General features: G+C 39.8%; 1 protein-coding gene across 1 annotated transcript; it reads right to left on the bottom strand.

Moving 5' to 3' along the window:
* Window positions 1–37,198: 37,198 nt before the first annotated feature.
* Window positions 37,199–141,223, bottom strand: ADAMTS18 (ADAM metallopeptidase with thrombospondin type 1 motif 18). The gene is made up of 23 exons (XM_063313094.1): window positions 141,182–141,223; window positions 140,929–141,013; window positions 136,689–137,005; window positions 105,121–105,403; window positions 101,726–101,925; window positions 97,090–97,173; window positions 94,534–94,693; window positions 92,221–92,326; window positions 84,551–84,688; window positions 84,300–84,453; window positions 83,372–83,467; window positions 82,179–82,327; window positions 76,551–76,723; window positions 74,069–74,199; window positions 73,445–73,568; window positions 72,481–72,725; window positions 59,006–59,147; window positions 54,867–54,993; window positions 49,157–49,361; window positions 46,166–46,357; window positions 44,699–44,911; window positions 42,093–42,240; window positions 37,199–38,420 (listed from the first exon to the last, which is right to left on the bottom strand). The coding sequence occupies exons 1-23, from the start codon at window positions 141,221–141,223 to the stop codon at window positions 38,305–38,307; spliced, it is 3,630 nt and encodes a 1,209-aa protein (XP_063169164.1). The 3' UTR covers window positions 37,199–38,304.
* Window positions 141,224–144,179: the final 2,956 nt, after the last annotated feature.

Below are 144,179 nucleotides of genomic sequence, written 5' to 3'. Positions count from 1 at the left end.
ATCAGTGATCTCACCAAGCCAACTTGTCCTCTGCTGGCCTCTTTTTCAATTGCTTATGATTTTTCCAAGCATCAGCGTCTTCTCCAAGGACTGCCACCTTCACATTATGTGTCCAAAATGATTAAGCTGCAGTTTCATCATTAGTGCTTCCAATGACCAGTCTGGTTTTACTTCATTTCGTACCAAATGATTTGTTCTCCTTGCAGTCCAAGGCATTCTCTTCATTTTTCTCCAGCACCACAATTCAAAGGCATCACTGTTTCTTCATTCAGCCTTTCTAGTGCTCCAGTTTTCACAGCAGTGTATTAACAACTGGGAATACAACTACCTTGGCGATGTATACTTCTACTTTCAGTGTGATGTCTCTGCACTTTTCAAGATGGCAACTTTCAGCAAAAATATTAGGAAAAAATATTAAGCACAGTACGAGGATGAAAGGAATGGTGGGCTCTTTGTAAATATCGTAAGAGGCTGGTTGGTCACCTGAGGATGCTATAGTTCTGGGGGTTTGGTACCAATAAAGGGTTCAAGAAGAGGACTTTTGATGCCCCTTTATGCCATTACTTTTGATATTGTTAATTTGTTTTATTAGTACCTGAGTTTTGTGGAGAAAGGAATACTGGCTAGGGCAACTGAATCTTAAGGCAGGGCATACATATATCCTTCACATTTATTAATCAATGAAGAAAGTAACATTTCTCCCAAAACCCAAGGCACATTGACCTGATGTATGAAAAATAGCTTTTGACAAAACTGTACTAGCCTAGTCAACTATAAATAAATAAAGTGCCAGGTAATATTGTGTTCAAGTAACCATCCAGGAATGCATTAGAGGTGAACGTTGGCTTGTTAATATAAATGAAACACAAAAGCTGTTCTGCAAGGAGAGTGAGAAGATCCATGTCCTTTTCCTTGCTAATATAATAGGATGGAAAAATAATTTGAAATGTTGAAAACTGAATTATCCAGTTCAAGGATGACAGGTATACAAGCTACTGTTTTAATAATCTCAACATTGTTTTCATTAAAAGAATAATGTTGCTTAAACCAGAAAGACTGTATTACAAAGTTCAGACTTCATTTACTTGATGTTACAATCATTTTCAGAAGTAGAAAAGAAACTCATAGAGGTCTTTAATGGAAGCCATATTTAGAGTTAATTAGCCCATTAATGGATTAATGTAGTGGGCGTAAGAGTCAATAACATAGGTTATCCCAGGTAAACTGTCAAATTCTTAAGTGGAAATGAGAATCTAAAATAAAAATCAAAATTAAAGCAAATGACATGAAAACAAGAATGTGTTATTTACAGGCTTGGAGAGACCTCTAGTGCCCTTTAAAACATGAAATTCAAGGAAGGCTCATTGCTATGATAAGAACCTGGCTTTCATGTTATTACAGGTGGCTATAATCTGTTTGAAGACAAATGGAGAAAATCTCATGTTTGAAATATATTTAACTATTTATTATTTGAAATTAAAAAAGAATCCAAATAAATTCTTTACCAAAATTTGTCCTCTAGTTTCCTGATTTTTTTCTTCCTCTGTGAAAGAAAGATCTGTTGTATTATCCAGGAAATTTGCAATTTGGGTTGCTAGGTATATGATCTTAATGCAATACAGATAGTCCTTGACTTACAATCATTTGTTTAGCAACCATTCAAAGTTATAGCGATGCTAGAAAAAGTGACTTGCAACCAGTCCTCACATTTATGACCATTCCAGCATCCCTGCAAGCACATGATCAAAATTCAGGCACTTGGCAATCAGCATGTATTTATGACAGTTGCAGCATTCCAGGGTCACATGATCACCATTGTGACTTTCAACAAGCGAAGTCAATGGGGGAAAACAAATTTGCTTAACAACCACATGATTCACTTAATAAACATGGCAAAAAAGGTCATAAAACCAGGCATGACTCACTTAATGACCACCTTGCTTAGCAACAGACGTTCTGGTCCCAATTGTGGAGGTAAGTCAAGGACCACCTGTATTGCAAGGTGGCAGAGAGTATTATTGTGAGACTTTTTAAAATCATTCTGCTGCTTCTTGAGTTGCTAAATCAGTTTCTTGATCTGAGAAAAAAAAAAGAGAAAGAGTACCCTTATATCTTCCCTGGGATTGAATGGAACCAAGGGAAGACAAGTAGGCTGCAAACAAAGATATGATTGAACAAGACAGGGTTAGTTCTGGCACAGATCTTTTACTTTAGAAAAAAAAGTAACCCAAAATACTAGAAAAACTTCCTTGCCCAAAGGCCCCAAGTCATCCACATTACTCCTCCCTTCTCCAGTTCCCATCATCTGCCATTCATTTCTCATCTTCTGTTTTATCTAACATTTGACCTCCAAAGGAGATAAAAGTAAAGGAACATCAACTTCAGAGGGACATAACTCCTCCTTACCAAGAAAATCCATTTTTTTCGTTTCCAGATGGACCTATATATGGTGGGATCCAGCAGAATTAAGTCTCCAAAGCCACAGTCTTTAATTCTGTATTCAGAGGCCATGTTCCAGAAACTTTATCCTGCCCTTTATCCTGCGCTTTTAATAGCTATTTGATAATCAGAAGGTAAAACTTTTCACAGCTGGGAGCTAAGTGTTATCACCTTCAGACATCTATAGATGAAGCTGTTGTTAAGGCATGGGAGTAGAGCAGTTTTAAAAAATAATAATAGAAAACTGGGCAAGCCTACTTAGAGTATTAAGAATTGCTTTGCTGAATCAACCAAAGGATTATCTAATTCTTAAATCTTATCTCAAGGGCTATCCTCCGCTGCTGGGAAATATGCCAAGAGAACATGAAGTTGATGGCTTGACTTTATCTTTGTTCCCTGTTTCTTGTATTCCGAAGTGTATTCTTGCTGTACTTAGATATAAGCAATGGTTCTGACAGAGTTTAGTGCATTTCTCGTCCTAACCCATTGTAATGTATAAACCACAGCTTATTTTCAGAGAAAAGACTACAGAAGTATTAGAAGTGAATCCTGTAAAATTAGGCAAGTTGCTGTCTTTATCGTGATTTCGCTGGTAAGGGCTACCATTACATGGACTCCAACATTCTGAAGTACCACTAGAGGACATCCAAGGGATACAGAAAATGCTGAGTCTTTCCTGCCCTCTAGGGTTTCACTGAGATTTTGCAGCCTAAGTATAATAGGCCTACTTTTGTTAAATAGGCAATCATTGACAAAATATTACAAATTCTCTCTCCTTGCCTTCTCCTTCAGTAGGCTATCTGTAATTGAGAGATAATTCAATTTACTAGTACTGTACAACCCTATGGCAAGTAACCCTGGCAGAAAGATTGTATAGCATGGTGTAGTTGACTACTCCAGGATCCTGTCAAATTGTTTCAGCTGAACTCAAAACATACCCAGCCAGTTCTTTCAGCTAGAATACATCTTGTACTATAAGAAACTAGAAAGCCTTCAAGAATCCCATCTTACCAAACTCTGTTTCCTCCATTACACAGCTGAGAATCAATGGACTAAACTTTGGTCACCCATTCTACAAATGTACTCCCTACTACCTTTGGGAGAACTTAGATCTTGGAATAGAGGAAATAGTTGTTGTTGTTTCTTCGTTTAGTCGCTTCTGACTCTTCGTGACTTCATGGACCAGCCCACGCCAGAGCTTCCTGTCGGTCGTCAACACCCCCAGCTCCCCCAGGGACGAGTCCGTCACCTCTAGAATATCATCCATCCATCTTGCCCTTGGTCGGCCCCTCTTCCTTTTGCCTTCCACTCTCCCTAGCATCAGCATCTTCTCCAGGGTGTCCTGTCTTCTCATTATGTGGCCAAAGTATTTCAGTTTTGCCTTTAATATCATTCCCTCAAGTGAGCAGTCTGGCTTTATTTCCTGGAGGATGGACTGGTTGGATCTTCTTGCAGTCCAAGGCACTCTCAGAATTTTCCTCCAACACCACAGTTCAAAAGCATCGATCTTCCTTCGCTCAGCCTTCCTTATCGTCCAGCTCTCGCAGCCATATGTTACTACAGGGAACACCATTGCTTTAACTATGCGGGCCTTTGTTGTCAGTGTGATGTCTCTGCTCTTAACTATTTTATCAAGATTTGGAAATAGTAGAGATTGGCTTTTTGAAAGAGATGCTAATAAAGATGCCACTGTAGCACCATCATGCAAATTTTCATCTTGGTATCAACACTATAAAAAACTTAGTGAAGTAGCCCGAATCTGAAATAATGTTTTAAATAAATTGTGATCTCCCAGGGAACCAGCCAACTTCTGAGAAGGGTTTTAACATCCCTTCATCTGCAGACCATGCCCTCAGCATACAGTATCTCGAAGGAAGATTTTGTAAGCTCCCTGTCAAACGTGTCTCTGCCCTTGTGTTGGTCAAGTGGAGGACATTATCCATCATGTCCTCCAGGGTCCCATTTACAATGAGATCAGGGCCAAATTATTAACAGCAGATGAACTCAAGGGCTCTGACCTTGAAAAATTGAATCAACTCCTTGCAGATATGTTTCCAACTGTCAGCAAGCAAGGTGCTAATTTTGCTCTGCTGTCATTTAAACTTAGAAATACTTAAGTTCTTAGTTGTGGCCTTGGCTTTATTTTGTTGCAACCTTTTTACATCTAATACTTTTTATTTCTTTATTTTATAATTTCATTATGTTATTGTTTTAATGTTACGTTATTGTATTTTATGGCATGCCTATGTTATGACCTATGGTTTCAGCAATAAACTTATTTACTTACAGTTCTCTCAGTCTCCCTTTCTGATATAAGTTTTCTAATTTTTAGAATTATTATTAATGGTTCCTTGAGAAAGGAGCAGTTTGTCATATGTGTACATTTTAACAAGTGTTTCAAGTCCCCCCCCCCCATTTTCTACAGTAAGTCACACTAGTGAGATTAGAGTGCCACCTACTGTTTCTCAGTGAAATAGCTTCAACAGGGAGGGGAAAAAATCCCTTTAAAAATTCCTTTTTCTAATATCTAGAAAGCAAGAAGGAATTTGATCTTTATGTATTCCAATAAGAAAACGGATCTGGCCTGCATCTCCCCGGGGTGTTCCAACAGGTGCTAAATTTAGTGTTTCAGATCTAACTTTAGGGAAAGGCACCCATATATTCTCCACTATTTTTAGTTTGCAAGGCTCAAATTGAAGACAGTCCGCTCTGTTTCTTTTTCAGTCTGTGATCACCATCAACCAGTGTTTCTCACCCTCAACAACTTTAAGGTGTGTGGACTTCAGCTCCCAGAATTCCCCAGCCAGCACACATCTTAAAGTTGCTGAGGCTGAGAAACAAGGCCATAAGCATTCCTTGTCTTAACTACAATTATTGAATCAGCAGGATTCATACAATACCCAAAGTCATAAAACATAGTTTAGAAACCACAGTGGAAGCTTCAGACATTGCACTAAACCAAAACCAAATTATATTTTGCCTTATTGCTACATTAATATTAGCAATGGTTTATTTAATTGGTTAGATTCACACATTATATTACATCCTAAAGCATGGTTGGAACACATTAAACCGCAAACAAGGAAACCAGTTTTTGATGTTTGTCTGATATGTGGACTTTGTCTCCAGCAACATCTTCAGCAAATCTACCCTCCAAATTCCATGTCTGTTAATATCTGGAAAGGGAAGTAAACACCTGGTATGACTAGGCTAAAAGTCAGAGTTTTCATCTTCTGGAAAAATTAACTCCTGTTATTACAGGAAGGTTGGAGATTCTACAAGAGGATGTATTGGTAGAAATAGCCTAGTGTGGCAGGCAGAGTTCCCAGCCTGCAGGACATCATCATCAGTGATGTTTAGTCAATGATGCCTCTACCCTCAGTGTATCCTTATTGGAGGGAGCACTATCATAATTAACAGGCCACTGCTTACAAACACTCAAGAGGATTGAAGGTGCACCTAATGTCATGGAGGGCTCATAGTAGAAAGTTATTTGTCTTCCTTTGAAACCCACAGCCAGACCTGGAAAATAGGGTTTAGCTACAGTATAATACACAATAAGTCAACTCTGAGGATAGAAGAACCCTTGACTGTGCTACACTCAGTCTGAAATTCTCAACAAAGAAAGGAAGGAAAGCTGAACTTCATTACTTTGGTTCACTCTTCATAAAGAAGCATTTTCAATGTCATGAAATATGTCACTGTGCTCTAGTAACAAGAGCTACATGGCTTCATGTCCCCCCCGAGTTTTGTGGAAAGACTTGTTGGAAACAGTTACCGCTTACTCAGGAGGAACATGAAGTATAGCTTATCCATCAGTTTGTTGAATTATTCATTAGAAGGAATACATAAAATCTGTGTGTGGTTGAGAAACAGAGAAGGTCTGCATGTGATAGTGGTGGGTGGGAAGAGTTGTCACCAAGTGCTTCTTATGCATAGGTTTACTACTCCTTGGTTTTTAACCTGGGTGGAAAGTACAGTTCTTTTTATTGGTAGTAATCATTTATCAAAGAACAGAGATAGTATATAAGCCCAAAACATTTGGGTTTTCCTGGATGAGTAGACTCCCTTCTTTTAAACATTATTATTATTATTATTATTATTATTATTATTATTATTATTATTATTATTTTAACAGGAGGTAAAACATGCCTTTGACAATGCACAGAGAATAAATAAAAAGCAAGGAGAGTGAGTGGAAATTATTCAAGTACCAGAGGAAAAATTGCTGCGGGCGACGCTTTTCACACATTGTTGCTCAAGTCAGGATTACAAGATGACAGTTCTAACTCTCTTGCTGACATTCATGGTGACTCTATTACATTATTTACTTCTTGTAAAATAACATTCTATTACAGCTTCAGCAAGTTGCTATTCTGAGTTCAAGGAGAAAATATTTTGTTCGTCTATAATTTTGGGCTCCCAACTCACTAATATAGCTCTGTGGAGACCTTTATTAAGAAGATGGATGTACAGGCTCTATTTTCCTGCTTCAGAAAAAAAAATGGGGGGGAGAGACTAACTCTTAGATCGTTGGATCCTGCCAGCTGTGATTAACATGCTAAACCTGGATTAATGAAACACCCCTTGTGGCGTTCACCGAACAGGCTACACCCAAACAAATAAACCATGTTTTGGCTTCTTGCGATGGCCTAGCTCATCTATCATGCTAAGGCAATGGTTGCATTTCTCACAACATGATGAGCTACAAACTGCCTCATCCCGTTTTAGCCTAGCCTAGTGTTTTGTGCAAACACAACCATTAAATCAGAATGAAACATCGAATGCATTCTGATGCATCCTTGACAAGAGATGGGGGCTGGCCAGCATGGTACACTTTAAAGCATACAGAATTGGCTCTGTGCTGAAAGGATTCAGGACGCATTTGCAGAATTCACTACCACAAGATGCTGTAAGAGCCAGGCTAGATGATAATTACCTCCCCTTCCTTTTCCCTCATTGTTTTTTCACTTGTTCTCTTGAGTGGCAAGCATTTAAAAAGGAGCAAGGTTGAGTAGCAGCTGTTTCCATTCCTTCTGTCTCTCCAGATTTCTAATCCATTCATTTTTTTTAAAAGTGTGCTTGTAGGGGGTCAGCATTACCCAATGGGATGTTTATCACTTGATAACTGTTGCCAGATATAATTAGCTAGTGGAGAGAGAGAGAGCGATAAAGCACATGAAGGAGTTCAGAAAGTTTTGGTGATAGTTAACAATTGTCATGGGATTGTCTGTGCCAGATGATCTGACACCCAAGATGAACTCTGGTCTGCAATATTTACATATTAATAATGTAATCATTATTGGATTTATAAAGCTGGCTAAATCAAAAGACTCAAGGTGGCATACAGAATTAAGACATTAAAAAAAAAAAAATCTGGAACCAAATACACAGATGCAACACATTGAAGAATAAAAATAAGTTCCAACCACCCAACATCCACCAGTTGTGATGACAAATTCCCCAGGCTTCTGGTCTGCTTGAAAAGGGTTGTTAGAGGATTTCTGAAGGACAACATGGTCAGGAGCAGATGAACTTCCAAGGAGATGATATTCCATATGATAGGAACAGGTGAACCTGAATTTCTGATAGTTCAAGCATAAGCCCATAAAGTTTACAATGCGTGCATTTCTTTTATTGACCAACAAGGGGACAACTAAGACTTCCTTCTCCCTCATCTTAGGGCTGTTCCAGTTCACGTATAGGCTGCATTTGTGCATCATGCTAAGCCATAAAATGGTTTGTTTATTTTGGCTGAATGTGTTATGTGAACCCAGCCAGCTTCTTTTCAAAATGATCATCAGTCATGAAAAGTTACACTCTTTGTACCTTTATATATTCAAATTCCAGTTGCAGCTCTCACAAATATAATAGGTAATGTAAATTCATGACGAGGGATTTAGAAGCATGCTGAATAGTGATATTGTAGACAAACCTGCAAATAACATTTATGTAATTTGGAATGTAAATGCTAGCAACAGGAATCCTTTTTATTTATTGCAAAGGCTACTGCATTCATCAACTTGCCTAATTAAAATTTAGCAATTAATGAGCAGGGGCCAAATGGCACATTGAGGTCAGAAGCGACCTAAGCACACTTATCATAAATGTGGAGCAGAGTGGAGTTTCTAAAAAGTTCAGACTTTGCTTAATTAACCAATCTAATTACAGTCCTGACATCACCAAATGTAAAATGTTCTCTTCAAAAGACAAAAAGTCAAAGGTTTAATAGAGCAGATAACCTTTTTTTTTTCTTCTAGAAAGGCAAGAGAGAACTCTGAATGGATGGCAAGAGACTTTACCAGGCAATCAACAGAATTGTTGCAGTGTTTTTGACAGAAATTAAAGCTAAGCAATAGACAAGAATCCCAGCTCAACAAAGGAACTACGGTATAAGGGAATAAAAACTTGTGCATATCTTGGGACCTGAACTAATACCAAGTCATGGCATTTAATAATCATCTTTCTTTGCAAGATGTTAGTTTTTATTCCATGACTTCAAGCAGCTAGTTAGGGGTGGGGGGAGAGAAACCCATTCACCTACAAAGAAAGCAAGCTTTGGAATAATCACTTCATTGATTCAAAATGTAAAAGAGCAGAAGCAGAAATGTTATTCTTGGTCTCTCTTCTGTATTAAATAAAGATTCACCAAGAGCCGTGGGGTAGGGGGCAGGGGAAGCCTTGCACATTGATGCTTGCTGACTACAAGAATTCAAAATCTCATTCCAAAAGAGATTATAATGTATTCAGCTTTGTCCAGATTTAGCTGTGTGGTCTGGGAAAGAGAATAGAATGCTGATTGGAAACTTTCAGAGTCAAGGCACAATCTTTCACTGAGCTGTCTTTGTACAAATTAGATAGATATATAGATATAGATATAGATATAGATATAGATACAGATGATACAGATATAGATTGGCTGAATGTAAAGAATACCGGAAAGATGTTTACCTCTGTTTCATTGATTATGCAAAGGCGTTGACTGTGTGGACCATAACAAGTTATGGCTAATATTACAAAGAATGGGAATTCCAGAGCACTTAATTGTACTCATGCGGAACCTGTACACAGATCAAGAGGCAGTCATTAGAACAAAAAATGGTGACACCAAGTGGTTCAAAATTGGAAAAGGTGTGCGGCAAGGTTGTATACTTTCGCCCTATTTATTTAATGTGTACGCTGAACAAATAATTCAAGAAGCAGGAATGTACAAAGAAGAATGGGGTATCAGAATTGGTGGAAGACTCATTAACAACCAGCGATATGCAGATGATACAATTTTGCTTGCTGGAAATGAAGAAGATGTGAAGTACTTGCTGATGAAGATCAAAGACTTTAGTCAGCAATACAGACTACACCTGAATGTGAAGAAGACGAAGATTCTCACAAATGGACCAATAAACAATGTCACAATAAATGGAGAAGAAACTGAAGTCGTCAACAATCTCATTCTACTCTGATCAACGATCAATGCCAAGGAAAGGAGTAATCAAGAAATCAAACAATGTATCATGCTTTCAGAAGTAAAGATGTCAGTTTAAAAACAAAGGTGCGTCTGACTCACACCATGGTCTTCTCAATTGCCACATATGCCTGTGAAAGTTGGACATTAAAAAAGGAAGATAGAAGAAGAATTGATGCATTTGGATTGTGGTGTTGGCGAAGATTATTGAAGATACCACGGACTGCCAGAAGAACAAACAAATCAGTTTTTGAAGAAATACAGCCAGAATGTTCCCTAGAGGCAAAGATAACTAGGCTTAAACTCTCATCAGGACTTGGGCACATCATCAGGAAAGACCGATCGCTTGAACAGGACATCACGTTTGGTAAAGTCAAGGGCCAGCAGAAAAGAGGAAGACCTTCAATGTGATGGATTGATACAATTACAGCAACAATGGATGCAAACATTGGAACAGTCAGGTATATGGCGCAAGACCGAACAGCATTTCATTCTGTTATACATGGGGTCGCCATGAGTCGTAAATGACTTGACAGCAACTAACAACAACAACACAGATATAGATAATATAGATATAGATGATTTATATAGATTAGATGTAGATATAAGAGCCAGGTTGGTGTAGTGGTTAAGGCATTAGGCTAGAAACCAGGAGACTGTGAGTTCTAGTCCCGCCTTAGGTACAAAGCCAGCTGGGTGACCTTGGGCCAGTCACTTTCTCTCAGTCCTGGGAAGGAGGCAATGGTAAACCACTTCCAAAAACCTTGCCAGAAAAACTACAGGGACTTGTCCAGGCAGTCTCTGAGAATCCAACATGATAGAATGGATTAAGAAAAAAAAAGATATAGATATACAGTAGATATAGAGATATAGAGCCATACAAGCAAAAACAACCCTGAATATAATGGAAATCTGATGGTTGGTAGTTTAGGCTGCAAAAAGCTATAAAAGCTTCTTTGTGACCAAGCTAACTCACTAAATACAGTAAGCTTTTTTGCAAGGGGAAATATCAGAGGACTGGCCAATTAATTAAAGCAGAGAAGACTGAATCCTAAGGAGAAGAATTCCAGTAAGAGAATGTCAATTTAACTGACAAGCTTTGCAACACAGCTAAAGTAAAGTTGCCTTTTGGCTGAGCTTGACGTAGTGACTTATGGACCCTTCCATGCAATTTCCTTGACACAGTATAAATGTTTGCTATCCTCTTCCTCTTCCTCTTCTCCCTTCTTCCTTCCTCCCCATAGTACTATTTCCAGTTTAGGCAGTGAAGTGAAAACCCAGCAGTGGCAATTTGTACTCTAAAGATAAAGATTGCTGGTGGGGAGGAAGTTTTCCACAATTTATTACTTTGTTTGCTATTTATGCACAGGGGAGCTTCTTGCCAATTCTCAGACAAAAAAGCCAATGAGAATGACACCATGATAAATTCATACACATCCCTCATTTTTTAAAAGGGAATAATTGTGCATTATAAAAAAAAAAAAAAAAGTGCTAGAGGAAACACATGGGGAACAAAGAAAGAAATTTCTAAATCATAGCAACATGGTTTTCAGATGAATCTCCTTTCAGAGAATATTCTATAATTGAGAAGCCAAAGCAATTAGTTGCCACACTTCATTTGAAAGTAAGGAATAGTAGGTGATGCTTAAGAGTCCAAAGGCTACCATGTGTTCCTATTCGCTTTCTCTGTAACTATGAGGATGGGAAAAACAGACCAGATCCCCATTTTGAAATTACACCAATTTCCTGTTTCTCAATCTACAATCCAGAAAGGGGAGTTGACTTTAGATTTATTTACAAACACAAACTCTTAGGTTTTGAAGACATACTTTTTATGGTTAATGTGAGTAAACAAATCATATTTTTGAATTGTGGTGAAGAAACTCTTCCTTAACCACAACTGAACATGGTTGGATCACAGACAACACCATATGCCATAGGGAAGTCAGGAGAAGCCCAGAAGTGTTGGGGGCCAGCCCATTGGAGATTGACCTGAGTCCAACACTGTCTGCCTTCCAGAAAAAGCTGAAGACATTTTTTGTGAATGGCTTTTGGGGCATGATGCCTGTGTTGGGGTCCTATTTGTTTTGCTCCTATATTTCCATATTTTATTGCATTTATTTTTTTACTTTGTGAGATGCTAAGAGTCCTGTAATTGCAGCATAATACAGTTTGAATAACAGCAACAGCAACAATAACACTATTCCCCAAATGATTTTGCATTTTCTACCAAACCCAGCTCTATATCCAGCTATCTGTGATTCATGCTTGAATTATTTTCCTTCTTCAAATATCTGGATGCTGTCTGAAGATGCTAATCATCCTAGTTATAAATCTAAGTGAACAGCTATTTGATATCCTGAATTTCTTGAAAAGCAGAGAGCAGCTAGGTTTATCCTTTTTCTCTCCCTCTCTCTTACTCACTTTACTTTCTGGTACTCAAGAGTTTTCAACCTTCAGACAATATCATTTATTAATAGCAATCCAAACAAGCAAGTTGTTCACCATAATGTGTAGCCCAGAAAGGCTATATGAAAGGGCAATAAATTGGTCTTTGATGAAAAGAAACCAAAAGAGCAACAAGAAAATCCTCATATTTAATGATCCATCAGCTTTAGTGCTTGAAATTTGTATACTGACTTTGGGCAATAAAGCATAGATAAAACATTTGGTCTTCTCAGTAGCAATCCTTTGTATAAAGATGCGAGCGGGGGGAGATTACTGCATGCTTTTGAACAGTCTGTGTATTCTCCCTTTTTCATTTTTCTTTTGTTTCCCCTTGAGAGTGGGAAAACAGTGATAATAGAACGCCTTCTCAAAAATACATTCTTGATTTTAGGACTCATTGTCCTTGTATTTGGATGTCCAAAACAAAACACACTCAAGAGGCTGATTCTTGTAAAGAAAGAAGACAGAGCAGTTGAGACTTTCTAGTTTACTGAAGGAGAAAGATACTTCAACACACCATTTTTTTTAGATTTTTTTTTTTAAATCTCACCTTTATAGTTGTTATAAATAGTTCAAGGTGGGGAACATACCAAATACTCCTCCCTCCTCCTATTTTCCCCACAACAACAACCCTGTAAGGTGAGTTGGGCGGAGAGAGAGGGGCTGGCCCAAGGTCACTCAACCGGCTTTCATGCCTAAGGCGGGACTAGAACTCTCATACCATGCCTGATTCGCTCTTGGGCTGAGAGGGAGGGACTGGCCCGAGGTCACCCAGCCGGCTTTCATGCCTAAGGCGGGACTAGAACTCTCATACCATGATTCGCTCTTGGGCGGAGAGAGAGGGGCTGGCCCAAGGTCACCCAGCCGGCTTTCATGCCTAAGGCGGGACTAGAACTCTCATACCATGCCTGATTCGCTCTTGGGCTGAGAGGGAGGGACTGGCCCAAGGTCACACAGCCGGCTTTCATGCCTAAGGCGGGACTAGAACTCTCATACCATGCCTGATTCACTCTTGGGCGGAGAGAGAGGGGCTGGCCCAAGGTCACCCAGCCAGCTTTCATGCCTAAGGCGGGACTAGAACTCTCATACCATGCCTGATTCGCTCTTGGGAGGAGAGAGAGGGGCTGGCCCAAGGTCACCCAGCCGGCTTTCATGCCTAAGGCGGGACTAGAACTCTCATACCATGCCTGATTCGCTCTTGGGCGGAGAGGGAGGGACTGGCCCGAGGTCACCCAGCCAGCTTTCATGCCTAAGGCGGGACTAGAATTCTCATACCATGCCTGATTCGCTCTTGGGCGGAGAGAGAGGGGCTGGCCCAAGGTCACCCAGCCGGCTTTCATGCCTAAGGTGGGACTAGAACTCACAGTCTCCTGGTTTCTAGCCCAGCACCTTAACCACTAGACCAAACTGGCTCAGTTCCTATTTCTAATTCCTCCAGACCATTACAAATCTGGTTGTTATAACTGCCTTCATTCCTGAAGCTGAGAATGGGTGGAGGATATCATGAACTAGTCAGGAATCCTGCTGGCTAACAGAAGAGTACAAAAATAATTTTTCAGTGAGTGCCAATATAAAGAACTACAGAAGCCCTGGGAGTAACAAAAATCATTCCCATTATGCACAGAAAGTAGGAAAATAAATTGCTTTCCTGCCTCTGTATCTTTACTGTCCACATTGCAAAAAGAACTGAGGGGAATCTTGTACGAGAAGCCAGCTTCCTGGCCATAATGATGTCATTTTATTTTATTTTATTTTATTTATTAAATTTATACACCACCCATCTCACTGTATAAAGCAGCTTACAAGTAAAAACTTTAAAGTCTTCCCTCCTGCACATTTTAAAATTTGTATTTATGTGTTAATCACATCTATACTCCACCAAATCAACCACAATAAGGTATGTAAGATATACTGTATAGTATGTATTTATTCAAATTCATTATTAACCCCCCACCCCACATTCCACAGGGATGAGTGGAACTCATAGTGCAAACAATGGTATTCCACACTCTATGGAAGTGAAAGTTGGATTTTGAAGAAACAGGATCGAAAGAGTATTGATGTTTTTGAACTTTGGTGCTAGAGAAGACTCCTGAGAATACCACGCATAGCCAAGAAGACACGTAAATGTATAATCAAACAAATCAATCCAGAGCTTTCACTTGAGGCACAGGCTCAAATTATCCTACTTAGGACACATTATGGAAAGATCTAACTCTCTGGAAAAGGCTGTAATGATGGGAAAGGTGGAAGGAAAGACAAGAAGATGATTAACAACAACTCAGCTACAGTGGTGATGGGTACACCATTAGAAGACCTGGGCGACAGGTTAGGGACAGATCATCATGGATAAAACGTATCTATGTGCTCAACAAGAGTTGACACTGACTTGATGGCATATAATCAATCAATCAATCAATCAATCAATTGCACTGAGCATCAAGACCTGGACAGCTCCTAAAGCTAATGCACTGTACATACTGTAGACTTAGGGTTGATCCAATGATGATCTGTAATGGCAATAAACTATCCTCAACCCTTACAGCTACCAGTGGGCACCTTTCTGTTTCTGCTCAGGCTGGTTGAAGCACACTCCCCTTGCTTTCCCACTCCCTGCCCACCATACTATGAAGCTTTATTTTTGTTTCTTTGCTATCTTTTTAAACATCTTTAAGTTGCTACATTCTTTCAGTGAAGCTAAACAATCATCTTTTCCTCGCTATAAAATTTCCATGGATCTACAGAAGAATGTAGGAATGTTGCTATGGTACCATTGTGTTATCGGAGCTATGATGGTACCATAAGGAAAAAGAAAAAAGGGAAGGCTCTGTTGAAGAAGACACATGTTGCACACAGCAGCCATGTGGGAAACATCTGGAAAGACAAAGGAGAGGCTTGGGGACTAGTGAGGAGGAAATCCCTAAAAGAAAAGACAGGCACTGGTACATTGGTTCATGCAGAAGCCAGCAAGTGAGTAAATTCAACCTGTGCAACAGGATATGAAACTGGAAAGACTTTTACTTTGATCAAGGAAGTTTCTTCTCAAACTTTTGACTATGCAGGTAGTCCTCACTTAACAACCATTCATTTAGTGATGGTTCAGACTTACGACAGTCCTGAAAAACCGACTTGTGACCGGTCCTCACACTTATGGCCATTGCAGCATCCCTGTGGTCACAGGATCATGATTTGGGTGCTTGGCAACCAGTTCACATTTATGATCATCGCAGTGTCACATGGTCACTTGATCACCATTTTCAACCTTCCTGGCTGGCTTCTGGCAAGCAAAATCAATGGAGAACCACGTGATTGCTTAATGACCATGTGGTTTGCTTAATGACCACTTCACTTAGCAACCAAAATTCCAATCTCAATTATGGTCATTAAGTGAGGACTACCTGTACATTTAGGAGATTTTGTGTGCTGTTACTGTACATACAATTTTGAGTATGGATGTTTAGCTTTTGAAATTGTTGAGATTTGCACTTAAATATCTGCATGTTAGGTTCATAGGATCCTATTTGTGCTTTGTAGGAAGTATCTAATATTCATCTGGGGCAAATCTGATGACTCTTCATATGGTATCTATTTGTCTTGCAGATGAAAGAACTGAAGTGTAAGCAGAATCTAGAGGTTAAACACAATAGGCTATTGATTTCTTAAAGCAGTGCTACTTGTCTCACAAACGGGCCATCTCAGCAGTAACAGAATAAAGGAAAACACACCTACCTAGTCCAGCATTCTGTATTAAATATCTGTAGTGGCCATCCAGTTGTATCCAGGCTGCTCACCATGTCATAAATGCCCATAATCTCACTGAAAATCTCCAGGATCATAGGTTCTTGAATATGTATTCAGCCTTGTCTTGCACTTTCCATGAAATCCTTTTTTTTCTTTTTTTAACATTGACAGGGGAGGGGCAAATGGAGGAGAAGCACATGCCAAGCTTTCTCAACAATAACAGTATACTATACCTGGCTACTTTTGATCCAAATGGCCACAATTAAAATCCCTGCATTCCTCTATCCAACTTCCAAGGTAGGGACCAGGTAGGGACATTGTTAGGTGTGCTGATGGCCACACTTCTTCAAAGACTCGTTGAATCTCTTCATGGCTTCCTTGCACTGCTCTTTGTTCTCTCCTCCACTTGACCAAGTGTTCTGTGAGTCTATGAATCAGGAAATGGTGGAACAAGTGCTCATCTTCTTCCTTTTCTCCTTCCATGCAGCTGTGTACAACTGTGTGCAGAGCTTGATGCTGAGTGATCATCAGTGCCTTCAAGAGGTGGGAATTACAAAATCTGGAGTGCCAGTTCAATCAAGCTGTTTCATCCTGGGTGAGCCAAATCACTGAACCATGTCAGTCCTACAGCTTCTACCAAAGTTATCCTTAATATCTTTCCTTGTGGAATGTCTCTAACAATACCTGTTTGTCACTGATATAGAATAGTTTACAGCTTGGTTGATTTTGGATTAGCATGTTGTGAAACCATCTACAGTATGGATGAAAACTATCTGTTTTCATACCATCCTCAGCTACACAAAAAGGAATCCATTTCATTATGCTCTCTTTTGTTTTTAGTGTTTTATTTCCTACCTATATTTTACTTCTTCTTTTTCTCTTTTTTCTTTCCTTCCCCCCCCTCCTTTTCTTTTCTACTTAGTTTTAGAGAGGTAAAGCCAAAAGTTGTCATTCTTTCAGCTAAGCTTCTCTCTCCCCACCACCCCAGACTTCTTTCAGCTTGAGGGCAATGGCTGATAGAAGAAGAAAGGACCCATGAACTCAAGTGCTCAGGTGTAGAACTGCTTTGCCATTTTACTGCAAGTGTTACAAGAGAGAACCAAAAATAACCCCAAGGAAAAAGAGCATTGTTTGGCATTGCCCTTATTCATTTATCTTCCTAGCTGTTGTTCACAGCCCCCTTCCAGGTGCAATTTTTTTTAAAAAAAGAAGAAAGATTCACAGTGTTCTGACATTTAAGCTGGAAAAAAAATAACAATTACACTTTTGTTCTGTCTCTCTCAACCACGGTCTTGAGCAGAGCGTAGAAAAGGTACAGGCAGAAGATAAAAGATCGGGTAGAGTTCCTCTTTGTCTACCCATCCATTCATTTTATTGCTCCAGTCCATCTGTCTTTTAGTGGCTTCCTGATTGTATCAGATGTCGCTTTAAGTGCTGCTGTTAAATGCCAAAGGATCATTCTGCATAGGGCTATGCTTGCCTTACATTGTTTTGCACTGACTTTTTAAAGGAGCCAGTGGATTTGAAACAGTGTATTAAGCCACAGTTCTAAACACATGAGCAAGAAAGTTCTGGGGAACATAAGAAGACTTCTGTGTGGACCTGCATAGATTGCACTGTGTGACATATTTATTATTCATGCCTTTCTAAAGTTTTGTGAGAATCAATTATGTGGTTATAGTTCAGTGTGCTGTGCAAACCCAGAAAACTGGATTAAGTAAATCATAATTAATTGTAATTAAGTGAACCATGAGTAGGCATTTTGCACAAGTGCAAGCACTGCTTAAATAAGAATCTCTTCTCTGAACTGATCTTTTTAAAAACTGGGTACTATTATATCCTTTCTCTTGAGGCATTGCTGAAATCTTTCAAGAGGAGGCATCCTGAGAGACTGTTGGCCAAGGAGATTCCAGTGTACCAGAGGCTGTACTAGATCAATCTTCAGGAAACATTCTGAGAAGACCCTTTGAATGTAAGAACACCTTACCAGGTGCAGAAAAAGAATCTGAACTATCTCAAAGGTGACTTTTTCCAAACTTGGGCATCCTTCAGATGTGTGTGGATTTCAGTAGCAGAATTTCTAGCCAGCATGACCATTACTGAGAATTCTGGGTGATGAAATCCACACTTCTAGAAGGTAGGCACATTAAGGATGTATGGCCTCAGCTGCCACGTACAAACTCTCTGGTATAAGTTTTTACATTTCATGCTAGTGTTGGTAACACTCTCACTAGAAATGCTGGGGATCTCTTGCTGATCAATGGCTATGTTCTAAGTTATCATTTAGTTCGTTTCTTTTTGTCTTGGCTTATTGGGTAAACTCAGACAATTGTAGGTCAGTCAATAAATCATGCCTAAGCTAATCATGATTTAGTATAATATATGAACCCAAACAGTGTCAACCATGCTACCTGGTCTAAGTATAAGGTAACCTTAAATATATATTTTACTAGTTGTGTCTAATGCTCTAGTGGCACTTTAGCAGTTCTCGTTTAATTTTGTGGAGGAGAATCTACTTTTGAAATTTTCCTTAGAGTAGAATGTTTTAGAAATTCTCCAGAATTTGGTGTTCCTGTGCTTACTTAATGATGGCTCATCAAGAAGGGCATGAGTGTCTGTATTAATGTTCTGTCTTTCATTGTGCAATCATCTCTCCAACACCCTGCAGCCTACCAGGCCTCTTATATCTCTGTTAAATCCCCACAGAAGACATCAGTTGTTTTGACCTAGAAATGTGACAAATAGATAAGCCAATTGAATGCATTTGACTTTTTCAGAGTGGGAAAGGGGAGCAGCCAGTGAGGTTTCAAGGGTGATGGAAAGAGCTGTCATGGAAAACAAGCCCAGCAGTGATATCTCTGTTACCGTTAGCAATTAAGTAAGTTCTAAAACATCATGAATAGAAATTCAGAAGCAGTTCTCAAGTACCATGAGGATAAGGTGATCTGGAAAATTGCTTTGGCAGGGTTTCTAGATTGTTCGATTACTCTACTAACACTAAAGATCATTCAGAAATCCAGATAGTTGTTTGTTTCCTGAGTGTGTCATCCTCAAAGGACTTGACAGAAGTCCAGATTGAAATGCACTGCATAATCTGCTCTGTTCCCCCTTAAACTGGTCTCAGATGCACAGGAGAATTGTTTAGTCTCAGGCAGTTTAGGTGATTGTGTGTGTTACTCCAGCAGTTGGGATCCATCCTACCATGGCCAACATCAATTATCCTATTCATGTTAATGGCTGTAGATACTAACTTCATAGACTCTCAAATCCCAAAGTCCTCTAAAGCTTACCCAAACCTGGATGAAACCTGATCCAGAGCAATCCCAGAATTCCCTGTAGATGTAGATGTAGAGAGTAAAGATGACCTTGATGGAGATATTCAGGAACCATTACCTAGACAAAATGGGTGGAACATTTTTTTAAGTCCAGAACTTTGAGATAAAGTTCAGAAACAGCTTAGGCAGGAACCTCCCTAATTCAACCTGAGCTGTAAGAAGGAGGGGGCAATACAGCACAATCTAACTTGCAAGATTCTGTTAAATCTCAATAAAAGTAGTTTTAGGCTTCCCGTGGAGTTGTTTTCCTTGTCTGAACTACCTAGTTGGAGCTGACACTAGCCATCCAAGGAATCTTCCATTAGAAGGTATGATATGTTATAAAAACTGAAAATCACAACCCTTTTCAGTTTACCATTCCTTACAGTAAATACCATTTCATCATCTCACTGCTCCCTGCAATCTGTTTTATACTGAATGAATTTTCATTTGCATTTCTTGGGTACATGAGTCAATCTCAGCAGTAGAGAATTTATGGAGCTCAGGGCTAACTGTTGGTGTTCTTGGTGTTCTCTGAGCTTAATCATTTTTTCTGCAGACATTTCATTACCAGGCTAGGTAACATCATCAGTGCATGGTGGAGTGATCCTCCCGGCATTGATGATGTTACCTAGCCTAGTAACAAAACATCTGCAGGAAAATAACCAAGCTCAGAGAATACCAAGAATCCAATAGTGAGTCAGTCTCCTTAGCCTGCCCTTACAAACAATAAATTTATTTAGGACTGAAAAAAATCTTGGAAAGAAAATGGGTAAGCCATCTATTAGATGGGATCTAAATATAACTTTGATCTCATGAAAGGGAATCAAGGATGCTGTTCTATTGACTGCACCATTCATCTTGGGCTACTGAAGTACTATGTCTTTATCCAGCCCTGGGGGAAAAAAAGTGGGGGAGTGGGGGAGTACTTCTACTTTTCCCTCAAGTGAATTTATGGGTTGAACCAATCGTTTTGTGATTACCATGCAAGCACTTGTTCGCCTTGCCTTGTACTTGTCTAACAGAACCTTGAGGAGGTCACACTCTGGAACAAAAGCATTGAACAGATGGACAAAGGCAGCTTGGGGTTGCACAGAGGGGTGAATCAGGAATGTGCATGAATGTTGCACTGGGTTTTGAGGGCATGTTTCCCATATGAAAATGCCAGCACATCTGTCTGGTTGTTGTGGGTCCGAAAAGGAAATGTCACCTGTAATCCAGCTCTGTTTTGCTTTCACTTGTCTCAGGAAAACAAAAAATAAAATAGCATCTGCTACAACATAAGACAGGTTATTTGCCCTCACTGAGCCAAGGCGAGTGAATGGAATGAATAAAGAGAATCAATGTTCCTACCAAGATTAGCAGTTGGAGCTTGATGGATTGTGCATAGAAGGGGAGCTGGGGACATTAAGTAGTGCTTCACAGCTTTGGGAAAAGAGGCAAAAATGCTAAAAAGGAAGGTCAAGGTAGCACTAATCTTTTTACTATTGGGTTGTGGCAAGACATCTGTTTTGTTTCACTTTTTTAATATTTCCTCTGCCAAGGTTGATTATTAATGCCTTGAATTCTTCCAAGTAACTATCTGGTAACTTTTGATAACACATCTGTAGAACTGATATTAAAGTAATGTCAAAATTGGCCTTTGCTATCCAAAGAGCTCATGATTACCAGGATGAAGTACAGGTAGTCCCCGCTTAACGAACACAATTGGGACTAGCAACTCCGCTGCTAAGTGATGTATTCATTAAGCCAGACATCACATGACCTTGACAGACTTATGACCTCACTTCTGCTGTGGTTGCTAAGTGGATCACCTGTGGTTGTTAAAAAAAACATCATGTGACCGCAACTTGAGATTTCACTGCTGGTTTCTCCATTGACTTTGCTTGTTGGAAGCCAGCTGTGAAGGATGCAAATGGTGATTACGTGACTGCAGGATGCTGTAACAGTCATAAGTGTGAGGACTTGTCATAAAATTATTTTTTCAGTGCCATCATAACTTTGAAATGTCACTAAACAGGATGGCCATTAAGTGAGGATTACCTGTAATTTAAGGCTATTGTCTAGGATTAACAGTTGCTAAGGCCCACACATCAGAAAAGACTACCCCTTTTTTCTACTTGCATCCTAAATCATTTTTTGTTTGTTTGTTTGTTTTTTGTCCCTTGCTTCTGCTCATTGCAGTCACTGGGAGTGTGTGGTAAAGGCCAAATGTTGAAGTAACTCTTGGGATTACATATGAAAGATTTACTTTTACTACCTTGTATGAAAAAAAACCAGGTGATTCTATTGAAATGCTGAGCATTACTTGGATATCACCTCTATATGTAAGATCCAGGATTATGGTTCCCCTTGCCTTCCCTAAAAGACACTGCTCATGATGACTACCAGAGACCCCTCACCCTGAAGCTAAAAGGTGCTCTTAAAGTTTATTCAAAATATAACCTTTGATCTCCAATGACATTTAATCTACCCACATAAGCTGAAGATCGTGTACAGCTCTTGTCCCCTCCCAAAATTATCCATCCTGTTATAGTCTTACTCCTTTAGAACATATTTACTGACCATAAATGTGGCAGAAGCAGACCCTTTGGTTCTATAAATATCATAAAAGCTGTATGCATGCATGACTTTCTCAAGGGGAAGGCAGGGTCTTTAAAACTACATACATACATACATACAATACATACATACATACTAAGGTCATGCCTCAAAATATGGTAATGTGTGTTAGAGAGAGAGTGTGCATCTGTATATGAATGTTATGCTGAATCATCTGCAGATGATGACTGGATTAAAGCCATCAATTGGTCCAGGCAATTGGTCCATGAGCTTCTGACTGGACTGATTGTTTTCTTAATATATTAATGATTGTTTTCTTAATATATTAATGACTATCTAAGGCAGGGGTACCCAGCCTTTTTGAGTTTGTTAGTCAACCATGAGAGAGAGAGAGAGAGAGAGAGATGATGGTGAAAGGTGAAAGGTCCCCTGTGCAAGCACCAAGTCATGTCTGACCCTTTGGGGGGACACCGCTTTTGCAATGTTTTCTTGGCAGACTATAGAGTGGGGTGGTTTGCCATTGCCTTCCCCAGTCATCACCTTCTCCAGCAAGCTGGGCACTCATTTTACTGACCTTGGGAGGATGGAAGGCTGAGTTGACCTGAGAATCCAGCTTCCACTGGGATCAAACTCGAGTTGTGGGGAGAGTTTCGGTTGCAATACTGCTGCCTACCACTCTGTGCCACATGAGGCTATGAGACAGATCATAGATGATAGATGATAGATAGATATATAGATGATAGATATATTTTTTATCCCACCTTTATTATTTTTATAAATAACTCAAGGTGGCAAACATACCTAATACTCTTTCCTCCAGACCAAGCAAGCCCACTTGCAAATAAATTACTGGATTCACTGCTTCACCCAATAGATAGGGTATAGCTGAATGGGGTAAGACAAAAATCAGCCGAAGAAGTTTGAGATACATGAAAGATAACCAGGTCATAAACCAGATGCCACATACACACCCTGGGAAAAAATAAAGAATATAACATGATTGCAATATTTTATAGTTTGAAGTGGCAAGGTTTTGTAGATTTTTAAATATCTGAAATAAAAATAAGTTGTATTTTTTTTGTGTGTTGTGTTTGTTTGTTTGTTTGTTATTCACTTTTATTAAGCCAAGGATTCGTACCTGGTCCAAAGAAGAGGGAGAATGTCAATAAATCAGTATGAAGAGTGATGAAAGAGAAAAATGCTGTCAATTTTCAGGGGGAAATCTGTGATTGGGTTGAGCAGAGAAGTTCTCTTACGTTTCTTTAAACTAGCATTCATTGCATTTGATGGAAGAGGATTTCCCTTTCAAATTGTTTCAAAACAGAACTGGGTTCCAGAGCAATACTTGTGGATGGAGTCTTCAGACCTTTACGGGTTTTTCTGTAGTAAGGATCCAGTCATGGCTAAAGGGGAATCCTGTCATTAAGAAATTGTCAGAGAATTTTTCCTTCCCCTGGAGAAATTCAGAGAAATTGTCCATCCAACTTCTCCACCTGCACATGTGAGAAACAAGTTGAGATGTCCTTTGTGTCCTCCTCTAATTTGTTAGTAATAGTAATTGTGTAGGAGGAGAGGCAGATGTGTTCTGTGACTCTGAATTAGGTTTTCTTCAATTATATCATAACTTCTAATGAATGATGATGCTTTGGCACTGCTGAAGTCTCAGTAGTCTTTTCATTCCAAATACAGTTGCAGGTGAAAATTCCTTGCTGCCATTCCTTAGCATGACCACATGATAGCAGCCTAGGAAAACCTATGACTTTTATCCTAGACTGGAATGGCAGTTAATGTTTTATCTTTGGTTTTTCTCCAAGTATACAGTAGAGGGCAGAAAATGAATGGACTGGAAACACTGTGGACTCATACTAAGATGAGAACTAACTGAATCAAAAAGGAAAATAAACATTTGAGGTAAATCAGCATGTTTTCAACCCAAAATATAATAATAGTTTAGAGCTACTTCAAAATCCATATTGCTTTTCTGTACATCCCCCCCTCCCATACAGTATTTTTGTACACAAATTTATCTAATATACACATGCTTGTATTTTGTTGTTGTTTAACCTTGGTAATCACAGCAGAATATACAAAGCTTTAGTATATAAGGGTATTGATGCTTGTACATGGGTATGACAGATATATATATATATACATACATACATACATACATACATACATTGAATAAACAAACATTCATATAAAGATTCAGAATGAACAAATACTATTTCCTTGGATCCTTATTTTAGTTGATTGTTCACTTAACCACCCACTCTGAGGTAACCCACTAATTCATTTATGAGTCTATTACAAGTAGCTGTGAAAAATTAATTCCTCTTTCAAAATTAAAGAATTTTTTCCTTACACTATTGGCAGTTTAGATGAAATTTCTAAAGGATATGAATAATGGAAATGGAATTGTTCCTCCAGTGAATACAACTTCAAAATTTCCTCTTAATATGTCTCATCAGACGCGGTGGCGCTGCGGGTTAAACCGCTGAGCTGTCGATCGGAAGGTCGGCGGTTCGAAACCGCGCGGCGGGGTGAGCTCCCGTTGCTCGTCCCAGCTTCTGCACACCAAGCAGTTCGAAAACATGCAAATGTGAGTAGATTAATTTGTACCGCTTCGGCGGGAAGGTAACGGCGTTCCGTGAGTCATGCTGGCCACATGACCCAGAAGTGTCTATGACAACGCCGGCTCCAAGGCTTTGAAACGGAGATGAGCACTGCCCCCTAGAGTCGGACACGACTGGACTTTACGTCAAGGGAAACCTTTACCTTTACCTATGTCTCATCAAGGATGCTGACCAGTTGTTTGCTGAGTATGGACTAAGACAGCAAATAAGCAAAATAACTTTGAATGACCATGGCTAACTGTTTTGAAACCAGGTCAAGGGGCAGCTCATGAGCAATCCAAGGATTCTGTAGGAAATAATTGAAAAATCATTGGATATTTTTGCCTTTCGTTCCAATTATGATGTGAGAAGTTTGCAGAGAAAGGAAGAGGAGAGACTTTGGAGGCCTCTTTAATGTAGGAGTGAAAAAGTTCACCACCATTGCTGTACTACAGATCTAAGGGTGATAGCACTTGAAAAGGAGAATGATAAGGTCCAACTAGGTTGGACAACATTAAAGCTATCTCACACCTCTATCAAGGCAACAGAAAAATTAAACCACAGATTCTGCTGGGAGTGAATTTGGACATTTTGCTATAGCAGATTCGTGGTGGTGGAGAAACAGGAAGTTCTCTATTTTTCCTGCAGGAAACAGGCTAAAGTAGAGAACTTGACATTATCAGCCTTCCAATCAGGACAACAGAGAAGAACAAAGAGGAGGAGGAGGAGGAGGAGGTGGAGGAAAAAGAATAACTTGCTATTGCTGGTCCTAATGTCCTTAATAATCAGTAAAATGAAAGATCCAAAGACCAAATGCTTGGCAAAGTAATGCTATAAAAATATAGTAAATAAATAAATAATTCTGGAGCTGTAATTCCAACACTTTTTTTTTTTATGTTCACTTATAACAGGGACACAGAAACTAAGCAGACAATCATGTCTGGACCTTCAGTGAAACATGATAGGCCCCATTCCAAAAGTGTATAGGGTCAAAATTAAGAAGTGGGCATGGTCACCATATAAATTTAATTTGATGAAATTTAATACAATTAGCAGGCAAAAATACTGTAAATTCAGTTACTATAATTACTCCAAAGGTATGATACAATTTGCCCTTTATGTCACATTATAAGTTACAATTCAGCACAGGAAAATTGGGAGAGAAAATAGATATGCTCCCTGACCTCTAAGGCATATGGAAGAGTTTATCAATAATAATTATTTGGTCAATGACATGCAAAATTTCAAAGGACAGAAACAGTAAAACAAAGAGATACAATAATACGCTACTGACTAATAAAATAGATCACAAAATAATATGTATGGGAGATGCCGTTGATTGCTTTCCCTGAACAAGCTGGATAGATTTAGATAAAGCTACACAACACTCTGCTAGCTGTCTTCCACTGTTCCTGGACCAGGAAACCTGCGGTCATCCAGGTTATGGCCACCATATCTAAAATGCAAAATTGTAGATTATCACTAGATAATAGCAAAGGAAGAGCTCCACAATTCTGTGCTTCCATCTAATGGCCACCTGGATTCTGATAGCTCATAAATGGCAATCCTCTTTCAGATATTGTTGGATAATCTGAATTTAAATATGTGGCCAATAAGGAGGGATGTTGGAAGTTGTAACTCATCAGCTTCTAGAAAGATGAATGTTTCTTGCCCGCTCCTTCTGCTTCTTGCTGGATGCCAGTTAAGCATAGTAAGGTGCACAATTTTTACTGATTCAACATTCTCAGGGTATGCACCTATTTAATCTGAATTTTCTCCCAATTTGTACTGCATTTGCCTGCTGTGGCCAATGTATTGAACTGAACTAACCAAACTGGAGTTTCAAAAACAGTCCTCTAAGCAAGTGGGCACTATCATCTACGAAGTCATATTTAGATCCAGGTGGTGATCACCCAATCCCTAGCTGAATCTGTAAGCAAGTTGGCAGGACACCCAATGTGCTTGATACGAACTTGGAAGAGTCCTGCTGAACTTTTCAGGACATCCTAGTTCCAATTCCATTGGTTCCATGGCTATATAATGCTATAAGCTGGTTGGGTCTGTATGTTGATCCAAGAAGTGGGTCCGGTTTAATCCCTGCATGTGCGCTCCAGACTGGAAAATAATTTTCCATAAATAGTTTTGGGCCAAAGTCTCCTATAGAATTTTCAAAAGCTTTCTTCCTCTCTATAACAAGCTTTGTTTTTCCCCACCTTATTCTCAGGCTACTTGAAAAGTTGCTTAGGAGGCCTTATTTGGTTGTTGGAGATGACAGAAAGTGTTACTGGCAAGTATTTTCTGTTAGATATTTTTACATTGCTCCCTGGCCTCTCTAACTGCCCTCACTGAAAAATCCCTAAAGGAGGAATTTCCTTTCCTAAGTCTTCCTGTGGGATTTTAAACATGGGAAACCAAGGAGGATGCAGTCAGCTGGGAGAGAGGGGTACAATGAAACATACTTCTGTCTAATTTCTGAGTTAATAAGTTGAAGGACACCAGATTCTATCCACACACAAAAAGAAAATTTTAAAAAAGGAAATTCTCTTCTCATATGAAAGAAATTTCGAAAGCAAATTCTCTTTTGTTAAATCAAATGAGAACCAACAGATAAGGTATGTAAAGCCATTTTCTGCATAGCATTGATATTGGACATTGAGTTTAAAAGAATTAAAAATAAAGCTGCACCACTCATAGAAAACTGCTATTCTTGGCCCTAAAACCGGTGGATTAATATGAAAAATTAAGCCATGATACTGCAGTTGATTAAACCCTTCTGAGACATCACTTGAGGGGAATGTTTTCTCAGAGGAGTCCTAAAATGTGTTCTCAATCTTCCTCCTCCTTCATTAAAGATGACTGAAGAGCAGCAAGTGAAGCAAGTCTTAGACAGGGTTTGAAGTTCAGAAGGTAGCGGCTAAATTGTTGTTCTAAAGCTATATATTTTTAAGCAGGAGAGTTTGCCTGTCAAAGTGGATTAATGCAGGCTTGGGAGTAAAATCTTTCCCAAGAAAGAAAATAAAAATGTCTCAGGGAGGAATGAGGCAAAGGAAATAATGAGAAGGACCAAAAGAGAGCTTTACTATCTATTTAAAACATTTGGCAGTGGAAAAAAAAAAATCTGTTATTAGGCTCATGTGCATGTTATCATGAAAAATGCTCAACTATGGAGAAGTGTATGCCTCTGAGAGTGTATGTTGTGGGTAAAACTGAGTGTTTGAAAAACCTGGCATGATTCCAATTGACATTTGGTTCAGGAAATTTCAAGACAAAATCAAGAAGAGACATGTATGAAAACCAGCCTCAAGAATAACAAACTCCTTCAGCTACTCTCTAACCAGCTCAAGGAATGAGAAACTTAAGATCTCAAAATCAGGGGAAGCAGTGTAATTAGATGATTAGAAGCAGGAAAATATGGGATGTTATCAAAGAGATAAGAGCGTGGAATCTTAATTCTATCTTTTTTTATATACCAACTCACTTTAAGGAACAAAGACTTTTGGACACAGCATTTCTATGGAGGGTTGGATGTCGAGAATTCACAGTCCTAATTTCCTTTCCTTTCCTTTCCTTTCCTTTCCTTTCCTTTCCTTTCCTTTCCTTTCCTTTCCTTTCCTTTCCTTTCCTTTCCTTTCCTTTCCTTTCCTTTCCTTTCCTCTCCTCTCCTCTCCTCTCCTCTCCTCTCCTCTCCTCTCCTTTTTTGCTTTTCCTTTTCACCACTTTTCAGTATCAGGACTGTTGTCTCTTTCTTGGGCAGGTGGATGCCAAGAGAATGAGGGAGCTTGGAATAGTGATTCCAAGAACAACTTTAATTCCTGGGAATGTCCTGCTTTATTCTCTAACATTCATCCGAGCTCCATTTTTACTCTGGTAGTCCAAATCCTCCACTGGAAGCTGGAACAAAGAGGCTTTTAAGAGCAGATTTGTTCCATCAATTGCAGACTCTCTGTCTGCTGGACCTACAAGTTGTAATACCTGCAGAAGGAGGAAAAACAGTAAAGATGGTGGTCATGGCATCACCATATGACTTAAATTCTAAAAGAATCAGGACAGAGAAAAGGAAGTATTTTTTACACAACACGTAATTAAACTTTGGAATTCATTACCACAAGATGTGGAGATGGCTACCAGCCTAGCTGGCTTCAAAAATGGATTGGACCATTTCATGAAAACTCATGGGAATCTGTGGTGTTAGCCGTGATGGCATTGTGACTGCCTCTGAAGGCCATCTGCTGGGAAACTAGTAGACTTCCTTTTAAAGATGGCTGGCCACTGTGAAAATAGAATGATGGACTAGATGGGCCAGGGGTCCAATCCAGCAGCGCACTGCTTATGTTCTTATGACTGAAGTCTCACCCCTTCTGTAGGTCTGCCAATGCCAGACGAGAGCTTAGACTGCAATGCTGTGACCACTACCTTACTGTAATGGTTGCCTAATCCCAAATATTCAGTCTCACAAGCCCGGCCTTAAAGATAACTGATTTATTAAAGGAATAGTATGCAAATACAGAGAAAACTGAGAATAAAGCAAAAGCGCGCGAAATACAAACTAAATACCCTCGCTTCAAACCCAATCCCGCCCCTCGCCCCACCATAGCAACCACCCCCTCCCAGGTGTTGGCAACCGTCACACATCGGCCTGGGAAAGTAACCTTGAATACATGTCATAACCCAAACATACATTCCTGCAGAACAGCAAGGAGATTACAGCCCGGCACGGCTGAAATTCCCCTCCCCTCAAATGACAGACACGGAACAGGAAATTGACATGTGAAACGTTACGATGTATTCAAACCATTGGAACGATGAACATGACACTTACTTGCTTTCTCACATACACAAACACGGATGCTGCTTTCTCTTACAAATTTCTGCCATCAGGAATGTAATGTATATTAGACCTACATTAATAATCTACCATCTGAATCAGTTCAGACTAGTTTATAGAATTTATTCAATGAAGTACAATATATGAATGAATTGATTGGATTCATTGAAATGAATCAATTCAGACACTTTCCATATATCTGTACATACATTTGAACTGATGGAACTGGGATAGATTTGGAGATTTGTCCAAATCAATTCAGACTTCTGAATTCAATTAACTGTATGAATCAGTTTGAACAGTCAGATTGGACTGAGTTTTCATATTGATTTAAATCCTTAAATTGAATCGTATCTGATTTGCATACCTCCAGTTTCTAGAACTGTATTCTTTCTCCTTCATGAAAGGCAATTTTAAAAATTCCTCAAGTTCCTATCAAGGTTCTGAAGATGGAGATAGATCTCAGGAGGACCTTTAGATTTCTCAAGAAGAAACAGCTGAGGAAAAAGTGATTCAGACAAAGACATAGATCTCTGGAAATGTTAACTGTAACTCATCACATTGATAGATGTGTAATTTTAGGTTTTATTTAAAAAAAACAACTAGTATTTTAGGAATGGATAGAAAAAAGCCAGTTATAACAAAGCGGGAAGAAGAACACTTTATGCATAACTATATTTAAGAAATCTGAGACTCTAGGTGTGGTTTTGTGTATACCAGTTACACTTGCACTAAACATTGTTGGTTTTGGTAATAATGGGTGTGCTTTATTTTTAAGAACAAACTAGCATGGCTATTTGTTCTTAAAAGTACTGGTGACACTCCCTTCCATGTATATGCAGTATCAGCTGCAGAAAACAAGGCCACAAATGTTTCACAATTTAAGGCAGGGCACGATCCCTTTTTGTGGGTTATATAATTACAGTGGTGTTTTTTGAATGGTTGCCTTGAAAGTTAAATGCCAATTAATGCCAAATTTGGAAGGGTGTGACAGAGATGATAGAGTGGATTGGGGCTTGGTTGTTCAACGAGCCAGGGACCCAAATGAACACATTTCAATTAAAAAAAAATTAGATAGAGTGAGGAAGACATTCTGGGGGGTACACATAGTCTTAGAATGTGGTGGGCTCTCCCTCAGTACAGGTTTTTATGCAAAAACTGGATAACAACCTGTGGGAGGTATAGTAATGGACTCCATATTTTTGCCAGAATTGCAAAAAAAAAACAACAACAACAACCTTGTGTTTCTATTAGTCTGTGAAATAACTTTCTACTAACTCTCCTTCATGGATGGCAATTAAAAAAACCCTTGAGGCACCACAAAGCATCCAGAGATAAGAGACAGATCTCAGGAGGACCTCTAGAATTCTCAAGAACCAAGAAATGTCCTCTATTCACAAGTGTCATGAATTGTATTTAGGGCTGCATTGCAATCCTTTGTCCCACAATACACTGAAATGTATACATAATTCTTCATAGCAGCACGAAATCATTTTATTTTTTGTTTTGTTTTGTTTTATATCCTGCCTTTATTTTTTTTATAAATAACTCAAGGCGGCGAACATACCTAATACTCCTTCCTCCTCTTTTCCCCACAACAGCAACCCTGTGAGGTGGGTTGGGCTGAGAGGGAGGGACTGGCCCAAGGTCACCCAGCTGGCTTTCGTGCCTAAGGTGGGACTAGAACTCTCGGTCTCCTGGTTTCAAGCCCAGTGCCTTAACCACTACACCAAACTGGCTTACTGAATAACTGACATTTGTACTGGCAGAGGCAATCATTGTCTGTCTTTAATCTCAAATGAATAGAATTGATTTTTTTTTAAGTTGCAGCTCAGCAGCTTTATCCTGGAGTTTCTCTTTCAAGGTCCTTTGCTCCAAGATAGTCCATCTACCATGATAGAAAAGGAAGGGTACTTTGGTGATTTCACCATGTCTACATAGAATATTCAGTGGATTTCCAGCCATGTACCAGAAAAATCAGACAGTTACTGAGAAGGTTCATACACTTCACAAAGCCATTATGTGGTTTATTTGGTTTTGGCTTGGTGAAGGAATGCAGAAAGTATAAGGCAGGGCCACATGTGGTCCCTTAGAATCCATCTGTAGCCCTTTTATAGCCATGTTCTTTTCACTGCACGTGATCCCTTGGCCAAACTGTGTGTCTTGTTGTCTGCTGTAGTTCATTTCCTTGTGTCCACGTTGTTCTTTTATAGGATGTGGTTCTCCTTAAAAATGTTGCATTGCTTTTCTTTGGGTTTAAGGCGAACCCCATGTTTTCCATGTGAGAAATTTAATATCTATAATTTTTTGCCTTGAAACTACAAAAACGTTAGTATCTAAAAGAACACATGGTAAGCAAAAACTAATACCCACCCACTTGAGAGAAAAATCTGCCATAAGTTCCCTAATGTTAAGAGACTTCATTTATTTGAAGTTGTGGATTGTCCTGTACCTTCTTCATAAACTTCATCAGAAGTCTTATTTATGAAGTTTGGAGCCCAAGTTCTTGGTCCATCTGTTATTTAAAAGGTTTGTTTTATGTTTTTAAAAAATAAATACATAGTTTCATTGCTTCAAGTCAATATGCCAGCTTACAATCTTCTTCAGTTTGTTAGGATTTTCTGTCTTATGTAGCAGTAATAAACACTAGAGACCTATTCCTCGTCTCAGCACGGTTCCTGACTGTTAGGACACCTTGGGTGGAAACAACCTTGGGTCCAGTGCAGCCAATATGGAACAGAAAGCTGGCAAGTACAGGTTTAAAAAGCTTACCAGACAAAGAACCTCCAAAGCTGTCTGTAACAGGCCAGGGCACCAGAGAATTTCATGTGCTGATTCAAATGCAGAGCAAAAGGAACAAAGGTCTGGAGTTGGACACCAGTGTCTGGAGGCTGCTCTTATTATATATAGCCCTGGGGGCTGGCAAGGCTTGATTAAGGGTGTTGCTGTCGTCTCCTCTCAAGAAGACATGCTGATCACCTTTGCTCAGTCCTTCATAGCTGCTGGTGTGTTCATGGGCTAGGCACCTGTCAAAATCTGGCCCCTCATTATCTGAATCAGGTCTTACCTGCTCAAGCTCTTTGTCTCTTGAAGCTGCAACAGATATCAGATTGCCTTCTGACTTTACAGCTGACAGTCTGTCTGGTGTGCCCCTTAAGTCTTGAAGAAGTCAACCCAACCATAATATGTTATTGAAATTAGAATATCCCCCCTATCTCTAAAACATTGGTGACCTAGACAAACTTTTTTGTACAATTCCATCATCTACCATCTGTCCACTCGTCCACACTGGGTTTCTGTTTAAATGTCCTCTTTGTTTCTCATTTTTGTAGCTAACACCCCCCCCCCCATTCATTAGTAGCCTGAAGTGGGTAACTCAAAGATCAGAAAGGGACACACTCCCACAGGATGTTTAAACCATCCTTTTTTGATGAGTTCCTTACATTGAACTTATTTATTAAATGTATATGCTCTTTCCAACAAAAATTATGGCAAAGACACTCAAGAAACAACTATTAGAGGGAGGATAAGAACATCCTTGGTACCATGTCAATCTGATTTATCACTAGCTTTCAAAATGATGGAGGAGGGGGTGTAATCTTCCACATGCTTCCCTCACCTCTTGAGAAGTTCCATGAAGTTCAGGAGCAAAAAAATGAGCTGTCTTTCCTAATTTGGTAGAAAATATAGAAATACCATTGCCTGCTGAAACTTAAAAGAATAATGGAAGGGACCATAAAAACTGTGGTTTCCTGTGCCTATTAGAATACACTTAGATGGCATTTCTGAGTCCTGCATTTATCTAAGAGGAAGATAACCCTGAGTTTTCCCCCAAAAGAAAGAATAGACAGAAGAAAAATAAGAAAAGGGTTACAGGTAGTCCTCACTAAACAACCATTTGTCTAGTGATGGTTCGGACTTCGGACGGTGGTAAGAAAAAACAATTTGTGACCAGTCCTCACACATATGGCTGTCGCAACATCTCCACAGTCACATGATCACGATTTGTGCACTTGGCAACCGGTTCACATTTATGACCATTGCAGCATCCTGTGGTTACCATTTTCAACCTTCCCAGCCAGCTTCTGACAAGCAAAATCAATAGGGAACTGCATAATTCGTCTGACGACCATGTGGTTCACTTAATGCCAGCTGTGATTCATTTAATGACCACTGCAAAAAAGGTCATAAAATTGGGTCAGATTTGCTTAATGACTGCTTCACTTAGGAATTGAAATTCCAGTCCCAGTTGTGATTGTTTAACGAGGACTACCTGTAAATTCATCAGACAGGCATCCCCTTTTAAGAGAAAACTTATCTTGGGGCTCATCTTCAAAGAAAGCAATGTTTTTCAGCAGCAGTGATGTTTGCAGTCCTTTGCACTTTCTCCCAATTCCTTTGTTTTCAACAACTTCTAAGAAGATGTAAAATGATCCCCTCCCCAATTTATAGATAATTATTTGGGGAAACAACTCATTTATGCCCAATATATTTTTTTTAAACTGCATTTATACAGCTGTTGAAGGATTAAGCTAAACAGGGCATTAATTGTGTGTATCCAATTACAGCACACATTTTTTGTGTGTGAAGCAAAAAGCCACATACTATAGTAGTCTCTGGATCAGGGGAATGGGCAAGGGGAATTTAAAGTTTCCTTCCTTTTCCTGCATTTTAACAAAAATCTGCTTCTGAAATTGCTATTAATATTTTAAAGAAAGCTTCCCCTGTTGCCACTGGGAGTTTTCAGTGAAATGCAAATGGCAACAGCTCCTGAAGGAGGATTTCAATCAGGACAGTGGAAGAGAAAAAGTAAGTAGGTAAGTTGAACTTTCCCTCCCAAAAGGTCTGCTCACAACACAGCAGTTAACTTCCCACTGTGTTTAGCTTCAAGACTGTATTGTCGACCCAATATGGAATTTCATTATTACTCCTTTAACTTTAGATAGGATCTAAGAAAGCAAAAGAGTTTATTTGTGCTATTTAGTGATAATTGCTTAACTACACATAGTAGGGTACTCAAAGGAGTACTTAGGTAAGTAACCCTGATTAGTGAAATTGGTTAAGTTTGTTTAGCGCACATTTTTCTTATGCTAAATTATAACCTTTTGGTGGAAAGGAATAAATAGCTTTGTCTATAAACCAGTATGTTTGGAGGCTAAATAAGGAAGGAAGGGCATGGCTTCCCCAAGGCTGTGGTTTCCTGAGCATGTTCTGGGGCAAAAAAAAAAAGTACAATTTATCATGAAAATTGGGAAGAACTATATCTGCAGAGAACTCAAAAACTTCAGTGTGTGGAAATGAACTCTTTGCCTAGAGTTAGATGGGGAAACTATTTTAAATCCCATCAAATCTTTAACATATGTTCACAAATAACCAGATTTTAATATTAGAGTAGTGCCCCAAATATGGGTCAGAATTTGACACAGAGTTAAGAAAAGGGATGGGCAAAGATTTGATTAGCAAGGTTGCTATTGTTTCACTGACTCAGATAAACTTTTAGATTAGACTGACAACTCAACCTGAATTATTAAACCAGATGCCTTCATATCCTTTGATGATTTGGAAAGGCTTTTGCATATGTGCATAAGGCCTTTTTTCCCTAATGAGTTCATAAAATTGAATGACTCAATTTTCTGAAGCAAGCTGGAACTATCAAAACAAGTGGTGGTCTGAATCAAACTGTCAATCTAATCTGAATCAGGCTGAAACCAGCTTGCACACCCTAGTAAAGAGTTTAAAAGGAGTGGGGAAAACAAGACGCAAAGCTTAATTGATGGAACTGTGGAGGAACAAGGCATACTCTAAGGGATTAAATCTGGTCTGGCTATTCAGTAAACATAAATCTGGTCTCCAGACAATGCTGATTGTCATTATGGTGGTGAAGATGCCTGAACAAGCCATGTTTTCTTCACCCACATTCATGACAAAATTTATGTTTTATTGTTAACATATCGAAATACAAAGAAAATAGGAAAAAAGCAAGATAAAACAAAAAAAACTCCATTTTTAAAAAAAAGTTAAAAAAAAGATAAATTGCTTTCTAATGATACTTCTACCCCTTCCCTTCCATTTGCATCCCCAACCTCTAGCCATTGTTTAAATATTTAAACTTTGCATCAAACATTAGTAATGGTTGTTAGTTTCTATTGAAGTCTTAAAAACCATATTACGGATGTCTAAATCTGCCTCGCTCTGTGATGTATTGTACATAAGGGAGCCAATCCTGCTTCAATTTGGTTAAAATTCTGTTGTGGATATATACTGTCAATTTTGCCATTGCAGCATACTCTCCAATTCTAATCTCCCAGTCTGATATCGTAGGCAAGGTATCTCTTTTCCAAATAGTCTGAAATATGGTTCATTAATTTGTATCCAGCATGACATGGGATTGTAAGGTGAAAAAGTGCCTAGATTTGATAGTCTATGAAATAACCAATAAATCTGAAAAAGCATGAGACCACAGATAAACAACATTGAGTACAGCTTCCATAGTTTATTCAAGACTTGTAAAGGTACCAAAACATAATGAAACAGAGTATTTTATTACAACTTATAAAACAATTAAATAGTACAATTTATGCTTTAAGTGTGTTCATTTTTTTCCTTTTACATCACAATCTATACTTCTATGCAACATTTCTTTGTATTGCCAGCACTTACTTGGGAAGCAAGTGATGAAATTAAAAAGAAGGGACAGAGCTATGCAGTAATAAATTAATATTTTTACATCAGATAATAAAATATGACAGTTGTAAAACAAAAGTTGGTAATTACTTTGTTGGGGAGAAGGATTTCCCCAAAAATATCATTTTAAAATGTTCACGGAAAGTGTACTTAGAACTCAAGACTGTTGTAGTAATCATTTCTTAATGCATCTCATTTCATGTTTTTCCTTGCAAAAAGGAACTGCTAATTTTGACTGACCACTTTCTGACATTAATGTTGATGTGTCTAATTTTAGATTGGAAATGATAGTTTGGAGAGCCATAAATCTGAACTACATTCATCCAGTGATGATGTGGGATTGACTGGAAAGAGGACAAAAATGTCCAGTATAGCCATGCCCCAGAAAATTACATCAAAATACAAGCCTTCTTCAGCTTTATTGGTTTTAGCAAAGAGATGTCCTCATTCTCTAGCTTATGGCTTCAGCCTTCAAAAGTTATTCTTTCCATATTGGATACATGTTTCTACCTATTCCATGGATGGGTGAATCTACAAATCTCAGTTGTACTGCAAAAATGGGTTGTGACTGCATTTATGTGCCAACTGTCCTAGATTAAATGGGGGGGAAAAAGTTTCCAGTAGAAAAACAGGACCATCAGTTTGACCAACCAATAGAGAAATATGTATAACCTGTTTCTTTTTCTGATAAAGGAAACACACAGAAAGAAAAAAATCAGGCAGCTATCCTTGACTCAACTGTCATGCTCATCAACATCCTTTTAAGATCAGGGTTCTGTATTACTGTGACACACTTAATAGCTGTATTTGCACATCACTTTTAACCTGATGCTTGTATGGTGTGGATAGTTTATGGTTTAATGTGTTCCATAAAGAGGTTGGGTTTGTACAATATGGCAAATTATCAAAAAGAACCCAACCCAAGGATAAAGTTAACCAGGCGTAGCATGTTATGTGAATGCAGTTGATAGATCTTTAAGTAACCTGGTTCAAAATGTTATACAAAAACAGCCAATACTTTTAATCCTTGAGCCTATAAACCTGTAACTGTGTTTGTATTTAGTGTGACTGATCATACCTAGAACACAGAAAAACCCAGGTTCATTTCCTGGCCCTGCTCATGCAAATGAATCCATAAAGAACGAAATGCCTTTCAAGTGGTTTGCAGATGGAATGGAAAAAGGAAAAACAGTGATTTTGTCTGCATAAACTTTCAAGTCACATTCATAGTATTTTGCAGTTATGTTTTAATTCAGCAAGATCAGTCTTTGCCACTGCCCAAAACGGATTAATGAGTTTCGTGCAATTCCTACTATTTTGGCAATCGTTGAATCTTCCTTCTCATTTGCTTTAATGTTTTGATAGAAAAAGTCTGTTTTTCACAAGTGACAGCCAAGTTCTGAAAGTGTCAGCAAAATCAAATTCAGTGTTTAATGTAAACAAGAAGATGGTGGGATTTTGGAATGCCTGTCATCATTTGTTTCAGCATGAATGATAATGAGGCATAGCCCCATATGCAAGAGGTTCATGAGGTATGACATTCTACTTTGCTCACAGTACACAGAAATGCTGTTTTAAAAATTCCAATGGGGTTCTGTTGGTTGAGTATCCCAAGGCATGCCAGCCCACTCAAATGGCTAGTAAACCATGACTGATTTATTACTATAAGTGGAAAGAGGAACACAATAAAGCAAGGAGTTCTATCTTGATATAACCCTTACTTTCCCAGCAGCATCTGAAACAGAAAAGCACCTTTAGTCTTGATTGTGCAGCATACGTGTTTGTCTAGATATCACACCTCTATTGTGTGTAGCAATTCACTGTCTCATCAGCCACCGCTGTAATAAGCCTAAAGGACATTCTGCTTCTTATGAAGGGCTCTGCGAACAAACAGCATATTAGCCAACATCTCTCCATACTACTGTGCTACTGTCCTATTTTAGGCTCTCTGTATTGGCACTGTGAAAAAGTTAGACCACCATGCCAAATGTGCCAATCCAGTGGGCCATTAAGAGGGAAAATTTCTCAGTCCCATTCCACCTTACTGCTCAAAATCCAGTCCTTGCAGATTCATCATAAAGTTTACCACTGTGACTACTGCTCCATGTTAGAAAGTCACCATTTTCCAGTTTAGGTAACATTTGGTTCTGGAAAACTTACAAGAAAGTTTGACAAAGAAAAATCAAACTGTCGAAGTAGCAGACTGAAACTTTTGAATCAGTTCTTCCATGTGCATGATTTACAGCACTGTTTGCCATAAAATTTATGATTGCAGACACCATGTTGGGGAACCAGGTGGCACCAAGCGAAGAAGTCCACACAAGAAGGGTCATCTGTTTTGACGAAATCACAGACACTATATTTAGTTTACAATTCAAATTAAACACAGTTAACATTTTACTTTGTGTACTGAATAGCTTTCACCCCTTATCAGATTAAAAACTTGATGAGAACTATTACAGAATGTTTCAGGGACTCAGTCTTTAAGTATGCAACATAGTTGTTTTCTGTGAACCTACTTGCTACAAAGAAGCTATCAGCTAACCGCTTGTGAAATTGAGTGTTTTGCATTATATGGCATTTAGCAGAGCAGTGCTGATCTAGCTGAGGAATAAAAAGAAGAGGCCCTCCATATATGTAAAAAGAATGCCCCTAGATTCTATTTATTTATGAATTAACTCTTCAGCTCAATCCAGTTTTAAGGTACTGCATGGCCAACTAATTGATTTGCTGTTCATGTTCTCTTCTTAAAGCAAGTAATCACGTAGGTCCAGTTCATTAAAAAAAAAAAAAAACTACTGTACATGAACACTGAAGTACTGAAATGAGGTTAGGAAAGACTAAAGCAAAGCTCAACTCTTTCTGAAACATGAAAAGGCCTTTTAGTTCACCCTTAACAGCTCATAGCAAAAAAAAAAAAAAAACAGAGGAAGCTGCCAATACAGTGTCAGAACATCTAGTTTAGTATAGTCTACACTACACTAGAGATGGGGAACCTTCTGTGACTGAGGGCTATACTACACAGTTATTGGGAAAGAAAGAGCCCCAGGATGAGGATGAGGATGAGGGTGGGATAGGATCTTCTCTCCCATCCCACTCAACCCCCTTCCCTGGGCATTTAGAATATGTTTGACCTTCCTTGCTCTTAACTCTGTTTTCATGCATTTCCAATCCCCAAATGATATTAATTTTCAGTAGATTTGTTCAGAGGTGTGGTGGGGCTCAAAATCAAGGACTGGTGGTGAGCCTTCCTGGGGCCACAGGATGCTAATTTCTGCTTTCCACTAACTGATAGCAGCTTCCCAGATTTGCAGATTAAAAAAATATATATTTTTCAGCCTTATCAAGGCTGGCATTGCACCTGGGAATTTTTGCAGACAAAGCAGATGCTACATAGTTCTATAACTTTTAATACCCCTTTGCTTAGAGAAAGAGGAAAAAAAAAAAAACACTTGGCTGACACAGTTTCTCCAGGAAGAAATCCTGATGTTCTGAATTCATTGCAACTCAGCTTCCTTATAGGACCACCCTGTTAGATTAGGCACTGGAGAATCAAACCATTTTTGCACCCAAAACTGTTTGCCATTTGCCCAACTCTGGAGGAACATTGATTGGTTTTCTTTGTAAATAGCAAAGCCAGCTACAGTATGGATGGTTTTCTTCTAAAGAAGCCTCGCTTTTCATTCTAAAAAAACTAAGTTGACATATAGTCTGTACATTACAGGACTTAATAAGATCCTCAAAATGAACAGAGGGGCATATCAGCTTGTCTAGAGAAGTGTGTTCACTCTCCCTTTCTTTTTCTTTCTTTCCCCCCATGATCTCTCCCCAGTGTTTCACTGAGCTGGAGCAATGTGGTGGGGTAACTGAAAGTGATTGGCTTCAACGCAGCTCCAGCCCAGCTGGCTGTGGTTCCTGGTGGAGATAAGGACTATAGTGAGAAGATAATTGATCTCTAGAGTCCAAAGATCTAGTTGCAAGAAAAGGGGCTTCTACAGCTGCAGGGTGGGGAAAAGGAGAAGGCTAAACCAAAAAATGAGTAATAGGATCCAGTTAGAGGATTTTCATTTTTCTACTTCACTTCCTTGTATAAGGACAGAAAGTGCATCTGTGTGTATTGGGCAGAGATAAAAATGGGTAAAAGGAACCACATGAATTTATTGGAATAACACTTTTTTCAGAGATCCAAGAAGCAGGTTTCCACATACATTCCAGAGAGGCAGTGCTTTGCAAGGAATCAGGCAGGAGCTGTATGAGGAAATAAGTTCTGGGATGAATGAGAAAGCCATGATTTGGGGTTAAGAATCCTTCCTTCTTTCTTCGCTAAGATGCAGCAAATTTTGATGGCTTAGGGGAGGTTCTGACAAACCCACCCTTCAAATTTGCTACAGTGAGCATGATACAGAAATGGCCAAGCACCAGAAGCCTTTCTCTGCTGACCCTTCCTGCTCCAGGAGAGGCAAGATGAATGGGGAAGGCAGCATTCTCTTATCAGTTGGCATGTTTAGTTACAATGATCAGAAATACCATGGTTTCCTCTGCAAAAGTTTTAAAATATTCATCTTCACAGGCAAACTTACATTAAATTGCCTATAACTCCAATCAAGGCTACTGAAGTGGCCACATTTTAACAACTTTATATGTGTTATGCAACTCAGTAGATGCCTTGGGGAGAAACTGTAACTCAGATGAAGGACACCTGCTTTGCATGCAGACAATCCAAAGTCAACGATGTTCATGTCCATGTTCATTTAAAACAAATGTGCCACTTGCAGGCCCATGGCTATATCTGGCCCCTGAACATTGTAATTTGTACAGGACAGAAGGGCAAACATGACTGGAAAGCATTCATATGAACTAGAGTTAATTGTAAAAGAAATGCAATCCAATTTAATTTTTGACCTGGTCCCACCCACCACTTTTGGAGAGAAGACTTGGCAACCAATTCCTCATTTTAAAAGCTCAAATAGCAGCTGAGGGAAAGTACTGTATCTGTGACCATGGAGAGCTGTGTTCGTTAGAATACAGCCACTCCTCGTTCAGCAGCCACCTCATTTAATGACCATTTGCAAATATGACAGTATTTTTTTAAAAAAAAAATTCTGACCAATGCACACATTTACTACCAAATTTTGTGTGCTTGACAACAAGAACCTTCAGTGTGAAACTGATTAAGGTCTGGTCAGTTTCAGGCAGGAACTGCTGGAGGGTTCTAATCAACTAATTAAGATCACAGAGCTAAGCTTGTTAAGTTACAGTTAGCACTTTTTAGGGAAGCACCACGCCTCCGGGAGAAGCTGCTCAGGAAGAGATAGCTTGTTTAAGCAATCTCTCCACCCTGCAAGAGTGCAAAAATAGAGAGGGGGAGACACTGTACGAGAGAGAATTTTATATAAATGGGATGGCAGCAATTCAGTCTCTCTTTCTCTCTCAGTCACATGTTCACTTAGCAACCATTTCACTTCTGATTTAAGGAATGGATTGTGGTTACTAAATGAGGAGAGGGTACGGACCTAGATGGATAAAGTAGCCTGATCAGAATAGGTTATCAGTGGCAGAATTCCATATTCCCTAAAGGCATCCCATCTCAGTAACTGTAATTTTAGTTATTTTGCTCCATTCCCTCAATCAAGTGTGATTTTACCTTCAGTCTCCCACTGCTCAGATACAACTGTTCATCTAACAACTCAACCATTTAGTTACTAGTAGTTTTTATGTACCACCTCTAAGAGATGGGAGAAGATCTGGTCAGCTATGTATTGGCTGGGTTTGCACAACACACTTAATTCAGCTACTAAATTAACACATTTTTTTGTGTGTCTTCACACAGATCACTGCATCATAACCAAACAGGCTGGATTCACACGACATGCTCAGCCCAAAAAGTTAGCCAAGGTTAACACTAACCAAGCTTCACAAGTTATGAGAATGAAGCTGTTAGGTCTTTAACTGACCCAGTTGTGCAAAACCTGGTCAGTGTTTTGTTTTTTTAAGATAATTTTTACCTTTCTTCTCAGGGGCAAGACAGAAATTAGTATTGCAGGCTCTTGACATTGCAGGCTTCTGATGAAGTAGACACCCAGTTGCTGGGTGGCCTTGAAGAAGACACTGCACACTCCGTGTTTGTACTCCTCCACCACATGTCACTGTGCACTGTATGTGGGGTGCAGGAAGAAGAAGTTACAGTCAAAGGCCCATTAAACCTTTGCAAATTCCCCACCTGTCTATATAATCTTTATGCATGGTAAAGTTGTAGTGTTGGTCTGGGACCAAGCAGATACATTTTAAAGTCCCCTTTACAGCAGCTGAGTTCAAAGGATGAATTTGGGTCAATTAGTTTCTCACAGCTCAAATACCCCACAGGGTGGCTGTTGTGAAAATAAAGTGCAGGATGACCCAGTTAAGCCACTTTGAACTTCTCCAGGGAAAGCTATGATTTATACTTAATTAATATTTTTTTTTAAAAAAACCTGTTCTTGTTTAATGGCCTCTTTATAGAGATTGTGACCATCTCCAACGCTATCAGGAAGTACTTTGCTTGAACCTATGATCATTTCAAATGTTTATTTTTTTTAAAAAAGAAAGGATAGTTGCCACTGAAATTGCTCCCCATTCCATTATCTATTTCTAGTGAGTCATTTCAGTTGATATTAATGTTAGTTCGAGTTCTTTAACAGTTTGTTTTAGATCACAGTTGTCGTGATCTATGACTGACATTTTTCAATGAACATATGAAGTTATTTAGTAAGATTTATCCACTTTTGCATTACTACCCAATCTTTTCTCTGGGGGCTCAATTGTTATAACTGAATTAACTGGTTCAAAGTTACCTCCTGGGTCTTCCAGTTAAGTAGAGACTCCAATCTAAATCTTCCTGATCCAAGTCCAACACTATACTACACTTGCTGTCATAGAAGCATGACTCCATCTAGTTCAAGATTACCTTCTCTATTGGCATCAGAATTCCAAACACAGGGAAGTAAGTGGCCTTTCAACATTCTTGATCTGTTTGATCTGGAGGCACTGGTAGCAGAGATCTTTGGTGGGCAAATTGTCTGCTGTCCCAAAAGTTCTCATCTGCTTTTGCTCACTGCCAAATCTCAAAAACCATCAACTAGGCTGAACATGCATAAAAGTGCTGAGAGATAAGCACACTTTAAATTATTTCTTCTTTGCTTCTTTGTTGGAATTTATATTGCCATGGGCAGTTAGGAAATTTGAGGAACTTGTCTGCTATTCTATGCAGGAACAAATAATGAGTTATTACAAGTCTACCTAGTTGTAGAAATTCCCTGAAGCACTGGTGATGTATGTGAATCTGTCTACAAACACTGTGTCCACAAGACAGATAGAATCATTTCCATCAGAGTGTTAAACTTAAGCGTCCTCTATGACCTGCCAAATGAATCTTAGAGACAGGTGACCCATACAATATAGCAAGTTCCAAAACACAGAAGTGTGTTTGCAAGTCTATGCAAACAAACACAGACTAATCCAGACATCACACTAGTTAGGGAAATCCAGACAGCCTTTGTGGGTCTTTGAACACATTGTGCCTTGAAACCTTAAATGGTTCAACTACAGTGCAACTCTTTGAACACTGGGTTGGAAAGAAGCACAAGACATCCCGGTTACAACTGCAGGGATCTGGTGAACTAAGGGACAATCTTCAGTTGCAACAATTGACTTAGTATACTACTGTAATTAAGGTGATATCATTGCTCTCCATTAATAACGTCTAGTCACTGGAAATGGCTTTTTGTTCACAAAAAGAAAGCTTCTGTTTTCATATTGTCTTCTCAGTCTGATTTAGAATTTCTTTGTGCTGATATTAACACTAAAGGTGGCAGGGGATGGTGGTGTGGTCATTGTTTCCTTGAGTTTTCACCTCAGCATTACTCTGCAATCTCCCCTACTTGCCCTCAATTCTTTGGGATTTAACTGAAATGTAGGAAGCTAGAAAATCTTCATCCTGTGCAATGGAAAATAGGATACTCACACATAGACCATCTAACTGAGTGTTACAATCCCAAGCCCAACCCTGAACATTCCAGCAAAGGAATATTTTCCATTAGGTGTGGGGTGGAGAGCATAAAAGCTGTTTCTTCCCAGACTGAAGAATGATTTTAAAAATGCAGAATGCAGTTTTGGTACAGTACTAATGCGATTGATTATACCAGCTATATGGAATTTCCTGGGATAGAAATGTTGCACATGAAAATGCTGTCTTTAGATGGAGGTTAACAGTGGCAAAAGTCTCATGTCTCCAGATATATTTCTGAGCCTCCTGGAGGCATCTCATGGTTGTTGTAGGAAAGAGGAGGCTGAGCCAGGTGGACATTTAGTTGATTCTTAGGAATCATCTTTTCTGCTTATTATTTTTATGCATTACTCCCTTCCTGGATAGGGAGGCTCTCACTGGTCCTTTTTCCAAATATTTACGCCCAAACAAAAAACTTGCAATGAAGAAGCTGGCAGAGTAATAGTTACTGATGTGCTGGCCCTTGCATGATTATGACACATTTAGATCTTTGTTCCCCAGTAAGTACAAGATGCTGTGAAAAGGACTTGCATAGTCATACCCTCTTAGTCTCTACCTGAACTTCCTTACCTGCTGCCAAGGTGAAGAATACCACCCTGATACCCTACTGTACAGAGGGTGCATAGGACATGGTCCTTGGTGACATACTTCTTCCAAATCAATGCTTGGCTTCTTAAGATTTCGGCAGCGGCGCAACGGGAAAGTGATCAATTTGCCACCAATACTTTTCTCACTGCACTGCATTTCCCGCCTCCTGACACCTGGCCCACAGGTAGCAGAACACTGGGGACAGTAAGAGACATACAGATGTTCATTTAAAGCTGGTTTGCAAAAAAAAAAATGTAGCCCACCACCACCCATATTGCAGGTCCAGATCCTTCCAAAATGGGACTTTTTGTGCTCTAGGAGTTGAGTGGGAATATGAGTGCTTTGAGCCTTTCAGAAGCTTAAAGGGCCTATTTTACCCTTACAATCCCTACCTATCAGGCTCACTTTGAGTTCTGGCCTCACCAGTTTCTGGATGTGGCTCTTGGCATGCTAAACAAAGCTCAGAATGGCTCTTCAGTTAACCAATGGTGCATGCCCCTGATTCAAAAGGTATGTCCATCTCTGGTGATTAGGACCATTGGATATTTTCAAGTACCTCACATCAGGTCAGACTATTTATCCATCAGACCTGTTTTGTCTACACCAAACTCCATTCAGATGGCAAGCCCCAATCTGTTGAATAAACCAGGTTCACACCACTGTCAGTTTTGCAGGTGAACACAGATTCTTTGACCAATTCTTGGCTTGCTTTCCCTCTTTCCCTAAAAATAATGCTGTCTTTGGGTACTTCTGTAGATTGGCATTAAAGGCTTGGACAAGGTGCTCATGTGTGCCTTCAGGTCAGTCTTGTCTTCTAGCAACTGTCTGGAAAAGTCCCTGCAGGGTCTTTTGTGACATTTTCAGAAGTGGTTTGTCATTTCCTTCTTTCTAGGACTGAGACAGTACCACTGGCCCAAAGCCACTCCTCTGGCTACATGCCTAAGGCAGGACTAGAACTCACTAGCCCAGTGCTTTTAATTGCCACTCCAAATGGCTCTCTAAGTCATCTTACTTCACATTTTTACTGATCATATCAACTTGCATTTTGCATTCATTTGCTCCAGCTCTTCTTTTTTCTAACTATAATATTGCAAGTCTTTGTTAAATAGAGAGCTGCTTCTCTTTGCCTTTATCTATTGGGTGGTAAGAAGCTTCTTAGTGAAAGAATAATTAGAAATAGGAAAACAAACACTGACTTTTTTTTCCTTTATGTCTCCTAACGTTTACAGTGGACCAGGTCTTAAGTTAGCTGATCCAACAAAGTTCCAAGGAAGAAAATTAAATCTATAAAGGTTGACCATAATGGGGCAGCGGTGGGGGGGGGGCATTATTAACAACAGGTTTTGTATTACCCCAAGATGTATTACTCCTCTGAATGTTGTAATGTTTGCATGCTGTATTTTGTAGATGGACCTCATTACATGACTCAAAGAAGCATTGCTGCTTTACCTCACTCCAAGCAGAGATTACCCACTGAAGACGATCGTTTTTAGGGCATCGTCCCAACACACAGGTCTGTTGCATTTCTGGCTTAATTTCAGTGCTGCACAAATTCTCTGGCACAATTTTCAAGATGGATGGTCCTACGCTTTTGCAGAAAACCTCACGTTTCATTATGCCTCGTCCACACGTTTTGGAACACTTTGTGGGATTGAGAGAAAGTCTGATGTTAGTGACCTTAAAGTGAACCTGCTCCATTGTCTTGGACAATAAACCAAGTAAGTGTCATCCCTTCTTTGGTTATACTGTATATCCCATCTTCCCTCCAGGAGAAAATCCAAGGCAACATATACGATTCCCAGGAGGCTTTATTTATTTGATTTCTACCCTGCCTTTCTGTTTCTTCCACAACCAAAGAAGATTACAATGGCCTAAACCAAGCTTCCTTAGCTTCACCATATTGACTGCATCATGAACTTTGAGGCTACGCTCAGATTATATATTTTAGTTAGCTTTGGGCCCAGATCAAATCATTTATTCTTAGGCAGATGTCATTTCTTGGGCTCACCTGAAACAAGAAGAGTGTCAACCATTTCCACCCCACTCAACTAACTCCAGCAATCAGACAGCTTCTGTGAGTGTTTGGAAGGAATTAGCTACCAATTAGAGCCACCAGGGGCACTCAGGTTCCTCCGTAAGCCCTCAGAAGACTGACTTTTTGACTGCATTTTGCAAAAAGCCAGTTCAGTTTTGTCCTGGAATCTCTACTGTATCCCAAACAGCAAACATCTTTTCGCTAGTCACTTCTAGTCTACTTTTTAGCACAGGCTAATGATAGATGAAGCAATGTGTTTAAGAAAAGTAAGTTAATACTCTCCTTTCTTAAAGAATGCTCATTAAGAGAAAGGATTTGATGGGGGGGGTTTCACAGCTGGAGCATCCCCCCTTTCTTTCAGAACAGGCTGAAAGATTTTTGCAACAGCATATTCGCTCAAATGAAATCTGTGATACGTCTGCCTTGGCAAGTGTACAAAACAGCAAGACTTTGTTTCACTCCAGTCAGAAGTCTGCTAGACATTTCATATCTTTCAGAAAAGGGGTGTGTGTATACATATTGGAATTTGCCTGAGGCCCTGTGCTACCAACTATGCTTTTAAGAGCAGGTTTTTACCATACTGTGCTATTATGTTGCTTGAAATGATACATTATCTAAAGAAAAAAGACATCCTTCATTATGCTGGGTGCTGCTGATAGTCACTGAACATTTAATGCCTGCTTTGGAAAAAGGAATTTACATGTGCTAGTGAGGTAATTAATAATAGCTATCCCTACCTTATTCTTTTATTGTATTCCCTTTTAATACTCTGCTACAGAATATTTAATTTTGCCCAGCTCCAGCTGGTGTGTCACTTGAGGCCCTACCGTGAGCATGAAGGTCTTATGAAGGTAACTCATGCTCTTATCACTACTTGTCTGAACTGCTGCAATGAGCTCTATTATGGAGCTACCTATGAAGACCATCTGGAACCATAGAGTGCCTCAGCACAATTGAAAACCCTCTGGGACCCCCTGGCAAGAGAGCCACATGCTTCAGCCCTGCACTGGCTTCCTGTAGGCTTCTCAGTACAATTCAGAGTGCTGGTTTTACCCTTTAAATCCCTACTGGTTTGGCATTGAGGTATTCTGATCTTACTGATTTTGACCCCACCCCCAACATGTTCATCCCAGGAGAACCTACCAGTGGTTCCTCATTTTATTTATTTATTTTATTTTATTTATCATATTTTTATCACTGCCCATCTCCTCCACATGGGGAGGGAGATGGGTGGTGAGGGAGATAGGCGGTGATACAAGTATTTAAATATTTATCATTAAGTGAGGGAGATAGAGATTTACAAGTGTTATTTCTCTGTTTGTGCACCTGGAATAGCCTAACCACAGAATTCAATCAGGCCTCACACTGTTAACTTTCCACAAACTATTAAAAATTGAGCCAGTTTGGAGACTCTTTGAAGTACAATGGGATGCAGTTGTTTTATTTCTTTGTGCATACATGTGGGTGTTGAGATTTGTTTTATCTTTTTAATTCAGTTTTGATTTACTATGCTATAGATATTTTACTATACTATTTTATAGATGTACTATAAACTGCCCAAAGTCCTTTTAATGAAACCAGTAAACAAACTACTAACTAACTAACTCATCTTAAAACTAGACTTACCTGTCTTCAGAAGTTTTGCTCTACATGCCTACTGAACAGGTGAAAAATCGTACATGCTGATTCTGTTCCCAATATCAAAATGTTATCTAGTTCTATTTACTGTGTTTAGAAGGCAGAAGTGCCTTTCCATGGACAAAACAGCCTTCCTAACCTGGATACTCTCCAGATGTCTAACCTTCAACTCCCAGAATTTCAAAGCCAGGTTAACCATTAGAGCTGAACTGCCCATGTTGCCAAGGATTAGCCTGCCTGGCTGCCTGCCTGCCTGCCTGCCTGCCTGCCTGCCTGCCTGCCTGCCTTCCTTCCTTCCTTCCTTCCTTCCTTCCTTCCTTCCTTCCTTCCTTCCTTCCCTCCTTCCTTCCTTCATAATTGCCCAACTCCAATGGACTCTGTATAGATACATAGGTATAGCTATATACACACTCAAAGGCACATACCTCTAATATATGTGTATGGAGATCTGAGGGTTTTTTGAAAATGTAAATAGACGTAAATACATGTAAATATAAATAGCCTGATAGTATTATAGGATGAAATAATCCTTTTGGAATTTTAGAGGAAATTGCAGCATTTAATGTGGGGAATGCATATAATTAAAATACACATTTCTGTCAAAACCGGACAAAAGAAGAGTATGAAATATATATGATGATATTCATAATCCAAAATGGACCATCCATTCTTCTTAGATTAGATGGACCATTGATTGGCTCCAGACAATTTCTCCTTAGGGTCCCATCTCAGTACAAGATTATGGCAACTATTTTTTTTTTAATTACCTGTGACCAAGGCCCAACATTCCATTCTGGTGGGCAGTCCTGGTTATTACACATCTGTATTTGGGCTGGAGTGGTTACTGGGCAGAGAGCATGGGCCACAACTTCCTCCTTGTAAAAAGCCTTTTTCTGGACACACTGGATATGACGGCTTTGCTGTCCCCCACCACAGGACTGGCTGCAAACACTCCATTCACCTGCTGACCAACTGAAAAATATATAGACATATATATGTTATATGTATGTATGTATGTATTGATGGCAAGGAGTAAACACTGAATCTGAAGCAGAGGTTGAAGCCATGGACATCAGCCCTAGCTAGATGGGCAACCTGTGGTTCTCAGTCTATTTTCTTGCAGATTTTAGTCACATTTTAAAAGACCTCTGGAAGAATTGAGGTCAAAACTCTGGAAAGAGTTCTTTGTCCCTTTCTTTTAGCTGAGGAGCAATGAAGGGGCTTAACCACTCTTTGCTTTAGACTCACCGAAAGCCATTCCTGTGCTATGTTTTTAGTTAACAAATTATTCCACCAAGAAGCCAAAGTAAAACTATCTACATATAGTTTCATCTGGTCTATATGGTACTTTATACAGTATGTTCTACTCAGAAAGGAGGGGAAAACTATAAGGAGAGGAAAGACAGAAAGAAATACAGTACAAATTTAATTTAACAAGTTTAAATGTTTAATTTAATTTAACATGTTTAATTTAATTTAACATTCGGGGGGAAAAAGGTGTCCATTAAACCCAAATGTCTCTTCAATTTGAGTGTATGTAATTGAAGTAATACATGTTATTTGCATAATGACATGCTTGATGTTTTTATGTATTTGATGCCATTTGCATCAAGCGAAATAATCTGATGAAAATTACATAAAACATCAATTAAGTCATTACACAGATAATTGGTGCAAATGATGAAAAAATCCATTAGGTCATTACAGAAACGATGTAAATAACATTAATTGTTTGTACAAACTTCAGAAACAAAGAGCTTTGTTAGTTTGTGGGGGTAAAGTTTGAAAGCAAATCTGGCCTGTTGCATTCAAAGTCCATTAAATGGAAGTCATTAACTGGAGGTTTTACTTGAAATGTGATTTAAAAAAAACTTTAAATGCAATCATTGTGATCTTCAACTCTAGTTGCTTTAGTAATTTGCCCCCAGGAAAAGATTTAATTGAACCATATTAGAAATATGATATAAAAATTACAGAGTCCCTCTTTTGGGGGAGATGGGCGGTGGCCAAATTTGAGTAATAAATAAATAAATATTAGGGATCTGCAGAATATTTTGAATTCAAACTTCCTCAAATCCTAAATGGTTCATATTTTTTTTATCTTTTTTACAATTGTTGTAAAATACTCAACTGGTTGAGACTCGGGTGGGGGTGGGCAGTTATATCAAAGCAAATTAGGACAACAAATAATAAAAAACCACATAAAATACAGTACTTCAAAATGGTCTGCACATATCCCATTCAAATTCATATTTGTGTTATTTTACATTACTGTCTCCCCTCTCATTTTGCCCTGTTTGCATGAACCTTGATTCTTACCTAGAGATTCCATCTATGGCTGCTAAGTTAAATTATTTGGGAAGTGACATTGACTGTTACACATTTCTCCAAGAATTCTGAAAAACATTTCCTGTGTGGATGCTGGAAATGCTAGGGAAGTATTTTCTAATCCCAGGGGGGGAAAAAAGAAAGCCATTAAAAATGAATCCTTAAATTATTTACATTACTTATGCAGAGAAACCTCACATTCCTCAGAATGTAGGAAAACTACTAAAAATCAGATTGCCTTTGCAAAACTCTTCCCAAACTTCATTTGAATTGCCCACTTGTGAAGGACTTCTTCAGTCCTATTACAGCTATGGACTACAACAGCTCCCCACCTCCCACCCACATCCTCTCACTGCATCTAATAGGAAAGCAGTTAGCACAGCAGCTCTTAGGGTGGCACAGTTTGGAACGTGCCATGGGGACAACGGGGGATTAGAGATGGCAAGCTGTTCAGATAGATTCCAACTTTCCCCATTTTCTGCCCCACTTTCAGCCAGTGAGCCTCAGCAGCAAAAGCTCTGCTATCATCCTCCATGGACAGACTTTCCTTTCAGACTGCAGGATTTTAGAATGGGACACTGCTTCCTCTACTAGTTTCATTCCATCTTTCCTTTGAAATGTTTTGAGCACCATCTCTACTTCTTCCCTTCTACTTACAATCCCCACAGCAACTCTACATGGCAAATTAAATCAGGCAGGACAATCTGTGACAATGTAGACATGGATGGATCTAGATGGACAATCTAGATGGATTTGCAACCTGTGAGTCCGAGTCCTGGCTATGTTGGCTGGGGCCTGGAAGCCAGAAATTCTCTATCCTTGGTCTACAATGATATCCTATAAGTTTCAAGTCCTTCAACCATCCTGGGTCTAATTCTAATAGCCTAACCACTATACCACAATGACACTCACAAACTTCTTCTCATGTTTCAAATAAAGGGAGAAATAAATAGCTTTCTAAATTCAACTGCATAGACATTAAACTATGGTAAATGTAAACGCTGGCAGAAAAACAGAAAATAAGGCAGATGTCAGGGTTAATGTCTGAACTACCAAACAGAAGGTAAGAGTTGACTATGTGTGTTATGATTCATCATAAATGGCCTATTTAATTCTCTTATGCATTTCTTTAAAGCCACTTAAACACTGAGGAGATAGTTTACTCAGATATTAAGGAAATTATAGACAGAATTCATCTTCTACATAGTAAAGTAAATTCTGCTCCCCACTTTCTATTATCCACTACTGAAGGTCAGTTAATTTAAAATTCACAGCAAATTTAAGCTAGGATTCCCCTCTGGTAAAATTTCTGGGGGTCATCAAAGAACTGAAAAGAGTTTCCATGCAGTTAACAAGTTTTAGGATATTTTCTCCCTAGATCTTCAGGACCTCTACCTTCCATGTTTATGTTTTGGGAAGTCCTTATTCAAACAGTAAGCCAAAAGATTTTCTACAAGAATATCAATATTTAGCAGATCCACACAGATCCACATTCACACACCCCATCTCATAATAACCATATTTTCTAACCCCAACCCAAACATTAGTCTATTTGCACTTCAGAATTCTGAAAGCATTGCAATACCAGCAGTTTAACAAACAAAAATAAAAATAACATATAGTTCCACCCTGTGAGGCAGTTTTTTGCTCAGCAAACAGCAAACAGAATGGAAATGGAACCTGACCAAGGTCAGAGGAGTGAGAAACTTTATCCCTTTTGGCCTATTGCATTAACCAATAAATCATTAGTATTAATGGAAAGAGAGAAATGCTCCAATGGGCACCAACAGGAACTTTTCTGGCACCATTTTTTTAAGCAGAAATTAGCATACAGCTATCAAACCAAAGTTGGATTATACCCTTGAACCTGAGAAGGGAGACTGTCTCCTTGATGCATTAATTATATGGAATAATTACATGGAAGAAAATCACATTATGAAATGCAAGTGGCAGTGATGCACTAGATTTATTTCATGAATTTCAAAAGATGTAAAATAATTTAGTTCTAACTGGAGCATCTCTGCTCATTCTGGTGAGTTTAGGGTTCTGCCCCAAAGTCCTTCCTTGACTTCCTTTCTGGGGCCAACAGAGCTGGACTGCTAGCCTAGTCACAGAAACATCACAGCTGGCAAAGAGTGTCTTCTAATGGAACATTTAAGATCACACAGCAGCTGCAAAACACAGCTTGTATATGCAAAATAGCCAAGACATGCCATGAGAGCTACTTGTGTGGTTCTTTTGCCAATTAAAATAAATGCTATGTTTTAGAAGCTTCCAGCCACAATTAAAAGACAAATACAAACAGCTACAGGGAAAGTTGAAGGAAATGTAATGGAAGGCTTTTCTCTTTGCAAGAAAGCAGATCTCAGGGTACAGAAATAAGCCTTTGGCAGAAGATTAGTCACACCCAAATAGAATCCTTGGCTAGGGAGATTATCTCAAATTAGTTGTCAGACAATGGCATGGCTCAAGGCAAGGCAATAAAATTGCTAAAACTATCACATGATATGTTACCCTAATTAAACCTTATTTCTGCCTTTTTGTGATTCTCTTATAATTTCCTTTGGGTTTCCTGCAGAGAGAGAGAGAGAGACCGACCGTGAGTGTGTGTTAGCTCCAGACTCCTTATTACAAGGGAGCAGAACTTAAGAATGCCAATGAGTCCTGGGTTGGAGCCCCAGAATCTTTTAAAATTGCAACCAGGTTGTGTTTTTTGAATGTGATTAAATGCAGAAATGATTAAACATATGACAAAGGAGTAATCATGTTAACTTGTTTTAATTTTAAGTAACAACAATAATCTCTGAAACGCTCTACACCTGGTTTCCTCTGATTCTTCTTGGAGGACAGCCCCTGGCAAGTGACTCAAAGGTCAAATGTGGCTCAGAAAGTGTTGATCATGATGACAGGAAGGAGCATTGTGACTAGGAATTTTTGCAGTGTAGAACCACCATTGGTGGAGACACTCAAGTAACTATCATGGAAGTTCCATCACAGGAGCAAAACAATTACAACATAAATAGGGCTGAGGAAATCTTCAGAAACTTCACTCTGTTGAAGGCTTGAGCAAAAGCATTCCTTCATAGCAAAACTGTAAAGTGGCACCTAATTTACAAACAGTAGAACAGAGCAGCTCCCTTGCTTCTCTTTACTGAATATCTTAGAGCATGGGTCTTTCTGGAGAGCCTTCCAAAACCACCTCAGAACTGCAAATGTAGAAGCACCTCCTTACATGTTCAGAGCTTTCTCAGTCTGCTCTGCAATTGCCCAAACTCATTGGAATCAATCAGTGCAAGATGCTCATTATCTGGGGATGTAATCCTCAAAAAAGGTTTGTTCTTTGTATACAGCTGTAAATAACTCGATTAAATTTCCACTGTGAATTTCACTAAATTTAAGACATGGCTTAACTTCTGGTGATTTGGCCCTGTTTATTGCAATTGTATTGCTTCCTTGCTCTTATTCCATTCCCATTCTAAATTACTATGGGTTTAGTAATAGTAGATTTTAGAACAAGCATTTTTTGCTATTCATTTTTTCCTCTTGCTGCTTCACCCAGCAGCAATTCTCTTAAAGTATTTTAGAGCAGAGGTGTGCAACCAATGGCCTTCATGTATCTTTTGGATTGTGCTGCCCAAAATTGATAAAAAAAGAAAAAATCACCAAGAACAATTAATGTGATTTCCCAGGGAAGGAGGAAAGGGAAAGGAGAAAAGAAGAAAGGAAGGCATGTTCAGCAATTGGATCCCTGATGAGATAACAACAGCCCTATTTGCTTAGATATCATCATGATGTCACCACCCTATCCCTGTGAGGCTTTCACCTCACTCATAATGCTAAAAAGTTAGGCCCCCGAGCTAAAAAAAAATGTCTGCCACTACTTTCAAGCATCCCCTGGGTATACTAAGGGAGATTTCAATCCCCTCTGTTGCTTCAGTGCAGAGACACTGAGAATCTAAGAAGGTAAGGTTGTTCAGGCCATGCCTGCTGAGATTCAGTTACTACAATCTGAGCCAGGATTCAAATTTTTGCTCCACCACAGCTCTGCGCAGGCAGCCCAATTAAACTCTTCAGAGTTCCCTCACAATGAACGTCAATCAGTAGCCACAGTTTGGGGGATGCCAACTAAGGAAAAAAATCCATACTTACTAGGCTGGGCAAGGATTTGTATTGCACATCATTGTCTCTGTTAAAGTTTTTGTCCTTGGGCCACAGAATGAGGAATTTACACGGGTTTGATGATCCTGTAAACACACAGCTTTGGCTATCAAATGCCCTGCAAGGAATTTTGTAAAAAAGACAATTTAACGGGAATACAGAAGAAAGTAAATAATTCTCACAAAAATATAAAGGAGACATCCATTGTGTTGCTGCCATTTGTCCAGTTCTTCATGCCTATTTTTTCCCTCTCTCATTATTTAGGATACAAGTAGGTAGGTAACATAGTCCTCATGGATCCCATTCTTTGTCTTGTCCCTCTCTGACCCCTTCATTTTTTTTTTTCAAGTTCTTCTAATTTTCAAAGATTACACTAACACAATTTCCATGGTGTAAAGCCAAGCCAGACTCTGGTATCACATTCACTTCCAGCAATGCTTCTGAGAGGCCTCAGAGGCACTCTTAAAAAAATTAAAATGATGGATGGCGATTTACCTGTTTAGAAAAGTTATAAAGGTATGCTAGTGTGGCCACAAGTACTCTGCAGGGCTAGAGGGAACACTGAGGAGCAATCTCATTAACTTGTCTCCTAGGAAATGGATACGTTGCAATTGGCCATATCCATCATGGTTCAATTTTATGAAGAGGCAAGCCTTCACATGACAACCGTTTTGCGAGAAGCACAACATGGCCTCAAAATTGCACCCTATGTCTAGCCCTAAAAGTGTGTCTCCCCATCAAGTAGGAGGAAGTGTTGCTGCATGCCTGCCTTTTCATTAAAATAATCTTTTAATAAAAGAAAGCAATAAAAAGTTACATGGGGAACAAAGAGTAACAGAGCCAAGGATACAAAAATGCCTATCTCTGAGTTAAAGACAATACTAGCTATCATAGAAAGTTCCTTTAATGTGGTCTTTGGCTGTAAACCTAATGCCAACAGCTATGGCCTTTCTCACAGGGAACTGTTTTTAATATTACTAACAATGAACATTCTTGAAACTCCTGATTTTATGAGCTAACAGGAGGGGAGTTAACTGACTTGAGGAAATCAGCTTTGTCAGAAGGAATTCAAAAACAGAAGACCGATAAGCAGGAAGGGAAAATGATGCACTCTGCAAATTCCAGGACTAGAAATATAATTCGTCTGCTTTGATTTGTAAAAAAATATTTTATTGCTTTAGATACAAGTACAGAAAGAAAAAAATGTGAATGCAAATAAAACAAAATATAAAAACAGATCGAACCAGCAAAAGCTAAATCACACAGAACAGTACGATCTGAAAAGAAACCAGAGTACGTACAATAGTACAAACACAACAAGAATTATATCCACATAAGACTTGCTACAACTCAGTTTGTAAACCACAAAGTGAACCTTGATCTCAACAAAAGGCATTGCCTAATATTTCCTTTACACCAATAAAGAGACTATTCAAAGGCTGAGAGGTGATAAAAACTAACCAGACTTTGGTATATGGTAAGCAAAATGTCTTTGCAGGAACATTTCATGTTCTTTTGGGAAACACATTTAAGCAGGGCCAATCCAAAGTTGTTCTTACATGGAAACATTCAGAAACTTTGGCATATAATTTAGCAATGCTTTGGCATCTTTAAATCTCACTTCTTCCCAAGACCTCTGTTTACCATAGTCAGAATATTTAACCAATGAGAAGCTACCAGGAGGAATGACCAAAGCGTGTGTACTAACATATGTTCAAAATGATTGCATCTCAAACCAAAGAGTGTCAACAACCAGCCTTTTTAAAATATCCACTGAGGATTCCAATAGACCACCCTGAATGAATGAATGAATGAATGTATGCATGCATGCATGCATTAACCTTGTTTTAAGGTAATAATACATACATTTAATGTTGGTTTTGAGATAATAATACATATATTTAAGGTTGGTTTTAAGATAATTGCAGTTAAAGTTACTTAAAAGCTGATTTAAGTAACTTTAAATTATCTATGATTGTGTCACTTAGCGACAGAAATTCCAGTCCCAATTACCATAGTTAAGCGAGGGCTACCTGTATGTTGTTGTTTATTCGTTTAGTCGCTTCCAACTCTTCGTGACTTCATGGACCAGCCCACGCCAGAGCTTCCTGTCGGTCGTCAACACCCCCAGCTCCCCCAGGGATGAGTCCGTCACCTCTAGAATATCATCCATCCATCTTGCCCTTGGTCGGCCCCTCTTCCTTTTGCCTTCCACTCTCCCTAGCATCAGCATCTTCTCCAGGGTATCCTGTCTTCTCATTATGTGGCCAAAGTATTTCAGTTTTGCCTTTAATATCATTCCCTCAAGTGAGCAGTCTGGCTTTATTTCCTGGAGGATGGACTGGTTGGATCTTCTTGCAGTCCAAGGCACTCTCAGAATTTTCCTCCAACACCACAGTTCAAAAGCATCGATCTTCCTTCGCTCAGCCTTCCTTATGGTCCAGCTCTCACAGCCATATGTTACTATGGGGAACACCATTGCTTTAACTATGCGGGCCTTTGTTGTCAGTGTGATGTCTCTGCTCTTAACTATTTTATCGAGATTTGTCATTGCTCTTCTCCCAAGGATTAAGCGTCTTCTGATTTCCTGACTGCAGTCAGCATCTGCAGTAATCTTTGCACCTAGGAATACAAAGTCTTTCACTGCTTCTACATTTTCTCCCTCTATTTGCCAGTTATCAATCAAGCTGGTTGCCATAATCTTGGTTTTTTTGAGGTTTAGCTGCAAACCAGCTTTTGCACTTTCTTCTTTCACCTTCATCATAAGGCTCCTCAGTTCCTCTTTGCTTTCAGCCATCAAAGTGGTATCATCTGCATATCTGAGATTGTTAATGTTTCTTCCAGAGATTTTAACTCCAGCCTTGGATTCCTCAAGCCCAGCTTGTCGCATGATGTGTTCTGCATACAAGTTGAATAGGTAGGGTGAGAGTATACAGCCCTGCCGTACTCCTTTCCCAATCTTAAACCAGTCCGTTGTTCCGTGGTCTGTTCTTACTGTTGCTACTTGGTCGTTATACAGATTCTTCAGGAGGCAGACAAGATGACTTGGTATCCCCATACTGCTAAGAACTTGCCACAATTTGTTATGGTCCACACAGTCAAAGGCTTTAGAATAGTCAATAAAACAGAAATAGATGTTTTTCTGAAACTCCCTGGCTTTTTCCATTATCCAGCGGATATTGGCAATTTGGTCTCTAGTTCCTCTGCCTTTTCTAAACCCAGCTTGTACATCTGGCAATTCTCGCTCCATGAATTGCTGAAGTCTACCTTGCAGGATCTTGAGCATTACCTTACTGGCATGTAAAATGAGTGCCACTGTTCGATAGTTTGAACATTCTTTAGTGTTTCCCTTTTTTGGTATGGGGATATAAGTTGATTTTTTCCAATCTGATGGCCATTCTTGTGTTTTCCAAATTTGCTGGCATATAGCATGCATTACCTGCTACCTGTATAGCAGATATAATATAGATGGGTGAAGTTTTAAAGGGTATCTCACTTTCATCAGCCAGGTTCCATGTTAGAGCCACTGACCCACATTAAGCATCTTTTGCAAATTTTTACGTTCTTTTTTGCATTTCGGCGCATGAGCAGAACATTCCTGTCAGCATTCCTGAAGCAGCTGGAGGGAGAAGTAAAGCATCCCACCTCCATACCTTGTTTGAGATCATCAAGGTAGGCATGCTTTGCTTTTCCATGGTGTAATGTCGGTGATTAAATTTGAGGTAACTCTATAAAAATGAAGCCACAAAGCTTCACACAGCCCTGAAAAACATTTCACTTCATTCTTCTTTATTGTGCTCTTTTATTATTTTGATTTATGTCTGTATCGTTTTCCATTGTAACATGGACGCTGGGAATCCTTTTTTTTTTTTTTAAAGGGATGGAGTTCATTGCTGATGAGTTAAGAGACTAAAAGGGCTTTCCATGGGAAGAAAAATAACAAAGTAATCAGTCATTAGAAAACATCAGATTTAACTGGAAAGAAGTGAATTGAATACCAGTAATTCAATAACTTCCAATAAATATACAGTGGATTTCAGTCTTAGCTTCTCTAGTTTGGACAGTCTTAATATATATTATTGGGAAATTTTAAAAAGAAGTTACATTTTGGGCAAATTTGACATACTCACCCCCACCACAGGTGGCTGAGCAATCTGACTGCACCATCACCCATGAGTAGCTATGTCTTTTTGTGAATATCTTGTTCTCATTATTCACCTTAGATAAGGTATACTGCCACAAAATGCCAGGATTTTTCCCTTGTAACAGCATCTAACCATCATAAGAAGAAAAAATATATATATTTTAAGCATTAGGTAGTTCAACATGATAGAATAATTCTAATATAGTTCCCCCTGTAACCTTGGGTTTCACTTTGAAGCCATCAGATTCCACAATCTCCCCAATCACTTTGTAGGAATAAGTACACCAGTGTTATAGTCTTGATTCAGGCTCCAGAATAGAAAGACATCCACATTCAATTTAGAAGTGACCTAAGGCAACCTGAGATTGGATCTGAGGAAAGCAAGTCCAAGACTGTGAGATCTGGGGAAACTAGGAAACTAACAGGAAGATGTTAGACAAAACAACCAATAGATAGGAGTTCTGTCTTAATGAACTCACTAATAAAATAAGGTTGGAAGTCCCTATCATAATTTCCAAGATCCTTCTAGCAGAAATAAAATGCTAAATGACATTGTAATATAGCAGCAGAAGTAACTGTAGATTGCTCCAAATTAAAAGGAGGTCTTGATAGACTCTGATCTGTGAAAGAACTTCTAAGGAAAAAAAATCTGCATCAGCAGATCACATGCTAAAGGATCTCTTCCCACTTATATTTCATCAAACAAGTGAACTCCACTGAAGAATATGATGGGAAAACAACATGGGCAAGTTAGTACTATACACCATAGAACCTAGCATCGCTTCTCTCCCCCAATAACCCTTTGAAGGGTTAGATTTGATGAAGAAAATTGATTCCCCAGTGCTATTAAGTGACTATAGGGCAAATATCCACACAACCAGTATAATTTATCATTGGGCTCAGCAAATGAAGGAACCCATTAGAATGCAAATTTCTTCTGAGCCCTGTTAGAAACTGAAACAGATATCCTAGCAATGCTGGTCCAAACAAATAACACTCCTGTAAGGCCTTTTATTTGGCAGAAGTGTTGATTCAAAAATCAGAAGGAATCCGACAGCAGCTTTTTCAGACTAACAAATTTTATTAAAAGGCATACCATGATATGAGCTGTATGCCTTTTAATAACATTTGGCTACCATAGACTACAGAGCCAGTTTGGTGTAGTGGTTAAGGCACCACCTAGAAACCAGGAGATTGTGAGATCTAGTCCTACCTTGGGCACAAAGCCAGCTGGGTGACCTTGGGCCAATCCCTCTCTCTCAGCCCTAGGAAGGAGCCAATGGCAAACCACATCTGAAAATCTTGCCAAGAAAACTGCAGGGACTTGTCCAGGCAGTCTCCAAGAATCGGACATGATTGAACGGATTGAAAAAAGACTCTTCTACAGTGTCTACACTGATTATTCAAGCATCTGCAATTTTTTTCCCCCCATAGGAAACAGATTTATAATGACTGGCCGTCATTCTGGCCCAAAACAGCAGTTCTGAAGGTGATGATGTTAAATCCTTCAATGTTCAATATCTTTTCCCAAATTAAAAATGCTTCAAATGCTATTAACTTTGACAAAAACAGATAAACACAATAAAAACCACTGTCTTTTTCCCCCACCAGTTTTTCTGAAGAGGGGAAATTGCTCCAGTACACTTTACCCACATAAACTCCCTCCTCCATCACTTCTTTTTTAAATTTATTCAGTTAATAGTTCAAGGCTTCTCTTAGAGTTACTTATCTGGGAGAATGGCCTCTTGAACTTTTAAGCAAATGTAATCCCTGAAGTAAGGGCAAAGTAGCTGAAATAATCCCACAATGTATTTGTTCTTTCATTGATTCCCTGGTATTTAAATTTAGGTTGTAAACTCCTAAAGACCCAATCCTAAAGATGATAAAGCACCACCCTCATGATTCAGTATACAATAATGTGTATGTAGGTCTCTCTTTTGGATATTTTTTGTGTACAGACTATGAAACGAGGGTGTGCAAAGCTCACTGATTCAGGAACAGAACATTTCCAGAGAATGTTCTCTTCTCCCCTCCAGACCATGCCATTCCAGGGGTAGTTTGAGAGTTTCCAGAAATAAATCCTCCATGCTAAGCAAACTGTAATGGTCATTCCTGTGTATGATTAAATCAAGGGTAACCATTCCTTTCCTGCAGTGGTTGAATTTTGTAAAGAAAGCACTTGACTTGGATAATAAGGCTCTGACCAAATAAGCTATTTTAAAGGATAGCGGGAGCTGAATGTCACTCCAAAGAAAATAAAATCCCTGTATACAGAAATCTAGCATGTGAGGGAAAGGGTTAGAACTGTATCCTTTGACCTGGTAGAGATCCATATGGAAATGATTATTCTATAGGGATGAGACCTAGATCATAGGAGTTTCTTTTAGCATTCAAGGAGATGAATACCTCTGTGACAGCTGGGCTCCTATTTAACTTTCATCCTAGGAATCTGGTAAAGACAAAAGGAAATCCATCTTATTGCCTGGGTTCCCCCAAAGGAAGAATGGGCTATATATCAGCCCATCCCCTGCTCATAAATGCTGTATCATACCTGCTCTTTTTGTGGACTACACACATCTGTCTTCTTCATAATGACATGTAGCTAGACAGAGGTGTCAATTATGAGCATATTAGACAACTAATATGGGGAAGAGATCTACTCATTTGTAGTTGTGGCTTTTCCTGGGGAGTGAGGCTTGTTGCCTCCTGATTAGAATACTGCAATAAATCTACAGGGGGCTACAGCTGAAAACTACCTGGAAGCTACAGCTGGTCCAAAATGTAGTAACACACTTATTGATGGATGAGTGCTTCATTTTTAAAAAAAATAAAACTGTGCTGACGATTCAACATTAGTTACCAACAGGCTTTTGGCTGCAATTCAAAGTGCTGGTTCAGGCCCTTAAAGTCCTACATAGCTTGACACTCAGGGCCATTCAGTGGGTCCAACCTGTCCATTGCATGAATCCTGGCTAGGGATACTGAAAGTTCATCCTACACTAGATCCAAAGGAAAGCCAAAAAAAAACAAAGAACCTCCTATTTTTCATCAATGTCACACACCCCATAGAATAGCCTCCTACCATATATGCAGAAGCTCCATCAATATTGACCTTCCAGAAAGTTACTTTTATTTAGGGGTGTCGTAGGGGTATTCCATGGGTCCATTTGGAAATTATCAGTATAGGTAAAATAACTGGACAAACGAACTGATAATAGACATCAGTTTCATTTCATGTTATGAGAAAATTTCATAAGTTATAAGTTCTACAAGAATAATACAATGGCCAAAACCAAAATTAAAAAAACAGCAGCAGCAGACAGCTGTTTTCCTGTCAATGAAACTGTGGTCTCAGTCTCGGTGTGTTGTTATAATTTCACTGAGTATATCGATAGTTACACATCCCTGCCTTAGTGAGACCCTATTTTATTGATTCTTGTCCACCTCAGGTGATGTAGAAGAACTGAAGAAAACACGTTAAGATATTTGGTGGTAATAAGTTTGAAATTAATGCATCAAGAGTGTTTAATGATATGCATTGATGCAACAAATTAACAAAAGCCATGTAAAGCATCAACAAGCAGATTCCGCAGAAGACATTTCTGATCATTTATAATCTAAATGCAAATAATAGTAGATTTTGTAACACAGTTGCTTTAAATTAGGGACAAGTCTCTTTCTCATCCATATCTCTTCCACACACGTTCATTCATAACTCTTTCCATATTCATGAATGAATTGCCAAAAAATACCTCTAAACCCATCTAAGTAAATCCTCACATGTAGGTGTAATTTATTTGTATTATATTTTACTTTATCTTTTTTTTTTTTTTTAATTACTTTATAGAACCCTAGGATTTAGCTACTACCTCCAGGAAAAAAAGAGCCATAATATCAATATATTTAATGTTCAGACCTCACCATTTGATTAATCTGTGTAAGGTTAAAGTGTGAATTCCAATTATGTCTTTGTTTAAAATTGAATTTAATGGACAGAAACATGGTGCACTGCCAACATCAACTGGACTAAATCTATGGAGGGATGTGGAATCTAAACCAGAACTAGTGAGGAAAAGTTTCATGGGGAAAAAAAAAAATGAAATCAAGATTAATTAACATTTTTTTTTAAAAGTCAAGACATTCAGACTTGAAAAATCTATACGTAGGTGGGGTGGAGATCACATGGGGAAAAATAATCTAAAACAATGTCAAGTGTTACCAAAAAGGAAGGCGGGGGGGGGGATGAAGATTCAAGTCCAGTAACACTGAACATATAACATCTGAGTAGTATGCTATTGACTATTTGTACAGCAAATTGTGTGGTTTGGGATGGGGAAAGGAAAAAGAAAAATTGGAAGAATGATATATTTTCCAGTTCTATTAGCCAGATTCCCTTTCAGTCCATGAATTCTGGGAGTAATCCAAAATGGAAATTCATGACCTAGTCCAGCAGTATACTATATATCAATTCAATAAAAATGAATAGCTTGGCTTTCTGATTTATTGCAAGACCCAGAATTGAGAAATCAAGCAGATGTAATGTAACATGTGAGTTTTTTTATTAAAAAATGGGATGTAGTCAGTTTCTCAGCCATAGCCACCCTCATAAAGGGCTAGCATATTTAACATTATTGATTATAAAACATTGAAAAGAAATGGTTGATTATTAATTACATTTCATGATTGTGGAATATATATATATATATATATATATATATATATATATATATATAGAGAGAGAGAGAGAGAGAGAGAGAGAGAGAGAGATGAGAGCCAGTTTAGTCTAGTGGTGAAGGCACCAGGCTAGAAACCGGGAGGCTGTGAGTTCTAGTCCTGCCTTAGGCACAAAGCCAGCTGAGTGACCTTGGGCCAGTCCCTCTCTCTCAGCAGTCAATGGCAGGCAATGGCAAACCATTTTGGAAAATGTTGCCAAGAAAACTGCAGGGATTTGTCCAGGCAGTTGCCAGGAGTCAACACTGTCTCAAAGGTACACACACACAGAAAAAGATGGATTATAGATATAGATATAGATATAGATAATTTGATTAAACACTATGGGGCTTAATTTTTTTAATGTGTTTTTTTTTAATGAGAAGCATTGTTTTTTAAAGTCAAGAGTTGGGGTTGTGACTTTGTCATGGTTCTACTCCTATTACTCAAACAATAGCACTGAGGGGCAGTAATACTGGGGGACCACTCCACTCCATGGACTTTAGGTATGCCTAAATTGAATCTAGACATCTAAATATTTGGTGAAGGGGGTTCAGGATGGGAACTATCTTAAATCCTGTGATGTTCCTGAATGCTCAGGTTAAGGTGGTGGCCAAGAACATTTATGAGCATCTGCAGATGATTTCCAACTACACCCTGTCTCTAAAGGCTAATTAGTTACTATTTTCCTTGTACTGTCTACTCCCTAGTTAGATCTATAGCAGACTCTTCACTGAGATAACATTAATTTGCAGTGGGTTCAAAATGCAGCAGGCAAACCTCTGTAAGGGGTCTCCTGGTAAGACCAGCTAATATTTAGTTTCACTGATAAAAACATCAGAAAATCTATGTTATTTTCTTTTGGTTCTAATGTTATTTACAGCTCCTATTGTCTATGGCAACCTTTCTCAACTTTTTGACCTTGGAGGAACCCTTGAAATATTTTTCAGGCCTTGGGGAACCCCTGCACATTCAGGTTCCAATATAGGCCAGAAGTGACAAAATTATTATATTCATTTCAGGGTAGGGTTGTATATATGCATTAACAGTGTTCTTAAACTAAAAGTAAAGAATTAAACTTACCTCTTTAATGTGAAGTTGCCCAAATTTGAAATATTGGATACTAGGAATACTAGGAACCCCTAGTGACATCTCGCGAACCTTAGGGTGCCTTGGAACCCTGGTTGAGAAACCCTGATCTATGGGCTGCCCTTCAAGTTGAGAGTATGCAGAATATAAATAAGCAAAATTAAGTAAAAGCAGTTAAAAATTAGAAAATTAACTTGAAGATTGCCAAAGAAATGTTTTCAGCCCCTTCTGAAAACCCTTTTTTTTTTTTTAGTCTCCAGCTTCAGTAGGAACACACAGGAAAGCTCAGGTGCAGCTACACAGAAATTTTGCATGGCTATGAAATATAGAGCCTGGTTTTATCCTGAGTGACAATGAAACTTCATACTATGTAATATTCATTTTCCTTTATGAAGACAGAACTACCATCAAACTGCCTTTTGCACAGTGACAAGATCCTGCAGAATACATAAAACTAATGCTGTGCATAAAAATTACCTTGCATTTTCCCATTCACTTGACAAAAGAGCATTTGCTTTTGAAGGGTTTATTGAAGGAGATGAGAATTTCAGCAAAATTTTCAAGGCTGGACCATGGTGTTCTTGTACTTATTTACTGACCAAGTACCCAAAGGCGAGAAAGGAAAATATCCTGTCTTTCATTATACAATCATCTCTCTAGTGCTCTGAAGCCTCTTTGGCTTTCCAGGCATCCATGAAATCCCAAAGGAAGTCATCAACAGAAAACTACTCCCAAGGGCCTTTTTTTATATTCCGAATTGTGGGATGTTTCAGAAGGAAGATGCATCCCAGAAAATCAAAATTCCCACAGCAATCCCAAACAGCAAAGCAAGCTCAAAAACCTGACCAAAAGAAATGCAAGAGAATTATTCAAAATGAGAAGAAGGTTTAGAAACAGAAGTTTCTTTCTCAGGAGGAGAAGAAAAAGCTTCTGTGAATTTGCAAGGAAGATTTCACCACAGCATTAGAAAAAAAAATCGCTGGCTACAATAGTGTGAAGTGTTCAAGTTCCAAAACAATCCCTTTTCTGTGGAAATACAATATCTCAGGTTAGCAAATACTGCTGTGTGACGAAAATGACAATTTGAAAGACCTCCAAGCACTTCCATCTGGACAGCTTCCAGGTAGAAACTTCTCAGCCAACTGGCATTAGTTCTTAAATTTACAGCTGGCAAACAACCTCCTTAAACATTCCAGGTTTTCTACATAACTGTTTAATGTCTACCTTTAGCACACCAACCACCTGACTTCAGACACAATGCTCAACAGCTCTGACCACAGGGCTTTATACATTCAAAAACCACAGACTTGACAGTTAAGAATCTGCCAAACCTATTCGGAAGAATACATCTTTTGCTCAGGGCTTCAGAAAGCTAAAACAATGGGCAAACTGAACTCTCTTAAGTAAATACTTTTTTTTTTCCCTTTTCCTAATTTTGATTTATTTATTTATTTTGATTGATTGATTTGTTTGTTTATTTTCTATCCTGCCTTTATTGTTGTTATAAATAACTCAAGGTGGCGAACATATTTGATTAGAGTCTTCAGGCCATAAATATCCTTGACCAAATGGGTATCAATTACTTTTCTCTTCCTTGGCATTTACAGATGTATATGTACATTGGCAGGCCATTTGAGCAATTCCTCTAATATCTATGCCAACACTTTGTTTAGTGTGTCAACTTCTTATGGAGATTTTAGTAAGAATAATGCAGCTAGGTCTAACTTTCTATTCATTACATTGAATAATGTTGTGAATGCACATTTTGAGACTTGCTGCACCAGCAAATATAGAATTAAACTACACAGCAATTATGGGCATGAATAATCATGTAACATTTTTTACATCCTCCAAATGAAGCCACTGAATGAGAGAATAGCAGAACTATAGACAGGTTGAAGCATATTTAAGGAAGGAAGGAAGTTGAGAGAAAGCAGAAAGCATTGAACATGTTATGAGTTTTGCCCAAACTGATTTTATGCAGTTTCTGGACAATTGCAAGCCAACTTCAAAGTATGAGAATCTGTTTGCAAAGTGAGTTGAGAAAAGTATAATACTGAATCCATAACGAAACCAAGATACCTCATTAAAAGAGTGAGATGTAGTTATTATCTCACAATTACATTATGGGGCCAAACCGCTAAATGTTTGTTTCCAAAAAGTTTTCTTCCTGAGATGCATCCCTAGGGTTGTAGAGGGTAAGAGAGTTACGTAAAAAAGTTTGTGGGCATGCAAAGTTGAAATTATCTCATATCCTTACTGAAACATTGGCTGGTGGGAGAGTGGATTTTGTATCTCATCTATAGCATGTACCTGGCATTATCTGGCAGGTACTACAGGGCCCATAGTGGTATTTAGTGACATGGATGGGGCTCACCTGCTCCCCTTCCTGAGTAGTCTAGTGCTGTTTATATTTCACAGCTAATATGGCTGTGAACTGCTGCATTTTAAATACCTCCCAGTGACCCAAGCAATGGTATAACAGATCAAGGTCAAAAAGTCAAAATGACAGGCCCTTCGCACCATCCCACTGTGGCAGACAGAGCAAAACATTTCAGATGTTGATGGTTTCCAGAAGTCAGAGAGCACTGCAATGAAATTTGCCAAGAACCCTTTTGAACCTGTATGTTAAGTTAGAAAATAAGATGTTGGGATCATCATGTTATCTTGCTTTTATTCACTAACTATGAAGTATCGATAATACTTGCCAGGAAAGCTGAATTGGCTCCAGGACAGAGTGAAGGGCCAACTAACCAGAAGCAAAAAGAGAAGGGGACAACGGTTTCTCCACAATGTTTGTGGAACATTTTCTAAGAAACCAGCTTCAAAAGGGTTTCCACTTCTGTACCCAGAAAGATTTCTTTAAATCTCAAAGGAAGAAGGGGTTATGCACCTTGATTTTCTGGGAAGTCTTTTAAAAGCAAGCTTTAAAAATAATATGAACAAGGGCAAATTCACAAAACCCTACATAATGTATTAAGAAGACAAGGTAACTTTTAAAAGGTTTCTCCATATGATCTCATTTTTCTTTCTTTCTCGTGGAATATATTTCTCACTCCCTTTTCTTTTGTAAGCACCATGTGCTAAACACACTTGTTTAAGGCACATAGCACATCTAATCTCCTTCACTAAAGCAGAACATTTTTATCCCTTACAATGAATTAATTTACACCTGTATCTCACAAGCAGGCTTTTGCTCTGACCGGCACACATTCTCTTTAGGGAAACTCAGAACTAATTTGTCATCCAGTAGATAATAATAAAAGTAAAGCTTTGAAAGCCCAAATTGGTTTTTACTCAGTGACTGCAAAACTATCAGAAATGTCTTTCTACCAGGTTCCCTTCTTCCTTTCTTCCCTGTTGACAAGAAGAAAAGCAAACGGGATGATTGATTTTAATTAGCCAACTTTCCCCAGTTTGAAAGTAAATATTTTTTCTGTTGAATGATTGTCGCTTTAAGTGTTCCATTCATCTCTTACAGGTTACAATAGAGAGCACACTTATTTTATGCTGGATTTTGTAATTTCCTGGTTCAATATTGGACAGTTTTGTTGAAGGTGAAAGCTGTGATACGGATATTAATTCTGTGAGATGGCCTAATCTTAAAAAAAAATACAGCTGCTTCCACCTATGGTAGCAACATATGTAAGATCGAAACAGGTGGTTTTATTAAATCAGCTTTACTCTTCCTTCTACAGGGCCCACATAAACTGAGTGTTCGGTATAAAGCAACACGATATAGATCACACCACGTGGTTCAAAAGAGGCTCTGACATCAATTTCATTTCTATAGTTCTTTCTTCTGATTGTGTTTCTTATCTAAAGCAGTGTGAGACAGGTTGCTTATGGCAAGTAAAGCACAAATTGGAAGAGGCATTTTAACCCATTCCCTCCCAGTTATTTTAATAGAATATTATTCTTCTACTTTTTTTTTTCATTCAGAGAGATGTTTAGTTCAATAGAAGGGATGTTACCTGGTCAGGTAATGAAACATCTGCAAGCACACAAAATGTTTATTTATTTGTTAATTACCCTCATTTTATTTCTTCTGGATGCTCTTCTTTTTAGATATAACCTGCTTTGGGTTGTACCTAGTTCTATGTCAAGCATTTCTTCTGTTTTGTTTCATTTTTTTAACCATACTTCAACTTGACAGAAAATAAATTATTTTTGACTCCCCTCTCTCCTCAAGAATATTTCACTTAATTAAGATGACCTGAATTCCTGTGCACCTGAGTCTCATATGTATGAGTGCACACATGCAGGCAACTGTTTGCTGTGCAGAAGTACAGAACAACCAAAAGGTTCAGGAGATTTGAAACCTTTCCTAGATTCTGGACACCACAACAGCATAGAGAAAATGGACAAGGAGAAGTCTTTCAAAGCAATAGGATCAAAGATCGCCCAATGAAACTGGTTGAAGGAGAATCAGAATGCATTTATTTCAACAGTGAATAATTTGCCTATGAAAACCATCGCCACAAGATGTGGTGATCGCCACTAACTTGAATGGCTTTTAAAGGCGGTTGCCTAGATACATGAAGGGTAGGTCTACCAAGAGCTATTAGTCTTGATGCTTCCTGGAAGGGCACAGCAAGCCTCCAAATATCATTTACTAGGGAGTAAATAGGAGGTAAATAGTAAAAGGAGGTATATCTGGGGCCCCCTCCTGAGAGCACCAGAGATAAAGTCTATCTGGTTGGCCACAGTGAGAACCAAAATGATGAATAAAATAAAACTTGACCTGATCCAGCAGGTCTAGTCTTATGTTCAGTTCTCTTGGAGTTTACATCTTCCCTGCCTTCCTGGGCTTCTATTTAATCTGAAGCAAAGACCATGGGGTGGAACTCCTTCCATGGGGATTTTTCAGATTAGAAGTGTTGGCAGTCAGGATAGCTGCAGAGTAATAGAAGTTAGCAGTTTTCATGAATTGTAACGTAAATTCAAGAACTCCTTCTAAGGAATGGACAAATATACTGAAAATGAAATGTGTTGGTTTTTTAAAAAAATCCAGAGGATGAACATACAAGGGAAAAAAATGGGAGGACAGATTTCAGCACAGTATTTGTCATAGATTTTAAAAAATAACTCAATGATGAAATACTGTTTATTCAATCAATGACCAGCAAAAGCTCAGAAGATTTACAGGACTCTATTTACTGTAAGACATGGTTTGAGCCTAAATCAGATTGTTACCTTATTATCTTTTCTTCTTTCTAGAACCTTGCTTTTGAAGGCTGGACTGTAGCGCAAACAATAAAAACTTCCTTGTCCAACCAGCCTCTATCCCACAATTAGCTGAACAAGTACTAAAAATTAACACCAAATGACCTTAAATTACCTCCACGAGAATCCCCACAAAGCACTTCACTGGCTTGCATTTTTTTTAAATTGCATGTCTTCACTTAAGAAGACACAACTATATTACCAAAACCATATGCTAAAAAGTGGTATAACTTTCCATGCCAGATTATCACTGCTCTAATTTAGCACATATCCATAATACTGCTTCTATTTTTATCCCCCAGTCATAATCTTGGATTTCAGAGTTAGTTTTAGAAAGAAGCTGTATATCAGTTTCCCACCTTCTGTAAACTCATATTGTTTGCATGTCGGCATCTTTAGGAATGATGGGCAAGAAAATTGTTTCCTGGATTTATTCATTGTATTTACATCCCACTTTTCCTCTGAGAGCTTAAGGTGGTTTTCATGGAAGTCTTTCCTAATTTTTTTCTCCACACAACAACCCAATGAGGTGAATTTCTGCAGTGCTAGGAAGCTTCCCAAGGAGTCTCATTTGGTGCAGAGTGGCAGGCGGCAGTATTGCAGCTGAAACTCTCCCCACAACTCGAGTTCGATCCCAGCAGAAGCTAGGTTCTCAGGTACCGGCTCAGGTCAACACAGCCTTCCACCCTTCCAAGGTCGGTAAAATTAGTACCCAGGTTGCTGGGGAAGGTGATGACTGGGGAAGGCAATGGCAAACCACCCCGCTATAGTCTGCCAAGAAAACATTGCGAAAGCAGCATCCCCGCAAAAGGTCAGACATGACTCAGTGCTTGCACAGGGGACCTTTCACCTTTCACAGGAAGCCTTCCATGTCTTCTACACTTTGATTAATCCCAAAGCAAGATCTCACAAGGGAATTCCTCCCACAGGGCTTTTTCTGATTTGAAAACTGCAGCAGCCAGGGAAGTCTTAGAATGAAACTACAGAAAACAACATCAGTATTCTTCAGTGTTTCACGTGAAAATTGGCTTGATTGACTGATTGATTTTATTATATTTTATTTGCTCAACTACAAGCTGCTCCACTTAATTCAAATTAGTCTAGGTGATGTGCAACATACAAAAACTATCAGACAAGTAGAAAAAAGTAATAGATAACAACAGCAGCAGCAGCAGCAGCAGCGATATACTGTATATTATTACATGAGAAGAACCAAGGAATGAAATCCCAGGGTCAGTGCAGATTCAGAAAGCTCCAAGGGAGCAGGGAGCCACATTTTAAGAGCTTTCCTAAATGACAACAAATCTGGAGCTGTGTGGATTTTGTGGGAGATACTTGTCAAGCCCTGTGATGCTGGCAAATTCGTGAAACAAGAACCATTTGGATTTCTGGAAATATCTTTATTGCTAGTAGGGTAAGGTACAGAGGCTGGAAAGCCTGCTGAAGCAGTTCTCCAAATCAACTTATATCTGGTGCAATTCTGCCAAAGTTACTCTGAGTCTCTCTCATGCTTCCCCATTTCCTTGGAGTGAAGTGTCTCATTTGCAACAATCCTGTTTCCTCCCCTATGTTCTGTGGGCATGCTAGACATTCCATCACATGATTCCATAGGGCAGGAGCAGTCACAAAACAGAGACGTCTCTGAGTTCCCATAAGATGACAGAATTTTAATAATGGGATCTGGAGCAGGCTTCTCTACTAGATCTAATACAGTGGTCAGACATAAATGGAGACAAGTGGTTCCGCACTTCAAAAACCACCAAAGAATTTAAAACCGGCCTGAGAATCCAGCAAAAAAATCAGAAACCTCTTTTGTGGGGAGTTGGGGAGGGGAGTTTTCTGGAAATTGGAGGATGGACTGTTGCATTATATTCACTGAAGCTGATATTCTACTGATATTTGGATACAAATAAACTTGCCCACCACAGAAGAGATGAAAAGGAGAGGAAGCAGGGTAACAGCTAAATCCTTTTTCGAATGTACCAATTCCCCCTCTCTCCACTCAGAGCAAATTTAGAAATAAATGTTACAGTTCATTCTCTTTCATCATTTGAAATAATTTGGGATTGACACTTTGGAGGAAGCAAGACTGAATTATACAAGAATACATATGCCATTTTCGTCCTGCATTGTTAGATTTACAAGGTACTACTTTTTTTTCCTGGTACTGTAACTGGAAGATCACATCCTCCTTTTTGAAGCTTAACTGATATATCTGAAATCTCTGCAAGACCAGAGATAAGTTAATAGATCTTAGGCTTTGTCCAGGTTTTTTTTTTTTTAAAGGCTAATAGGATTTTCTGTTACATTCAGAAGAGGATCATGATTCCTTCTGCAGACAAGTTAGCCTGGTGGACAGATGCTACACCAAGCTAGACTTGTCAGGAATATTTCTAAAACAGACATCAAGAACAAAATGAATAGTAGGACACTTACCTCAAAGACAAGTGTCTCATTAGTTGGGCCAGACGCTGACAGCTTCTCCGGATGGCTAAAAGGCCGCTGATAATCAAACATTGTTCCAGCAAAGTAGAATTTCCCAGGCCAGTCAACTGTCCAGTTCTTGGTTAGGTAATATTTCTTATTCAAATTACGGACTGCAAGGTAGCTGCTAGATATTAGCAATTCTTGGATTTCAATACCGCGAGCCCCTGCTGGAACTGTAACAATGGGATAATAATCTAGAAACAGAAAAGGAACAGCTGGTCACAACTGGGAAGGAAACATTTCTTTTTTATTAAAAGCAGATTTCTACCACTTATGAATGCTAATATTTATTGTTGTTCATAATTTGCGTTGTATCCTAGCTTTCTGCCCCAAAATCCTTTCCAGGCTGCAGCAGGATAATAGATGCACAAATCCCATCATGAGAAATTCAAAAGAAATTCTCAAACAGGTAGAAAACCATCAGAAATCTCTTTTGAAGGGAAAGAAAACTGAGAAATGAAAGAGTAGATTTTGGCACAACTCTAATAGCAGCAGTTCAACAGTGGAACCAATTGCCCAAAGAGCTGGTGGGGTTCCCTTTGCTGGATGTCTTCTAGCAGAGGGGTGGCCAAACAGCACTAGTCAGAGAAACTTTAATCTGATTCCTGCACTGAGCAAGGGACTGAATGGATTGAACAGCTCTTCCAATTTTATGACTTTATGACTCTAAGACCTCCAACTGTACCTACAAAGGGTTCTTCTTTGCAGGCGAGGATCTACAATGTTTAGTGGGGCATGAGGTTTACTTGATCTGCATGATATCTGGATGGTAGCTACTACACCCAGTCCCTCTCCTGGTTCGTGTCTTCCAATTACGTATTTGCAGTAATGCCTACAAAGACTGTTACAGTAATACAAGGGGAGAAGTTATGAAAAGCATTGGCTTAACTGCACAGGGAATGCATTTTCTTACTGTTAGTTTTATGCTGGGTTAAATAACGGCCTGAGTAGAATGTACATGAAGAATTATCTCCTTTGCAAACTCCACAAGCATCCAAAGCAGCTTTGGATCCAAGGCGATGATCACACCCTACTTGCTGTAACAACAACAACAAAGAATGAATGAAAGAGCAACAAGTAACAAGAAATAGCTGTTGCCTGTCTTTCTGTCCATAAGTCCATCCATTTGTCCATCCATTCTTGAAAAAGAAGCCAGGTGGGTTCATTCAACAACCTAAACCCTAAATAACTTCTGTTTAGGGCTTACCTAAGATGTAGTCCCCCAAAACACACATGATATTATGACTTGGTTCACACAACGTGTTAAGACATTGGCTGAATTCTCACAACATGCTGAACTTTAAACTACCCAAACTCAGTTTGGCTGAGCCTACTGTCCTGGGCAAACCTATTCTGCTAATCCTTCTAAATTTACTCAGAAACAGCTCTATAAGTTGTCCAGCAGAGGAAGTGCTTAACTTAGGGGTCAACAAACTTTGCAATAAACATTTTCACGTGATGATCCTGCAAGCAAAGCATATGCTTTACAGCTGAGCTAAAAAAATTATATTGAATAGAATACCGAGCTCCATCTTACTTCACAAATCCCATCAATGCACACATCTTCTCTATACAGTGAACAGGGGGTTCCATCTTTTACTCGATTCGACATGGCAAAGAAAAAGTCGAAATCTTCTGCCGTACAATAGAGTTTGCAGCGATCTTCCTCTGAAAAGATATGAAAATGTCCAATAAAATATTCTAACCTGAAGATTTACTGACTGGACAGCAATAAAATAGATAGAAGGAGCAGACCCTTATGCTATATCCGTACTCCTTTGAATTACCTGTAGACTGTAATATATCTTTCAACATGGGTTGATTTCAACTTCCATCGAATCTGCAAGTTTGATTTATGAATCCCCCCATAGACTGAGACTAAATATCTGGGACCATCTTCTCCAAGGAAAGTATTCAGATGAGGATCACTTGGGGGAGGCAGCTCTCTTACAAAGTTGGGTAGTAAGCATGCAATAACCAAGGACAGATTATTTTCTGTCAGACATATTGATTGTGCAAAATCATTACCGAGCCTCAGCCTTATTTTTAACGTGTTTTTGAGGTAGTGCAAATTTTTACGGTGGTGCTTTGTTTTTAAGGATCAAGTGAAGCACACCCAAAAGTTGCTTCACAAAGTAATGCAAGGAAAGTGTCAGGCTTTTTGGCAGATACCTAAAATAAAAGTGATTTTTTTTCCGGCCAAGATTCTGAGAGGTTTCTCTTTAGCAAGGTGGTGGATAGGTAGATAGATGAGGTTACAAGAATTCCAGCAACTAAGCTATTTTCCATTAAAAAATAATACATTCCATGGAAATTAAGGTGGAGATTCTCTTTCTAACAGACTTCTGATGAAGGCTGATAAGTGGGCCTAATAACTGGGAAGTTGCAGTTGGTTATTTAGAAAATGGTCTCTTCAACCTCTATCAGTCTGGAAACCAATTCTTATAGACAAAGCAGCTGCACTGTTTCACTTAGACACTAGACAAGGTTTCTGGGCAGCCACAAAAACCACTTCTGGTGCTTCCAATCACATACCTGAAGCCCTGAAAGAGGCTTCAACATACATGTGGCACCTGTGCTGAGTCCCTTCCAACTTTTTCAGAAGAGATAAGAGACAACCAAGGAGGTTGCAAGACATTGCAAACTGCTTTGTCAAGACAAATTAAACTGTCTTGCACAGATTTAATATTTAACACAAAGCATTACACAAATGTCAAATATTCACAGCACTTCACATGCATTATTTTTACAGGAACGTTTAAAGTAAGTCACTACTGTACTCCTAATAGTGAACACAAAAATTAAGACTAGGAGATGATGGCCTATATAAGACCATCTAGCAGAGTGGAAGCAATATTTGAATCATACTAGACAATACACATATTTATACTGTTCCTCAGTGTGTACTGTATGGTTGTATTTTACTTAACTGGAAACACAAGGTGGCCCAATCTGAAATGGAACCACCTTATTAAGGAGATTTTTCTTAAACGTTACGCAAATAATGTGTGCAAGTTTTTCTTTTAAAACAGACTGGAGGAAGCTTAGGATTTCTTCCACCCCAATGCACTGATCCTTATCTTAAGCAGACCATCAGCTCTCTGGAATTAATTAAAATCAGAAATGCAGCAAATCAGGGCAAACCTTATGCATCACACAATTTAGCCCTTCATCACTACCTGACATTGGACCTTTTACTGCAATTCAAAAGACCTCCTACTGTCTCAGCATATCAAAAATGGTGTTTCTCCCTGCTGCTGCTATTCTCTTTTTGTTTAAATGATTGTATTAATCTGTTATTAACTGAGATCTGTTATGATGGCTTTGAATCAACAATACAAGATGTACAGGTAGTCCTTGCTTAACAACCATTCATTTAGTGACAGTTTGGACTTATGAGGGTGCTGAAAAAATTACTTATGACCTGTCCTCACAGTTACAATCATCGCAGTGTCCCCATGGCCACGTGATCATTATTTGGGCGCTTGGCAACTGGTTCACATTTACGACCATTACAGCGTCCCATGGTCACATGATTGCCATTTTTGACCTTCCTGGCCAGTTTCTGGCAAGCAAAATCAATGGGGAACTGCATGATTCACCCAGCAACCACATGGTTTGCTTAATGCCCATGGTGATTCGCTTAATGACTGCCTCAAAAAGCATCATAAACTTGGGTCAGACTCGCATAATAACCGTTTTGCTTAGTAAACAAAATTCTGGTCTCAATTGAGGTTGTTAGGAGAGGACTAGGTAAAGGTAAAGGTTTCCCTTGACGTAAAGTCCAGTCGCGTCCGACTCTAGGGGGTGGTGCTCATCTCCGTTTCTAAGCCTTGGAGCCGGCGTTGTCCGTAAGGACCCGTCCGTGGTCATGTGGCCAGCATGACTGCATGGAATGCCGTTACCTTCCCGCCGAAGCGGTACCAATTAATCTACTCACATTGGCATGTTTTCGAACTGCTTGGTGTGCAGGAGAGGACTATCTGTACCAAAAATCAGTCTTATTTTATCTGGCTCACCTTCTACTTTTGTGTAGGGTTTCCATTTATAGTACCATCCACGGAACGGTTTGCTATTATACTCAGCACACTGCTGGGCACGGAAGTCTGGACTATTCAATGCACAGGGCTGAATGTTGCAAAGCTGAGAAACGCGACTTGAGCCTTGGCAAAACTTACCACCATGCTGAGGTCTACAAAGAAAAAGAAAATCTGTTTGCAATAACAAACACAGAGTATATAATTAACTACTGAATGCATTAGCATCATACCAGTTTCTATTTTTAAAATAAATATAAATACAAACTAAAAAAAAACAAATAATTTAAATTCATAATAACTTGCATGAAATTATGGGTTTTGTTTCATTTGCCTAAACAATGAACCTACTATAGTGTAAATTCAGCAAAAAAAAAAAAAATCTGCTATTTAATACTCGATTGCTTGCTGAATAAAATCCTGATCAACCAGAAAAGCACTCACTTATCAGGCATATATACATTGGGGTAAGTTATCTCCCACGTCTATGATACAAAGAGGCCATTGAATGCATGCAAGCATATGAATCAAATCAAAATTTGCTAAACCAGTCTCAGATATCTCCATCTCTCTCTCCTTTCCCTTCCTTTTAACTTAAAAGCATCTCTGAGCAGGGGCTCTCAATCTGATTGGGGCTTAAGGGAGAAGGTCCTGGCCTGCCATGTTTTTGATCAAAATTTTCCCAAAGCTGCCTTGCTAGGCAGAACATCATACATTTGCCCTACCATGAAAATAATGTGTGTCAACTGGGGCATAATTTAGTTCACCCTTCCTAGCATTTCTCACAATTCAGGAATCACACTGTAGCAACATCTGGCATATCGCTGGGCCAGAATCTGCTTTAGATTTCTTTCAGATTCCACCACCACCACCACCCCGAAACAGGTTGTTTTCCTACTTATTCTCAGAGTACTTGAAAACTGCTTTTGAATTTATCTTAGAGCTATTTTAATTAATGGAGATGTTGGAGCTTGCTACTATAGTCTCGCCATCATGCTGAAACCTTCCTGGTGCTTACATTTCCAAATCAGAAAAGGCCCCATGGAAGGATCTCCTTTCTGATATTATCTCTTAAGATTTTATTGAAGCCAGGAAGAATGTAGATTACTAAGTGATATGACTACATAATAATGCACAGGATGGCCCCACACAACCCTTGGCTACCTAGTGGCTGAAATGTGTGCAAGCACTTCATCCATGAGGATTTCAGTGAATTTCATTTCCTGTCTGAAAGAAATTTCAGAAGTGAATTCTCTTTCATGGCAAGAAACTTTTATAATGGAGGAGAATTTTTCAATACAATACACTACACTAATCTGGAGGGCCTCCAGGCTCCCCTTCCTAATTTAAACCAAAAACAGTTCAGATGGGGACAGAAGAGCTCTTGCATCTATATACATCATCCTGCTGCATAAATTTAGAAAGCCCAGCAGCTCTTTTCGGGTAAAAACTTCTCATATGTGTTTCCCTTAAGGGCAAAGCATTGTAAAATCCAGTGTTTCATTGCAGTATGATGTGCTGAGATATACATTGGCTTGACTTGTTATTGGACTTGTCACATAAGTGGCTCCAGGTTGGCCAAAGGTGAGTTATGCCTAATGGCCCCATAGCATTTATGCATTTAACAGTACATAAGAATTTTCCAGATTTTAGAGCAATGTCATCATTCACTTGAGCACGTCTCCTAAATACACATGCCATGAAGTTACCCCTGGGCTAGGTTTCATTAAGTTGATCCAGGATTTCTTTCCTTGTATAACATTGCACTGATAGATTATAAAGAAATGTTCAGATCAACACACAATATTTATCTGAGAAATGATGCCTAAATCCTTATATTGTTAGTCATCACTGGAAGCTAAGCCTATTAGAAGCCAGTTGCCATCATCTCATAGAATGCTATTCAGTTAAATCCATCATGGAAAGAACTTGCTAACATATGCAAGTTCGGAACCCAGGTGCCATTTGCACGATCACTTTCTCTTTTTGTATTGCCTTTTACTAAGACTTCACAATCTAATACTCATCTATTTGCAAAGCAAGATGGAACTTGTTGCCCTGGTTTCTAGGAGTTTGAAGCTATAACACTGATTTGTTTAAAAGAAAAGAAACTTTCTTCCTTTCGCTAAAGAATTTGGGAAAGTATGCTATCCCTAGACAAGAGACCTGAAACAATGACTTTTCTTTTTGTTTTGGTAGAAATTGTGAAATCCTTGGGAGCAGAGCAACTTTCAACTGAAGTAGTACAGTCTTAAACTTCTTGGGCAAGTTAATTGTGACTAGTATTCAATGAAGGTTGACTGTACTATTCCAGAAAATGTCCTGCTGTAATAAATCTACCTCCAGAAAGACATGGTATAGCTGGGAAATGTATCAGAAAGGACAACCAAAATGATCAGGAGGCTGTAGTTACTTCCCAGTGAAGAAAGACAACAGCATTTATAGCTTTTAACTTACAGTGAAGTAAAGTTAAGATATGGTAGAAGCATTACATATTCTTACACAATATTAGAAATAGGGCCATACTCTGGTTTCTCTTCTGACTGTATAAATCTTTCACCTTGTTTAGAGATAGGGCCATCCTTGATTTCTAATGCACTGAAATTAATGCAGAAAGATTCAGGACTGATAAAAGGAGACACCTCTTTAAATAACAAAATTAAGCTGTGAATTCACTGCCATCAAGTGTGGTGTCAGCTACCAATTGGAGGAAAAGGAGGAGGAGGAGGAGAGTCAGAAGTGATTTAGCTACCAATCTTAATTAGTTTTGAGGGCTGTATTCTACGTCCAGAATCATGGCAGCATATCTTAAATATCAAGTGTTGAAGAGCAGAAGAGAAGTAAAACTCCTGTGAGCTTTGCAAATGCACCTGGCTGCCCACAGAGGGATGCAGAATGATGAGCTTGACCTGATCTAGCCTCAGGGCTGTTTTTGTGATTAATATTTATCTTAAGATGCCACAAGGCACGCTAGTTTGCTGCAGTAGATGACACAGTAATTTTTCAGATAATTTATGGAGGATAGATTCGTTCAATGATTGTGCAGGTTACAGGACATTACTGAAGACTAAGTTCTGCAAGTAATAATAAATGAAGGCCATAGGTTTCCTGCATTGCTTATGGACTTCCTATCATCATTTGTTTAACTGCTGTATGAAACAGGTAGTTGAACTAAACTGAGCTCAAGTTAGATCCATACAATCTTTTCGTACATTTTTCCAAAAGCCCATTAAAATCACACTTCTTCAAAGTAAACACTAGCTCCAGGCATCAAATCTTCATTTTCTAAAGAAAAGCAAAAGTTGTTGTTTTGGGTGTGGGGGTATCATCTCTTCAGTACATCTCATCTGTACACAAGGACAGGATTTGCAGCTCTCATATTTGCTCTTTAAGTAACAGTAGTCAAGAAATTGCACACTTTGAAGCCATGCTGTTTCTTGGTAAGGTTTTTAAAGTTTCATGGATATTTAAAACTGCATTCTAATATTGTAGTGAACAATGCACTATTTGAAGTAGGTAACACTCAGTCCTACAGACACAAGTAACTATGAGTGTATGACTTTTGGACATTCTTCATATTCTACATCACCAAGCTATTTAATGATGTAAGCTATTTCTTTCTCAGGAGAAAAAACATTTCCTCACTTATGAATATAAAGTTGCAATGAATGGAAAATGGATCTATAAATTTACTCTGCATCAGCTTGTACAAATGTAATCGTTTTAGCAAATCTTCATAGCTCTGTTACACTGTAGGTGACTTCTGAAAGTGTTGAGGCAGCAAGTATTATCTAACATGGAGAAATATTGTTCTTTTCTGTTTCTTGCAAGCATTTCTCTGCTTGTTCTTGCAGTTTGTCCATCTGCTTCCGTTATCCTGCTTTGGCATGATTCTCTCATGTCTGTGCAGTCTTCCTTTTTCAAGTAGCTTGTTCATTCTTTTTTGAAACTTCTACATCCTTCAGCTTTTTCATCCAGGACTTCTGGGCCTGGCAGCATCCATCCGCAGCTTCCCTTGTCTCCCTAGAGCCATCCATCCACTGCTTGCGATAGGCTTCCTTCTGCTAAGCCTTGACTTTGTCCGAGTCTTCACCAGTTAAGTGATTCTGTACTTCTAGATGGAACTCACTAAGTTTGTCTGTGGCAGTCAGGAATGCATGCCATACCAAGAGCCCTTTTCTACAGCAGCCCTCAATTTGGGGTCTTTTTTCAAAGCAGGAGACAAGGTTATTGCACAGCTGGTTTTCATCATCCACCCACTTCAGCATCCTCATGTAGTTGGCAGGCCTCTGGAAACTGCCACTGGGTGCATCTCCATGAATATCATCCTCCAATGACATCACTCCAGTTCCCTCACAGCAGAAAATGCTTGCAGATTTTTGGGTTTCTTTTCTGCTGCTTCGCTTCTTCATTGCATGTAACTACCAGCCAGTCAGTTGGTTTCTAGGAGTAAAGGGCCAAACGTTGGCTGAGGAAAATCCCATCATTCTACTGAAAAAAGCTTCCAAAGTACTTATTAGGTTTGATTAGGGCAATTTCAGTGTAATAAAATGTAAGGGTTTTTGAAGTCTTCCCATATTTCTTTATCTTACAAGTTATAACAAAAGCAGGGAAAGAAGTGTTGGGCAAAAGAATGTTGAAATCTTGAAGTCTGCATGGTTCATGGCCTTGAAATGGAATGAGGGAGGGGCTATTGGTTTTTAAATTCAGTTCTACCAGGTGCTATGATAATTTTGGGGTGCATTCAGGACTTATATGTAGAATTACAAGGAATCACATAACACATTTAAAGAAAGACACTTAATTACAAGAAGGAGTCTGAAATCTATTTATCATCTATCTATCTATCTATCTATCTTTCAATCTTCAGCCTCGTGTCCACTAGAAACGTTGATTCTCAGACCTATCTAATTTTTAATTTTTAGAAGATACAAGTATAGGATGCAAATCAGCTCTATCTGATCCAGTATTGGCCACTGGTAGTGATTTTGTAGGGTCTCAAGCAGGGGTTTCTTCTCCCCAATCATCTTTTTAGTGACTTGTAGGACTGAAGTTGAGACCAAACATATGCTTTACCACTGAGCTACGATCATTGTTCACTTCTGCCAAGTTTTCATTTTCCCCAACTTGACAGTCTTTAACTTCTATTGCTCCCACATTTTCAAAAAAATCATTTTTTGACAGTAACACTTCCACCCTAAAGTATATACACATATACCTGATGCAACTGAAAAAAATGACCTAAAATCTAAACACACTGTAAGCAAGAAGCTTAAATCTAAGCCAACTGTCTGAAAAGCACAAATTTAAATATATACAGAATAATGTTAATATGATTTTTAACATGCTTTTACTAATGAGTTTATTAAAAATGGGAGTTTTTAAAAATGCTAGAAGGAACATAATTATTAAAATAGATGATATACTTTTTTTTTTTTTAAAGGCATTTCCTACTCATGAGATACATTTTCTAATCCTTCTTTCTCTATAACCACACACATTTATTTAGACTGGCATATAAACCGAATACAAAGAACTCCATTGTCACCTATCTGATCAGAATTACAGATAACAATGGAAACATGAGATCTTTTCATAGCAGGGTCTTACTTGGGATTACTGCAGTGCCTCTCTTGGTGTGTGACTCCTCCCCCACAAGTCCGAGAACAGCCTGACCACTCGGACCATGCTGACCACTGGCCGTTCACAGGTTTGGGACCATGGTCTCCAAATTGTACACACTGGCCCCTTCGGCACCACTGAAGGAAAGAACACAGAAAACTTGTGTCAGAATGACTGGTTATATCAATCAATCAATCAATCAATCAATCAAAGAACGAGGTAGAAGCAAACATACATCTTTGAAAGGAAGGGAAGATAAGGCACAGGATGGATGGAGAAGAAAAATAAGTAATAAGTGATGCAAATGGGTAATGGAAATTAAGGAAGGGGAGAGAAGGGGACAGTGGTAAATTGCAGAGAGTTTCACTATCTCTGCCTATTTCTCATACAACAGGGAGGAAGAGGAGGAGGACGGGGAGAGGATCTGCTTACCAATTCTGGTTTCAAAAACAAATAAATACTTAAATATGAGCACTTTCACATTATCAACTTACATAAATCATAACATTAGAAAGGAGTTCACTACTTCTGTAAGTGAATGGGGGCACCTGTCTGTGAGTACAACTAACTATGCACGTGCTAGCTGTGATACTGATGCTGGGGCTGCTTGCTACTGCCCCACCTCCAGTTCTGATATGTCTCCCACATCCACCAACAAGGTACTGGAGCCTGAATTTTGATCCTGAGATGCAAATGTATTCTTTGAAACTGCCACATACCCATCCAGGACATAACATTCTATTAGACTCCATGTTAAAAAAAGTCATTACATAATACCCCAGAACATGCAGTTCATGATAATATTATTCAGAACCATGGCATAAGATTTAAGGCACATATATTTTTCAATGTTTAAGACTGTATGGAGTGTCCAATGGTCTTGGAATTAAGAGGGAGGTTAACTACTGTATATAGGAAAGCAAAATGCAGTTTTGCTCCTAATATCATACGCAAGAGATCACATTATCCAAATTGACATGCTGGTTTTCTATGTACTGTATATGGTGCTGTCGTTTTGTTCTATTGTGGCGGGCCAGCCCTACAACACAGTCCTATTCCAGTGATCATATATTTCATATCTAACAAAAACAATTATCCTTCATATGGAAGTAAATCCCAACATGTTCAGTAACCCTCAGCCCCAAGGAAGTGTGCATCATATCTCAGCTTTTGTAACTTACCATGTTTATTCCACAGGGTGTCCCTTCTGCAGCAGGCATAAACTTTGTTTCACATCGATGACCTACTTTATGGCACCAGAGTGATTTGCATATATCCTGAGAATATTTTTTTTTAAAAAAGCTCTTATTACTTTTAGTTCTTCACATTCAAAGTAAACCAGCATTTTCATTCCAAGAGTTTTTTTTTCTTCTAGAAACAGTATGATCCATGCAACGTATATAAAGCATTTTATTGCTTCTACTGTTTTATTGTTCTGTTTTTAATATGTTGTACCTTATAACTTTTCATAACCCCTCAGCAGGTGGCAGCACCAAGCTGACCTTGGCTGATCCCAGAAGCTACACAGGATCAAAACTCATTAGTGCTTGGATGAGAGACTGCCTGGGAATTCCAGAGCGTTGGCTAGACCAAGAGTTGAGAAAAACTTCTGTAAGTTTGTTAAGAAAGCTGCACAGATGCCCTCACCAGGAGTCAAGCTTGACTCAATAGATCTTCATTTTTACCCCCCTCCAAGCTGTATCTATGTGTACTCAGAATTGAGTCCTATTCACTCACTCCCATGATTGATAGATGACTAAGTGTCATTAATGAATTGGGAAACTGAGGCATTCCTATTTCCAATCCTCATCTCCCTCCCCCAACACACACACACACACATTGTATGTTCTTTTCAACCACATTTTGCTTCCAGTGAACACAATCCTTTTCCTGCAGCTACAGTGGACCACCTTGACTTCCATCCAAAGCAATACCTTCAAAGCAAGCCATGGCTTTGCCCAACAATTTAAGATTTAGAAATCATCTAGACCCTGGAGCTGCTTGGAACCCCTCCATTCTTTCATAAACCTCTTGCTAAGATCTCATTGTTCTTCTGCGGTGCAAGTTCTAACGTTGTCAGGAAATTGCAAAAAGAACATTTAAAAGTACCTTCACGAAACTCAAGTTGCAGAGTTTTGCTTTTGCTCCAAACTGCCATTTGCACTGTGTGTCAGCGTCATAGATCTGTCCTGGGAGTTTATCAGGATACTTGTACTGTCCAGCTTGTTTTGGCTCATCTATCAGACAAGCTGCCTGAGCAGTGCTGTAAAGAAGAGCAGCATCTACCTAAAGCTTTGCTCTTCAAAGAAACTGGTCCCAGATTTCAGATTAAAAGTGCAGTTATCCAAGTCTGAACTTACCTGAGAAACTTGTTAAGGTACTGCCGGCTACACACTGACCATGAAAACACTCCATTGTTGCCTGTGAGAGTGGGAGACATGATGTTACCTTCAGCTTTTCGGCAAGGGTTTCCTTCTCCATCATGAATCATGCCAAAACTAGACACACCAAAGAAAAGAAATCAAATCAAATCAGTTTATTTCAATCCTATGGCCAGATACAATAAAATATCTAATACTAGAACTGATATTTTATATATATATATATATATATATACACACACACAAACATACATACATACATACACACACACACACACACACACACACACACAAGAACGTTAAGCTTTGCAAAAGAGCAAATTTGGGAGCCGTAAAGAAGCTGAGGGACTACCTTAACTTGGAAAACTTTGCAAGTTGCAGGGATATAATGGGCTCCTTTTGAGAGGTAAAATATTACGATAGCGGTAGAGATACTCTGTGCAACATTTGCCTGGTTAAAAAAAAAAAAGAGACCATTCCAGGACAGAGAAGCATGGAACTGCACTCCAAGACATTTATAGGTGTGCACCTGCTTAATCTGAGTCCCATTTATTTGCCATTTGTGAATTTTGTGATAACATTGAGCAAACATTAAAACTTTGGTTTTCTGATAGTTCATTCATAGCTTTTGTTCTGTACAGAATAAAGCTAGTGCCCTAAGTACTTTTCTCACTCCTACCTGTAAAGTAGACATCATAATTACATCAGTTATTATATTATTATTATATATATATATATATATATATAATATATAAAAAATACAGTAATGCTGGAATTGCATGATCAGCTAGAATAGGTGGGCTGGAACAGCAAGCACTCAGACTATCGGATTTAGATACAGATCAAAAAGTAGTAGAACTCTGGATGATCTAAGATCAAGATATCTTAAAGACAGCATTCTGCCTTGTGAACTAACTTCCCGGCTTAAAAGACCAGAATGATGCACTCGTTAGCCTTTGAAATGGAACTGGAAAATCGAAGTTTGGCCCAACCATCCTTGATATTTCAAAAATATGGGGGCAGTGTAGGCCACAGTGAAATTCCTTGAAAGAACAGCAACATGTAAAGATAAATAAATGCTTAGTGGGCCTGCCCCCTATTATTTTGCAGACCCAGTGGTGATTATTAACACAAAACAGCCATCTCGGTGATGGGATCTGGACTTTAGCATGTCCTCTCCAAGAAGATTTGCTTGGCCCATTAATCTTTTGCCAGCTAAAGCCATTAACAGGGCAAGACCTCGCTGCTGCAAAAAGCATTTGGGACAAAGATCAATTGGCTTATGCTCTTGTACAGCATTAGATTCCTACTGTGGTTAGTGCAACTCTCACATTCTTGTATTGTTGCTTTATATCTTCTCCTTTTTCTTCAAACAGCCTTGCAAATGTTTTAGAGATGGGAAGCTTGGGATGAGGAGAGTAAAGAAATGGGGCTTGATTTTCTTTAATCACATGCCTTCTTCTGAATGTTGCCAGATCATAGATCTACTTATTGCTTCCCAGGCTCAGTTCATGACTTAAATGGGATCTGCCTATGAAAGTATTCTTGTTCTTTCAAGCAATCATAAAATAATATGTAAAATCTGGGCTCTGCATGGAAGCGCAGATTTCCCATTAGTAAGATTTTTCCCCTGGTCATAATTGAAAGAAATGGCAAACTCATTCCTCTTCATGCCCTCCAAGAGTTCAGATTTTGGGATTTCTTTAGCAGAGTAGTTTGCAGGTGTAGCAAAGGGAACGTGGTTGTTAGCTGTAGATCTGTCAATCACTGTATCATCATGGCTAGATTAGATGTGAAAATAGAAATATCACTGGATCCCCCTTCTCATGACATTTAGAATATTCGTTCTGTTGGAAGATGGAATCTTGGTATTCAGCTCATGCATTTAAACAAAAAACATCCACATTAGCTCCAATTTTAATTGGATTAATAACTCTGTCCTTTCTTTTTCATGGGTCTTAGGAAGTTGTGGAGTCCTTGGTGCTCTCTGAGCTTGGTTGTTTGCCTGCAGACATTTTATTACCAAACTAGGTAACATCATCAGTGCATCATGATGTTGTTGACACTGATGATATTACCTAGTTGGGTAATGAAACATCTGCAAGCCAACAACCAAGCTCAGAGAGCACAAAGGACTCCACAGTTCAACCCTGAGCTACATATATAACTGTCAAGAGTCCCCCTGTTTGGGGGGAGATGGGTGTTGATAGACATTTGAATAATAAATAAAATAAATATATTCTTTTCTATTGGAATGTAGGTTCCTATGCTTAAACAAAAGCTGAACAAATGTTATTTCAGGAAAAAAAACTAAAGAGAATTTTCCTTCCCATCTACTCCCCAATATTTTCCCCCAAACAGTGGACCATATTCCTGGATATTTCACCATTTCCTTTTGTGAGGGCAACCATTTCTGTCATATCAACATAATGCACGGAATTAGGCTGGTAGATGCACAGCCTGCCAAACCAATTGCTGAAGCCACCACTTGCACAGGCAGCAACACTCAGGAGTTTAAAAATTTAAAAACTGTGGTTCTCTTTACATAACATGCTGAACTGGTCATGGGGGGGAAAGGATAAGCGTGTTGTAAAAGCACTCCAAGGAATTCCGGCTTAAATAGCTCAGAGGGAATTTGAATTAGCACCAAAAGCTTCCAGTTTGTCATACAAACCAGCTGCTGCAAGTTAGTTGACTTTTCTCACTCCCAAGACTGAGATGCCATCCCAGAAAGTCCCTGCAAGAAAATCATCCTCTTTAGGAACTCTCATTTCTTTTACTTTTCCCATGGCTACATGGGATAGAAGTGAAAAGGGGGCAGAAAGAAATAGACCACCAAGAGGAAAAATAGAAGAGAGAAAATGGTGATAAAAGTGACCGTGTCCCAGCTTTCCTGCCATCAGCTGATAGGACTGAAAAAAATGGTTGCCCTAGGGCAGCCTCATCCCTCTCAGATCATGCATTGTTCGCGCATGGAGGAGACTCATCTAAGACAGTGTTGCTCAACCTCAGAAATGTTAAGATGTGTGGACTTCAACTCCCATAACTCCCAGGCTGGCTGGGGAATTCTGGGAATTGAACTCCACACATCTTAACAGTTCTGAGGCTAAGAAACACTGATCTAAGAGAATGGATGGTTGGGCCCTTCGTGCAAATACAGCTGGAGCTTCTGCCATTTCCTGAGACAACAAATCATTTTAATTATTGAAATATACCCCTTCCTCGATGTTATCCACCCCACAAGTTGGGTGGAGAATTTGGGGATATTACCTATGCCTCCGGTTTTTCAACTCTTAAGCCTCTGGCTTCCATAATTGAATTCAAGTTCATTGGTGGTATCATTCATTTACAAAGAAGGATGTTCTATTAAAATTTCAGTGAGATATATATATATATATATATATATATATATATATATATATATATATATATATACCTATAATTGTTTCAAATGTTCTCTCCCCTCCATAATTACTGTCTGACTGCTAATAGGATCATTAGGCAGCACTTCTAAAGGATTGTCTGCCTCCAGGCAACTAAAGACCATTGCTGCCAACTTCCCATATAATTCAGCTGAAAAGGCACACGCTTGGACAAATGACAATGGGGGAATTTCCTAGCAGTTATTGGCAAATGAATGAACCGCAGTCTTTCCAAAATACTTTTTTCAGAAGGCATTTCATAAATCCTTCCTGTCCGGATATCAACAATTATATGAAAGGGAAAGTTAGAATCAGAAAAAGAGAAAAAGAAGAAGAAAAGCCTGAGAAAGAATAACTATTAGTCTGCGCTCACTGAATAGCAAACAGAAGGTTGTGATGCAAAATAATTTAATTAATTTTTAAAAAATAATTAATTAAATCAAAATAATGAAAAGTTTATTGCATAACTCTTTTTATTCTCACTGAACCTGGTCCTCTAGTATATTTGGAGGAGCTCCCATTAATTTTAATAAGGTTGCTGAAGGATAATATCCTAATATTATATTCTTATATCAGAATGGCACCTCCTTTGTGGCTATGTTCCTTTTTTAGCTGCTATTATTGTTGGTCGCACACTCAGCCAGATGTTTAGACTGGATTTGGCATTTTTATCCACCTATCAAGTCCTTCCCAAGGACCTGGGATAGGCAGATGTTATTTGATGGTGTTAAAGGTGTCGTCACAGGATGTACAGATGTTCCAAGTAAAGCTGCCTTTTGCAATTGACTGATGGTGATTTTGTCAATGCCAATGGTGTTCAAGTGGTGTTCCAGATGTTTTGGGATTGCACCCAAGGCTTCTATTACTATTGGGATTATCTTTGATTTCTTTTGCCACTGTTGTCCTACTTCTATTTACAGGTCTTTATATCTTGTGATTTTCTCCAGTTCTTTCTCTTCTCTTCTGCTATCTCCAGGTTGTTGTTGTTGTCATTGTTATTATTATTACTGTCTGCTGCTGATACTTTGGGAGTGCAACTTTATACTAGTTAACAATGTTGAACCAGAACTGGGAAGACTCAGGATCAAGTTACAGAAGCTTCTGGGATGACTTTGGACCAGTCATTCTCTCTCAGCCCAGGGTTGTTACAGTGGGGGAAAAAAATGGAGGAGGGAGGGCAATGTACAGTGCCTTGACCTTCTGGGAAAATGGTAGAAGAAGCTTTTTAATCTTTAACCCAACATGCTTCAGTGCTGTGGTCAAAAAATGCACCATTCCATAAAGCAGACTTTGGGGGTGTGAAAAGTAATCATTAACAGTATATCTCCAAAAAACGGTGAAAACATTTTCATTGGTACTTAAGCATGAGAAAAAAATGTTAGATTCCCCACCTCACCCCAAATGCAACAAGCTGTATCCTAACCACCAAGTGATTGTCTTTATTTTATTCTTTTTTTAAATGCCAAACAGGTTCGTGTTTCTGGGTTGTTGTTGTTGTTTTTAACTTATTCTATCTTTTTAAAATTATCCATTACTTCTATCTTTTTAAAATTATCCATTACTGACAATTATCCATTGTCAAGGACTCTCAGAGTCCTTGACAATTTCTTCCTAATTTCACTTGATGACCCTTTTGAACTTAATTTAGCAGTAAAGCTGTTGGATTAAGCTCCTGCTGTTGTTTTCCTTTACATTTCTTTCCATCTTTCCAAAACCTCTAGGCTGCCCACACTTTCTAATCTATGGAAGCATGGGAAGTCAGAAGGCTGCAGACTTTTGGAAAACAGGGATGGTAGAATGAAAGGTCGGATGCTTGTTGGTCACTTTGCCAAAAATATAAAGTGCCAAAATACTATAGAAGAAAATTAGAAATAAAATTCTCTTTCCTCAGCTGAGAATTGTTTGGGAAAAATGTAGAATCATCTTCATCAAAACTCCAATTCTAGACTAGAATTCAGGAGATGCAGCTGCTCATATACAGTAAGTACAAACTGGAGATGGATTCCTATACCCATGCCAAAGGCCAACAATTTTTTCCAATGATCTCAAAGGAGTTATATTCCCCCCAAAAAAATTTTTTTGCATTTTTTTCAACATTATGCATGGCTTTGCAGATTTTAAAAATAATTTTATTTTATTTTGGAGGCAGGGTAACTCTTGAGGAATCTGCCAAGTATGCTTATGTCCACAGGCACTCTATGGCTAACCTTTGTTGTATGTACTACAAGTTTGTAAAAATCGGGCCTCAGTCAAACTGTAAAAAAGGAATATGGGTTAAAGGAAAACTATGCATAAAAATGATCCTGCCTCATTGCTAAGTAGGTCATTCCTTTAATAGCATACGATTTGGACACATAGAGAAATACGTAACTAAATCTCTGGATAATCTCTGTTTTTTCTGACCTTGCCTCTGGATTAACAGCTCTCTTCACTTTCCCTCACCCTGTACTATCTGTGAGTAGTTCTCATTGTTTTGGCTTGTCAGTTTGTTTTTCCACTGGTGATCTGATCCACAGACCCATGAAGGGTCCAACCACTCAGTGTTATGAATAATTCTAGTCTGAGAAAAGAAGGGTGAAATTATATCACAACAGGATTAAGCAATCAGCACTGATTAAACAGACTTCCAAAACAGACATTTTAATTCTGGGAAGAAGGCTGTGGGCATGTCCCAATTGTTATAAGAGTCTGTCCTCCATAATTCTGCCTCTCTCCCTCCCCTCCTCCTCACAAAACAGTGCACATCTCACTTCAAAAGGTTCAGGACAGGATTCCAACATTGATTTTTTTTATGGCCCATCTCCCCCCACCCCCATCTCACTGAAACGCCTGGCAAAAATTAGCACTGGGCTAGGATTAGTCTTTTAATTCCTCATTTCCTTTCAGATGAAGAGAACTCAGTCAAAGGGCCACTCATGTAGACATGAGGTCAGAGCCAGTTTTTCACTGTGTATTTACACAGTCAGAACTGAATAGCTCAGAGTAGGTCATGCAGAATTGGGGATTCACCTAGCATGCGAAGACTACAGCTTGGCTGTTGATAAAAAAGGATGCGCTGAATGGAGCTGTCAACCAACAAAGGAGAGTTTCTGTGTGGGAGACATTTCCACAGAGCCTCCTAACAAAAGGAAATTTGGATTTAATCTTGATACCATGCTCAAAGCCATGGTTAGCTGCTACAGAGCCCTTGGGAATGCAACACTATGGAGAGCCTTCCTTTGTTTGAATGTGTCCCTTGCCAGTCCTCATCATAAACGCTAAAATGGAAAACAATAGATATAAAATGCCAAGTGTGTATTAAAATACATTCAAAATAACGATGCCACTGCAAGGGCTAGAACACAACTCTTCTAATGGAGGAACATAAATGAACTTATGAAACAGAGGAAGGACCTATCTAACCCAGCATCTTCAGATGAAGACTGATAATCATGGATTAATCTTTGTCATAAGCATTAGACATTACAAGGGTAATGGATAATTTTAAAAAATGGCTCAGATCTATTCAGAAAAGCCTTTTAGAAAAACAGCCAAACAAATATTCCAATATTACAAATGATTTAATGAACCTTTCAATAAAAATGTATGCTGTAAAGCAAATGGATATCATCCAGATCAGATAATCAATTCTATAATTCACAGTTTTATTCTTACCAAACGGCAGGCAAACCAACATCATGCATATCAAAGTCTCCTATGTTGGTAAAGAGGTAAATTCATAGTGCAAAGATCAAGCCATTGTGTTTATGAGAAAGGATTCCCAACTGGCCTTTTCTTTAAAATGGTGTGGGAGAAGTACCCATGACATTCAGGCCACATTTTTACAAAAGTTGAAGCCTCCCCCAAAGTCACATCAATATTTGGAGGTGAAGTGCCCCCTTTGGGCAGCCCCTCCCCCAAATGTTATGCTAAGCTTTCAGTAAGGTCATGACACCAATTTTGAGTTTTAACTATCCTCTACCAATCAAGGGCAGAAAATTGTAACCCTGGTGATGTTACTGCATCTCTCTGTATCCCTCAGAGGTCAAAAAGATGGCTTTCTCCTTCCCTTATAATGCCATTAGAAGAGGCAGTAAAACCCTATTGCCAGATCTCCAAAACCAAAATTTACATTAAATTGAGTATTAGTAGCCAAGGGACCATGTCAAGATAGCAACATCACAATTAATTAAAAGCATTATTATTGATGCATTTGGTAGGAAGAAAGTCTCATGAGAAACAGCTTACTTGTGTCCAGATTCATGGGCAATGGTAAATGCCAACCCAAGGCCAGTGTCTTCATTGATAGTGCAACTCCGGTATTTGCTACACATTCCACTGATTGGAGCGAAGCCTGCCAGGAAATTATGGGAAATAGGAAACATAGTGGAAGAAAAGAATGACATTATGAAAAGAATTGCATTCTGCTGCGTAACTTCATGGAAATTAAGGCCACGTTTTACAGGATGAAAATTCACAGCATATTTTGTTTCCTTGTGTAAAACAAACAGACATACACATGGAAATAATGGGGCCAATCCAAGATAAATGCATCCTGTCTGCAGCAGCTGGCCTGCAAAACTAACACAAGTTCATTTTCTCTGCTGACTCAACATCACTCTAGGTCAGCTGGGAAAATGGTTTTAAAAAGGGATGCCAATTCTTTTCTGGACGTCAGCCAGAGGAATTAAGAACAGTTGGCTAGCAATATTTCTAAAATCTAAAGCAACAGAACTGGGAAGCTTCCTAAAGCACAGTGGCCATTAAAGAGGGATGTTTCTCCTCCCCAGATGATTCTTCTTTGCAGACCAGGTTTGCAATGCCCCAAATCCTGCTGTTGATACTGAAGGAAAGAGTAAAAGATGGAGATCAGTTTGAATTTTTCTAATCTCTATTTTCCTACTGGTCTGCCTTGGGGTTTCGATTAGCCTTGAAGGAAATATAGACTTGCTCAGAAGTCTATTAGGATGGAGAAACACGCTGGCATACTCTCATACCACAAACAAAGCAAATATCCAAATCCCAGCTATTCCTCCTAAGTTTTCCTCTACAGTTTCCATTGTGCACATTTTAAAGCTGTCTGCTCTATAAATATATGTATGTCCATGTATCTTAAATTGCTAACTCTCAGTACTTCAAAATCAGGCACAATTCTTCACATGGTTTTGCCCATCACAACATTAGGCTGTGATGTGGCATATTATGTTCTAGATAGAGACATTCAATCCAGAAAGCTACCAATGCCTGTTGTATATATTGTTAAAAGTGAACAAATTGCAGTTTTACATCTGGACAAAGATAAATGATTTTAAATCAATTAGATGAGTTTAAGCAATAATTAGGGATGCGGTGGCACTGCAGGTTAAACCGCTGAGCTGCTGAGCTTGCTAATCGGAAGGTCGGCAGTTCGAATCCGCGTGACGGGGTGAGCTCCTGTTGCCAGTCCCAGCTCCTGCCAGCGTAGCAGTTCGAAAACATGCAAATGTGAGTAGATTAATAGGTACTGCTTTGGCGGGCAGGTAACAGCGTTCCGTGTAGTCATGCCGGCCACATGACCACGGAAGTGTCTACAGACGAACGCCGGCTCTTCGGCTTTGAAACAGAGATGAGCACTGCCCCCTAGAGTTGGACATGACTGGATTTAATGTCAAGGGAAACCTTTACCTTTACCTTAAGCAATAATTAATCCTCAGACTTCAGCCACCTATATCTTTAGTCAATTTCACATGATACACCCCGTCAATTTATCAACCTAACCAAGGTAAACTATGCATAAACTTAAAACATCCTTTTAGATGGTAGAATTTCTATGCAGGAGAAACATCTGTTGAGGACAGGATACAGGTAAAAGATAAGATTCCATGTGTTGCTCTCTTACTGTTGGAAGTGAAGCTTAACATAGTATTAATGCTCACTTGCATTCATCCATGTTATTTGTAACTTTTAAGTAAGAAGAGAATCTGATCAAGGTTGGGATTGTGGGACATGGGGGGTTTAATGTTTCCCCTGCTACTGTATGTATGAAATAAAATTACTCCCATTTCATGTAGTCCTAAACCTAATAACTCTTCTGTGCCTGGTATTCAGAATGTTTTAAAAAATTAGAAACACTGGATGAATCAAGGCATCAATATCATATATAATTTTGAGCATAGATGTAAAAAAGAAGTATCAGGTGCTGTACCATTTCAGATTATAGCAGAAATTCTGGAAAGTTATCCAAAACAACAATCATTAGCAGAAGCTAAGCCAATCGCATTTCTCCTTCTTCAAACTATCTGCATGCTTGGAACTGATTGGCTAGAAACTGCAACAACAACCCCAATTAATCTACCAGTTATATTACAGCATTCATTAAAACTTGTTTTTAGCTCTTTTGTACACTGCCCAGAGTTGCTTGTTTGTAAGATGGGCGGCTATATAAATTGGATGGATGGATGGATGGATAAATAAATTTAAGAAAAACTGGATTTAGACTGATAAATTATTTAGTCAATTGGATTACATGATTTATAATATAGCATTGCCATCCCTTTCCCATGAGATATTTCTCGGTCATACCTAAAGTGTCACAAGGCTCATTCTTCCAGGAGCAAATATCAAATCCAGTAAGCAAGATGGCATGGTCATGACGTTTCCCATTCTTTCCAGCCAGAGCTGATTGCCATTGACAAAAACTGTTCAGTGATTGGTCTGCGTGGTGGTTGATCATCAATCCTCCCTACAGAAAAATCACAGATGATCAGAAGACTCAATCTCCAGTTACAGAGAAAAGAGAAATTCTAGGAAGACAATGAAAGGTAGGTAGAGAGCAGCATGATTTTTTTTTCCCCCATTTGCTTCTAATTGTTAAGAACAATCCCTCTTAGGATTCACTGTTCTGGGGACACCTTTTCATTTGCTTATACTTAGCTTATATCTTATCATAGTTTCTTATCTAACAGGAACCATTTTGAAATAAACTTGAAAGGCTGCCAAATTAAATATCAACTGCTATCTCTGTCACCTATGATGATAATCAAATTTAATTATATGTGTATAATATCAAGCCATGCAGGAAGAACATGCATGTGTTTCTCAGTTTAAATTTAGACAGAAATATGGCTTGTCCCTTCAGCATTATGACGAAAATATCAAAAAGAAAATTAAACAATGAGCTCTTTTCTGCCTATTTTCAGTACTAGCTTAATAACCTTAATATAGCAGAAACCAGTAGCAGTCCTCAGAAAAAAAGAGCATGGGCAACCTTTTCTTTTTGTTGAAACCCACATAATCTTTAAGGGCAAGTTGCTGAGTAGGGCCAAGTGAAACATGGCCTTCCATCCCACAGAGAAAGAGAATTATTTTTGATACCTCTCTCTGATACCCTGTTCTTTTCTCCCCAAGCAGCAGGCTTCAGAGAAATAACTAGAAAACTTTGACTAGAGACTTAAATTGATCAGGGCTTTTTAAATTAAGTCAAGGACCATACTGCACATACTAAGAGGCCCTATTTGCATGATATGCTTCCCAAAATAATGGGAAGGGGGAGGTAAATGCATTGTGTGAACTCTAACCTGCACAAATCACTCACTTAATTAACTGAGCTTTAGCCTTACTTAGACCTAGGCTAAACTAATCCCTCCAGGTCAGCTAACTACTTTCCAGGAGCTCATTGATTCTCTTCACTCCAAAGACTGAGATGACACCATAGAGAGGCCCAGAAAAAAAAGGTCCTCTCTAGACCTTTTGTTACAAGGCTAGGAGGACTTTAAAAAAAAAAAAGACCCATCTATCCTGTCTTGTCTCCTGGAAGCGTACAACAGTTGAGCCTTTTGAGTGAGGGAAAAGATGACTAGATTCTTTATATCATGCAGACATAATCAGTGTATCTAGTCTTCTCACCAATCCATACATTACGCAGATCTCTCTTGATGCTGAGTGCCTTATTTAAATAAGAAACAACATCACACAAATAAGTTTTTTTTCTCTCTCTACAAGGCATCATGGACGTTAAAGTGAACCCCAGCTTCAATGCTTTCACATTTCTGGAGCCCTGTCTTGATTTGATTCTGATGCATACAATTAGCCTATCATCCTTTGCACAATACAGCACCACTCACATTTTTTTATACTTCATTTGAGGAATAAAACTAAGAGTAAAGGTGGGCGAGGAAAAGGAGGAACAACAGCACATGGGAGCATAACCTCAAGAATTAGTAGTCTTCCATTTTAAAAATCTCTGTAATGATATCCTCTGAGCCTAAGAACGAGAATGGACATTTGCAAACATCACAAAGGAGAACAGATGGACATTCCCCTTCTATTGTCTAAATAGAGAGCCAGCTTCTCCTTAAAACAAGATGTTAGAAAGAGGGATCCACCTTAGCATACTCACTGATGGGCAGTGGCTAAATTTGAGCAATAAATAAATAAATAAAGGATGAACTAAAATACAAGTAGTCCTTGCTTAATGACCACAATTGGGATCAGAATTTCGGTTGCTAAGCGAAGTGGTCATTAAGCAAATCTGACCTGATTTTATGACCTTTTTTGCAGAGGTTGTTAAGCAAACTATGTGGTCATTAAGTGAATCACACATTTCCCCATTGATTTTGCTTGCCAGAAGCCAGCGAGGAAGGTCGAAAATGACGCTCATGGGACCATGGGACACTGCAACGGTCATAAGTGCAGTAACTGGTTACCAAGTGCCCAAATCATGATCATGTGATCGGGGGGATGCTGTGATGGTCATAAGTGTGAGGACCAGTCATTAAGTCATTTTTTTCAGCACTGTCATAAGTCCGAACAGTCACTAAACAAATGCTTGTTAAGTGAGGACTACCTGTACACATATATCCAGTTTCCAAGATTCTATAATCTTATCCTTGCAATGTTTTCCTTGTGATAACTCTGACTAACAAACCTTTGTGAGAAACTAGTTTTCTGGGTTACTGTTGTGGATTTGACAATCACTGTGTTCATATATATGGTTTATAAACTCAAGCAAATCTGTGTAAAAAGAAATTCTTCAAGGGCAATTTCTTATGTAATGGGGCTTGTATGGGAGCCTCAATGCCCCAGCCCCTAGTCCTGTGCAAAACACATTCTGACCAGGAATGATGGCAAGTCACTTACAGGTTCCTGTTCCAAAAGAAGAAGGCTCACAACTATGATGTTGATATCACTTCCAATTGTACCATCCTTGAAAAGACTTGAGACCTGTGAGAAGATTAACATGGCAAAAAAGGTAAGGAGAAAAAAAAAAAAAACTGGTAGCAAGCAAAACTGATAGAAAAGTGAAATTCACTCCTGTCACAATTATGAGATAAAACAAGAATGGACAGCTAAAGATTTGAGGTTCACATGGAACACATCCTCTCTTTGTCTGGGCCCCATCAAAAATTGTGCAGGCAAAATTGTGTGGTAAACCAGCATATTTCAGAGATACTGTATTTTGGTGAGGACAGGGCAGGGGGGGCATTAGTGAGAAAATGTGAAAATAAGCAAGTAAAATATCTCAGCAATATGGGCCTAATCAATCAGAAGCAAGACTGACACAGCAGGCCTGTGTCAGTCTAAAAGGCTATGCAAATATGGACAATGGAGCCCAACTATTACAGGAGGAAAGGGCCTTTACAGAAAAGATTTGTGAGTCCAGGGGAAGAGGAAAATGTGAGAAAGAAACTTCACCTTCATTACACTAGGTATCAGTTGAGCTGGAGAATTACTTTGGCAGGCTTTCAAGATTCCGTTACATTGCCCTATTAGCAATAAATATCTTCCCAGAAACCCTAGTGATTCTTATTTCCTGAGCTTGCCTGTGATTGAGAACTTCATGGCTTGGTCTCTTAACTACTGTCACATGGTCATGTCATGCTGTGGGCTGATCCATCCAAAATACTTCACTCCCTGAGGACAAAATGATGTTCCTCATCCCAGGAACAGAACCAGAGAGGACTGGTATCTGGATTTTATTTCAGCCCTGGGGAATGGACAGCATCATCCCCTGGAAGCAGGACTGGGAGACTACACTGAGAAGCTTGAATGAAATGTTGAGGTGATCTGCCTTCCCACCCCATTGCGGTGGTCTGTCTTCCCACCCTATACTGATGCTGATGGTTTTGGAAGCTGCCTTGCATTACAGAAGAAGACAGGGAGAGAATGTCAAAGATAGCATCATGCCAAAGTGTGGCTTAGTTAACATTATACTAACATACCTTTGAGTTTTACTAGCTCTTCTTACATTCATTATTAATACATTATTAATCAATGTAAAAGGGCATGTTTCAGCCCAAGGGTAGTGCTAACGGTTCGTCTTGGTCAGTGATCAAAATGGTGTCTCTCTACCTATGACTTAAAACAACTAAACAAGCAAACACCCTTTCACCTTTTTACTTATACAAACTTCTAAAGCAGCACAAATAAATCATAAAAATATCTTGTGCCAATCCCTGGAACAGTATCTGGGTTCACAAAAAATCTTTCATCTATAGTTTTACAAATTAGAGTGGCTGCTTAAAGTAACAAACTCTGTTGGCCTGGTTCCTACTGCACATCTGGTTTTGGCTTAGCATGTTGTGAGCACCCCAACTACTGCAGTTGGCTATCCAGTTTTAGAGTTTGGGTGATCATATGAATGATATGAATCTAACCAGTTGTGACTGACAGTTGAACAAATCATGGCTTACTACAGATCTATATGGCTTAATGCCATTTCTGAATCTTAGAAAGCCACTGCAAAAGGCATTGACTGCATAAAGTTTTCAGAAGATGGCCTTGAACAGGCAAGTTCATAAAACAAGAAGGTAGTCCTTCAGAAGACTTGGCAGGCAGGCAGGCAGAGTGTTATAGACTGAGACCAGGACTTTGAATTCCTCTTGCAAACAGTCTAGGAGCCAGGAAATAAAATACCTTGTCTTGGCATCCCCTCTGCCCTGAACTTCAGGTTCTATGCACCCTCCTCATTAATAAACGGTACAGTAGCTGCATCTACTGCCAAAGAAATGAACATGCACCCCCACTCCTGCTAGCAGAAGCAAGAAGAAAGGTCAGGAGGGGAGAGAGGGAGCAAGTTCATAACCTCATTTCCTTCCTCACTTTGAAGCAAAGCATAAACACTCAAGCAAGGCCACAACATTGATGGCATTGTGCTATTTAATCTAAAATGACAATGTGGCTTGCTTGCATCAGTGCTGGGTGTTGATGCAGTCAAGTCCTACTGCAGAAAGAAAATGGCTCAGGAAAGCTCCCTACATCATCTTTCACTCTACCTTTGGCACTGCAAGACCATCAGCCAATTAATAACCAAGCCTCTTTCAAAGAGCCTTGCGAGCTTGAAAAGTAGTACATTTGGAACAGATGGACAAATTGCTATTATGACTAATAATAATACTCACAGTCACTCATGCCCTAGTGACCTCCCAGATGGACTACTTTACATGGGGCTGCCCTTGAAGAGTATCCAGAAGCTTCAGCTGGTGTAAAATGTGGCAGCATGGGCAATTATGTGTGCTTCAAGAATTGCACATATTATACCACTGCTTTGCAAACTGTGTTGGTTACCAGTTTGCTTCCAGGTCCAATTCAAGGTGCTGGTTATGACTTTAAAAGCCCTACATGGTCTGGGACCAGGTTATTTGAGGGACCGCCTCCCCCCAGTAACATCTACCCATGTTGCGGTTCCCGTCAGCTAGGGAGTTTTGTCTGGAGGGTCCTAGGAGGAAAGCCTTTTCTGCTGTGGCCCCCATCCTGTGGAATATCATTCCTCCTGGGATGAGGCTGGCCCCAACCCTGTTGGCCTTCTGGAAAGCCCTCAAAACATGGTTTTATCAACAAGCTTGGGGATTGCATGGTAGAGTGGAGCCTGTTGGATGGTTATATGATTGTTAACTGATGTACTCTCTGTATGCTTACCACCATTTTGTCTTTTGAGTTGATTTTAATTTTAATTTAAATTATGGTTTAAATTATGGCTTCATTATGGTTGCATCATGTAGTTTCATTGGTTTTAATGTATTTTGCTTTTATGTATTTTGTTGTATTATGTACGCTGCCCAGAGTCACTATGTCAGATGGGCAGCTATACAAATATGATACATAAATAAATATTATAATCAATATTATAAAATGATAATCACCACTCTTATCATCCCTTTGTTGAAAGCTCTGATGCTATTTGTGCATAGTCTTTGAAGTCCCATCTTCCTTCCCTTGCCCTGTCAAGTTTTATCCTCATTTGTGAAGTGCATATGTTTGAGTGTACATCTCCCCTAAGCTTCCATTAGGAGATGCCTGATCACAATAAGAACGGAATGCTAGACTAGATAAAGTCTTTGAGCCCAACCAGAACAGTTCTATCCTGCTCAAATGGACAGAGAGATGTTAGTTCTCTTGATCAACAATGCAACTTGATCAACAATGCAGCCCAGAGGTGAGGCAGGACCCCCGCACTTCCAGCCTTCCAGAAAGGGGTAAAGACCTGGCTGTGCCATCTCACGTGGGGTATAAGGGTAACCAACCCTGGGGTGGTTAGCACCCTGAAGATGCTCCCATAAATTAAGAACTTTTTAACATCTACTGTATGTCTTAAACTATATTTTTTTATTTAAGAATATTGTTTTATAGTGTTTTAATGACTATTCTTGTTTTACTGTAAACTGCCCAGAGTCGCTTTTTCAGTGAGATAGGCAGTGACTAAATTTGAAATATAAATAAAATAAAATGAAATAAAACTTGCAGACCATCTTCTGGCTGCACATCTCAAATTGTAAGTATGCTGGGATGTGCGAGGCAGCTGTGCTTCATCTCAGTGGGACACTTTGTGCCACAGAACAAAATAATTCTCCTGACTGAGGCACAGAGGCAACACATTTTGCTTTGCTGAAGTGCTTTGCTTCAAAGTAATAGTACTTTCATTAGCTAGAAGAGGCCTTGGGGCATCTCTTCCAGCTATTGCAAATGTTGGATGGCTGGACCAATTGATTATATCTTGAAAAGCTGATAGTTAATATATTCCATAGGATTTTCATACTATTCCCTTTTTATATTTTGCTATCCATTGTACTGAAGGGCTGATTCTAGAAAACTTAGGGAGAAAGCAATTGCCCCTGTCAGTCTGGGAATAGCGAATCACTGACCCGCATAGAGATATTCATAGTAAGCTGCTAACACCCCTCATTAGGCCATTCTGTCAAAGACCAGATTAATTTTACATGAAGCTCCTCTTGGGAGACAAAGACACTAAAACAACACTAGCTACTGCTACATTTGCATTTGTATCTTGCAGAACTCTGGCTTTGTTAACTGTAAATTAATGTGGGACTGATTTCTAGTTACATTAAGTGGGGTACCAGGTTTTCATGTAGTTCTTATATACTATATTTTACTGGACTTTATTTTGATATGCATGGTAGGCTGTGACCAGTTACAAAGTAAGAAAGAACTGCTGGATGAAGCCTGAGCAGCACAAAGCAAAGACAGACACTCCACTTTGTTCCTAGAATAGAAGGGCCCATACCGAGTGGCAAAGTAGCTTTGAAGCAGAGTTTCATATGAAACTTCCCCAAAGCAAAGAACACTCTTGAAACTCTGCACAATACTACCATGCATATTTAAACTAGCCTGTGCACAATGCAAATACATTGCATTTGAAAATGTACATTGCATTTTCCTGCAATCTAGATGTTGTTGGACTTCACCAGTGCCATCTCTTTTAACCCTGAACCCACTTCAAGAGTCATGGCTTATTTGTCAAACATCTTGCCTTACTTACCATGTTCATCACCGTTAAGATATAGGTGGTCACATTCTCCTTGCTGTGCTTCTCCAGCATTTTCCTATCTGCCACAACCAGAGTTTCGACATTCAAACTCCCACCTTGCTGATTTTTAACGGGGGATCTTTTCAACCTTGCCTGACTCCCATATTCATCAGATAAGATGAATATATCCTCAGTGGGTGGCTTAGGGGTATCTGAAAGGAAACAGAGCAGAGTTGTGGAAAAGACTCAGAACTGATGTTTTGTTCTGTCCTAAAGTGCTGAGTGGCTAGAACCCTGAATAAATCTAGGACATTACAAAAGATGCTAAATGCCAATCAAAATGGACAGTTAGCTTCAGAGTCCTTTTCAAGATATCCCTCTTCAGGTTTTTTTTTTCAGAAAAATTGTTAGCAACTCACAAAAAGGTAAAAACAATCTTGAACACAGAATTTCTGTCTAATAATTTTTTTATTTGCCTATAGTGAACATGCATTCATCTGCCCCCAATCATTTTCTCCCCTTCTCTATATAGCAGTGTTTCTCAGCCTCAGCAACCTTAAGACGTGTGGACTTCAACTCCATGCTGACTAGGGGAATTCTGGGAGTTGAAGTCCACACATCTTAAAGTTGCTGAGGTCGAGAAATACTGCTCTACAGTTATCTAGAAACCAGTTCAAATGTTGGTGCTGTGTGTATGCCCAGCCATTTTCCTCTTAGTTGGGTTACAGATCAACCTGAGAAGCAACAGTTCAAAAACACAGATACTGAATTGAGGGAAAGTAGGGGACAATTGTGATAAGAAGTATCACCACAGGTAAACAAAGTGTTCTGCTTTAGGAGAATGATGCTGCAAACATGTTTCCTAGAAAGTAAACCCATCTAGGCCAATTGAACAGAAATGCAAAACGTTCATGGAAGTTGACCCTAATGTTCTAGAGGCAGGTTTTCCAATGCCTCCATCCAGCATCATATTCTAAAGTAGCATCAAAACCACCCACACTGCAGAGGAAGGATCTCCCATAGACTGTGTATTTTTCTAAAGAAAATGGATCAGTCTCCACAGTAGGACCAAGAAGACCTGGTTTCCATGGCATAAAGTTCTTTTCTGTCACCCCTCTAAGTCCTTTTGGCAAACAGGTTTTTGAAAGGCTGCAGAAGTCTGCAAATCCTGCTTAATCAAGGGTCCCTCTATATCCAACAATGCAGACTTACACGGAATCTGTATTAACAGTATTACACCTAAAAGGTAAAAACATAACTACAAAAAATATAATAAACAAAATAAAAACACGCACAAACACACATGTTTTCCAAGGCACAGAAGAAAGCAGAGGGCAGAAGGATGGGGAAAGACCCTATGGGTGACCTTGCACTCTCACAGCTTTTAAAACCAACTCCTAAAGCCAAGCCATAGATACCAATAGGGCCATGGCTTATTTTCAAGGCATAGGCTAAAAGCTCTCTTTAGCTGGAAATATGAGATCACAAAATGTATTTATTAACTGCAGGAGACAAATTTTCCAGGCCACATGTCTTGAGATTAGCCTTGTCTTTGCTATTAAGAAGCAAAAAAAAAAAAAAAAAAAAGTTTATTAAAAAGAGAAAATAGTAATACCAAAGCATGTATTGCTAAACATATCTACTTGGCATGCCTGTTTTATAATTATGTATTTTGAAATGAGCAACTTAACAAGACCACTAAAATACTGATTTTACAACTAGAATACAACTTTTAGAAAAAGCTAAGAGAGACCTCTCTTAAACCTGCCATTAACACTGCTTAGTATCAAAGTTTCATTCTCATTAAACTATTCTAGATACAAATTTAATTAATGTTCTTTTTTATATAACTTGAGCCTGTCAACTGGGAAGGAAGGAAGGAAGGAAGGAAGGAAGGAAGGAAGGAAGGAAGGAAGGAAGGAAGTTTTGTTAGTTTTCTACTGAGAATCTTAACATCTAGGAAAAAACATCTTTGCTATGTTGTTTTGGCAATTCATTCCACATTTGGCAACTTAATTTTCATAATCACATTCTAGAAGCATCCAGCTATGGAATTCATAACAGCAAGAAATAAATTCTCTATCCTAAAGCAAGCACTGAAATCCCATTTATGGGTTCAGCTGGTGGAAAATGTTAGGTGTCATGACTCATACCTCTGTCCCTTCCTTAGACCTCCACATATATGTCCCAAACCCATATGATCTGATATTCATGACCCACACCTTTCTTTTGTCCAGAACTGTAGACTGTACATATAAAAGGTTATCTATGTAGTTTATCCAAACAATCATCCTACAGAAGCTGAAGTAGAACCAACTAATATGACCCCAAACCATGAAATCATTTCTACACAGGAATGCATGAATAAGGCAGGAATTATAGGAATATATGAGGAGGAATTCTTAGGCTATAATCTACATTAAGCATATATTTTTCTCCATGTTGTTGTAAATCTCATCAAGAAAAAGATCTCATGGAACTTTGGATAGACATGATAAGCAACAACTTGCTGCTGAATGAAGGCATCTCTACAGGGAAAATGTCAGCCTTCAGTAGTTGTAGATGCCTGCATGAAAACATCTGAATATTTGCAGTCAGATAATGCTTTTAGCACAACTAAAATTATACAACTTGCAAAGGTCACCACTGAAAATCATAGGGGGATAGTGAACATTGTGTTCTAGGGAGTTTAGCACAAGTCTACAAGACTGAAATGGAAAGTCACTACTTCAGAAATATTTAATTGGACTCAACAATCTGAATGTTATGATGCTGAATGTGATATAACACCATCAAGTTCTGGAGTGTTCTTCAGCACACACATCTCCATATGTCTAGAATAAGCTTCTGTAACCTGAAACCTTTTATATGAGCTGAATTATAACTTTCATCTCCGGCTATTCTGGCTGGAAAATGGTGGGAGTTGTAGTCCAACCTGTGCAAAGAACATCAGGTTGGGAAGTCTGATATAGTATCAATTATGAACGTATGGACTCATTAGAATCCTCCAGAAAAACAAATTATTTGGTTCTCCATGTGCTCATTAGATACTTCCATGTATCCACTGACAACAGCACACTATATCCTATTTTTAAAAGTTCTGAACATTCTGCTCTTAAGATGGCCATACTGAGTATTCCAGAAATGATTGAGTCCCAAAACAGACCATTTCAAATGACCCATGTTGGGTTTGGAATGCTTCAAATTTAGACCACTTCTGAAAGGTTTCAAATGATCCATTCCAAGATAGAACATCCTGTGATAGACTGTTTGGATGCTTCTGCATCAAAATCAAGCCTGCAAACCTTGATCACAAAAATAAGTACTGTACCTAACATTCTTAGAACTACTATGACAAGGAGAGAGAGAGAAACAGAAACAGAGAAAGAGAAAGTTTCCTTACATACATTTCTTGCGCCGTCCACAAAAATGCTGCTTTTGAAACCTTCCGTGGTGATAATCGTTAGCTGGAATATGATACTTGTGGGCAGTGTGATTTCTGTGATGGCCAGGGGGAAAGTGGTAGGGATTTGAATCTACTTTGTACCGGTGAACCTTCTCTTCAGCTGTCCGTTTATACAATACATGAGGGTGGTGTCCAGCAGGTGGCATGTAGTGAAGTTCCTGTGCTAGGTGTTGAGGTAATGGTGATATAAGGAAGTCATTCTCCTGTGTCCTTATCAAACCTGACTAAAGACAGAAATATAAAGAAAAGTATTGGTTATAAACAGATTCACTTAACAAAGGTTTCTCAAATGCAGGCACAAAGGATTAACATAGGTAGGCTCCACCTTATTTGGGAGATCTATCAATGTTGGTGATCTAACCATCCATTACTGCTATCCCTGAGCTAGAATCTAAATACCTCTAAAAGCCCCAGAGACCCCTACTGATGTCAGTGTGTGGCCTGCAAATTTGCAATGCTAGGTTTTTCTGATAGCTACCTGAACTAACTCTAAGTGAGAACACTTTCCCAGACATGGACCTATCAGTCCCATTAAAATGACACATGCCTCTTTAAAGTCAGAACAAGTGGGTGTCATAAAAGACTTTTCTTTGGAGGAAGATCTGGAAAGCCTCCAATATTTTTCAGAAGAATATTCCAAAGGAAGTCCAAAGGAAGCAAATACTGTAAGTCTATAGAGAAGTGAAGTAACAGGATGTATGCATTTATTCTCCTTTGCAAGGAAAAAAGAGAGAGAAGTTCCTGTTCCTCCTCCTCCTCCTCCGTGCCCTCCAATCCCAATCTAAAAAAAGTTTCACCCATCAGAGGTACTTTTGGAGAGTCCTTGCTCACTAGGAGGTCCTTATGCATGAGGAAATCCTTTTCTCACAAGGAATTCTACCTTTATTCTCTTAACCTATCACTGCTTCATTTGGCAGCTAACTCCATCTGAATCTTCTGATGCCTTTGTTCTAGAGCTGTGCAAATTCAATGAAATATTCCACTGTAATGAACCTTTAAACAAAGCAACCTTTCAAAGCTGCTTTGCAAAGCAACAGTGGAGTCCTTGCTTCTAAGACTGAAGGCAGCATCCATATTGCTTCAGTCTTCATTGCACTTTCTCCTGCAGAGCTTGTGCTATCAGACAAGGCCGAGAGGAAACTTGTCCTGCTGCCTTGGCTGAAAAGTCTTACATCCATGTGGCTCCATACAGACCAGCAGGAAACTGCACAGTATGTGCTAGAGAGACTTCTTAGAGAAATACTGCAATAACCATGCTAAGACGTCTTCCAAGTTGGGCAGCCCCAATGTGGCCACAGAGAATTTCACAGCACTCCTGGGAGACAGTAAACCTAGAGCCACCATGATGAATGTTGTGGATGACACTGAAGGTACCAGCTTGGAGTCCCTTCAGCATATGTTGGATGACTTCCAGGCTGGCTACCATCATCAAAGATTGTAGGCTATCTAAAGCCACACAACCAAGAAGCATTTCAGCCAGCAGGAGAGAAAGTTGGCAGGAGTCTTCCATCACAGCTTTGGCCTGAAGCAATGAAGTGAACTGAGTGGCATCTTGATTTCAGCAAAGTGAAGCACATCTATGTTATTGTGTCCTTAGGACTGGATGGTAGTTTGGTTTCTGTTCCAGAACCACAAGGCAATCTAGATTCTTCCATCTTGGGCCTTCTAGTATCTCCCATACCAATAGGTCTGATTAAGATCTTGTTCCTACTATGTAGCCTCATCTGCCAAGCCACAGCTAAAGACCTGTTTGAGAGGCACTGCATCAGGCAACATGAATGTTTAAATGCATATGAAATGCTTCAGTTAAATTCAGTATCTGGGTTTAAAGAGCAAGTACATTGCCTGGGATAGAAAATCAGTGGAACAATAATTGAACCTCTGCCACAAAACCAGGGCAGTTTTGAAATAATTTAGTGTGTGCTAGTACATCTAATGTTAGGCTACATTAACAGAAGTTTCAAGTCTGAATGTACAAATGTCCCGCCATCCCTTTTTACCACCACCAGTTACAGCAGATCACTTCTAAGTTTCTTTCTCTGTACATTACTTAGTTGTGGGCTCCTCCGCCTTTTATCTGATCGTTCCCTAGGCAGCATCTCTTTCTCCCCCCACCCCAGCTCCCTAAAATACTTTCCTACAATGCTACCAGTACAAGAAACACCAACAGTCATAGACTTCACTAATAGATTTGTCTGCAGGAAAAACTAGCCCTCTAACAGCAGAAACGTCCACACAAAAGAAGTGAAATTCCTCTCTGCCAATTGAGGGTATCACTGCTCCATCCAACTCTGTTACGGCAAGAAGATCCTCTTAAATATAGAGTTATGGGGTTCCAGCAGAACTGTTTAGGATCCATTTCACAAAATAAAAAAATGCATTATGCAGCTGTAAAAATTCTCTGGTATGTACCCTCTCCCTCCCTCCCTCTTTCACACACACACAAGAAATGGGGGAGAAAAAAAAGCCATCTCCTTACTGGTATTAGTACCTTCCTGGACTTTAAAGAGCTGACATGATCTTTATCAAGGTCAGCACGAGCACAATTTTTATTAATCACTTATCAGCTTCTGCGGTTTGCATTCTGCTGTTTCATTCAAACCAGATGTATGAAAAAGATCCAGATTTTGTGCTAAACATCTCCAGTTGGAAGAAGGGAGGGAGGGAGGGACTTGTCTATGATGCCTAAAGAGTTGCTGTCAATCAAACTACTCAGTACTGGCCTATATGAACTAATGGTCTGATTCAGTAAAAAGCAGTTTAATATGTTTATATAGATATTATGCAGATGTAGATTCTTGGCCAACAACAACACCCTGCTTATGGGCTTTCCTGCAGCATCAAGCAGAGCTATTTGGAATAGGATAAAGGATTAAATGGGTTGCCAATCTCATCCAAAGGGCTGTCTTTACATTTTTAAATGAGCGATGACGTGATAGCAACAGATAGGACTTGCATCAGCAATAGAACTTGCATCAGCATCCAGTGTTCTTGGGCAGCTGTCCAGACCTCAGTGCTCTGAAAGAACGTACTCTTGATGCCTAAACTGAGTCCTCCTTCATTTATTTTTGCTAGCTTGTATTTCAAGGAAAAACTCAGCTGTTATCTACCCATCTTTTCAATTAACCACTATCCCTCTGAAGCAGATTGCTATAGAATTCTGTGGGGAAAAAATAATCAGACGGACACCTATGGCCACTGTGGTTAAGCCAGGCAAGCCAAGGGCACCTTATCTATCTATCTCTATCTATCTATCTGGGTTTGATAGAGACTTAAGGGTGAGAATGGATGCATGTGCCTTCCAGAGGTTTCCTGTTTCCACTCCCACCATATTTAAAAATGGCAAACATTATGGTCTGTTGGCCTTGGGGAGGTTGTTAAGATTAGGAACTGGAGGTTATCTTCTAGAGGTCTTCCATTCTCATTTTAATCCATATTTGGGAATGGGAAGGATCACAGGGTCAGTACAGGAACATTTTGCCACCCAATTGCAGTGGCATTCATCTCTGAGTACTAGGGAGCCAAAATGGGCCACAAGACACATGAACAGCATGCAGATTGCTGGATGCCCACCTCTTCAATGAAATCCAAATAAATTCGGTTTTCAGAAGAAATCAAATAAACCTTGCAACCATATTTTCTCCTCGTTGCCCTCAGTGGTCCTTTTTGTACATTTTAAGAGTACTCCTATGCACCTTCGGTTATGTCCATGTGGTGATGGCTCAATAGAAACTCTAACCTATTTGCTGTTATACTGTTCCCTATATAAGGACTCTAGATAAATCCTCATATATCCAATTTTGAAGAAATTTCCAGGTAGGGAGTGTGATTCCTATATTGTATCTGGCCTTAGGGCTGTAATAAACTTGATGGTGATGATATTGTTTATTATTTAAGTCATCAGGAACAGATGACACCATTGTATGCAGTTATGGGTATCTCATCTTGGTATTCAGTATTTTGCACCAAAAACAGATCATTTACTGATTTCCTATCTCTTAATGAGGGACAGGAAAAAAGAGAAGCAAGAAACAGTAAATCTGGTTTGTTTGTTTTTTTGCCATTTAAAGGATTCCAACATCTGAAATTATTCCTACAGGATTCATTTCATAACTGATTTGAACCATACGGAAAAGAATTGCCTGCATTTCCCTTTTAAAAATCGACCCATGGTGGAGCCTTAGCTGTAATTTTGCTATTTCATGTCATATTGGTAGGCCAAGGTTTTCAGAAATGTATTAGGAATTTTGTTTTGGTTAGGACTGACCAGCAATTAAAAAATAAATAAATAAAAGTTTAGGCCATTTATTGTTACCTCTTATTCTTGATTTGCATATGACCAATGGCTCAGTTTAGGGTTTTTTTTCCCTGTGTCAGAAGCACCTACCAAGGTGCTTCTGTATTGAAAGGATTTGCCAGTAATATCACTGTTGCCCGGGGGATGCCCGAGGGGGCTCTTTTCATGTCCCTGTTATTTTCCCACCAAAGTGGTAGCTATTCATCTACTTGCATTTGCATGCTTTCAAACTGCTAGGTTAGCAGGAGATGGAACAAGTTGATGGGAGCTCACTCTGTCACGCAGCTTGCGCTCTCGGGTTTCGAACTGCTGAGCTGCTGACTGTAATGGTCCTCTGACTCAGTGTCTTAACCACTGAGCCACCTCAGCCTCCACTCAGTTTAGGTACTCAGTCATTTGAGATATGGAAAAGGGGAAACTCCTCAACATACAAAAAAGTTACTGCAATTTTCCAGTATTTGGCTTTTCCGCAAGGCCGTGGGTTAAACTGAGTGACAGGTCCTGTGAGTCTTACTGTTTTCAAATGGTTGTTCTTCTTCCATATGTTTGGGGTTTTAATTGCATTTTAGGATTGGTTTTACTGTACGTTGCCCAGAGTCATTGTGGGGTAGGGGGGTGGATACATTTAATATAAATAAATAAATGTCCTTCATGAATTTTACGACTGTTGCATTAACATTCCAAAGTTACAGTCCTGAGAAACAAGAAGCATGCTTCTAGTTCTCCACCTAATTTAAATTTGACCTTGCTGATTGAAATTGGTCTCTGTTGATTCATCAACAATTAACCATTTACAGATGTGTCATCACTTGCATCCTTAACATTGGAAGATGGTGGTATCATGTATTAAATGCAGGACTGGACACATGCCAAAGGTGCCACAGAGGATACCATAACTGGATTGTAGAGATTGCAGCTGCTTATATTTCCCCCTCTTAGTCTGAAAAGCCTAATAGGAGGAAGACTCCTGAATGCAGCATCCAATCACTTTGGTAATGTTGTCCAGAGAACTTCATGGATGTGTTCATGAAGTCATCAGTAGTTGAGCTGAACTTGGAAGAGACACTGCATTTGAGTACATCTGGAAGGCTGCAAACCACCGGAAAGAGTACTATGGAAGACAAAACATTCATATACGCACACCCACATGCACTCACCTCTTAGCCATCTGGTCACACACTAATTACAAGAACAGCCTACCCATGAGAGTTTCACTGAAATTTTCTTCTCTTTTGGAAAGATATACAAGTAATTTTTCTTTCCATCAAATTGAACAACTTGGCCAAATGTAGAGAAATTATCTCTACAATGTTGTAGTTGCCTACATGAGCATATAATAGGGGTGTGTCTGTTACTATAGTATGTAATGTTCAAAGGCAGCTAAAGAATTCACATCTCAATTATTTAAAAATAATTTTATTTCCATTAAAAAAACAACAAAAACATTTTCCTCCCTCCTTATTATACCATGTACGCATGAATTTCATACCTGTGAACATCAGTTTCATGACATGCTAATCAAATTACAAAGAACAGCTCATCAAAATGTATTTAGGACTGACCAGAAATGGACAATCCTGATGTAAATCCTGAACTACAATTTGGAGCAAGATGAAATTCCATACTCAGGACAATCAGACCAATGGTGTGACCTTTATACTAAACAAATCAAGTTAACTAGCTCTGAGTTTCAGCAATAAATCTCTCCTAAACTCCATTAAACACCAAACCAAGGAAGGCCAAAGACTAAACCAGAAAACATGTGGGAGTTCTGTAATCAGATCTATCCTGATGGTCCCTTTCTTCTTCAAAGGCAGCTCTGAAGGGACAAGCTGGATCAAGGATGTTGCATGGGTGAAAGGGGACTTCCATCACTGTCCTATTTAAATTGTGTCTTCTAAATGCTGCAGTGAATAGGGATGCAATAGTAACCCACGTGCCCAGGAAATACATTACTTTTATCTTATGTAGGCTCAAAAGATCTTTTATATTTCAAAGATTTGATACTGGCTTTAAAAACAGCATTAGAGAAAGGACATTCAGGCCAAATGATCCATTAATAAAATATCACAGATAAGTTTATAGGACTGGACTGAAATATTATGCACTAGAATATGGGAATTAAACCATATTCTAGTGCATAATATTTGCTGTATATATGATTACAAAGGGTTTGACTTACAAGTTAATTTTGTGGTGGTGGGGATCTTTAGCCAACTGCAATGCAACATTTAGTCTTTAATAAAAATGTATGCACTCTTTCAAAAAAAGTGTTGCCAATTAAACTGCCAGGATGAAAGTATGAACATCATCAAATGAAAGGAAGTACTTGGTCTCTGACTGATTATTTTCTGACCTCCTATATATTAAATAGACTCATTCGAGCTGTGGTGTTGGAGAAGGCTCCTGCACATTTCTTGGACAGCAAAGGTGACAAACTGGCAAGTACTGGAGCATATAAAACCAGACATATCACTGGTGGGCAAAATCACAAAACTCCACCTTACTTATTTTGGCCATCTCATGTGATCAAACTCATTGGAAAAGGCAGTTCTGCTCAGGACGATGAGGGGTAAAAGGAAACAAGGCCGCCAGAAAACATGGTGGCCAGACACCATCAAAGCTGACACCAGCCAGAGCATAAAACAACTAAAGGAAGCCATACAAGATCGGAAAACGTGGAGAATGCTGGTCCACGGAATCATCGAGAATCGAATACTATTGAACGGAGAGCATCGTCATATATTAAGCTGTCAAGAACGTTTGAAAGCCTGTCGCCTTCATTCAGCTATCTTGAGTGGATCATCAACTGCTCATCAACTCCGACAAGGGATGCCAATAATCCTGGGCTGAAAAAAAAAGTCCTAGAGCTCTGCCCTTCTGGGGTCTTTAGTTTGGGGGTTCAAAAATCTGGACAACCAGGTTTGCATTTAATGGTTGGGATTTTGGTAGGTCAGATCTGAGACTAGACGTTCTTCTCCCTACCAACCCATAGCCAATGAAAAATGTCTGGGTTGGTGTCAAAAGTCCAGGTCAGGAAAATGGGCTACATTTAACTAATCATACTTCAGTACTACATACCCCATACTTTGAAAGACCTCTCCCTTTTTTTTAATTACCAATCGATCCCCACATGGCTGGCTGGGGAATTCTGGGAGTTGAAGTCCACACATCTTAAAGTTGCCAAGATCGAGAAACACTGCTCTAGAAGTTCCACATACAGAAATGCCCTAACCCAGATCAGTTTAGTTGCCTTCTCACATTCTAAGGTTTTATTGCTTTTCTCTTTTTAACCTAGCTTGTCTGTCATCACTTCTCATAGGTCTTCTAATCACACCTTAGACCCACATCTCAGTCACCAGCTGTTCCTCTGTCGTAGTGCTTCAGGATTCAGTTTGAGGGGAACATTTTCTGGTAAAGGCACATCACCATGGATGAGATAGACTTTTGTACAGGCAGTCCTCACTTAACAACCATTCATTTAGCGACAGTTCGGACTTACGAAGGTGCTAAAACCCAACCTACAGCCAGTCCTCGCACTTACAACTGTCACAGGATCCCCACAGATCATGAGTCAGGTGCTTGGCAACTGGTTCTCATTTATGACCATCGCAGCATCCCACGGTCACGTAATTGCCATTTTCAACCTCCCCAGCCAGCTTCCAGCAAGCAAAATCAATGGGGAACCACATAATTTGCTTAATGACCACATGGTTCACTTAACAACCATGTGCTTTGCTTAATGGCCATGGTGATTCACTTAACAGCCATCACAAAAATGGTAGTAAAATCGGGTCAGATTCACTTAATGACTGTGTTACCTGTATAGATTTAGCAGGTTTCTTATGTTCCTATAGTCTCCTGCAAACCTGAGATATCAGAGGTATGATTTAAATTTATAAGAAAATATGTGTAGAATTGGTGAGGCGATGGATGAATTGTGAATCTTGGTTTGAAAGAAAATTAAAGCCAATCAACTGAACATAAATATAGCAGTTTTGCAAAAGCAGCAAATCCAAAAAAGAATTGCTTGGCAAACTACCTTTTTTTTTCTTTTAATTCCTAAACAGCTGGCTGGTTACCAAGCATATGTAGGGATATGCATTTTATAGAGTGTGTGTAGGGACATGCACATGTTTCACATAAGGTCATGCAATTTTTAAATACCGACTGTTGAGCAGAGTTGTACATCGCAATATTTTCTTTCCTTGCTCCTTCCCTAAATAGAAGGAAGGTGAAACTTCAAATGACCATTTTGTACTCTAGCTACAAGCCTGGTCATGCCAAGTTGGTGTCGTAAGACTGAAATTTAATTTCTACCATTTACCAATTTAAATAAACAAACAAGGTAACAAAAATCAACTTGCCTTCTAACTATTCAGATAAGAATAGAGAGTTAAAGGGGGACTAAATAGAATCTTTGTGTCCTGCCAGTTTAGTAGATCTTTGGAAAACATCTCCAGAACATCCGATTCCATTGTATAAAGGCAATGATGCAGTTGTTTCATTCATTTCCTGTTTGTTTGTTTTTTGTTTTGGTTAAAGCATACATTGTTTCCATTGGTTTTGTAGGTTTGACTATTTCACTGATATGCACCATACCATGAGATCTCTTTGTAAAGTGAAACGCAGAAATAAAGAATCCATGTTTCTCCCCATATGAGATCTCCACTCCTTTTAAAATGTTTTTAGAACCCCTCACCCATCCTCCCCACACTACAGATTTGCCAAGAGCATAGTTTGAAGACAAGGTGTTAATTATAACCATCCTCCCAACTTGGGATGTTCTAAAAAAGCTAAGCATAGTTGGATTGGTTAGCACTTGGATGGATGACACCAAAAAATTACAGAGCTGTAGATTAGGCTAGGGAATCAAATGCAATCCAGAAAAAAGCAATGGCAATCCCACTTCTGTACTGTTCTGAAGAAAATTACAGGAATGTCTCCACAAAGTCTAAAGGAGTCCAGCTCAGTTCAAAAGAAATGTTACCTTTACTGACTTCTTACCAGAAATGGTATCTTCAGCTATTTTTACAACCACTGTAATAACAATATGTTTTTTTTCCAAAACATATAAAAGCAGCTGTATGAAAAGGTAACAGCATATGGTTCTACCCTTCTGAGATTTTGCATATCTTGCATCCTCATCATAGCATGGGTTTCAAGATACCTGGACCAAAAACTCTAAGATACCTTGCCCAAAAACTCATTTGTTGGGGGGATGGGGGAGAGAAAGTTGTCCAGTTGGTTTTATCCATGGAAAGGGAAAGAAGCACCATCTTTCTACATTAGGCCACCAAATCTATATTCCAATTCAAGCAAGATTTCTGCAAGTGCAGGATAAAAGTCTAAATACTTTATTCTCAGTGACAGTTCCAAACTGCATTGCAAAGCCAATAGGAAGCCATGGGATTAGGATAGGAATTCCCTAATGTTTCACTTCTTTTGCCATGAAAGAAGACAGCAGCGTACTTTTCCTATGTTTGAACTGCAGCTCATGCACCAACAAGTAACAATGATGAAAGGTTAAAATATAGGTGAGTGATAGGAAAATTTTGTCAGAAGTGGGGAGAGGGATAGTCACTCATAAGAAAAATCAAAGGGCTAATCAAGTCATTTACAAAATAAATGTAAGGTTAGTGCAAATAGCAGGAAATCACTTTAATCAGTAATATTATTTCCTCAAACAGTGAAGACAGGTGGTGAGGCTGATAGATATAGAGGTAATTGGTCTATTAAGAAATAAGAGGAATTGCTTGGGGCAGGGTTTCTCAACCAGGGTTCTGTGGCACCCTCGGGTTCCGCGAGATGTCACTAGGGGTTCCCTGGGAGATCACGATTTATTTTAAAAAAATATTTCAAATTTGGGCAACTTCACCTTAAAGAGGGAAGTTGCATTCTTTAGTGTTAGTTTAAGAACACTGTTAATGCATATATACAGGCCTACCCATGAAACAAATATACAAATTTTGTACCTTCTGGCCTATATTTGAGCCTGAATGTGCAGGGGTTCCCTGAGGCTTGAATAATATTTCAAGGGTTCTTCCAAGGTCAAGAAGTTGAGAAAGGCTGGCTTGGGAGAACCTAAAGTTGGCAGAATCCTCCTCCTCCTCCTCCTCTCTCCCTCTCCCTCTCTCTCTCTCACACACACATGCACACGGGGTAGCCCAAGAAAATTAACCTCAGCTACAGAAGCAAACTCCATTTCATTCCCATAATGTCATTCCTCTTTATGTTTTGCTACTAGTTCAGAATTTTCAAAGGAGAAATGAATTTCTGTCAGCCCTTCCAGGTAAACCAGACAGGAAACCCAACCAGATGAACTAATTCTACTTTATGTAAGACTACATTAACAGAACCTTGCAAGTCTGAAGTACAAATCTCCCGCCCTCCCTATTTATCACTTGAGTGGTCAAGGCGGGTCTTCTTTAAGTCTAAGCTTCTTCTTCAGACTGTTACCCTCTGGTGGACTCCCTTTCCTTTTGTCTGATTGTTCCCTGGGCAGCACCTCTTCCTTCTGTTCCCCAAGGTCACCCTCACATTCCATCACAACATGTGAAGAATGGTATTAGTCATGAGATGGCCATGGGAAGTGTGTCTCTTTTATTTTATAATCACTTCTTTAGTGCTCGGCAGCCTCCCTGGCTTTTCCTGCTTCTATTTCATCTCAAGAGAAGCTATCAGGAAGGGACACTTCTCATGGGGTTTCTTCAAAATAGGAAATGTGCGCAGCTATGGAGGCTTCAGAACAAGAGAGACCTGTGACACAGAAAAAAGCAGTCATGCCATCTGCCACTCTCAACAACCATATAAACTCAGAAACACTATCTGTATATTTAAAAGCAAATCTCATCCTGGGGGGGGAAAACAGAAAGACAGAAATAACCTGCAGAGTATGAAACCCTTTCAGAAAAAATGAAAGGCAAATTTTAGCACAGGACTGGCTATGATGGCTCTACCATGTAGATGAATATGTGGAAATGCACGTGTTCGGTATATCCATAATTCAAATAAAACAGGATTGGCAAAGTATTCCGCCATTAGAAACATAGAAACAAGCACCAAAGAAATAGAAATGTTGGTTACTTTTGTGATTCAACTATCTAAAAATGCTTGGATAAGATCCTGAGTTAAAGTACCTATGATTGAATAATGTAGTCGAGAATCATCACTACTAATGTCAAGTAAATGCCCAGCTGCTGACTGCATAATTGTTTTGTGTTGGGTAAAAAAATGCCAACCTCACCACCAAAGGCAAGACTATCTGATCTGGGTTGCAAAAATACAGACAGCCACTAAACAGCAGCAAAGTTTTAGCTTTCTGTATCTCTTTGCTACTATCTAGTGGTCATCTGGTGGTGTTTTCATTTTTGTTTCACAGCCGAGATCTGGTAGTCCTACCAAAGGGGATTATCAAGTCAGGCACTAAGGTCTTATACAATGTGGGCCAAATGACACAGTTCCCTTCTTCCTTTCGTCATGCCTTGCAAATGATTAAAACAGTGAACTCCATGGTCACTATTGCTTAATCCACCTTTGATCTTTACTGAGAACTTCAGATGAACAGCTGCAGGTCAGAAGCAGAGCCCACTGCTATTCTGGAATCTGCTGCCCCATGCTTTCATTAGTCAAACAGGAATCTCTGTTGTTCCTTATACCATTACAATTCCTCCAGAAGTACTTATTGTATTTAAAAAAAAACCTGTAGAGACATTTATAGCATCTCTTCTTCACCTTCCCCCCACTATTTGATTAAAATAAGGCTATTTGGCATGTCTGTGGGAGTCAGCAGGGGAAGAGATAGTAAATGTCACCCTTTCCGACCAACTGCCCATTTAAAAAATTCTTGGCCCATCTGAATCTCATTCTGATATAAAGGGTGATAAAGCATTTGATTCAATTCCTCCTTGGCTACAATTCAAGCTTTGTTAACCCTGAATTCCAGAAGAGCTGTATTTCTACTGAACATCAAGGCTTCTCCTTTATCCACAAGTTTTTTTTTTTCCCCCACTACACTGAGAACTCTAGATAACCATTTTAACTTTTAGATCTTTCACAAACAGGTAGACACATCCCTATAATGTCTAGATTTTAATAGCAAAGCATGTCATGACAACTGTATCTTCATTTTCTGCCAAAACTAACAGAATCTTGGACCAAAACCTTAAGATTATAAAACCAGCTTCATGGGTTTTTGCTAAGCTACAAGTTATCTGTTCTTATAGACAGAAAGAAAGATGGCATAAAAGCATTGCCAGTAAACACAGAAGATATGCAGGAACACAAAGATGTAGCTCTTTTGGCATCTTTAGCTATTTCAGTTCCAAAACACCATTTTAAAAAGGGGCAAGTGTTTTCAGCCACATCACAAAGGTCTTCAGAGCACTCTCTGAAGACCTTGGAATTAAAAGAAGTTGACCACCCCTGTGTGTAAGGCCAAAACAAATCAAGGAGAATCCAAAGCCTTATGAGAAGGGGCTGGTCAGAAATATTAGGCTATTCTGGATAAATACATGTGAAAGATTATAAAATTACTTCCTCTGACCTCATGAATAATCTCAAGTTATAAAAACAAAATGTGAGAGTGTCTGTGGACCTACCACCTACAGATGCTTTCTCTCAGTTCCATATGGGGTAGAATCTCTTGTGAGCACTCAATGTTGAAGAAGAGGCTTTTTGCACCTGCTCGAGGACACTTCTATCTGGTGCTGACAATAAGTGAGGTTCCTCTGAATGAGCTTTTCCATCATCCAAGTGCAGCTTCTTTCAGGATCATGGCCCGTTTTTTTAATGCTCCATTTAGCACCGCACATGATGTGTTTCCAATTCCAAAACCCCATATAAAATCAGCTATATGCTGTGACTTTGCAGGCACATGCACTTGCTTGTGGAAGGCTGTCTTGCAAACTGCTCACTGTATGGAGATCATTTGTCATCTGCAAAGCAGATCCAGCATTGGCTGTCTGGCAGAAACTTAAAGGCTGCAGTCATAGAGGAAATTAAAAGAGTTACATGGGAACTAGGAAGGACTCCCATCTCCACCCCCAACTTTTTTTTTCAGATGTTTATAAACAAGTCTGGGCTGGGAAGTCAGAGAAAAGGCAAAGAGAACTAAGATCATTAATAGTTTCATGCCATATGGCAGGCATGTATTAGATTTTGCTTGTTTTGTTTCAAGCTTATGAATATCATTTCTTGATGAAAACCTTTGCAGAATGGAAGGTTTCCAAAGTTTGCTGCTGAGAACAGCATGTTCCCAAAAGATGGTCTCAAGGACCACCAATAAACTAGCATGTTCTTTGATTAGCCTAGAAAAGATCATGGACCAGCGACAAGAATTGTCACTTAAGGATGTTCTGAATACTTTTTTTAATTTATCAATTTAAATTAATTACAGTTTTCAGCTATAAATTACAGCTCTGAACTGTAACAAGGAGTGGGACAACCTCAGCTCCAACGACAAGCTGTTCCATTGGTCACTGGCAAAGTAGAATCATATCTTAACCATAAGTTCAACTATGATGAGGATTTGCAAAATATACCTAAGAATATGGGATGCACTGCATGGGTATAGAGGAATTTATAAGAATAATGAAGCATCAGGTTAAAAGTTAATTTAGTCCAGTGTTCTGGGAGAAGAAGTGGCCAACCAGATGTATCTGAAAGCACACTACTGTTATTTGTGTGATTCAGACATACAGTAAAACGTAACTACTATAAATCAGAAATAGAGACGAGGGAATCCACCCCAAATGGGATTGAGGAATGTGTGGACCTGAAGCAAATCTGGCTGAAATATTTTTCCACCACTAATAAAGTGCACAAAAGGAGAACACAGATCTACAGTACATGAAATGCACACTTGCTGATTTACATGTGTTAGATGCAGATTTGGAAAGAATTCAATAATTGGAATAACTAACATACCTCCCTAGTGAAGAAGGAACTAGGTAACGCATGAACTTGCTCTCACTTCTTACAATTATTGTGTTTTAAAACAGACTTGACCAGGCAAACTGAGAATGTCAGACAGAGGCATGTCAGACAGAGGCATGTAAAGTAAAACATGTGCCCCCCCTTAAATGTGTATCTGATTGGAAAAACTAGAATGAAGATATTTGCTTCGATTGGTAGAAGATACTAACTTGTGATCCTCTAGATGTTGTCAAGCTACAACTGAGTATCCTTCACACTTGACCATGTTATGACTGTTGGGAGTTCAAGTTATGCAATATCTGGAGAGCCACAGATTGCCCATTCTTGCTAAGACCCATGGTTTGGTGGATTTGAACATGACATCTGGTTGAGCAAGTATATCACCACATGGAATTCTCTGCATTAAGCAACACTGTGTGGAAGTTACACAAGTGGCACGCTAGGGAAAGGAAATTCTTTAGTCTGGGCCTTGTTATCAAAAAACATCCTATCTTCCTATCTGGGCAAAGAAACAAAGTTTTATGTAATTATAAGCTGCACATCATTAGTTGCTATAAATCATTCAAGTTTTGCATGGAGAAGCCTAAAGCAATGAGAATCACAGTACAAGAAACCATGCATTAACATGAATTCCAATGTATCTAGCTAAAAAAATGGTATCTTTTTACAGGATTCATTCTTTCAGTGTTTTATCCAAATTTAATGCATAGTTATAGAAGGCAACATGCTAAGCCACCCACCCACAAAAGAGGCTATAAAAATATTTAAGCCAAGACCACATGTCAAAGATGTTGGAACTAAAGGCATCTGAAATTCTCTTCAAGTATTCAGTGAATATGTGGAGGGTTTCAAACTGAGAAGAGCAGGGAAAACATGAGACTCAGAAATACAAATATGCCCCCAGAATTGTCTATTGGTAAGTGCCAGTCCCATTGTCCCATTTGCCTAGATAGACAGACACATACACATGTAATATAAGCTTCTAGTATCCTAGAACCCATGGGACGCGGTGGCTCTGCGGGTTAAACCGCTGAGCTGTTGATTGGAAGGTCGGCAGTTCGAAACCGCGCGGCGGGGTGAGCTCCCGTTGTTAATCCCAGCTCCTGCTCACCTAGCAGTTCGAAAACATGCAAATGTGAGTAGATCAATAGGTACCGCTTCGGCGGGAAGGTAACGGCATTCTGAGTCGTCATGCTGGCCACATGACCCGGAAGTGTCTATGACAATGCTGGCTCCATGGCTTAGAAACGGAGATGAGCACCGCCCCCTAGAGTCGGATTCGACTGGACTTTACGTCAAGGGAAACCTTTACCTTTTATCCTAGAACCTATTTGGCCTTCTGATAAATAGGTATTTATCAGCCTACTATGGCAACTTTTTGGGAATGAACCACACATGATTCCAGTGTTGCAAGTATTCCCCTGATCCAAAGAAATTGCCAACTTCTGCAGAAGGGAATGAGATACTTATGTAGCCCACTCTTTTCTTTCCCTGACCTCCACACATTTAGACAGAAATGTGAAGAACAGCAGCACCACTGCTCATTAGACAAACTAGTATGTCCACATGTCCAAACACATCATTTTATATGAAAGACTAAGCTGTATTTGCAAGTCTACAAAGACTTTAAAAAATATGATGTCAAAACACAGAGAGAAGGTACCAAAGATCTTCACTGCTGGTGCATCCTTTGGTCAAAGGCTACACTGTTCTGTTATCCAACAATTCAGCAGTAAGAATGGCCTGAATTCTACTTATTTTTATTATTTTACAATTATTATAAACTGGTCGCAAAACCAGTAAATTCTTGCAAGGAAATAGCTGTGACTGCTGAAGACACCAGATGGCTGTGCTGTATGTGCAACAGCTGGTTGTTTGAGTATGATGGTCTGACCTTCCACCTACATTCTGTATTTGGTGAGAATTATGTTAATGCCAAGTGGTCATGAAATTAGCCTGTTCTAGCATCTTCAAGCTGCTTCCTATTTGTAACTGAATCCATGACTTAATACAGACCTCAACTGATGTACAACGGTGCATCAGAAATGTGTGTTCAGTAAGGTTCATATTATTATTACATAAGAATGACTTCACTGGATCAAACTAGCAGTTGATATGATCCAGCTTCCTGTATCTCCATATCAGATAACTAACTCACATACTGTAAAGGATCAGCCTGTAGCATCATCTTAATAGCAACAATGTCTTTGGACCCCCCAAAGTCCCACATCAATGCTAAAAGGTACATGTGTGAAAACAAGGGTCACATTGTTATGTAAGATCCATCAATTGACCCAAGGTCATGTTTCCCCACAGTAACTAATCAAGGGAATAGTCACAGAATATTCTTTCATAAAATCAAATGGCAAGCCTGAACTTCACACTTCTATTTTGCTTAGAACTGATGACACTGACTCTTTGGGCAGGATTTACTCCACTTGAATAAAATAATTTCCTGATTCAAGTTGTCCTGTTTCTGGTAGTAAACATGGCACATTCACTGAGGCACAAAGTTCATTTCATCAGGCCAGATAAAGACTTAATGGCTACATTTGTACACAATGTCAGACCTCTGCTGAAGCACTTTACTTCAATAAAGGTTAGAGCAAAGCAGGTCCTCAAAGCTGTTCTGTGAAGCAATATGCCCTTCTCATTGCTAAGAGAAATGAAAAATTGCCATGTTGCTTCAGTTTGCACTGTTTTACAGCTTTTTCTCACTGTTCTCAGGCACTTGCAAATACCAGAGGAGGTTCCTGAACATGTGCATGGTCTTCCTAGAAGTCTGTTGTGGCTTTGGTGAGAGCTGCTGAAGAAAATGGAGAGAAGCAAAAGATGAGGCAAATTCACCTCCTTACATTCTTCACCAGTACTCACCAAAGCTAGAACTTTTGCTAGTGAGGAAGATAAGAGACTCAAAGAGGTTTCAAGGGGAAGAGTGCTTTATCAAGTTAAACTCTTGTTACTCTTTGTTTCAACAAAGAGATCCATGCCTTTCCTACAGTGTGAAGCTCTTCAGGGAAGTAACTCAATATGGTCTCAAACAGGTCTAGAGCATAATCAGTTTTAGCTTTGGTTAATGGGGTGGGCTTGGAGTCTGGGTTTGGAGGAGAGGATCATCGTCTGAAGGCCCATACTTTGGTCTAATTTATGGGTTCACTGCATTGTGCAAACCCAGAATGTGGATTAATTCAGCAACTTAATTAAGAGTGTTGGGAGAACATAGATGCTGTATTTGGTCCAGATTCTTTTCAGTTAAACTTCTATAAAAGCAAGGCTACCGTTAACTGTGTGACACTTATCTCATCTTGCTATCGTTGGTCTAGTTCCTACAAGTCATGCTTCTGAAAACGGATCTAACAACATTTAATATTTTCTGTGTACAGTCTAGCTGAAGAAGTTAGACAGTCTTATCAAGCTTCACCTTACCATTCCTCAGATGGCTAAACTCTGTTTCATCCTCAGCTTCCTAGGTCTGAACTCCTGTGGAAGTGGTATTAATTAGAAGTCAAACATCTGTCCTGCACACCGATGGAGTCCCAAATTCCATCCCTCAAAGTTGTGTGTGGAGAATTGGATCTGGACTCAGTCACAGAACTAGCCGCTCATCTGTTATTGTGAGCTGAATGACATCTGGAGCCAGGACTGTCCTTCCTTATTTCCACTCTTGGCATCATTTACTTCTTCCTAAAAGATGTAGTAGAAAGGCAGGAATTCCTGCCTCATCTGGCACAAAGTTCATCCAGTACATATGTACCTTCCCTAAGGAAGACATCCAACGGATGACCAAACACTAGCCAGCCTTCACCTTTGCTGACTGAAGGATGTATAAAGCACCCCTGAACGGTTCTTATAAGAGGTATGCAAAATAGTTCAAGCTTGGACCAGCTGTTTTAAGCTCAAAAAAAGCTATTCCAACAATTCCAGAAGAGTTTCGTGATCAAAACAGCTCCATTTTTTTCAGTCCAAAACAGAGGTTTTGGGCTTGAAGCAGAGAAGACTTCCAGCTTGGGGCATTTTCCATGGGTATGTGCTGTGTCATGACATGCACATACATACTGTAAGGGTTGAGGCTTGCCCTGTGATGTTGAAATGCTCATTTGGTCATTCTGACAAAACCATCAAAGTTCTACAATCATTTCCTGACACTTCCAGAATGGAAGGAGGGCCAGTTTCAAGCTCAGAACAACTGTTTCAAACTCAGGATGGCATGTTTTGAGTTCCAAATGTTTGAATTCCAATTTCTTGCACACTCCTACTTCTCTTAAAGCAATTAATAGGGATGATGTACTGGAGAAATGAAGGGATACCACCCCATGCCTTTCGTGATGGGCAAAGAAGAAACATGAAACAGAACCAATACTCTAGCTTTCACCTAAAGGTAAAGAAATGTGCTGGCAGTTATGGACTTTGATCAATTGGAATAGACACTATTGGGCTGGTGAACAAATAATCTCAACCAATTTAAAGCTGCTTTGTATGTCCTTAAAATATAGCTGTAAGAGCTGGACCTATCGCTCTCCCCAAGGGTCATAATGAATGGCACATTATGCTACATATTATGCAATATCCCCAAGAGAAAACACACACACACACACATACACACACAGATGATCAAGCAAGGATTATGATTTCCAATTTCCATTCATAGGCTAAGCACCATTTTCTTAAAACCAATATACCAGCACTTGTTCCAGATGTATAAGCTGCTGTAATGATATATCAAAAAGACTTGTTTCAAACAGAACCAATTCATCTCCTTCATTTCAAGGTTGCTCCCACCAGTCTGATCCTGTGGTACTTTAGACATTTTTCATATTCACACTTCCATGATCGTGATTTATTTATGACAATATAAAAAAAATGGCCTTTAAGGGTGTCTGAAATTACAACATCATCTCATCAGTTTGGAGATATATATCACAAAATATTCCTCTCACTCCCCAAAAGCTGAAAAGATAAAACATCTTTTTCCTCACCAATTGGCAAAAAGAATAAATCCTCTGGTGAGGTTGAAATCTATCTCTAACAAATTATTATTATTATTATTATATTATTATTATTATTATTATTATTATTATTATTATTATTATTATTTCTTCATTAAATTTAGATGCCACCCAAATCCAAAACAACACTGGGTGGCTTCTCCATTCAAATGCAGCCTTCTTCATTCTTTTATTTTCTTAAATAGTCAATGTGAGATCAGAGATCAGCACCTTTTTCAGAGGCTGGACATGTCATAACAGGTAATTAAACATGTCTACAATATTGAACATCAAAACTTTGCAATATTTCAGGCAAGGGCACCAAAATATCATGTAACTTTTACAAAATTAATTCAAAGATTCCACAGTCGTCATCTCGAAGTGTCACAAGAGGTTGGGCAGCTCAGCTGCAGATGCTGTATTTCTGATCTCTGCAAAATGATATACAAAAGTTTAGTCTTCAGACGGGGGATTCACACTATAAATCACAGGATCCATTTTGTAAGTCACAGGTCAGTCTTAAATAGTACCAACACAGCAGGGTTGGAAGGCAAGAAGTTAAATTGTCTTCCTCACACAACACAAAGTAAGCCTCCTCATACAACAGTGTGGAAGATATCCCTCTACATCTTCCACTCACTGTAAAAATGCTACTTATACTTCACCAACTGTTTTGTGCCTGGTTTTGCCCTGTTATCTTCAACCCTCCCCCAAAAGAAATTCCCTGAGTGTAACAGGTGCTACACTTCTGCACTTGCCTTCCTAACCAAGAAATCTTTCCCAGCCTTCTCATCTGTTACAGTTCCCAACTACTGGCAGACTTCCCCCTTAATTGTGATATTTGAAAAAAAATTACCTAGAAGAAACATTTTCAATTATAATATTAACTTTAAACAGTTCCTGCTATTTGGACTAGCTTAATTGAAAGCATATGGAATGGGTAATAACATTCCATACTGCCGCCTTCTTTGAAAGCAGGGAAAAGTGCAAAACCGCAAACATGGCTGTGCAACCAGAGATGTCCATGTGGGGGATCCAGGATGAAAGCTCCACTGTTTCAAACGTGTGTCCCAACATGCACAACCAACTTTTCACCATTCCATACTTGCATCATTATATCATACCCAACACAGGTTGCATCACAATGGTTCAGTGCAGCTTTCATCATCTGCATGTCTCTGCATGGAACTAGTGTGTGTGTGTGTGTGTGTGTGTGTTTGTTTGTTTGTTTATTATTCCAATTTATATCACCACCCATCTCCCCCCAAAAAGGGGGGCTCTGGGCAGTTTACAATAAAATTAACCATTTAACAGCATCAACATATAAAAATACAAAGTAAACAACCGAGATACTAAAATAATAAATATAAATATAAAATCCAAGTGCAGAGATTACATTCAGTAGGGAGGACTCTACGACACCAGCCACCCCCAGGAAGAGCTATTGCCTTTCCCATCCCAGGCGAGGCGGCAGAACCAGGTCTTCAAATCCTTCCAGAAGGCCGGGAGCGAAGGGGCCTGTCTCACCTCCGGGGACAGAATGTTCCAAAGGGCAGGTGCCACTGCAGAGAAGCCCCACCTCCTGGACCCCGCCAAGTGGAATTCCCTTGCCGACAGGGTCCGTAGCATGCCCTCTCTGCATGACTGGGTGGGACAGGTCGATGTTAAGGGGATGAGATGGTCCCTCAGGTAACCTGGCCCCATACCATGTAGGGCTTTAAAGGTCATAACCAACACCTTGAATTGGACCCAGAAGCAGACTGGCACCCAGTGCAGCTCGTGCAGCAGTGGTGTCACATGTGCCGATCTTGAGGCACCCACAACTGCCCAAGCGGCAGCATTCTGGACCAGCTGAAGCTTCCAGATACTCTTCAAGGGTAGCCCCATGTAGAACGCATTGCAGTAGTCTATGTGGGAGATGATTAGTGCATAAGTGACTGTCCGGAGGGCATCTCGATCCAGGAAACTAGTGTTCTTTTTCTTCCCATAAATACAATCCAGTGTGTGCTTATTTGAAAAGGAGAGGGTGACCAACAGTTTTGATTCTAATGCAAGAACCCTGATCATTCCATTGACATTCACGTCATTTGCTGCTGCACATTAGCTCTAAGAACTGTGCAGTGCTGCCAGTTTATAGACAAAATTGTGCTTTAGAGCATCTACAGGAGCACAAAAAAGCATTATGTCTTAACTCCTATAAAACAAGCATCCCTTTTCTTAGAGCTGGCTGCTACTGCATGAATCTAGGGTCCTATCGTTGGCTGCAGCTGTCTTCAGGAATTGCAGGCAACTGTTAAGCGAATGCCTCTGCAAGTTCCACCATGAAGCCAAAGCACTTTACCACCTGCTAGCTGCAAGAACACCTGTGCTGCCTCTAAAGTAGGGGTGTGCAACCTCTTCAAGACCAAGAGCCACACTCTCATGAGTTTAACAGCATCACATCCCAATAAGTAATGAGCGGTCGTTCTTTTTAAAGATTTTAGGAAACACAATCAAGGCTTTCTGCACAGTGCCTGCAAGCACCAGAGATAAACCAATGGCCAAGACTTGCAGTGGGCAAAGCCCTGATAAAAAATATGCAGGGATGTGTTATAGTGTAAGCCTTACTAAAAAATGGACCAATATTTTAAAAAAAAAAAAAAAAGTGGTCAGATTCCAATTGTCCACTGGACCTTTGATGGCCCTGGAATATCCTTAAATTTGGGGAGAGATCAGACCTTTCTTTGGGCAGGTCTGAGAGGGCCTAAACTTTCACACAAAAGGATCCCACCAATGGATATGGAGAAATAGGAGTATACTCACTATCTCCTCTCCAGTCTGAAAACATTTCCCCAAACCAGGACTCCAGATCACAGGGTTAAATCCAATACACATGTAACTTGGATATATGTACGGCCTATTCAGAAATTCAGCTGGGAGTGGGGGAAATATAGAGTGGGACACAAATGACCTTTAAAAAATTCCACCCATTTGGTGGGCAGAGAAAATGAATTTCTCTGTGAGGGGGAGAAAGCCTCCCACAATTTCTCAAGGGCAGGACTTAGTGCTGTCACTAGGACTGCTCTGAGAAACAAAAGAAATTCCATAGGAGGACTCCCTTTCTGATGTCTTCCCTTGGGATTTAATGGAAGGCTGTAGATCAATGGAGAAATGATTGTACAATAAATGACAGAACTTTGGTTATCCTGTCACTCAGTAAATGCTGAATAACCTCAGTCTACACAGAATTCCTCCACAATTATCTTTCCCTTTCCAAGAATTCAAGAGCAAAATCTCCTTCATCAAACTGAATTAGAACTGATTCTTTAAAATGCAGGCGGATTTCTCTGCCTATCACTAAAAACCCAATAACAAAAAGCCTATGAATGTATGTCCACAAACTCACTGAACATCTGTATCTGGCCAACTACTGTATGTCTCTTGAGAAGCTTCTGAGGGCTTTTCAAGCAAATCATAGTGAGCTCCAACAATTCATAGCAGTTTTGAGCACTTGTCAAAATCCTTCTGAAGATAATAAAGATAAGACAGGTAAGTATTGTCTAATGGTATTGATTGTTATCATCTAGACAAGTAACATAAGGGCAGAAAATGTATTTCCACCAGATCATCAATGACTGTCGGACATTTGCTCTTATCAGCTGAAAACCCAAATGCAATTGCCATCCGACTTGTTCCACATCCATATGACCTCCATGCATCATTTATAGGACTATATGCACATACCTTACTGTTTAAAACCCAAACTAATTTCACTTTCAGCAGTCCTGAGCAGAGTTAGTCAAATCAAGGTCAGGACACATCTGTACGGTTCACCTGCTGTGCACTTCAAACTTACAGTAGGCCTGCCAAAAAAGAATTTGGCAAGAAAGAAGCAAAACCCCTTTTCCACACTGATAGAATCAGAAAGGCAGACAGTAACGTAATCAGCAAATTTCTTATCCAAGGAATCTCTAACTAGGTCATATCTATTCGATTGTTAGTTCATTTGTACATACCCTGGATTGCTAGTTAACCAGGTACTTTTCATTATGTTGACACAGCAACACTGGACTAGATCTGTAACAGGGGAGTAAAGGGGCAATAAATGCTCCCCAAAAAATGAGGGTAAGAGATTGCTGACCAATTAGATAAATGCAGGTTTCTCAGTCTAGACTCCCTCCAAGGCCATACTTTTCAGTGGCTGTATTATCATCATTATTATAAGGTCTTTCTTAATGGCAATAGGAATTTTCTTTTGAAGGAAATACAGTGGGCCACCATAACATTTGTTTTTAAATAACAACTGAAGACATTCCTATTCATCCAGGCATCTGATGGATAACAATTCCAGGACCAGACAAGTGTCTTTGAATGGCAAGTAAATGTATGTATGCATATGCATAAACAAAATGAATAGTGTTTTTTTTTTATTTTTGCATGTATTATTTAAAGGGTTGTTGGTTTACTATTGAAGGCTTTATTTAACATTTCTTTAATTGCATTTCTGGGAGCTGTTCTGAACTCCTCAAGAAAAAGCTATATAAGGTAATGCTATTATTAATATTAACTCCTTCCCAAAGGACTCTGCTTCAGCGAAGGATTGTTATCTTGTCGTGGTGCTGGAGCTTGAGCACCTCAATGATGCCATGAGCTAAACCATGAAGGGCCACCCAAGACGGGAAGGTCATGACAGAGAGGTCAGACTAAATGCGATCCCTGGGGAAGGTAATGGCAACCCACCCCAGTATTCTTGCCGTGAAAACTCAATGGATCAGTACAACCAGAGATATGTCGGTATACCATCGGAAGATGAGACCCCCAGGTCGGAAGATGGTCAAAATGCTACTGGGGAGGAACAGAGGATGAGCTCAACTAGCCCCAGACGTGATGACGCAGCTAGCTCAAAGCCGAAAGGACGGCTAGCGGCCAACGGTGTTGGTGGTGAACGGCGAATCCGATGTTCTAAGGATCAACACACCATTGGAACCTGGAATGTAAGATCTATGAGCCAGGGCAAATTGGATGTGGTTATTGGTGAGATGTCAAGATCAAAGATAGACATTCTGGGCATCAGTCAACTGAAATGGACTGGAATGGGCCACTTCACATCAAATGACCACCAGATCTACTACTGTGGACAAGAGGACCACAGAAGAAATGGAGGAGCCTTCATAATTAATAGTAAAGTGGCTAAAGCAGTGCTCGAATACAATCCAAAAAACAATAGAATGATCTCAATTCGAATTCAGGGCAAGCCATCTAACATCACAGTGATCCAAATATACGCCCCAACCACAGATGCTGAAGAAGTTGAAGTAGAGCAGTTCTATGAGGGTCTGCAGCACCTACTGAACAACATGCCTAAAAGGGATGTTATTTTCATCACGGGAGACTGGAATGCTAAGGTGGGCAGTCAAATGACACCTGGAATTACAGGTAAGCATGGCCTGGGAGAACAAAATGAAGCAGGACATAGGCTGATAGAATTTTGCCAAGACAACTCACTCTGCATAACGAACACTCTCTTCCAGCAACCTAAGAGATGGCTTTATACATGGACTTCACCAGATGGACAACACCGAAATCAGATTGACTACATCCTTTGCAGCCAAAGGTGGTGGACATCTGTACAGTCGGTAAAAACAAGACCTGGAGCTGACTGTAGTTCAGATCACAAACTTCTTGCACAATTTAGGATCAGACTAAAGAGATGAGGGAAGACCCACAGATCAGCTAGATATGAGCTCACTAATATTCCTAAGGAATATGCAGTGGAGGTGAAGAATAGATTTAAGGGACTGGACTTAGTAGACAGGGTCCCGGAAGAACTATGGACAGAAGTCCGCAACATTGTTCAAGAAGCGGCAACAAAATACATCCCAAAGAAAGAGAAAACCAAGAAGGCAAAGTGGCTGTCTGCTGAGACACTAGAAGTAGCCCAAGAAAGAAGGAAAGCAAAAGGCAACAGTGATAGGGGGAGATATACCCAATTAAATGCAAAATTCCAGAGGTTAGCCAGAAGAGATGAGGAATTATTTTTAAACAAGCAATGCGCGGAAGTGGAAGAAGACAATAGGATAGGAAGGACAAGAGACCTCTTCCAGAAAATTAGAAACATTGGAGGTAAATTCCAGGCAAAAATGGGTATGATCAAAAACAAAGATGGCAAGGCCCTAACAGAAGAAGAAGAGATCAAGAAAAGGTGGCAAGAATATACAGAAGACCTGTATAGGAAGGATAACAATATCGGGGATAGCTTTGACGATGTGGTCAGTGAGCTAGAGCCAGACATCCTGAAGAGTGAGGTTGAGTGGGCCTTAAGAAGCATTGCTAATAACAAGGCAGTAAGAGACGACGGCATCCCAGCTGAACTGTTCAAAATCTTGCGAGATGATGCTGTCAAGGTAATGCATGCTATATGCCAGCAAATTTGGAAAACACAGGAATGGCCATCAGACTGGAAAAAATCAACTTATATCCCCATACCAAAAAAGGGAAACACTAAAGAATGTTCAAACTATCGAACAGTGGCACTCATTTCACATGCCAGTAAGGTAATGCTCAAGATCCTGCAAGGTAGACTTCAGCAATTCATGGAGCAAGAATTGCCAGATGTACAAGCTGGGTTTAGAAAAGGCAGAGGAACTAGAGACCAAATTGCCAATATCCACTGGATAATGGAAAAAGCCAGGGAGTTTCAGAAAAACATCTATTTCTGTTTTATTGACTATTCTAAAGCCTTTGACCGTGTGGACCATAACAAATTGTGGCAAGTTCTTAGTGGTATGGGGACACCAAGTCATCTTGTCTGCCTCCTGAAGAATCTGTATAACGACCAAGTAGCAACAGTAAGAACAGACCACGGAACAACGGACTGGTTTAAGATTGGGGAAGGAGTACGGCAGGGCTGTATCCTCTCACCCTACCTATTCAACCTCTACGCAGAACACATCATGCGACATGTTGGGCTTGAGGAATCCAAGGCTGGAGTTAAAATCGCTGGAAGAAACATTAACAATCTCAGATATGCAGATGATACCACTTTGATGGCTGAAAGCGAAGAGGAACTGAGGAGCCTTATGATGAAGGTGAAAGAAGAAAGTGCAAAAGCTGGCTTACAACTAAACCTCAAAAAAACCAAGATTATGGCAACCAGCTTGATCGATAACTGGCAAATAGAGGGAGAAAATGTAGAAGCAGTGAAAGACTTTGTATTTCTAGGTGCGAAGACTACTGCAGATGCTGACTGCAGTCAGGAAATCAGAAGACGCTTAATCCTTGGGAGAAGAGCAATGACCAATCTCGATAAAATAGTGAAGAGCAGAGACATCACACTGACAACAAAGGTCCGCATAGTTAAAGCAATGGTATTCCCTGTAGTAACATATGGCTGCGAGAGCTGGACCATAAGAAAGGCTGAGAGAAGGAAGATCGATGCTTTTGAACTATGGTGTTGGAGGAAAATTCTGAGAGTGCCTTGGACTGCAAGAAGATCCAACCAGTCCATACTCCAGGAAATAAAGCCAGACTGCTCACTTGAGGGAATGGTATTAAAGCAAAACTGAAATACTTTGGCCACATAATGAGAAGACAGGACACCCTGGAGAAGATGCTGATGCTGGGGAGAGTGGAAGGCAAAAGGAAGAGGGGCCGACCAAGGGCAAGGTGGATGGATGATATTCTAGAGGTGACGGACCCATCCCTGGGGGAGCTGGGGGTGTTGACGACTGACAGGAAGCTCTGGCGTGGGCTGGTCCATGAAGTCACGAAGAGTCGGAAGCGACTAAACGAATAAACAACAAAAAAGGACTCTGGAAATGGAGCATCTCAGGAGAGGAAAAGGACGTCCCAAGGAATCCAGTATCACCCATAAATGATGTGATTATCCTTAGTGGGATTATATAATCCTGGTTATCTTCATCATATCCATCTCATTTCTTGAGAGCAATTCCAAATCAAAGGTGTGCTCTTCTTTAGGAAGTCAGCCTGGTAATAAACTTGGACCCTGCAATTTGGACCCTGAAGTTCCAAGATATGCTACTGACTGCAGCTTGGCATGATTGAAGCAACCAAGGCAATTGCATAATTGAAACAGGAAAAGATAAAACAATTCCAAACTACACATGATGGATGAAAATATTATCTGCAGTGAAAATGGAGCTTAGTATCACTGAAGAACAACATCAGTAGAATCAGCTAATGCATCCAGTTGCAGCTTTTCGGCCATCTAACAGTGATATATGGAAAAACTGCACAAGATTCTAGACTCTGTTTTATGTAGATGTCCTGTCATATAATCAAACAATCAGTGTTTCACAATTTGGGGGAATTCAGCTAGCAAATGGGACAGAACTGTTGGGACCCTTTTCTACAGAATGTGAAGACCTGAGATTCTTCGGGCTACCAAGCACTTCATTATCAGACCCAGCTCATGAGTGGGATCAAAACTTTCAGATGGAGAGTTGGGGGGAGAGGGGGTTAAGGAACATTTTGGAGAATTGGGGGGAGGGGTTAAGGAGTAAAATGGGTCTCAAAAACCTTGGAAATATTTGAAACACTTAAAATTGAGGTTGGTTTTTCCTTAAGGCGCTCCCCAATCCCAAGATCCAGGCTAAAAAAATCAGCCACAGACACTGTTGAACCAGCATGACTGGCCACTGGAAGAACCCAAGATAAAATATGACTAATTTTGCTCTACAGATTACTAACAATGTCTCTACCAAAAGTAGGCAACCTTTGGTCCTAAGTCATACATTTCAAGTGCCCTCTGAAAGCTAACAGTTTTCTAGCAAGAGTTACATGTTTCTCCCACTGGGGAGCTTCAGAACCATGTTTGGGCAACATGTGACTCATGACAGACTACTTACAACCCTGCTTCTTTAGGATGTAGAGAACCGAACCTGATTCCAGATAAAAGAATGCCAATTTAAGAAGCATATACAGTAAGCTCATTGCTTTGCTCTTCCCTTATTGCCTTTTTGAGCTGGACCTCTGGACTTTGCTTCTGTTGGCCAGATACAGCTCTGTCCTAAGCAGATGTCTCTGTACTGACTCATAAGTATGACTGCAAGAAAGCCGCAATTCCTCTGCTCTTCATTTCTAGTGATATTACACGGAGATTTTCTGTCAGTCTCTCCCAATAAATTTTCTACATAGTCAGGAGTAGCAAGCCAGCAGCTGAGGGACAGGGTTTTCTGAATTGCTCACACATATACTCCAAACCAAGCAAGATCAAAGAATCTCTGCAGTCCGTTAAAATGCCATTGCTTCCAAATCCCATTGTGATGTTTTGGGTTTGAAAGAATAGGCCATTGCATTTGCATTGTGGGGAAGCTACTGCCAATGAAAGGAACAATGGAATGATTAGTGCTGCCAACCATGTAAGGCAACTGTTTGTTTAATTGCCATGACCAAAATGAGTAGGAAAGAAGGGCAACCTAATTGTGGCAAGGGGAGGGGGTACGGGTGGTGGCAGTCACAAGCATCTCACTGATATCAGAGGTTGGGTTCACACATCACATCAAGGTATAGTTCATTTGGTTACTAAGCAGTGACTGGCTGGATACATACAACATGCCAAGTCAAAAACCAACCACATTATAGCTGGTTGATATGTAGGCCCAGCAAATGACAACACCTATAATGAAATTATCACACAAATACCATGACTTATGGATTTCACCCACTGCTGTGATGCAAGTATGTAATTGCAGAATTTGTATGATAATGTCATTGGGGGGTATTAGGTCCTTTGACATCACTGGTACCCAACCAACAGCATGCTCAGATTATAATTCAAAATTCATTATTTTAAAAAAAACTAGTCATCTCTAGGGATTTCCAACTGTGTCGCCCTGTGTCGCCCTGTGTCGCCCAATGACACCCTTTCATCCGCTGCAAGACTCAGCATCAAATCCAGTACCAGGTGTTCAGAGTAAGATCCAAAAACTCTGCTTTGGAGAGCTGTATGATCAAACTCCTCCATGAACTCAGCAATACTGTGCAATCTTTAGGGCTCCACTTAAGTCTTTCTGCAGATAGCACGCCAATATCAAGGGATGAGCCAACAATACAGGTGTGTACTGCTTTTCACTCTGTAACATGGTGAACATTCAAGTGAAGTGGCAAAGAATCCCAGTGAGACAATCTATTCTTCCCCATCTGTGCTGACTACAACAGTTCTCCAAACAGATGGGGGTGGTCAGATCTTTCTTTGCACATTCAGGCAGATGTTCAAGAACTGAGCCTAAGACCTAAATACAAAGCATGCTGTCTACCACAGAACTAAACTGATTTCCTCAATCCTCATTCAAGAATCACTGACCATATCATGCAGCAATGACCACCAAATATGCACTGAAAAAAATCTAGACTATCATTAGAGGGCAGCAAAGGAACAGGGCTGCAACTAGGGTCTGTGTCACCCAGGGAAACATGGATTCCGCACACATTTTGGTGCCCCCCCAGCACTCGTTTTGGTGCCCCATCAGCACTTATTTTGGCACCCCACCAGCGCAGCACCTGGGGCACATGCCACAGTTGCCCCCCACACACAGTTGCGGCTCTGCAAAGGAGGAGGGAAAAGTTTTTGCTGCCATCTAGTAGTCCTCTGAATTTTTTTAGCCCGTACTGAAAGGCTCCTTAGAACATTCATACAGTACTCCTGAGTACTCCATTACATTCCTTTACCTTGCCACTTGTTTTCTCTGCTGTCTTTACCCCACTGAATTGTATTGGTACAGTTAGTGATTCTATACCCAAAGAGATCTTTACAGCCAGATGGTGGTGGACTTCAAATGGATCTACTCTAGCACAGTAGATGCCCATATTCCACTGCAAATATTCCAAGATGGACTTACTGTTTAACCCAAGGAACTCGACTTTCCTTCGAAGAGGAGTCCTCTGAAGGCTAGTTAAAGATAAATCCTCCCTTAAACCAAGCTTGCTTCCTGATGATTTCATGCATACCATGACATTTCTTAGCAACAATACAAAAGTATTCTTCCTTTAGCTTCTTCAGGATTTTTCTTCACTTTTTCAGTCTAGCCTGTAGTCCTGAGATTTCCTGGTCATCCCTGTCTAAGAACTAAGTTTAATTTTTGGAGATCAGCTAAGTTGGACTAGGTACACAAACTGTGGATTGGTACACCATACGCCTCCCCAACACCTTGAGTGCAACTCCACTAAGTTGCAGAAAGATTTTTAAAAAGCTGACAGAAAGGAAAAAAAAGTATTAAATACACTGGGCCTTCATCGGACTGAATTATGTTTAGATTTAATTTGGTCAAGCTTTCTCGGTTTTGGTCTATCTATGCTCACTTTTTGAAGCATGCCCCCTGCAACATGTCCCACTGCAACCCTCAACTACAAAAAAGTTGTATGATCATGCATACATATATCTACGCACCCCTGTGTTTCCCTTGTACAGCAAACAAAGATACATCAGTGTTACTCCACAATGCCCAATCTCAAAGACTACATAACAAAATGTTTGATGGGGCCCTTCTATGGAACAGAGGCCAAGAGTCTTGAATCTCAAGATCTCCTTTGGGAGTCTTCTTTTTTCATTACAATATTTGGGATTCATTCTACGAGTATCATATAGGCAAATGAGTAGTAAGACTGAGACTAAAGATAATATCTACTGTACAATGCATGATAAACCTTAACTTTAATAAACTATTGCCCATCTCTGTGTCATACATATATCTGGAATATTTGATGCAGAAAAGGAATTCCCATGGATGAACATCTGCCCTCCAAGTGTTCCCATTATTCAAGAATCAATTGGAGAACCACTGTTTCTCATGCAGTGATATAATCTCTATCCAAAACTCTTGCTGAATGCCAAGAAATTAAGGGTGAGGTGGGGTGGAGGCAAATGTTGCAAGATTTTGATAAATGTGCCAAAAAGAAGATCTCACAGCAGTTGTCTGGAGAGCTTTGACAGTAGATTGGCTTCCCACATTGCACTAAGCCACAGTTTGTTTAAACATAGCCTACCAACAAATCGCAATTGGTTGAGTTTGCAAAAATCTGCCAAGCCATAAAGCATAGCTTATAAACCACAACAGAAGGATTCACACATCCTGCTAAAGCCAAAAGGTATAAATCACTTAGCATGATGCGCAAACCCAGACCGTGAATCTGGCCTTCATGTCATAAGATATAACATAACTGGCTTCTTAACAAGACCGTATAGAGTTCCCCAGCAAAACACATCTTGGAGGCCTGGAAGGAGGATCCTGCTAAGCCAATGGAAGAGAACAAGTGTAGTGGAAGGGGAAAAGACTGACAACACATAACACTTACCAAACCTGTGCACGTGGATATGGCAACAGAAGAAGAACTATAGTTCCTTATAAATCCCTGATAGAAACACTGTTCAATGTCATGATCCTGAGAGTCTTCAATGCCATCTTTCCCAAGCACCTGGACAGTCACATGCTGGCTCAGAAAGTCTGAGGGCTTGAGCTCCAAATGCAGTTCCTGTCCAAATGCTGAAAACCTGTAGTGCAAGGAAGCCTTTGAGTTCAGGGTGGATCTCTTTCTTCTCGCGCTGTGCAAAATGTCATGCGAGAGATAGGATCCGCTGGAGTCCACCTCAACAGGAGTAACAAAGATGTAATCTGGAAGAAGGTTAAGAATGGGGTTAGCCGCCAGGCTTCATCTCCCACGGGCATCTTTGTGTCTCTCTTGGTCTATTGGTTTAGCCCGCTTCCTTTGAAAGCTACCTTCCATGAGACACATCCTCAGAGCCAAACTTTTAGAGGGACATGGCCACAACACCCGTTCATTGGGCTGAAACAGGGAGTCTGTCACTTGTCGATTTAGCCATGACTGCACAATTCTTCTGAAATATTTGGATGCTGCTGGCTGTGCCTTGGGACAGCATCCTTTTATTCTAACATTTGTGTTATTTTATGAGCCACCTACAGCCATGTTTGGATTAGAGCATCTTATACGTTAAAGCCAATAAAATAAATAGTTTGGGGCCAAGCCCCCCACCCCTCTCCCAGGTCAACTGCAAAAATTATAAAATATAGTTTGCTTGTTCCTTGCTCTTGGATCAGTCCTGCTAGGAGAGAAAGAATGCTGCAGCTGCAGACTTTCCTGGTCTTTCTTGTGGAGACATTTGTCATTTAACTGAATGTGATGGCAAAGGATCATCCTCACTGGAACCTCATTGGACAGCTTTCCTCTTCTCGGCTTAACCTACCCCATGGGAAATGCTTGAGTACAGGGGTGGTGCCAGAATGGGAGCGAAATCCATGTTTGCCCAGGGTGACACAGACCCTAGTTGCCAGCCTACCTTGAGCTCCTGGAGGAAACCTAGCAAATAATGATCCTCATAATAAGGTTATCCCTCTCTCTCCGGGCTTCAAGACTTCTAGCTGCAGAGTCCTTTGCTGGCCTGACTGTTCTGTCAACAGGTTATAAAAACTTCATCCAGCTGTCATACTGTACAAATATGCCAAGCAACATTGAGCTGCTGATCTCTTCCTCTTCATTTCCCACAATCCCCCAAATGGTTGTCAAGTCAGGGGGCTTGTGGGAAGTTAACAAGATGGGCAGATCCATCTGCATTATGCTGGAGCAGGGTGGAATAAACAAAGAGCAGGACAGGGTGACCCTGAGCAACTAGCCAAGTCTATCAAGAGCTGACTCTGGTCCTGGATTCACTGCATAAGTATTCCTACTGAGAATAATTTGTATGGAAGAACATCAAAGATGGTCAGACTGTGCATATGATAGGATAGCAAGCTCCCAAGTGTAACTTATTCTAACAACACCCTTAACTGTTTCTATTTCTACATCCTTCTACTATGTCATAAAACCCTGGGCATAGGGGCTTAGAAGGGCCCATCATTCTTGTTTGTTTTTTTAATGTGCCATAGATATCCATGGTTCTGTGATGGCATTTGAGAAGCAATGTCCAAAACAAGAAAGTTAGGGTTGGTGCCAAGCCCTTTAAGCTCTAGGCTCCAGCTTAAAATGTATCTCTTCACCCAAGCACTCAACTGCACTCCTACATTGCCTTCTGATCTCCTCTGATAACAGCTTGTATTTTAATTTTTTAAGCTTCTTAAGGTTTTAAGCCAGCTATTTTTAGAGGGCCATTATTATATTCTTTGTGTTTTCATTAGTTTGCATTTATTAATAATGGGTTTTAAATTCCTCCTTATATTGGGCTTTAAAAAAAAAACAACTCTGAAAAGAACTCAAAGAAATAAATGCAAAAAAGCAAGCCATACTGCTCTTCTCTATTTCATAAGCTGGGAAGATAAGCTACCCCCTCCCCTTGCCTGGTGAAACAAAGATGTTTTTGAATGGAGCTGTTATTATCTCCTCATCTTAACAAGCTTGCAAATGGAGGCATCATTGCTTGCTTTTTCCTGTAGAGAGGGGAAATGTTATGCTGAGAGCATCTCACTTATCACCAGCAATGTTAATCAGAACCTCAGGATGCTAAGCAAGGCCAGTAGCCAAAAATACAAGCAGCTGCATGAGTGGGGAATTCCCCCAGTTAACAAAGGCTGCAACACTCCAGAGCAAACACTTCACACACCAGGACGCATTTTCACCACAGAACCAGGCTCATTAACATGCCTAGTCAATACATTGTACTTCAATCTTCCTAAACTGACTGGGATATCCACAGCTGCACAGCCCTGCATGGATATCTTAAGGCAGCACATAACGCCAGTGGTTTAAAATTCTTCATAAAAAGCCTGCACTGGAATGCAAAAAAGCACACCATGGAAATGTTTGGAACCCTATGCATCCTTTTTAATGTGAAATTAACTTTCAGTCAATGGTGGCCTTCCATCTCCTGCTTTCTTTGAAATCTAGGAATCATTCCTTGCCTGTTCACACATGTTTTCTTAGAGTGCGACTTCTCTCTAGCTTCCCACCTCCCTCCCAATTCTCAGTCTCAATCTCTCTCTCTCTCTCTGAGCAAAGAGTTAGAAATGCTTGATTTTCAAGTAATTCTTTCTGTTGCTATGCTTTGACTTTTTTTTTTAAGTGAGACTAACCTTTTTCTTACAAGCCATTCATTCTTCCTCTTTTTAAGGTCTCCCTCTGGATTTCTTTCTTTTCATTCACGTTATGAGTATGCATTGACATAGAACTTGCTCTAGTATTGACCCATAATTATTTTCCCCTGCATCTTTTTTCTATGGAAGTACATTTTCCGAATAGCCATTGTAGTGAGAGCAGTTGGAGTGCTGAATTAAGACTGGGGAGGTCCAGGTTCAAATCTACTCTCAACCATAGAAGTAGCCAGACATCTTCTCTTAGTCCAATCTACCTCACCTCCTCCTTTGTTGAGGAAACACTGGGAGAGGGAGTGTTAAGTCCATCCCCTTGAGTTTCAGGAAGAAAGTTTAATTAAGAACTAAATATACTTGTTTCACATAGCCTTGTTCTTCATCCTTGAAACTCAGGGTGGAAACAAATGGACCTGATGTTACGTAACTTATCTCTAGCTTTATTGTAAGGTTACATTAACAGAATCTTGCAAGTCTGAAAGTATTTCTCCCTTCCTATCCTTTTACTGTCCGGAAAAATAGGGAGGGACCTTTTCGAAATGCTTCCCATGCCTCCTCTCCTTCTGTGGACTGAGATATCTTTTACATAATGATTGTCCCATCTTTGGCTCTTTCCCCTGTCTCCCAAGGTCATTTCCACATACCATTCCACCTGATTTCTAACTAAAGTAACTTTGTGATGTGGGTGCAAGTTTGCAGTTCCCACAGTTATTTCCCCATTAGTATTAAGAGTCTAACAGTTGCTTTCTAAAACATTGTGAGTCCAGCCAGAGTGCCGGACCAAACATCTCTGCTTCTAAGCAGCTCTCTTCCAGAGGTCCCCAGGAAGCACAAATGTAGAATAATGCTCAATACTGAAAGCATCAGCACCAATTGCATTTGACAGAAGACAAGGGAAGAGTTTACACCCCAGGGAGCTTACAACAGAGGGAGAGGAAGGGGACACAGGCAGCAGTTAAGACCCAAGTATGTCTTAGTTTTATTTGCATGTATTTAGGTTTTGTTTCAGGAAGGACAGGCAGGGAGATTAAAGGATTGTGCTAGCAGACCAGAGCAGCCTCCCAGCCCTGGCTAATTCTCAGCATCCGGTAACCTGAGGTAGGAATACTCCATAGTCCAGTAATACACCAAACATCCACACAATGCTACAGCAGTTTAACACACCTTGTCCACAGATTTAGCCAGTGCACCCTTGGATCTTCTCCACTGCAGCACTTCAAGACAGGGCTTCACTGGAAAAGCCCCATTTTGTAGATGAGCTATACTGAGGTTCTCACCTGTCCGGGACCACTTGGGGCAGCTGGGGCAGGCTGAGAAGGGAAACTGGCCAGGGCCCACTTCTGCCCATGTGGGATTCCAACAAAATAACCCCGTATTACAAACTAAAGCCTCCCCAGCCAAACCTGGCTCTTCTTCCATTCCTTCTGGCCCTAGCAAGGTGAGAAGGGCATTCCTTTTGATGCCCTGCTTGAGATTTGGTGGTTAAAAGAAATACCAACCCTGGTTGAAGGCGCCGAGGCCACCGCTGTCACCGGTTAACGCTGCCGCCAAAGCGCCGCAACAGAGGCAGCACAACTGGAGAATCTGCAGAGAGAGAGAGAGAAAGAAAGAAAGGGGGAAAAGACAAAACCCCCAGGCAGAGAGAGAAAAGAGAAGAATCTGAGGAGTGGCTGATCTGCTGGCCGGGGGCAGGGGGCAGATCTGGCCGGGCGCCCTCGCCCGTTGGCCAGGCAGCGGAGGTGCCCCACTTACCTCCGCAACGCTGCCCAGCCAGAGGAGGGTGAGCGCGTGCATGGAGGGGCTGTTGCCAATCGCCACGGGCAAAGTCGACAGGAAGAGCTGGAAGCAACGCCCGGGTGTCTCCGCGGGACATCGGGGTGGAGTGCGGAGGGCGGGGGAGGACGGCTCTACCTGCCGCCGCCGCCGCCGCCGCCTCCGTCACCACCACCAGCAGCAGCAGCCGAGCCGTGCAGCGGGAGTTCCACTCCCCACCACATGTTTACAGCGCTGGGGGCAGCCCGCTTTGGCATCCCCCCGCTGCACCGCCCCCAGCGGCGGGCACCGGCGCGGGGCAGCCCATCCCGAGAGACGCGGCGCGGGGCAGCCCCTCTTCCCCGCCTCCGCCCTGGCCGGCGCGCAGCCCGGGGAAACGCGCTGGGGCAGCGGCGCGCGGAGGAAGGGCGAGGCGCGCGGCGCAGCTGCCCGGCTAGCTGGCTGGCTCCGCAGCGCGGCGCGGAGGCCCCCCGGGGGCTGCAGGGGAGGGGCGGGGCGGGGCGGGGGGCACGGCGGAGCCTCCAATCGGGAAGCGCGCAGTGGAAGGGCGCCTTCCCGCAGGTCGGGGGCGAGGGCGCAAGCGAGCGCTTCCACTCGGCGAGGCTTCCACTTGCTTTCTCCCCGCCAGCCTGTCCGGGGCTGGAAGGAGAGGTCCTGCCTGAATCCTGGTACTTCGCTCTCATCCGCAACCAAATAGGAATCACACCAGTAACGGGGGCAACAGGTGCGATTCTAGGTGGCTGGAAAGGAAGCGCCGCGATGCCAAAGCGCCTGAGCTCCCAGGTGGGTTTCCAGGAATGCGGCGAGATCAGAAACTCCAAGGACACCATGAATTTTTCATGCATTACCATTCAAAGCGGGGCAGGTCAAGAATCAAACGTTACGAGCCGAGGTCTCGTCCCGTATTACTGGAATCATTGCGGGGTCGCTAAGAACCAAATGAAATCAAAGCGCTAATTGCAGTAATGAAACGTGCTCATGGGCTTGTATATAAGAGAGAGAGAGATGGACAGACAGACAGACAGATGGCAGATTTCTGTCGATTATATACGGATGGGTAACATGTAAGATGAAATACAGAATAATAATTGGCCCTAACAGTGGTCTCTTTTTCTTGCCAAATTGCCCACCAAACCCACTTCTTTAGCCAACTGACAGCACCATCATCTCAGTCTTCTGTTTCTGAGGCACGTGCCACTGCAGTCCCATACAGAGGCAGGGCTATAGTTTGCTTCAAGTCTCTTTAGCTCCCCTGTTGGTGTAGTGGGTAAAGGTGGAGATTTGAATTCAGGAGGACCCTTTTTAGAGCATATGCAGAGTGCTAAAAGGGTACCAGTAATTAAGTATGAATAGTTCCCATTTAAAAATAATGCATAAGATGTTCACGATAAAGTTGTCTTGACCTGAGTTGGGGTATCAATGAATGCAGACCTTCATGATATTTGAAGTGAAAGGTGGCTTTATGAAGAAATACAAAGGAGAGGAAGGCTCATTTGTTCTCTCTCTTGAAGAGAGAAGCAGAGGGGAGACAGGAAGCTCCTTTAACTAACATTAGGCCTGGAGGGAAACAGATTCAAGGACCCATGAACTCCCTTCCCCTTATCTATCTCTTGCTATTTGCTTGGGTAGTCAAAACAGCATATGGGTGCAAAGCAATAATACAATCTCCAACATTTAAGATGTTGAATTATAACTGGAAGTCCCAGATTCAAACCCCCACTCCGCAACAGAAGCTCCCTCCTGGGTTCTTCACAACCTGTCATTGAACCATGGTTTATTTTAAAAGCACAAAGGATGGAGTCACACAGGACCCAAAGTCATAAATCTAAGCAAAACCAAATGAACCACACTAGGATTTTGTGTGGTGTGGAAGCCAGGCCACTGATGCTTCTTCAACAAGCCATGATTCTTTAAAAATCTCTGGCTTAAATCATAGGTGAGCCAAACACATTCTCCAATTGTTTTATTCCCCCAGGGCAGGCAGGCTACTGTTCTTTCCCACTAGTTCGTATCTCTGCTGAATTGTGCACAGTGCTGTGCTTGTTCAAAGGAGTAAAAGTTAGAAATGTAGCTTCAAATGTGTTTGCATCAGGCATTTAAATGGAGTGATGGCCAATGCAAAGAAGTGGAGGTACAAGCTAGTTTTACCCTGTGGGCATCTTTGCATTCACCTATGAACAACAGATGCAGTGAAATGTATTTCTTGACCTGCATGCCCATTATTTCCCAACAGAGCTGTAGACTTGGGGCAATGACTTCTATGCCTTTTAAGCTCTCCGCCTTGCTAGAAAATGTCCCTTTGATCATACTGTCAAGAGGTGCTATGTGCTTTTCATAAATATGAGACATCCTTGTCAGCATTACCACTGAGGTGAGCCTAATTCTCACTGAGATGCTAAACATTGTGTCTCAGCCAGCATGCTTGGAGAACTTGCAGATGCTCTCCTCCCAGAATCAATAAAGGAAGAACATTTGCAATCCATGTTTATTTACCATCAAAGATCAACCTGATAAAGAAAATATATTTTTTTTAAAAAAATAGATACAGCTAAATAATCCATAAACAACTTTTCAAACTTAAATCTTCCCTACACAAAAATGAGCAGGGTCACACAGACAGCTATGAAAACTTTCATTTTATGGCAGTCAGTAAGGTATCATCAGAAATAAGGAAACATGTCACCCTAATATCCCCTTAAATTTTCAGGTGTTTATGGATATGCAGATACAAATCTAGGAATGATTGCTTAGATTTAAAATGAAGTCCAGCACAAATGAATTCACATGGTTTATTGAACAAACTACAATTAGCCACAGTTGCACACTATGCTAAGCCATAAATTATGGTTTAGGAACCGCAATGGGTAGATTCACAGAGCATAACAAGTCCCAGGATGGGTTGGAATGATGTGTGTACCCAGCAGCATCTTCCCATAATGGAGAAAGGCTGTAAGCAGGTGCTCCATCAGTAAAACAT

This window comes from Candoia aspera, chromosome 11, assembly GCF_035149785.1.
Source record: "Candoia aspera isolate rCanAsp1 chromosome 11, rCanAsp1.hap2, whole genome shotgun sequence".
NCBI classification, from domain to species: Eukaryota; Metazoa; Chordata; class Lepidosauria; order Squamata; family Boidae; genus Candoia; species Candoia aspera.
This window is presented reverse-complemented; position numbering and strand designations above follow the sequence as displayed.

Coding starts and splice junctions, on each gene's coding strand:
- ADAMTS18 (XM_063313094.1), bottom strand. CDS start 141,223: ATGCACGCGCTCACCCTCCTCTGGCTGGGCAGCGTTGCGGAG. Junction 83,468..84,299: donor GCAACTTGAGTTTCGTGAAG/GTACTTTTAAAT, acceptor AAATATTCTCAG/GATATATGCAAATCACTCTG. Junction 59,148..72,480: donor ATGAGACACTTGTCTTTGAG/GTAAGTGTCCTA, acceptor TATGATGGTTAG/ATGCTGTTACAAGGGAAAAA.